Source organism: Arvicanthis niloticus, chromosome 1 (assembly GCF_011762505.2).
Source record: "Arvicanthis niloticus isolate mArvNil1 chromosome 1, mArvNil1.pat.X, whole genome shotgun sequence".
NCBI lineage: Eukaryota > Metazoa > Chordata > Mammalia > Rodentia > Muridae > Arvicanthis > Arvicanthis niloticus.
In genome coordinates this window covers 82,347,989-82,492,167 of record NC_047658.1, presented here as the reverse complement: position 1 = coordinate 82,492,167, position 144,179 = coordinate 82,347,989, and the positions used below count along the sequence as shown (strand labels likewise).

At 43.5% G+C, this 144,179-nt stretch overlaps 1 protein-coding gene and 1 non-coding gene across 4 annotated transcripts; one reads left to right on the top strand and one right to left on the bottom strand.

The window, feature by feature from the left end:
* Positions 1 to 26,137: 26,137 nt before the first annotated feature.
* Positions 26,138 to 136,862, bottom strand: Insc (INSC spindle orientation adaptor protein). 3 transcript variants are annotated; one of them, XM_034513373.2, is made up of 13 exons: positions 136,562 to 136,858; positions 109,677 to 109,777; positions 85,045 to 85,390; positions 84,097 to 84,149; positions 82,283 to 82,406; positions 71,671 to 71,784; positions 65,398 to 65,523; positions 47,391 to 47,562; positions 41,841 to 42,019; positions 34,651 to 34,717; positions 31,583 to 31,738; positions 30,275 to 30,351; positions 26,138 to 26,738 (listed from the first exon to the last, which is right to left on the bottom strand). In XM_034513373.2, the coding sequence occupies exons 1-13, from the start codon at positions 136,655 to 136,657 to the stop codon at positions 26,610 to 26,612; spliced, it is 1,740 nt and encodes a 579-aa protein (XP_034369264.1). In that variant the 5' UTR covers positions 136,658 to 136,858; the 3' UTR covers positions 26,138 to 26,609. The 3 variants fall into 3 exon arrangements, with proteins under 3 accessions (XP_034369264.1, XP_034369897.1, XP_076797407.1); XM_034514006.2 differs by lacking the exon at positions 136,562 to 136,858 and adding an exon at positions 134,517 to 134,872; XM_076941292.1 differs by lacking the exon at positions 65,398 to 65,523 and having other exon boundaries at positions 136,562 to 136,862.
* LOC117701627 (small nucleolar RNA SNORA17) lies at positions 44,201 to 44,330 on the top strand. Its single transcript, XR_004605784.1, has one exon. It is a non-coding gene; the product is annotated as a small nucleolar RNA SNORA17 (small nucleolar RNA).
* Positions 136,863 to 144,179: the final 7,317 nt, after the last annotated feature.

The window sequence follows — 144,179 nt, the reverse complement described above, 5'->3', positions numbered from 1 at the left end:
AAATAAGTGAATCAGTCCATGTATGCTACCTTATGCAAGGTTAAGTATGCAATAGTCATTATATTCACACACACACACACACACACCACTTCATTTTTTCTCATGGCTTCTAACTTTATGTGTAGTCCCTTCCCAATTCTGTCTTTGCATTCTGATCTTTCATCCATAAGTATGTCAGGCACTCTTCGGCAACGACTTCTGCATACATGCTCACCTTCTTCGGGCACTCAATTAATCCTTTAATCTTAAAATCCAATCCTCCTTCCTTAACTCAGTTTTCTCCTGACAACCCCTATCTTTGCCTAAGGCTAGACCAATTTTGTCCATTCTTATCTTGAGTTGTTCTTTCTGCTGAGACTGTTCCCCTGAGAGCAGGAATCATACATGCCCCCTGTGCTGACCACTACACCCTACCACCATAGAAAGCCAGCTCTTTCTTCAACAAAGGAATACCAAGAACAGTATCTAGCTTAGTGCCTGGCCCACCTCAAGCTATAGGCATGATGTTCTCTTTCCTTTCTCGTGGCATCATGAAGGGTAAATACTGCATAGTGTGTTCTCTGCCCATGCCCACATTGTAGAGAGGCCCAGAAGAAGTCATATCATAGCCTACACAATGACTCTTGAAATGTTTGCACTAGAAATGAAGGAAATTTGACATTGCTTCACAATGGACTGTGACAAGCTTTTTCTTTACAGCATTTCCAGGAAGGACCCTCATGAAAACTATTAAGGAAAGTGTGAACAAGGATGAGAAGAAGGGGAAAATAAGGATCAGCAAAAAAGAAAAAGTGTAAACACTGGCTTTCTCAGGGTGGTAAGATGCTGTAAAATGCTAGACTTTAATTTCTAAATTTTCTATATGTAATATGCTTTGTGTTCATGATAATACAGTATTAACTCTAAGAAAAAGTCAGCTCTGCATGATCTGTAATGACATATAAGGAATTAATTGAAATGTATTCTATCATCGGTACACAGGGCAGTTCCCACTGCATTCTATCATCAGTACACAGGGCAGTTCCCATAGCCTAGGGCATGGAGCCTGTCCCTAGACAGCCTGGGGAGTGGCAGAGGGAACACAAATAAAAATAACCATGGGTCAGTCCACTTCCCAGATCATGGCCTATCCAGAAAGCATGTGCCCAAATAAACATGAGATCTCCCACTGCCTAGCAAAGCTCTGAACCAGCAGAACCTCAAAAAGTTGCTAGGTCCCAGAGACAAAAATCTCAAATCCCTGCAAATAGTTCAGAGCTGTTGGCCTGGCCACTGCTCTGGGTGGTCTCGATGCCCACTTGAACTCCCCTTAAGTACACTGACCTTCTTGTCACTCATTTCCATCCTTTGTCACCTCCATGCAGAAGCTTCCAGTCTCAACAGTTTCCCTTGAAACCAGCTCCCACAAGCTGTCCATGACTCTTATTTAAGTTGCTCACTAGGGTCTGCATCAGGACCATGCTCTTCCTGCTCCTGAACAGTTTACATTCACTTATGATAAGATCTGGTGACAACAGAGGGGCTAGAGGGCTCTAATTAGAGTGCCTTGTTCAAAGCCAGCTCTAACATTAGCTGTGTGATGTTGACCAAACCCTTAGACATCTCATCACCCATGCTCGATGATGATATTGATCAACCATTCCCACCACAGAGGTCAACAGGCAAGAGCAAGGGGCTCACCTGAGGATGAGGAGGCCTCTTCTGCTTTGTTTTCATGAAGAAAAGAAGTGGCGCTTCTAAAACTCCCTTATTGGCACACGCTGAGATTACAGTTAAACCCCCCTCAGATCTTGGTCCCGCACCACTCCACCTAGGAATTGTTCATCAATTTTTGGTTCTAAAGGCAGAAAAACAAATTTGCATCTTTTTTTCCCAGAGAAATTCCAGAGGGACAGTGAGAAACAAAATGAGAGAGGGGCAGAGAAAGAACAGTGGCAGAGAAAAGAGAGAGACAGAGCCGCTGGGATACATAACAGACTGGAACTGCCAGCCTGGCAGCAGCAACGAAGTCTGGGAAAAGATGCTCACTTGCCGGCTGGGTCTCGCCAGCGAGGTTGGTTTTTTTTCTGGTTTTTTTTTTTTTTAATTTTCTTTTTCATTTGTGTTCACACTTCCCCCTCTTGTGGCTCATAAGAAAATCACAGGTACTGTTTTGCTCTTAAAACTTAGGGATGCGCTTAGCTAAAAGGAGCCAGGCAAAGATAACTAGGTCAAACTCGACTTGAATTACAGAATAGGGTTTGTGTGTGTGAGGGGTGGGAACCAGGTTATGTTATACACATAACCCAGCCCCCAGATCTTTCTTCAAATGTCATGTGAGCAAAGGGAACCTCTGAGTCTCATCTTCAAAACAAAAGAACAGCTCCAAGAGACCCATAAAGCCACAACCTCCAAGAAAGACCCCCCAGGGGCTTCAGGAGCTTCTGTGATAGAGTCATTGAGGATCAAGCCAGCAGAGAGACAGATGATATGTACAAGTAAGCCCAGAGGAGAACTGATCCTCTAGTGCTGTACTTAAACCACGCCAAAACCAGCTCACGCCAGTTGGTTACACTGTCATGCATTCCCTAAGTGCCCTTTCTTGAGTAAATGATACTTTTCACCAAGCCTTCTGACAAGTCCATACCTCGAGCAGATATGTACTGTCCTTTCCCTCCCCACATACCTTATCTCTTTCCTTAATGCAGCCCAGACTGGCCTGCTTTCTATTGCAATTATGTTTGCCCTGGTCCCACCCTCCCCTAGGGATGAAAGGGCAAAGTCTGGGTTTCCTGTAACTCCAGGGATCAAGCCTCCTGTAAAGAATGTGTGCAGTAGCATTTCATAAATGCGAGTCATCCACATACAGTCCCATTCCATACCAGACAGACTAGGAGAGGCTGTGTCTGAGTTAGGGCAGTCACAATAAATAAATAAATAAACAAACAAACAAACAAAGTCTTTCCCTGAGAACTCTGCAAACACCAACATCTATACTAAACCAATTTATACCAATGATCCCTGCAACTTATCTCTAAATGCTTCAAGAGGACTGATGGACATATGATGTAAGGAAGGAAGAAAGGAAGGAAGGAAGGAAGGAAGGAAGGAAGGAAGGAAGGAAGGAAGGAAGGAAGGAAAGAAGGAAGGACATGTGGAAGAGAAGGGGGAAGCAAGGAAGAAACAAGAGAAGTTTAGGAAGATGAAAGGCAGGAAGGAAAAGGAAGAGAAGAAGAAGACAAAGCTTAAAGAACAGTAAGATTCCAGCCGCAGGATCCGTGGCTACATATACCCACTGAACATTTTTTTTTACATCTTTTTCAGTTTTTAATTATTTCAAAGACAAAAAAAGTTAAGATAAATGCAAAATCAACTGTATTTAAGATGGCTTACAAGTTTAGAAGTGAAGTAAGTATGTGGGTAAAAATGAATGAAACCATATGAAAGTCGAAGTGGGTTTTCCATCCCAGAGCACACAGGTGGGCTTCAGGGCTTATAAACAAAACACAACTGAGTTTAAGTTCTGTGAATGTGTGTTTTTCTAGGAAGACATTTTTTTACAGCTTTTATCAAAACATTGCAGGTTTGTAAGTCTCGTATTCTCCCCGCCCAAAAAAAAAAAAAAAAAAAAGTGTTAGAAATAGTGGCTCACAGAGAGACAAAAGACTTGTTATTAGGGAGTCAACAGTTGTAGAAGGCTAGGCTGAACCAGCCAAATTTCAGAGACAAAAAAGTAGCTTGGAAAGGATTCAGCCTTGACACCTGCCACCCCATCCGCATAGGAAAGGCAGGCCTAAGACAGCTCAGTGAGACTGACTCCAACAATGTAACATGTATCACTGATTCCTAAGTAACAACTAGGACCGCAGTGATTTTCTGGGTCTTTCTTGCTTGCTGTCTTTCTTTTTTTTTTTTTTGTACTTTTTATTTTTTTATTGGTATTTTATTTACATTTCAGATGTTATCCCCTTACCCCATTTTCCCCCTCCCTCGTCTAGGAACCCCCATCCCATCCCCCCTCCTCTTGCTTCTTTGAGGATGTGTCCCCATCTACCCCCACCACTCCCACCTCCTCACCCTCGAATTCCCCCACACTCGGTGTCCAGCCTTCATGGGACCAAGGATCTGGTCTCCCACCTATGCCCAACAAGGCCATCCTCCCCTACGTATACAGCTGGAGCCATGGGTCCTGTCACGGGGCCTCCACGTCTCCTGCAAAAGCCATTCTGAAAACCACTTCCAGACAACAATAGCCATCTTGTCAACTCTCGTAGACAAGGGCATGTATCTTTATTTGAAACCAGATGAACACATTCTCACAGGGCTGATTGCGAAGGAAGCTTTGTAGAGTGGGTTTAAGGCACATCACAGGGACCACAGATATTCTCAGCTGTAAGACAGAGGCAACAGGCCGCTAACTAAGATTGATGGATGGTGCCAGCCCTGGCAGAGCAAACACAATGCTGGGATGGCCAAGTGGGGGAAGAAAATTAGTTTGCAAGATTAGAACATATTAACACAAGTCAGACAACTGTCATGTCACAGTTCCTCACCGTAATGCTGATTGGCAGGCAAGCATTTCTGATTCTGATGGTCGTGGAGGCGAAGCGTCTGCAATCTGTCTCGCATGACATTCCACCGGCTGGCAAGTCCCTGCTGCTAGAGAAGTCAGCTTTTCTTAGAAATATGTCCCCTCGAGTCTTGTTTGTCAGAACCTCAGGCCAAAGGTACATGGTGAGGTGGGACAGAGCAGAGTGGATATACTGGCTATCAACAGCATTAGCTGCCAACGCCAGGGAGGCTTTCTGAACTTTGTTCAATAAGTGCTGTCAGACAACTCATAGACATGGTACTGGGCTGGTGAGGGTAGAAAGAGACAAGGCCCCAACCCCAAAGAGGGCCTTACATCACCAGAGAGCCTAACCTATATGTGTGGGCAAGTTCAGTAATGAAACAAAGCAGGCCAGTGTTAAAACTCATCTGGTTGACTCCAATAAATGCCACCATCTTGCCTCCATCACTCCTCTCTGAACTCCACAGCAGGTAAGCATATTTATTGTCATTAATATTAAGCTAGAGAAGTTGGAAAACAGTCATGATGCACTGAGACCCAAGTCCTGAGTGGCACTATATGATTGGTTTGTACTGTATGGTATTTTCAATACAAATCTTTTGTTTGTTATGGTTTTTGGGGGTTTTTTTTTGGGGGGGGAGTATTGTGTGTGTGTGTGTGTGTGTGTGTGTGTGTGTGTGTGTGTGTAGCCCTGACCATGGCCCAGACATATAACCAAAATATAGGCTGGACGTGTAACCAAAACAAAAGCTACACAGTCTCTCTGACCTGTACCTGACAATGGTGTCATTGTGGTTTGGGCCTTTATAAGCACTGTACTGCTGAGCTTCAGCGCCTTGAGTTCTTTGGAGCAAGGGCCTGTGCTTATCACCAGATAATAAAGAACTCTAACTTGGCCTTATATGCATGGCAGTTTCTAACTTTCTTGCCTGGACTATAACACTCTGTTCTTCTAGCGCCTTCATTTCAGTATGAGGCCAAGACTCACACACTGGCTCTTTCATCCTTTGATCCAGAATACACGCACACCATTATGTACACACATATCAAATCTTCCCAGAGCCTCTATCGTTCCTTGGCTTAAACCAACCACATGACATTGCTGAACTTCAAGGGCATTAAAAACTGGGGAGGGAAAGGGGGTTAGAAGATGAGAGAATGCGTGTGCCACAACATGCTAGCATGCTGCAGTCTCACGTGCATGGAGTTTAATTAAAAGAGCCTCATTAGTATATGTGTTATGTGTGCCTCTCTTAGTACCAGCCTTCCCTCTTCGAGAATTTTCCCTCAGAAATAACCATCATTCTGATGGTTAAGACAAGATCTCCTCTTGACCTAATCATTTTAGTCATGTGGTGCTGTTACTCTAGGCACCGTGCTACTCAGTATTGGAAGTTCCTACTAATAAAAAATCACACTGCATGCATTTTGTGATTTTATTTTTTGCTCAGCATTATTACATTTTATTCATTTTCTGCACAACTGCAATGCATTTTTCAGTGTTTTCATAGATTTTCACTGAAAGACTTTGATGATGAACTATGTGTCCACACCTACTGATGAACATCTACAACACCCTACCTGCTACTGAGTGAATGACTCTATTGACCACACTGCTTGTTGAAGGAAAGCTACAGTGCTCACAGCCTAACAAATGGACACTTGGACTGCCCTCAGGTCTGGACAACACAGAGATATTATGTGCTGTGTACATTCTTGTTCATGTCTCATAATAAACTTGAGCAAAACTCTGTCTACAGAAAGTTCATAGGAACAGAATGTGTGAGGTGTACGTTGGCACAATGGGCAAAGGTACTGGTAAATGAGTGGCTATAACCACATTTTGATTATATAAAATAGCAATCTCTAATAGATTATAAAACAAGCAAGAATATAGATTAAAAACAGTAATGAGTCTCCAGCAAGAATTAATTGAAGATATATCCTAGAATTCCTGTAATTTTCAGAAAGGTGGCAAATTCATTGTTTAATTTTGGGGTTCTATTAGTTAGCCACACATCATATATTTCTAGAGTAACTACAAAATGGAAATAACTAAGGTAAAAGTACAAGGCAAAACTAATTAGAAAACAGGCAAGAACTAAGAGGATAAAAAGAAAAGACTTGTCAGTCAGAAATTACAAAATAAGGTAATGGATGGCTACAATATATACATAAAATATATATATATAAATACATATATATACAATATATACATAAATCAACTGGGTCCATTTAAAGACAAATATCATCATGTGTGTGTGTGTATGTGTGTGTGTGTGTGTGTGTGTGTGTGTGTGTGTATGTTTAATTAAAGTGCCTAATCCTGGCCCCTCCATTCCCCTCCCCATCCCCTCTTCCACCCAATTCCCTCCCTCCCTCTGCCTCCTATGACTATTTTATTCCCCCTTCTAAGTGAGATTCAGTCATACTTGCTTAGGCCTTCCTTCCTGTTTAGCTTCTTTGAGTTGCGAAGTGTATCATGGGTCTCTTGTACTTTATGGCTAATATATACTTATCAGTGAGTATATACCCTGCATGACTTTTTGGGTCTGAGTTACTTCACTCAGAATAATATTTTCTAATTTCATCCATTTGCCTGCAAGATTCGTGATATCTTTGTTTTCAGTAACTGAGTAGTATTCCATTGTGTAAATTAACCACATTTTCTGTATCCATTCTTCAGTTGAAGGATATATGGGTTGTTTCCAGCTTCTGGCTATTACAAATAAGGCTGCTATGAACACAGGGGAGCATGTGTCTTTGTGGTATAGTAGAGCATCTTTTGGGTATATGCTCAGGAGAGGTAGAAATGGGTCTTCAGGTAAAACTATTTCCAATTTTCTGAGAAACTGCCAGATTGATTTCCAGAGTGGTTATCCAAGTTTGTAATCTTGTGAGTGATGGAGGAGTGCTCACCTTTCTCCACATTGTCACCAGCATCTGCTGTTGCTTGAGGTTGTTTGTTTGTTTGTTTGTTTGTTTATCTTAGCCATTCAGATGGGTGTAAGATGGAATCTCAGGGGGGTTTTGATTTACACTTTCCTGATGGCTAAGAATGTTGAACATTTCTTTAAATGCTTCTCCTCTGTTTAGCTCTGTAGTCCATTTTTTGAATTAGGTTATTTGGTTTGTTGGAGTCTAGCTGCTTGAGTTCTTTATATATTTTGAATATTAACCCTCTGTCAGGTGTAGGGTTAAAGAAGATCTTTTCTCAATTGGTAGGCTGCCATTTTATTTTGTTGACAGTGTCCTTTGCCTTGAAGATTTTCAGTTTCATGAGGTCCCATTTATCAATTGTTGGTCTTAGAGTGTGAGCCATTGGTTCTGTTCAGGAAATTTGTCTTCTATACCAATGCATTCAAGGCTATTTCCCTCTTTCTCTTCTATTAGATTTAGTGTATATGGTTTTATATTGAAGTCTTTAGTCCACTTAGACTTGAGTTTGTACATGTTTGTGTTCTTCTACATGCAGACATCCAGTTAGACAAGCATCATTTATTGAGGATGCTTCCTTTGTTTTGGCTTCTTTGTCAAAAGTCAAGTATCTATAGGTGGGTGGTTTTGGGGTTGCCACTTATAAAATTTTCTAATGAATATACTAAAAAAAAAAACCCAATAATTTTCTTTTAAATAACAAAACCACACTATCCCAAAACTATAATAGATGTTTAGATGGAAGTTAAAGATGAGTAGATTTGTTATTTAATTGGTCCCTTTGTGAGGAGAAAAAAAGAAGAATTGGGCATTAATTTGTGGCTTTCAACCTAAGCAGTTAGATGGAAGGATTGTTACCAACTAAGATGAAGATGACCATAAGAACAAGAACAAGATGCTCCCAGAGGTAGAAAAGCGTCTAGATAAAAGGACTTCTATCTCATGAAAAGCAACCATTCTCTAAGTTTGTGAAGAATTTCACAATGAAACAAAAAAAGAAAAACACCACTGAAAATCTAAAGATCATCATTCTGCAAGACCTCAAGGTTGATTAACTATACAAATTCACCATGATTCATAAAATGCTGTGAGTCTGAATAGTCAACAGTTTGCTTCTGAGTAATTAAAGGATAACATGGCTCAAGAATACAGAGTAGGATAGCATCGAAGGCCACTGCACAATTGTCCCACGTGGTGAGCAATTTTCCATGGTACTGTGTTCAGTGGTGGAGTATTTGCTGAGTATGTCTGAGGCACAGACTCCAGGCTCCAGTACCATACAAACAAACAAGGAAAAAATAATATACCCAGTGTAAACTGCCTTCTCTACATCATGAGGTCCTCTTAGTTACTAGTGAAGACATTTCTCTAGGATTCTTCAAAGAAAAAGAAAGAAAATGTAAAAGGCATTAGGAGTTGCAATCAGCCAGAGACAGACAAAAGGCAGCACATCGTTGCTAAGAAAGGACAAAAGGCCTACAAAAGAAGGGATTTTGAATGCACTGCACTGTAAGTACCTAACAATTAGGAGACCACAGCCGTTGTGTAGAGACTACAAACAGCAATAGTGATGCCTCTGAAGGAGGCTCAGAGCCATGATAATCCATAACTGTGACTAATTGAACATTTAATAGGCTAGCTTAATATATAATAAACAAAGATTTAATCAAAGTACCCAATGCAAAAGGATTATGGAGTATTCTGAATACCTGAGCACCTGGAAGGAGAAACCTGTGTTACCATACTGATGAAATAATGAGTGCTAATGATATATACATATATACCTTTGAAGACAAAATTGCCGGCATACTGAGTGGAATATCATTGTTTCACAAGCAGTGACTGTTAATTAATTGGCATATTTTATTATAAGGAATTCAGATTCAAATGAATGCAAAAATGTAAAAATTGCAGATTACCCTGTACTTATCTGTATGAATAGCAAATGTTGCATCTTCTGTATCAATTTGAAGTTAGCATTGTAGATACTTAGGGTAAACCTTACTTTTAAATAGCATTCTAGAAACTGATGTTGTCAGAAAGGCTGCCATAATATATAAGCTACTTGTTATCACACAAATGTCAGCCCCCACGGCCATTTCAAAAGGGCTAGGCTGGGGTTACAGTACTGTCCTGAAAAATCTATAATTAAAATATAATATGGATCCGCCCTAAGTTACCTGAGCTAATTCACCAGTCCTGGTGGGACAATAAATACAGTGAGGCTTAAATGATTAGTTTCTCGATGTCATAGCAACTCCCATCTCCATGGCACCCCCTCTTCTGCATGCTGAAGATAGACATTCCTCTTAGGCCACGGGACAGCAAATACCCCAAATCACTTTTTTAAAATTTGCTATATTAGAAACTTTCAATTCTGCCATCTTGATTTTCAGATTTCTGAACCTACTGATGCTCAACACGAGCCAAGTTCATGGTTTTCTCTAGTCAAGGAACATCTGTCTTAAAAGGAGCAGCCTCGTTCCAGTCCTGGGTTAGCATCACGAAGATAACTGCTGTGTGTTAGACTGTGTGTTGAAAGACAATCTAGCAGCCAGAGTTTCCAGATTGTAACTGTTTATATTCAGTGAATGTCTGTCTTCTGACATCACTGGGGTACCTATTTAGGTTGGCCAAGACTTAAATAAGGACTGGGGCTACACTCATCTTAAGCAGTTGGAAACTCAGGCTATTGACAACCACTTGCAAATGAAAACTTATTTTTCTTCTAGGGAGTCTCCCTGGGGAAGTAAACCACTCTTAAGGGCAGGCCACATTCCTAGCAGTAGATAGCCAGCAGAACGGACCCGGACCCAGTGGCACTTTTAGAGGTTCCTTTTCTCATAATGTCATGTCTAGGCCTTTCTTTTCTTTTTTAAAAAAATTTTTTCTTATTTTAATTTTAGTTCTGTATTTTTTCCACTTTTTGTCTACAGGTCCTGTATATATATATATAAAACTGCTTTCAGGTTAGTGTTTTTATGAGACTCCTGATCTGGGTTTTTTTTGTTTGTTTGTTTGTAGTTTTTTTGCTGTTGTTTGTGTATGTGTCTTTTCTTGGGCTCTTTCCTTCTGCTTGTTTTGTACTATTCCAATGTATTAGTTTTGTTTTACCATATCATATCACATCATATCATGACACCTTAGATGCCTGCTTGTTTTCTAATGAAATACAAAAAGAAGGGAGATCTGGATGGGGGGATGGGCTGGGAGGATTAGAGGGAGAGGAAACTATAATCACCCTCTCTCTCAGAGGAGAAGGACAGGGAGCAGGTGGAGCAGGATAGGGTGGGGGAGGGGGATGGGGAGAGGACCGTGATCAGGATGTAAAGTGAGTAGATACATTTTTTTTTAAAAGAAAAGAAAATTTAAAATATGAGTCGACACACACCCTCCCAAAAAGAAAATCATTTGAAGAAACAGTATCACAAATCTTCTCAAACTTGATGAAAATAAACAGATCCAAGAAACCAACGGAGCCCAAATCACAATATTCATGAACAGACATGTCTAGTTAGCCTTTTACTGATGTCCTAAATACTATGAGCAAAAGCAACTTGTGGAGGAAAGGGTTTCTTTCATCTTGTAACTCTTAGGTCACACTCCATCACCTAGAGAAGACAGGGCAGGAACATGAAGGCAGGAACTAAAGCAGAGTCCGTGGAGGGGTGCTGCTTAGTGGCTTGCTCAGAATGGCTTACTGACTGCTTTCTTAAATACCCAGGACCACTTACTCATCACGATTGCTTCATTCTTTTGACCATGAGTTTCTTGATAATGACTACATTGTCTTTCACTAAAGCTGGATTAGCTTGAACTCTCGTAATTTTACAATTTATATATCGAGTTGTCTTAGTTAGGATTTCTACTGCTGTGATGAAACACCATGACCACAGCAATTCTTATAGAGGAAAACATTTCATTGGACCTGGCTTACAGTTTCAGAGGTTTACTTCGTTATCGTCGTGGTGGACCTGGCTTACAGTTTCAGAGGTTTACTTCGTTATCGTCGTGGTGGAATGCATAGTAGACAGACTTGGTTCTGAAGAAGGAACTTAGAGTTCAGCATTGGATCAACAGGCAGCAGGAAGTGAACTGGCTTCAGCTCCTGAGACCTCAAAGGCCATCCTAGTCATGCACCTCCCCCGATAAACCCACACCTTGTAATCGTGCCACTCCCTGAGGTCCTATTTTTATTCAATCCATTTTTATCCAAATCACCACACTAGTATGGAACACAGATGGGGGCTGCCTTTCATTCCAGTAAAATATTGGGGGAAATGTACCTTTTAACTATCCAAGCATAGCCTCATGAATGATACTCGAGTAACATAATCTAAAATGCCATGTTTGTATCAGTCAGGTATCAGTCAGAATTCTCTAGAAGCACAAAAAGATAGAGTCTCTCTCTCTCTCTCTCTCTCTCTCTCTCTCTCTCTCTCTCTCTCTCTCATCTGTCTGTCTGTCTATCTCTCTCTCTGTCTCTGTCTGTCTCTCTATTTCTCTCTCTCTATTTCTCTCTCTCTATTTCTCTCTCTCTATTTCTCTCTCTCTCTCTCTCTCTCTGTGTGTGTGTGTGTGTGTGTGTGTGTGTGTGTGTGTGTGTGTGTGTGTGACAAATCAATTCATTAAATTGACTCTGACCTGAATAATAATCCAACACCGGATATCAGCAGACTGCAGAAGCTGAAAACCTGGTGTTAGCTCAGTCCACAAGGCCGGATATATCAGTATACCTGTATGCCTAAACTGGTGCTGAATCCCTGGAGGATTCCCAGTGAGCTCCTGGGGATAGTTTAAGTCTATGTGGGAAGGCCAGAAAAGCCGGTTCTGATATGACTGAAGAATGGTGACAGCCGTACCAATGACACTGGGCAGGCAAACCCATCAGGTCTTGCCTCAAGCTCCATCACGTCCGGGGTTGCCACTGAACTGTGCCATTCACTCTGGGGTAAGGTCTTGTCTTCTCAGGTAAGCATTGATAAAATTATATCCACAGACCTGCTCAGAGACACACATCTTAATTGAGTCTAGACCTAATCAAGTAGATGGTCACCATAGAATCATTCCTGTTCTCACACACTCATAGCTGAGGAAAAATATCAAGAAATTTCCTCAATACATAGTGATACCATATGGATCTTTCCTTGATCCCATCTTTTTGAACATCATACTTGACTGGAGCCTTGATGATGCTTATTTGATGAATTGCCAACGTGCAGGTTTTTATCAAATTTGGATATGAATAAGTAAAATTGTGATGTTTTTCTTTTCTTCTAAAGAATGTACTACCTTTATTTATTTTGTGTGTGTGTGTGTGTGTGTGTGTGTGTGTGTGTGTGTGTGTGTGTGCGCACAGGCATGCATGTGTGATGGGCAGAGGACCACTTTCAGGAGTTGTTTTTCTCCTTTCATTATATGGAACTGAGGTCATCAGGCTTGATGGCCAGTGCTTTTTCCTGCTGAGCCATCTCACCGGTCCTTTCTTCTGCTCTGTACATAAATGGCATAGAACTGCTTGTTTATAGCCTTTAAGATAGCAAACAAAGCTTTAAAGTACCATCAATGATGCTTCACTGAGAAACCAGGGTCTCAATAACTTCTTCATACCATCTTGGGTTAGCATGGAATATGGCATACCTTGTTAATTGTATATAGATATAAGATTTTTTTTATCTTTTATTGTGAACCAAAATGGCATTTTTCATATCTACTTCAGTCCTTTTCAAAAGAAAAAAAAGGAAAGAAAAGATCCATAAAAATAAAACTAGCTTTTGAGTAGATTTATTTTTCTTTATATCTAAATGTCATTTTGTGACTCAGTCCCTACATTCTTGTTAAATACACTCTATAGTTGATAATTATTTGATGTCTGAGTTCTCTGTGAGTCTATGGCCCTATGTATACTTATAGAACCTTCTAGCTTGGCAAAATTAGGCTTATTTCATTTCCATTCCCAAAGAATGTCAGACACTTTTAAGTTTTAAGTTAGTTGTATGATTACTGAGATAAATTGCTAAAATATAAGGATACAGAATAAAAAATAATATATTCCTGAAAATTCCTAGCCAACTTTTAATGAGTTATAAACAAACATAAAATAAAAAGTGTAGGCAAAACCATGAGTTGATTCTTAGAATTAGCTAACAAATTTGCAAGCTTCTGACAATTTGAACAGGGAAGATATTTTGAAAACGCTCAAAAATTATTACAAATTACTAATGTGTTATAATCCAGATTTGGTAGGATTTAAGAAGATTAAGTGGTTATTCTGAATTTTGTGAATTTTCTGGCAATAACCAATTGAATAATTTATGAAATTCAACTCTACATAAGATGACCCAATTCAATAATTTCTAAGTACTTTGAATTGGTACTTTAAAAAAATTTTTTCCCAAAAGAATACCACATGGACTTATTAATGAGCTTCAGTGACAAAATTATTAATGTAAGTGATTAAGGAATAAAATGTGCACAACTTTGATGAAAACTACATCACTTTGATTCCATACCCTAAGTACAGAGGTCTATTGAATTCAAAGAATACATATAAATAACATGACTGCATTCAGTCTATGTTGTTTAAAAGCTATTGTCTTGTATTTTCTTTCTCTCTTCATTTATTTTGTGTGCATATGTATGTAGGATGTTTGTGGGTACGGGTATGCATGAGCATGCATTCATATGTGTAAATAAAGATGTAGCCGTGGCATGCTTGTGTAGTTCAGAGGACAACTTTAGAACCTTCCACCTTTTTGGCCAGGTCTCTTTGTTGTCAGCAAACTTCTCATGTCTCCCTGGAGCAGTGCTGGATTACAGAAGCTCACACTACATGTTGGGATTTTGCATACGTTCTGAGGGTTTGAATTCAACAAACATCTTTCCCCACTGAACCATCTTCCTACCCCACATTACTTTAATCTTATTTTTCTTAATCCACACTTTTGCTCCTCCCTGCCTCAACAATAATCGCTCACTCTCACTCACACTCACACTCAGAGATTTGTCACTTTCTCGCTTTTCATTCCTTCTTACGTCTCATACTTTCCTTCAAGATCACATTTCTTCTATTTCAAATACACTCTTAGTGATTTTCTTTAGCAACATTGTTTGATAAGGTCTCCTAGTCATCCTTTAAGTACTATTTTCCCTTACTCTAAAAAATATTTCAAAATAAATATTTTCTCTTAAGGCTGGGCAGAAAAAAATCCTCATTACCAAAGATGCCCATACTCTAATGCCTAAACTCTACCAATAGATTACACTATATGTCAAAAGGGCATTTACAGGTATAATTAGGGTTAGTGACCTTTACATTTTGAGATTATCCTACAGGATCCAAGTAGGTCCAATTTAACCATAAAAGCCTTTGAGAACAGAGAACTTTCTCTGTCCCTAGTGAAAGACATGCCTCTGGACAAGAAGAAGAGGGTTTCAGGAAGTCTGAAGAAAAACATTAGCATGAAAATAATTTCTATTGTTGGCTCTGAGATAGGGAGGCCTGAGTCTAAGAACCAGAGAAAGGCCTCTAGGAAATGAGGACTGGGCCCAGGGGCCAACCAGCAAAGAGGAAAAAAAAAAACCCTCCAGCCCCATAGATCAAGGTTGTGATAAAGATTTCAATAAGCTTGTTAATGGAGTCTTCCCATTCGGAGAACTTATAGTGAAGTGATCACAATAATAGGTACCTCCAGCTCCAGGGTATCTGACACCCTCTGCTGGCCTACCAGGGCACCTGTACATATGTGGCAGATGCTTACATACACAGACAGACAGACAGACAGACACACACACACACACACACACCTATAAAGAATCTAAAGTCACATTTTTGTCTTTCTTAAGCAACAATACATTGTAAAGGCAACTAGAGCTTTGAGTGGGCATGTATCTAGCCCACCTCAACTAAAGGCATTTGAGGGATCTTAGTCATCTGAACTACCTCACCCTGGTTCAGGGCTCTCTCTATATTTACATCTTTATAAACTTCCCTATGACCCAAAGAAGCAAGTGGGATTAGATGATTCCAAAGAGACAACTGAGTAGTGAACTTGCATCTAGTGAACCAGTGGACCAAGACCTGACAAGATTTTCTTTCTTTTTCTTTTCTTTTTTCTTTTTTTCTTTTTTTCCCCCTACACAAAGGACAGAGCAATTGCTAAGCCTGGTCTTGAAAACAAGGTCTTTGTTTTATGTGGTTACCACATGGTCTCGTCCTCTCTCTTTGGAATTTGACAAGCAAATTGGCATTTGTGTTTCTGAGACTGTCATAGAATAGTGATTGTTAATTATACCCTAGATGTCCTGCCTCATTCTGCCATGGATGTATTATGCTAAATGTGTTTAGTGAGCAAAAGATCTTAAATTTGATTTCAAGTTGCCTATCTCAGCATGCCAGTCAGACCCGCCCCAGGTCAGAGAGCTCTTGAGGGGGCTGTTGGAAGTTATCCTGCTCCATAATCCCTGGTTTTAACATAGAGCAAGAAGTATTCAGAGGGCCCAGCAGATGTCAGTGTGAAATTTGTGAACCTCTTTGGGTTGCATATTAACACATGGGATTACATCACCCACTGCCCTAGAAAAGATACTGTCTGAGTGTTAGCTTCAGAAACAGTCATTTGCATGAGAATCTGTCCCTCTAACTGGTAAAACTTCTGACCTTACATCTCAACCCCAAAGCTGGATAAGAGATGCAGTTTCCATGTTAAAGGAACCTTAAGGGATGAGACGTGTGAATAAGGTGTCTTTCTCTAAAACTAAATCTACTGATGCCTACTGTCTGGTTTCCCCTGCACAGCCCCACTGAGTTGATTCTCAGTACCTATCCTGGGATGCTGTCACTTGACAGCCATATACAGACACCCATAGCCAGTGTTTTAAGTTATTTGGTGCTTTGTAATTAGCAAGTGAGATTGCCACATTAGTCATAGGTATATCAATAATCAATATGCTTTTAAATGTTTTTATTAATTTTAGAATTATTTTTATATTAAGAAAATGACAGAGACTATATAACAAGTGTCTGTATGTCTACTACTTAGATTTTATAACTAGCAATGATTTACTATCGATAATGATAGTCTTTTATTTTATTATTAATTAAATAGTCTAATATACTCTTTCCTAGTCCCAGCCCCCTCCCTCTAGGCCTGATGTAGATATTACCTTTAAGTTAATGTGTATCACCCCTGTAATCATTTTCTGAAACTGGCATAACAAAGTACTGTAAGCTAGGTGTCTTAGGGGACAGGGATGTATCATCCCTTGTTTCTGGAGGCTAGGCCCTCAAGGAGATGGCAACTCCACAGGAAGATCAATAGTGTCAACTAACCTGGACCCCTGGGAACTCCCAGAGGCTGAGCCACCAACCAAAGAGCACACATGGCTAGTCTGAGGCCCCCTGGACATATGTAGCAGAGGGCTGCCATGTCTGGCCTCAGTGGAAGAGGTTGAACCTAATCTTGCAGAGACTTGATGCACCAGAGTTGGGGGGGGGGAGATAAAAGGAGGGCCCTCTCAGAGGAAAAAAGAAGTGGGTGCGGGGGAGGAACTCTTCAAGAGGGAACCAGGGAATGTAAATAAATAAATAAATAAATAAATAAATAAATAAATAAATAAATTTCAAAAAGAGTTTGAGATAAAGGTATCTGGCAGGGCTGTGGTGGTTAATATTGTCACCTTAACAGAATCTAAAATCACCTAGGAGACAGGCCTCTGGGTGTATGAGAGAGATTATCTACATTGGGCTGAGGTGGGGAGACCTACCCTAAATGTCAAAAAAGTGGCACCATTGATTGGGGTAGGGACCTGAAATTGAACAAACAGGCGAAGAGAACCAAGCACACTTGCTGCTCTCTCCTTCCTGACTGCAGCCACAATGTGACAGGCTACCTAAACTTTTGCTGCTGTGACTTTCCAGTCATGATGGACTGCACCCTCAAATTGTCACCCTAAATAAACCCTTCTTTCCTTAAGTTTCTGTTGCCACATAAAGACAATCAGTAATAAAAGGGTATCCTAAGGAGGCCAGGGATAGCTCAGCTCTTGCCATCTAAGCTTTGGCTGGGGCAGCAAAAGTCCAACTTTATATGATACCCTTTACAGGTTAGCCTAAACTTCCTCATTGTATAAAGTGCCAATCAGATTTGATTAGAGGCCCAGCTAACTGTAATAGGACTTCACATTAATTACTTACATTTGCAGTGACTTTAAGTTCACATTCTAAGGAATTTCATCAAATGAATATCAGGGGGATAAAAGCCAACCCACACCACCATCGAAGTGTTATTGCTTTCACATTATATAATTTTCTAATAACTATTCTATAATATATAATGCATCTCCAACTTTGGCATAAATAGCATTGTACTATACCTATTTTACAAATCCTTCTCTTTTTTTAACCAAAAATATATTTTGGAGAAATACTCCTATTTCCAGCACATTTTCAGCATTTCATCAAATGAACTTGTCACCATCAATCTATTCTCTCTACTGAAATGTAAAATAACTACACAGTTCAAAATGGCACCCAACCAGAAATAATAAAAACATGTATCTTCAGCATAGCTCACAGGACCTCTCAGATTTTGGCCCTTGCCGAGATTGTGTGGCTCTAACTGCCTTCACAACCTTGCAGTGTTTGTGAGTTCTTACTTATTAAGGATGATCCAGGCAGCAAGAAGAAAGTGACTTCACAACTACAAGATACTGCTAAACAAGGAAGAGGTTTTAACTGCTGAATAGGTTTAAATGTGGTGTTTTGAAAGAGACTCTGGGATGTCAGCTGAATGTCACAAGCTAAAGGGATGAATCTTTAGGGAGTAGGTGGAAGACCCATTTTCTTGACCTCTAAGAGGGTCTTTAAGGAGGAAATTGATCTCTTTTTTGTTTATTTTTTCTGCGTGGATATGTTTATTTTTGCAGATCGCAATTTGCTCATACTGGATTGGTGTGTTAACTTTTCCAAGGTAGAGGAAAAGAGAGTGGAGATTTAGAAGTAACATTTAATAATAGCTTCCTCATCAGTAATACCTTCCCACATAATTGGGAGGCTGTGGCTGCTTGTCTGACCTTCTCTTTCTCCACTCACCGCATTTAAACAATAGTGAAGGCACATGTCTCATTTTTTCAAGTATATTAACCATCCCTATGTGTATTACCAGACTGTTCAGTGTCTTCCATATGCTTTTAAGATGTTAACACTGTAAGGGTGTTGATTCTTTGTGAATTTCACATTACCCCACTCGTTTGGTCATGAGTCACACCAAGCAGCCAATCTGCAAGGCTTCCAGGCCCTCCTGAAGACATGCTTCATGACCTCTCTGCTTGTCTGCAGTCTGTGCTGCTCAGTGGTTTTTGGTCATGGTGCCCAAGAGCTGAGGAAACGAAGTAAATCTCAATCAGAGAGTCAGAAAACATGGCATGCCTGAGGTGAGATGCATTAACCCACAGCAGAGGTAAGAGGTCCAAGGACTCTGCAAGGTCATCTAAGACATAGATAAAGGAAGGTCATGCTTATAGAGAAATCACAAGGCCTCTGGTTACAGAGCTCCCAGGATGAGCATACAAGGCTTCTCGGAAAGTTATCTCAGACCGAGAGATGATAATGCCATTACCCAGTACCACTTCTTAGATGGTGCTGTGACATTCAGGTCTGAGTTCCTTCTGATTTTCTGGACACTAGCAACTGAGCCTTAGAACATCAGTGCGAATCCCACTCCCTGAAGAACCCAGGAGAAAGCTGCACGGCACTCCTAGGCACTGGATGCTCATGAAAAATGCTGGGAAACAAGATAGAATCTACATTCTGGAGGCTGAAAGGAATATTGGAAATGAACCCAGGGAAGGTATCCACTTTCTTTGTCTGATGCTCTGACCATTAAAATAACTCATGCAGGCCGAGTGTGGGGAACAAGAAAAATCTTGTGTGAATCTTGTGTGAATGCGTGTCATAGACATGGGCATGACCACATCAAAGACCACAGTGCCCCAGATCCGTGCGTGTGGCGAAGCCTTCCCTGAGCAAGCCCCGGATGAATGGCAAAACTTTCCTCTGGTCTGAGTGTGAGTGATGAAAATGTGTGTTTTCGCCCCTGGTGGTTTACAGCTGAAGATTGCTCCCTGCAGAGACTGCTTCTAAGGAGATAACTAAACCTGCCTTCTTATTCAGTTGTCAATAATAACCTGCTTTTTTATTTATTTGTATCCAATAATCCCACCCCCTTGTTCAGCTGTATGCAACAACTTCACCTCCCCGTTCAACTGTGTGTAATAAAAAATACTGAGTTTCAGGGCACTGTAGCTTCTCCATCAGAAAGCCAGTGTACCCAATCCCAACATTTCTCACTACACATGTCTGTCCTTTACTCATGCCCTTGCTGCTGACAGATAGGTCAATCCCTGGAGATACTCAAGGACACCCAGCTGAGGAAATGGTTCAGGCAGTAGAGCTAAATCCCCAAAAGCCTTGTGGAAATACCAGGTATGCAGATGCACACCTAGAATCCTAGTGCTGTAGGGGCAGAGAATGGAGGATCCTGTGGACTTTGTGCCCAGTCAGCCAAGATGAGTTAATGATGAATAGTGATAGAGGGAGACAACCAATATTAGTATCTGGCCTCCATGAACATATGTACATGTATGCCCTCCACACATATACCAGACATTCAAACAAGCAAACAAATAAAAATAGCTTATTCAATTTTTGGAAATTCTCTCAAAGGCCCTTTGTACAAAAGTGTCAAATAGAAATGAAGTTGTGAGTTTGTGTGATGTGTCCTCCAGACATATAATATAAATGGATCTCCCCAGGTGGACTCTAAAGTGCTTCAGAGGTATAGGTAAGTTCATTACTAAGTCTTAGCATCTAAAATCTAAGGAATCACATTTTCAAGCACCCTTAGAATTAGCACCTACTCCACCCACCCCACTCCCCCACTCCCGGCCATTGAATTTCTCAAGGGATATGTGAATTCAGAGAAAGCACCGCCCAGCTGGGAGCTGGGAGTGGGGCTTGATCTTTATTCAGCCTTCCCTGAAGGCAGATACCCAGTGAGTCTCACCCATGTACAAGGCAATTCCCAGCTGTCACCTGTAGTCACCAAACCGCACCCTATAGTAAGAAATATGGTTGTTTTACTTAATGGTGGATTCTGCCTACACTAAGAATGATTTCCTCTCAGGCTAGGATGGAGAAAGGCCATGATACTGAAAGAAAATGTCAGGCTACTGTGTCCATAAAGGGATGAGAATCTTGTTTCTGAATAATAACAGAATTTAAAAATAAGCAGACAGAATTTTATGGATTTTTCTATGGACTTCCAGTTGGACTCTGCAGTTTCCTTTGAAGATTTTAAATCAAACGAGTCTCCCCCTACCTCTGTAAATATATGTGTGCGGTGTGTGTGTGTGTGTGTGTGTGTGTGTGTGTGTGTACATTCTCACATAAATATCCTTATTTCTGCTTCCATCAATCATGTAAAGCCCCCAAAACGCTCTGTAAGAAATCTAAATAAAAGTCACCATAAAGGAGATAATAAGATTATGAACATAGAAATTTCCACTGATCCCTACATAGAGATTCAAAGAAAGAAAATTAATTCATCTGTTACCAAGACTTTGACACCTTGAAGATGGAATCAATAGTGTGCACCATCCACCTTAACAACCTTGTCTTTGTTCTTTTGACCAAAGTTGGAGTAGAGAGAAGCCATTTAGAGATTTTCTGGTATTAATCAGGAGTCATCAAAAGCTTCTGCTTTCATTAACTTATATTCGCTCCCAATCCCATTACTTCTCTCTGAAATAATTCTCATGCCAACTTCAGTAATTTCAACGAATAAAGATTGTGAATAAGTATATATGTATTAACTAACTTAGAATGTAAGTTATTTTCTCAATGAAGATAGATAGATAGATAGATAGATAGATAGATAGATAGATAGATGAAAGAGAGAGAGAGAGAGAGAGAGAGAGAGAGAGAGAGAGAGAGAGAGAGAGAGAGAGACATGTGTGCCAAGGACAGTGATCACTGTGATCATCATCTTTGGTCCAATCCTGCCTACTGTTACTAGTTGAGTGTTCTTAGCAACTGATAGTTTCTCTCTCTGATACTATGTGCTTGTTTGTAAAAGGGGTCAGTGAGCATCCCTGAGAGCCTCTCTAGAATTTAATGACGTAGAGCCTGCATAAAGGCTGACACAGAGCTGATACCAATCATGATAGCTGTCTTAGGGTTTCTCTTGCTGAGGTAAAGCACCATCACCAAAGCAATCTGGGGAGAAAAGAGTTTATTTGGTTATACTTTCAAATCATAGACAAGAACACATCAGGGCAGGAATCTGGAGGCAGGAGCTGATGCAGAGGCCATGGGAGGTGTTGTTTATTGTCCTGCTCCCATGGCTTGCTCAGCCTGCTTTCTTATAGATCCCAGGACCACTGACACGTGAGTGGTACCTCTCACGGTGGGCTGGGCTCTCATACATATGGGACCAGGAAACCTGGACAGATGTAATGGTGAAATTAGGCTAGGTTTATTGAGAACTCGTTCTTAGGCACTATTCTATTCACTTTCCAATCATAGAAATATTCGATTATGGCTGCAACTCTATGACTCAGGTAATATCATGTTCTCATCTTACAGATGAGGGAAGCAAAGCACAGTGAGACCTGCATCGTGCCCAATAGAACCAGGATTCAAACTGACAGCATGCAGCTTTAACCACTCTGCTTTACAGCTGATAAACCCACCTGACACCAGCTAGCCACCTACATAAGTATAAGAAATAATCCCAGCACTTACTTGTGAGCTACTAGCAGCCCTTCATGGTATGTCTGCTAAAGGACTGTGACTCTAGAAAGACCTCAAACCCTTCTAGAAAGACCTCAAACCTTTCTAGAAAGACCTCAAACCTTTCTAGAAAGACCTCAAACCTTTCTAGAAAGACCTCAAGCCTTCTAGAAAGACCTCAAGCCTTCTAGAAAGTGCCTGCTATTAAGTTCCTGCTCTCTATGTAATTGCCCCTGAAGTCACACAGACATGAATTCAATCATAATCAGCATCAACTTTGATTTCTACCTTGTATCTTAGTACCATTGAGCACCAATCTCCTCAGCTGCAATGGAGACTATAATTGGATTTGACTCACAAATGTGGGACCGAGTGGTCACACAGCTTCAAAGCACTAGCAGCATGCAGAAAATAGATACATCAGGTGCTTTTGTTGTTGCTGGGAGCCCAAACAACCAAGAAGAAGAAAAAGGATTTATTTGGCTCATGGTTTGAGAGCACAGCATGTCAGGCAGGAAAGGCATGATGGCAGCACTGAGAGGAAGCTGCTCACAATGAGTCTGCAGTCAAGATACAGAGAGATAAATGCTGGCTTCCAGCTCTCCCTCTCCCCTTTCCCCTCCCCCCTCCCTTCCTCTCTCTTCTTCCCCATTCCACCTCCCGCTCCTCTTATCCTCTCCCTTCCCCTCTCCCTCCCCTTCTCCCTCTAACCTCCCCCCTTTTTCCTTCCCTCTCCCTCTCCTTCCCCTTCTCTCCCCTCCCTCTCATCTGTACACATGTGCCTGCCTGTCCTTTTTCTTCAGTCTGGAAGCCCAGGCCATAGGTTGCTCTGCCAGCTTTCAAGATGTGTATTCCCTCCTCAGTTAAACCTCCCTGGAAAACATCCTCCTTGATACACCCAGAGGTGTGTTTTCTAAGTGATTTTAAAGCCATTCAAGTAGACAGAGAGGATAAAACACCACAGTGGTATTAACATTAATCCAATTCTTTGGGACAGAATTAAACAGATCAACTGAGTTTACAGCTGCCTCCTTTCTCCCCTTTTCAGAGTCTCAGATTAACATTTTTCTGCCTGAGTCTCTGTTATGATTTCCAGCCTAGAGCTCCCCAAGGGCCCAGAAGCTGATCATCCAAGCTAATAGTCTATGGCCCAAAGACACTTTAAAATGGCTGAGGTTTTGATGGTCTCACTAGTTAGGACTCAGTCATGTCAATGTGCCTGGGGGTTGGGGAGTGTCATTTTTCCACATCCTGTGGATTTGAACTCTAATTTCTACCCAGATCCAGACTTCTTTCTTTCATTCCTATTTTAAACTTTCTGACTCAAAAGACCACTTTTCTAAATAACACTGACCTTTAAAGATATGTTAAGTCTTATTCTGAATTTTCCATTCAATGTCCAACTCCATTTCCTATTTTGCCTCCTTCTTTGAGTTATTAATAAAGCTTCCTTTATGTATAACACCATCTCTGCGTACTATGAATGTGTGTTGCACAAAGACATTGTTGCAGGGACAGTAATTATTTTGAGGTTTAATACAGTCAGGACAGGTGACAAAGCTGTAGATTCCCTGAGGACAGGATCTCTCACCCAGTAGCTTTCAGTGGAGCATGCATGGTGTGTTTTGTATCTTGGTACCTTTGAATAGGCCCCTTTCTCGATCAAAACCACAACTAATATTTGAAAATTAGACCCAGACATCCACCGTTCCCAGTTTTTATTAACCAAGCAGAAAGCCAGTAAGACAGAGATGTTCTTTATGACTTTTATCTTTTTTTTTTTTCCAGAGCTGAGGACTGAACCTAGGGCCTTGCGCTTGTTAGGCAAGTGCCCTACCACTGAGCTAAATCCCCAACCCCTCTTTATGACTTTTAAATATTTTCTTTAGCTGTCTGCTTGGAACACTTTCCCTTGAAGTCAAAATTCAGTGTTGATGTTCCCTTCAGCTCTCAGTGTCTAACCTATACACTTAGGGCTGTACTCTCTCAGAACTGGCAATTGTCTAGGTAGACCCAGAAGGGTAAGGAGTGGAGGGAAAGGAGATACATCTTTGGTTCTGGATGCTTCATTCTGATGAGAGGAGTTGTCTGGTGAATGAGGACTGAGGAATTCTGACATCACCAGGTCTGTTCTCCATTGACTCCCACCCTGCTCTCTCCTCAAGGATCTGATTCCTGAATATTCCATCATCTGGCTCTCAAAGCAGAGGACAGGACAACGGGAGACACCAGTGGGAGGTCAGAATATGAGAAGACAGGCAAACCAATGGCTCGTAAAACTGAGACATCTAGAAGACATTTAAAAAAAAATGAACCAAGTGTGGCTGTCTTTCCAAAGAAAATAACTGGTAATATTTGTGCTGAGTAATATGATTTGTGCTTTCAAGCATGGTACCTTCCCGGTATTTAAAGGTATTTAAAGGCTATTCTGATGAGAACAGCCATGATATTAACAAGTCATGTATTGCTATGTGGTGAAAGTGTTGCTATCCAAACAACCATCTCATGTAATTTAGTGAGATCCGTCAAAACGCTCCTTCCTAGGACGGGAGAGATGGACCAATGGTTAAGAGCCCTTACTTTTCTGACACAGAACCTAGATCTAGTGCACTCACATGGTAGCTAATAGCCATCTACAACTACAGTTCTGGAACATCTGGTCTCCATGAGCACTGCACACACATGGTGCACAGACATTCATGGGGGCCAAAGAGCCATACACATAAAATAAATAAAAGATCTTTAAAAATAAAAAACTTTTGTCCTAAGTGTGCAAGTTTTGGACTGGGACTCAGAGTCTGAGTTCAATTGTCTCAGCCATCAAGAGAGTTTCTTTATTTCCTCATCTGTAAAGTGACCTTGTCTGGCTAGAAAAGAATATATGGGTAAATATTAACGTATTTATAAATTAATGTAGATGCTTCAAAGCAAGTGCTTGGACCTGGTCAATGGCATACAAGTGTCCCACTATTCACCACCGTCACTCTAGGGGTCTTTGGAACAACAATGGCTCTGGCAATATATGTCGCCACATTCATATTCCAGGATAACTTACAAGCTACTGACCTCAGCCAAGCGATCCAGTAATGTGATCATGTATAATAATATATCCATGAACAGAGATGAATGGCCATATGATTAATGTGAGGAATAAAAGAGATGGTAGGTGCTTGGCCCAGGACCTGAAGCATTATATTAACTCATTTATATTAGTAATTGGGTGTTTGAGAAATCTTTCTTGAACTTTATAAAATTATTATCATGGGGCAGGTGAGATGGCTCGGAAGGTAAAGGAACTTACCACCAAACATGATGACCTAAGTTGGAGCCCTGGGACCCACATGGTACAATAATATAATCAATTTCCACAAGTTATCCTTCCGAGCGCGTGCACACACACACACACACACACACACACCTCATGTCACATCATAACTTTCAGGACGCTATACTTCTGAGCGGTGACATTGAAGGGTCGGAGGCTTATTTCTGTGGTATGAATACTGTCACCATGATCAGTTTCAATCTATGAGCATGAGGACCCTGGACACAAAGCTGGTGAGAAATTCTCAGTCTTAGGCCACTTAGACACCATTTCCTTCCCAGCATCCTTCTGGGGCGGACTCATGCACCATATCTCAGTTCAGGCCTCCTCCCCAGACAGTGTGGGCTTCCCAGGGCAGAGGAAGCAAGGGAAACTGAGTTTGGGTGTATTCACAAACACATGTTAGATGTTCCTATAAAAACAAGACACTCTGTCTGTACTTTAAACAGATGGAGAAGTGTCTGTGGCCTGAAACCATGAGAAGCTGAAACTGAGTTTAAAGACACAATTCAAGCAGAAAATAAGAAGGACATATTTTCATGATTCCATTTATTAAAGAAAATCAATTCCTTACAGTGTATCTTTCCAAATGCAAAATTCACTTTAAATTTCTGAAGAGAGTAAAACTAACTTTTAAAAAATGCTGGGCAGTTAAAATGCCCTGGTTCAAAGTTGGGCTTTTTTTGTTTTGTTTTTTTAAGTAGGCAAAATATACTGAGAGAGAGGAAGCATCGTGAAGGGGAGTCACCTGTGACAACCTGTCATGTTAGCCTTGACACAATTCAACTTCTGTACCTACATAGCCACAGAAGTCAGAGGTGTGTGTGTGTGTGTGTGTGTGTGTGTGTGTGTGTGTAGGGGGGGGGTGGATTCCCCTAGGACCAGCTACTCACTAACAAAGATTTCCCTTTCTATTTCATGTAAAAAATAAATTACATATAAATAAGGGGCTGAGAAGAGCTAGCATGTGACGTGCACACAGTGTGCCTCCTTTCCCATGCTCACTACACAAAACTCTCCTCCATATTGCTACACAGCAAGAAGGAATCCACAAGCCGAGGCTGGACCAGCTGCTGGAAGTCAGAGTCCTGAAGGCCTTCGGGACAGACCCCAGCCAACCGACGCAGGGCAGCCTGGAGAGAGAACAGAAGAGAAGAAACTATCAGACTGGGCCTCATGTGGTTGGTTATGTGCTTCCTTCAACTGCCCTGAGAGATACCTTTGAGAAATGACAGGCACTAGCCAAGCAATTTGATCTGATTTCCTGACACTTGTCTCATGATACTTTTTAAAAACAACTCTGGGAAACTATTCATGTTAAAGATCTGTTTTTAAGGATCTAGTCAACAAGTGATGTATGTAAGTTCAAAATGTGTTACTCCCAGAGACTGGGACTTCCAGAAGCATCTATGAATTCAAGTTATTGGTCTCAATGCTGTGAGTAACTTACAGAAACCAGGGTTATTCACTCACCCAAAAATCCCTCACAGCAAGTCCCTCACAGAAAACTGTAAGATGGGAAGGGAAGGAAATGAGAAACACGGAGTCTAGGTAGATAAGGATGCTGTGACTGAGAAATCCAAGTCAAAAGAGGGAGAGTTGGAGACAGGACAATGAGACAGTTCATCTATTACCCCACTGAGCACTGGGCTCACTTCTACATATCTTGAGGATATGTCCCTCCTGTTCTTCCCCAGTCAGAAGTATTCATCTATGTCACTTCCCCAGTGAAACCATCCTTGGTTACCCTAACAAAGGCACAATCTGCATTCCTCTTGCTATGTACCCTCCCCAAGCCTTGTTCTCAAGTCAGTCATCCCTGGATCTCACTCTTGGATACTCAAGTATTAAATAAAGACAGTGCCTACTGCCAGCTACTTTGCTATGGAAAAAAAAAAATCAATGTTTGCTAAAGGCAATCTGTGCTATCCATTTCCCTCAACACATGAGAAAATAATTGAATTGTTATCAGAAAGAAGGCCTGGGAACAGAAAAGAGGTTCCCAACTCTATCTGCCTGGCCAGGCTCCGTGTATCTCTCATCTTGCTGCCCAGAAGCCTGCACCCAATTTTGGAGTCTTTAATGAGCTAAGCAATGGACAGCCACCAGCATCAGTGGCTGGGGATGTGGACAAGTCAACTAACTACTACGTCAGACAATAAATAAGAGCCCAACTCAAGGTCATATAAAAATACAAAGGTCAATACAAATGCTTTCCCCCTTAGAATCAGGGGAGAGATACAAATCCTCCTCCAAGTTAAAATACTGAGACTAGTGCTTTGAGAGAGTGAAAACGAAAGAGCATGGCTAGAAACAAGATGGTCTGTTCAAAAGGCCCAAGCCTCCAGAGAATTTCAAGAGTCTACTCCGTGAGTGATACAGATTATATCAAAAGACAAGCAGGGAAACTAAGGTTATGCACTGTGTATTTCCTGCTTTTGTAGCACAGAGGAACCCTGGGAAACATCATCAGATGGGGATTTAGCTCTGAGCCTCCAGGGCTGAACAACAGAGTTGTAGAGATGGTGTTTGTTTGGGGTGTGGGACAAGACAGTGCTGCCAGGCAGTTGTACAAGACCTGGAAAGAGTAGGGGGCCTTCAAGCCTAGTGCCAGGACAGAACCACACTAAGGTCAGTAACAGTAGGTGTGGTGAAGAACATTGGAAAATTCCCTGCATGTCTGATAACATCATGAGTCAAACTCTCTCTCATAGGAGAATGCATCCACATGGGGGATGGGTTAGAAAGGGACCCTCTCAGCCTCCACGCACTTGCCCACAAGAAAATGTGCAGTCCCTTTCCAGTTGAAAGTTCTTGGAGTGATTGAAGATGGCAGTCAAAACGTCTATGTACTTTCTCAAGAAGCAATAAAAATGCCAGTAGTAATAGCAAGAAGCCCTCACAATGGAGGCAGCCTATAGTGCCCAGTGCTCCTGATGTCCTTAACTTTACCTATCAAGCCCTTCAGTCTGGCAGTTACTGCTGCCAGAGTGGTGACAATCAGGGAGTTGAGGCCAATGATTATGTGCTTGTCAGCTACAAATTTCTTCTCATTTTGTTTGATAGAAAAATAGACCCAGAGAAGAAAGTTTCTCTCTCTCTCTCTCTCTCTCTCTCTCTCTCTCTCTCTCTCTCTCTCTCTCTGTGTGTGTGTGTGTGTGTGTGTATCTGTCTGTCTGTCTCTCTCCTTCCCTCCTCCCCCACTCTTATTTTCTCTCCAAACAGCATCTCCGTTGGTTGTCAATGTTGTAACAAACTGAATCTACTGAATCTTGCTGATGTCTGACATTGCTCTTCAACAGAAATCACAGACATCTGCAGACCCCATAAAAGATGTTGAAGGTGTCTCCAAATAGTATTTACTACTGTGAATAAGCACATTTTAATATGCTATGTGAATAAGTATAGAATAGTCGTTTTAACATAATTGGTGCCCTTTAAAAACTCCACATTAATTTTCTATGCATTTAAAAGTTACTCAGAAGATGAGAGGGAAACTTATTAGGAACAAAGAATCCAGAGTGGATGGGTGGGAGTGGGGGGAGGGGAGATAGAAGGGGTTAATGGGGATGAATCTGCTTGAAACATACTATATATAGGTGTGAAATTGTCATGAAAGTTTTGCAGAAGAGGTTAAAAACCTTCCCTAGACTTCCAAAGGCACAGAGGAGATAAGGGTGTCCCAAAGGTCCCAGAAAAAAAGCAGGAAAGATTTTTCTTAACTGTCTCCACAACTATATCCCCACAGCCTAGAAGAGGAAGCAGCACATAAACTCACTCAGCAAATATTTACTAGATAAAAGAGTTATAGCACTTTGATCTACTCAGTGACATACAACTCACCAAGGTACAGTCAGGATGGGCCCACTGATGGCAAGGCCGACTGCTTCTACAACTGCAAGGTGCCCATGTGGATCTCCCAGAAATGAGCTCAGTGAAGAATGAGGCAAGAGGAAGGCTTTGCAACGACTCAGGCTGAAGGAACCCTCCACCCACTGCTTCTCCCATGTGTCCATTGAGTTCCCTTCTGAAAGCTGACATGGTCTCTGTGAGCCCACTCTTCGGTCTGTTCTGCCGCTCTGCTCTGTGGCCCATCACAGCTCACAGGAGGATAAATGTGAACAGAGCATGTGCTGCCCATCTGCTAGAGCAGGTTAGTTCAGGGTGAACCCCTAGTCCCCAGAAGTGTGAAGCTCCTAGGATGCACTTGCTTGGGTTCAATGAGGAGCTCTTACCCTCAATGCTTGCCACGCCCTCTGTAGGCACATCCACAGCAGAGGGCCAGGCAGAGGTGTCTTCCTGGGAGTAAAATGAGAAACCTCTCTCATAATTGTTCACGTCGGACATACAGCTGTCGACTTCTTGGCCCCTGTGTTCTGGGGGCTCCATGATATCAACACTACCACCTAACAGCCTCCGGCTCACAGTTTCAATCCACTGTTGGTAGTCCCTAGAACCTAAAGGCTCACTGGGGTGGTGGGGGTTAGATGGAGAACAGCCTCTCCATCCTCATCTTGCATATGGCTTTCATCCCATTAATAGGGATGAGCATTACCATTTTAATACAAGAAGGAAAAGCCTGGGAAGGTATCAAGGCTTATCCAGCTGTGGCAGAACCGGCTCAGTTCTTAAAGCCCCAGGGTGATCTGAAGGCAGGCTGAGAACTCACCAGGCAGGCCACCAGGACAGCATCACTACTGTTCCTCTCAGAGGGGGATCTGCAGAGCTCAATCAGGCGAGACATACCTGTACAAGACACAAGCAGATCACCACAACTGAGTTAGAGAGGCCTGGCCAGGTGAGCCGGAGGTGACGGTCAGCTTCACTCACAGTACAAGTTAGCGCCTGTCCACAGAGGAGAAGCTGAACCACCTGAAGGAATATTTCCAGGAGACTTTCTACTGCCTGCTCAAGGGCAAGAAAAGTAGAGTGTCGAAGTCAAACCCACAAGTGCCACCAAATGCTGCAGGCATGTTGCCCATTTTCTCTGAGTAAGGCCCTTGGAGTACACACTTCCTCTATCACAAGTACAATGTTTAACATTCATGCCTATGCATGGGGTCTCCCAACTACACTGCCCCAATTGGCTATGTCAGTCAGAAAATATATATGTTTAGCTACAAGTCTAGAAAAAGATAAACCCCATTAACATTTCCGAGAGATTTACTGAGAAAGTGTTGCTACAAGCCACAAATAACATATGTGACCTTGCTAAAACACTCATCAACCCACGAAGACAAGCAGGGCCTGTTCCGTCTACCAGATATGCTTTGAGCATCAGTCTCCACAGTCTCACATACAGACCATTCTCCTGTTACTACACAGGGCAGCTGTTGAGTCACCACACCAGGGCAGTGGTTCTCATTCTTCCTAATGCTGTAACTTTTAATACAGTTCCTTGTGTTGTGGTGACCCCCAACAATAAAACTATCTCATTGCTACTTCATAATTGTAATTTTGCTGTAGTGTAACATAAATATCTGTTATGTAGGGTGTCTGATGAGTGATCCACAGGTTGTGGACCACTGCTCTAGAGCTTAGCATAGAATAGAGATTCTGGGAGTATTCAGGCAAATGGGAGGCTAACAGCAATAGATAGAATTAATGGACATTCTGATCATAAGTAAGTGAAGTAGGGAATAGATAAATAATGGAGTCAATGAATTACTGAGAGACTAAACCTATGAACAGAGAATGAGTTGTAAAAGTGAATAAAGAATAAATGGTTAAGTAAAGGAAGTCATCAGGTTCTAAATGACAGGAGTCTGCAGGTGAGTCACTATTCTGACTACATTTATCTATTGTTACGATTTAGACTAGGAGCTATGTCCAGGGTTCCTACCCCAGCATCTCCCAGCACACAGAGAATGGGGCTGACCTGGTTAGTCCTAACACTCTACCCTCTGACAGCACCATGATATCACTACCTCCATCCCAAGCTTCCCTTTCTACTCCAGCTACAGCCAGCACCACTCACAGCTGAGCCGCACGGCCTCCTGGGCCACATCTGGGTCTCGGCAAAGGCGGGCCAGGGTCACTGCAGCTTTCTGCTGTACTCTTTCACAGGCTGCCACTTCTGCAGGCGTCCCAGACTTTGGCTTCTCAGACAGCATGCCCATGATGAGCTGGACACCTGGGCAAGAAGTGACAGACGGTTTGGACAGTTTAGACTCACTCCCACAGTAGAGCTTTCCTAGTGGGGCTAGCTAGACAGATGCAGGATGGATGCAGATGATGCAGGGCTCAAGCAAAGGCTTGGTGTAGGGGAATCTCAAACAGAGGTGCCAGTTGGATAGGGTCACCTCTTTCCTGTCCTCCTTCATAGAAATGTGTCTGATTCTAGGCACCAAGTCATGAAACTACAAAGAAACATCTAGAAAGACACCCCCACTTTTAAAAACACCATTATTGATTTTATGGTATGTCTCACAACGTGTTATGTGCACAGTAAATAAGCAGTCCCCTCAAACATCCCAACAGCCTCACGGGCAGGGCATAACCATGGAAACTCCACTTTAAGGTCCAGAATAGGGTAAGCTTCTTGCTCAAAGCATAGGAATGCTGGGTGGAACTTAGATGACTGCTCCTTGTCACCCGATGGGGCTGCATCTGAGACAAGTCAGAGGTACTGAGTCCCATAGCAGGAGCTGTCTCTCAGGTTTAGGCTGGAAAACCACTACAACAATTTCATTCCAGGTAGGAGTGCCAGAATGAAACTGTTTAGTCACCCAGGGGCCTCCTAACTCCTCTCCAAACAAGATCTGTCTCCTGATTGTTCTATAAAGCATAAACATGCACACGCACGCACACACACACACACCATCATTCCTGCCTTTGCCCACTCTTTCTGGGGGAAATGCCCCCTTTCCTCTTATTCCCAAATATCTTCCATTCTACAGGTTTACAGCAGAGGCCTGTCTTCTGTGTGAGATGCACCCCCACCCCTCCCCTTCCCAGCCCCCAGCCCCCAGCATCCCAGTCCCAACCAGCCAGGTGAGAACTTAAACGAGACATGATCTAAAGATAGGTTTTACTTCATGTTGTTTCTTCAAGAATTATGTTGTATGTGAGCTGATGATTTCCATAATAGTCTGAATTTCTGATTTCTAACATTTACCTTCTGAATTGGCAGTAGTGGCCTCACATATATTTCTATATGGCCAGAAGTTTATTGTTGTTGTTTGTTTCTAATTTTGTTTTGTATTATGACAGAGATGTACTATGTATCTCGGGGTCCCTTGGAACTATGTAGCTGAGGCTGTCCCAGAACTCAAAATCCTCCTACTGTAGCCTCCTGAATGCTGAGATTATAAGCATGTACCTACACACCTGTCTTAAGTGTACTATTATTAACGAGGTTGGTCTAATACTTGTCCACTTTATCCATTACATTATGTGTCGGGATCCTGCAGACATCTCTGTTTACAACCTGTGACTTAGTAATGGGCTTTCAGAGTCAGACTACTTAACATGGGTTTCCCTTAAAGAGATCCAGGAGTCTTCTGGCTTCTAGTGGCCTCCGAGGACATCACTATCATTCGGATCCTTCAAATCCTACCTTCCTCAAACTCTCTGCTTGAAATCCTATGAGGCTCTCACTGTTTCCTAAAAGAGAAGATAGGACTGGTACAGGGCTCATCATGGGTATAGATGCTCTCCTGACATGCTCTCTCTCTTCATGCTCATCCTCACACACTCCTGAGAGCAAACATTGCTACTTCCACTTTTCAGAGGGAAAAGAGAGAGCCCATACTGTTTGTAAATAACAGAGGCAGGATTTGAGCCCACCAAGTATGGCTCCAGTGTTTGCACTCTGGTATCTTCCTTTCTCCCTCAGTGAATGTACTGTTTTAGATGGCCTATTTTATACATCAACACTTCAGTTCAGGCAGACCCTCCTTCTGGTCAGGGAAAGCCTTTAGGAAAAATGTGGGGCCCTATTAAACTCCATGTCTTCCTTGTTCAACACACTGCCAGACACACAGTAGGTTTCTGTCCCTGCGGACTTACTGAGTTAGTCAAAAGCACTTTGTATGCCACAAAGCACTCTCCAGATGGCCCCTATCCCAAGCTCAAAGGCACAGGCAAGTGGCAGCCTGCTGTCATTGGCCACTTGAGCCAAGACTCCAAGTGCCTAAGGAGAGTACAAGTGACACCACGCAGCCTCTCCTCTTGGCCTCAGCTGGCTCAGCACAGTTTCTCATTATTAGCTCAATCACATGAAATTAACACAAAATGGTGTGTTTCAATTAGTCTTGGGGAACGAGGAAGTGTATGTTTGTTAAGACAGCAGGGCAGCCTGGGGGAAGGGACTTTCAGGAGAGCAGAGGTACCCAGCCTCCCAGCTCACTCTCTCATTAGCATCTCTGGTCTCCAACTGCTTGCTAATTGCTCCCTTATTCCTCAGTCACAGGAAGCCCTGGCCAGCCTAGCTCTGTTCCCAGCTGCAAGGCAAGCCACCTTGTCTTTTGACAGACACTGTTTACAGCAGCCTTCAGGCTGACAAGCCCAGTTCCACTTTCCCTTGACCAGGAATACACAAGGTGGAACAGAGAGGGCCAGTTGGAAAGGAGATGCCCTGAAGATGGGTAGAGGCAACTCTACTGCCCTTTCCTCCCCCACCCCCACCCCCAACTCCTTCCCACAGGTTAGTTTTCCATGGAGGCCAAATGCAATAAGGCAGTTAAATAGTAGTGTTGCCCCACTTTGGGACAACATTACCTTCTTCACTGCTTTATTGTCCTCAGGCCACTATCCCTGCCTGGCATTATCTTCTGTGTTTTGTTTTCTATCTCCCACTAGAATTTAGGCCTGTGAAGACAAACAAGCATTTCACTCACTTTTGACCAAGTTGTACACAGACACTCTCTCTCTCTCTCTCTCTCTCTCTCTCTCTCTCTCTCTCTCTCTCTCTCTCTGTGTGTGTGTGTGTGTACATGCTTATACAGACATATAAGCATATGTGTATTTATATATCTACACATAGGATTTATACAATCCCAAAGGCATACATCCTGATAATCCATGCAACGTTCCCAGACATACCATTCTCCTGAATGATGTCAGAGGCACACTGCTCCAACACAGACATGTTTGCCAAGATGGTGACAATCTGGAAAACAGAATTGAGAAATCATTAAAAAAACATACATGATCCCCATGGTACTCTCTGCAGGTAGGTCATATGGGGACTGCAGAGCGTCTGTCCATCCTGGCTCCTTACTCCACATCTGCCTAGCCTTCCATGGTACTGTCTTCTATTCTCATGAGCTGCTGCCACCCAGATGTAAGCCCCAGAGACTGATGCCCACTAATCAGTGGGTGACTCTGGGATGGTCACCTGGGGTCCCAGTAGAAAGCAGACTAACACTGGATGAAGCTGAGATCCAGTTGTTTGAATACAGGGACCCTCAGTCTAATCCTTGATTCCAGACCCCTTTCTCTCTTCTGTTCTGGCTTTGTCTCCTGACTCTGATCTTTGATTGGGTTTCCCCATGTCAATTTCCTTTCCTAATACTGACCTTCTACCTGAAATGAATTAAGGCTCAGCTCAAGCCAACGGACATGCTGATAAGAAAGTTGAATTTAGCCACACTTTACAAGTCTCTGGTCTATAAGCCTCACTTAGAGATCACCACTGACACCAACAGTGACACTGTCCTTAATAATAGAACACTGACATTCCATGGACTTCCACCCTTAGTTACAGTCTCTTGGGCTGTAACAGTTTCCAGTCCCATGGCACAATCAACAAGTCCCAGTGAACTCATAGCACAGAAAGAAAGAAAGAAAGAAAGAAAGAAAGAAAGAAAGAAAGAAAGAAAGAAAGAAAGAAAGAAATTTGGATTCAGTAATTTCAACAAGAGACTCAGACTGCAAATGGTGCCAAAAATTAGATAGATAGATAGATAGATAGATAGATAGATAGATAGATAGATAGATAGATAGTCAGTCAGTCAGTCAGTCAAGGATGAAAGTGTGGTGCTATAAGCAGAGATGTCCTCTGACGCTGTTTCTAAAAGAAACCATACAGTGGCAAATGTGCCTGTCTCTGCAGATGCAGACAGCATGCACTGATGATGGTTGAAACAAATAGGGAACTCTAAAGTATTTCTCCACAGTGGGAGGCCACTCCCCAGAGAGCTTCTTCAAGAGCTGGTGAGATGGTCTAACCAGGAGCCATGCTCTGCCTCTGAGATGGCAAGTGATAGTCTGCAGAGGCCAGCACAGGAGGCGTCATTCCCAAAAACGGATGGTAGAGCAATATTTTCCAGGAAAGAGCATTAGATGGATTTTAACTGGTTTATTTCTAGCTTATCACTCTCCTTAATAAAGCATCTGAAAACTCTCTTAAACAGAAATAAAACTGTTGTCATACCAATAGGATATCTATCCCTCTGCCCTCTCAAGACATACGTTGGCCTTGGAAACAATATCTCTGTGCCTCAGCCTCTTCACACTCAGACCTGGTCAGGGAGTGGATGGATAAGTAAGAACTGCAAAGAGACATTGGGGGAAGGCAGGGAAGCCCCTCAAAAACTTTATTCTGAAGTCAACTGCTATACCCAGTGTTTCATTAGAGGAGTGGTAGGTATATATTGGAAGTTCTTTTTCTCCTCTCAGGATAGGGAGTGTTTGTGGGCTCAGAGGAAGAAGTTAGAGAGAAGAGATGGGATCTTCCTCAAATGGAAGATTCCCCAAGAGCCATAAAGTACAGTCATATGAGAGATAAGGGGCTAAGTCTGTCAGATTACGGTGCATTCCCGTGTCTCTGGGCTGCCAATAACAGCAGAAACGGGGCCCACCACACAGGGGCTCCCATGCCCCACCTGTCACCAGACAGACATTTCTGTATGTTTGACCCGTACATTCATGAAGAAAGGAAGGAAGAGACGGAAAGAGGAAAAGAGGAAGGAAAATAAAACCTTTGTCTGCAGCAACGGGTTCATTATATGGCAATCATTAGCTGAGTCACAGGCTCCAGGTAGGTCTTTGTGTTGGACTAATTTAGATCCTGTTAATGAAAATTACTTCCTCCTTACAGAGCCTGTACCCCATGTGGTTTTCTGAGGTGCAGATGAAGTAGTCAATTAAACACAATTTGAATAAATGCCAATTATACCCTGCTTGGAGTCTCCTATTTGAAACACACTTGTATGCACTGTGATGGAGAGGGAAACGAAGCCAATGTTTTCACCTAGCAGTTAGCTCCCAATTGGAGTTTTAAGGATAACTGGTTTACCTGACTGGAAGCAACCTAGCAATGCTGTGAAGACATGGAATGCAGCAGTCAGGCTCATGGTTTCTCTTGACCCAGGGTTATTCAATTGGTTTAAAATTAAGGCCTGCTTTTCCTGACCCTTCTGTAGTTACCTGGTGAGCACAGAGAATACTGGCCTCAAGAAATACCTTGGATGAGATGTAGTGTAGGCTCAAGTCCTGCCTCCATCTTTTGTTATCCACATGAGTCTAGCAATGCTACCCAGCCTTCTGTGCTTGGTTAATTAAACGATATATATTTCTTATTGCTGCTATAACAGATTGCTGAAAACTTAGTAGCTTAAAACAAAACAATTTTATTATTTTGCAGTGCTAGAGGTCTGAGACACTCTTGTGCATGCACCCGTGCACGGGTGTGTGCGCATGCACACACACAAACACACACAGTAAGCTTAGGTTTCTCCATTGGAAAACCAAATGAACTGTAATCCGTGTAACATGGACTTGCCCCCTGCTCTGACCCTCTCTCTTTCACCTGTACACTGTGGAACTGAAGAAATGGTTTAGTGCTGCCAGGGCTTGGACTCCAGCATCCAAGTAACAAGTTGAGAAAGCTTCAGGTTAAAGGAGAGACATTGCCTCAAAAGAAATAGATGGGAAGCTGTAGAGGACGCCTGACATCCTCTTCTAGACTCTGCAATCTGCACACACTTGTCTATACATACCCCCACCTCGTTAAATAAATAAACCAATAAATAAATAATTTTTAAGGGCTTTGCATTTTTATATATCCTAGAGAAACTTCAACTTTGGGACTGCATCTTTAACCGAACTTTTCTATCTAACTCTTTCCACTCAGCCCACAAACATTCATTATCCTAAAACGAAAGAAAAATAATTTTCAATAATGAAACCTGAGCCATTTTCTCTGACCCTGCTCCTCTTGCCTCCTCACATAAAATCATGTTATTACTTTACACCCACCTGGATAACACTCCTTGGTTAAGAGCCTTAATTAATCACTATGCAAAACCCCTTTTGCTATGTACAGAAAGTTATTCATCGATCTGGGGTAATAGGAATGGGCATCTCTGTGCAGCATCATTTGGTCTACCACGGGAGATCAAATATAAGTCATAAAATTATCATAAGCATTCAGTGTGTCTTGCCAATCACCCAGAACACTTGTTAAATTAAACAAACATAACACACTTCTAAGAGGCAAGTCCTGGAAGGCCCCAGACCTTGAATGATTTGTTAAAGGAGCACTAGCAATGTGACAGCCACATTAAGGGGCTGAACATTGATGACCACGAGGTACTGAGATGAGAGATCCTCTCCAGGGAATAAAATGTCTCATATTTGGAAGATTCTACGGTGGTTCAAATGAGAGTAGTCCACATTCCTATATTTGAAGACTTGTTCCCAGTTGGTAGAACTGTTTGCTAAGAAATGAAATGTGTGACCAGATTGGAGGAAGTATGTCACTGGGGTGGGCTTTACAGTTTCAAAAGTCCATACCATTCCCATTCAGCTCTCTGCCTCATGCTTCTGGGTTAAGATGTGAGATTTCAGCTACTGCTCCAGCACTATACCTGCCTGTCTGCCTGCTGCCAATGTTCCTTGCCATGATAGTCATGGACTCCATCCCCCTGAAACTATAAGACCTGAATAAATTCTTTCTTTTATAAGTTGCCTTGGTCATGGTGATTTAATCACAGCTATAGAAAAGTAACTAAAAGAGAGCCTTCCTGGCTAGAAAACAACTAGTGGCTTCCGTGGCATTCTGAAATCATTTTTCATTCAGCTTACAGGGGCCTTAGGAAAATTGAAGTGGAGAGCTAATTAACCTAGACTATCAGGGGATCTGCCATGTCACTAGTTCAACAATAAATGTTCTGGTCTGGTAGAATGTAGCTTGGCTGAGTCTTCTGATAACAGCATACACAGACAAAGTGCTCATCTTGCACTCTTTTAGAGAAAGCAGTCAAGAGATACTTGCTCACAGGCAGACATAAAGACATTTCCCAGGTTGTGTCACATCCCTAGCTGTCTCAGCAGTCACTCTGACCACACCCTGACTCCACCAACATCCCTCCTCATCTGCTGTGTTATAGGATAGCCCTAAAGATTATAATACATAACCAACATGTAAAGTAAACCCAGAACACCCAGTTAGAGACAGATGCTCTGGTCTGACAGACTTTATGACACAGAACACCTGGATACATCCATTGGTGATTCATGGGTTCTTCTCTATGTTGCCCAAGAATTCAGACAAAAAAAAAAAAAAGCCAATATTCAAAAAACTGTAATTAACATTATTCTTTAATCAGAAGCTTGTCAACAATGTCAAGCATAGCTCTGGAATTCTCTTCTCTTCTTGCCCAGACTATTTGCTTTTTCATGATTTGTGTGGTCATGTATGTATGCATGTGGAAGCCAGAGATTAATCATCATTCTCCAGCTGTGTATATTGAATGGTCTGGACTGAACCTAGAACTTGCCAACTGAGCTAGGATGACTGGCCAGCAAGTTCCATGAACCCACTTGTCTCCTTTCAGCACCAAGACCACAGGTATCTGTTTCCCTGCTCAGCCTTTGTGTGGGTTCTACAGATTTGAATCATGTTCTCATACTTGAGTAAAAAGAATTTTACCAACTGAAACAGCTTCAGCTCATAGTACTTTTCAACCGTAAACACACACACACACACACACACGCACAAACACACACACACACATGTATATATACCTTGCATGTGTTCATACACAACCTGATACTATACATGCCATTCATTACTTCACACACATCATTCCCCACTGCATTAGCTATATTTCCAGGCCCTCCATTCCTGCCCTAAATTAGACATCTCCATCTAGACATCTCAGCCTATCCTGTTCCAGTCACCTGCCCCAGTCACTACTCAGTACCCACTTTGGTTCTAAATGCTTTGTGAACACCACCCCATTTAACCAAGCAAGGACCAGAGGAGAGATACTATTCTCTTCATTATACAAATGAGAAAATTATGGCTTAGAGAGATTAAGAGACAGGTTCAAGGACACACAGCTAGGTGATGACAGAGACAGGATTTGAACTAATGTGTACCTAAACCCAAGACATGTTGTTTCTACTCCTATTTACATACATAGCAGAGATTTATAAGCTATGGAGGAGTTTTGAAACACAAGTTGCTATCACAACCCCCAGTAATTGGCATTTCTGATCAATGGATTCCTGATAAATGGTGTTGACATTGAAGTCCCAGAGATGGTACAAAATGTGGTCATTCTAAAATGTTTAGCAGTCTACAAACTTCTATGGGAAGTGCAGGTAGTTCACCGTCTTTGAAAGCAATTCACAGAATGGCTCATCATGTTTCTGTTCTAAGTATCCTTCCTCCACTCCAGAGGTTACTGACACTGGTTGTGCAGGGCCTTAGAGATGTCCTTCCCACCCTGTCCTGTCTGTGGTTAGATATCTGCACAGCATAGCCTCTGCATAGCACCCCATGGGTGAGAAATCACAAGGCCTTGTAAACCTATAAGTAAGCAAGGTCTTCTTAGGTATTATAGGCATGGCCACTATGCCCAGTTCTGGGAATCAAAATAAAGCCTTTGTGTATGGTAGGCAAGCATTTGACCAGCTGAGCTATATCCCCAGGCTAGGATAATTTTCTTGGTTCCTGATTTCCAGATGTCACCTGTACTATCTTCTAGATTAGCAGAAGTAAGTGGAAGACCTCAGACCCATTTCTATGTTCATAGCTGCCCACACCCCAAGAGTGAGTACAGAATGGGCTTTGCCAGTGAGGCTTTGGCTTGACTACTTAAGTGGACTTGGCCTGCCTAGATGATAGAAGAGTTCTCGCTGTTCAAACAGAGGTGCACTAAGTATATAGCCAAGACCAGGAGGCTTTGCACAGCACTGGCGTCACTGGCATGCTCATTACCGGAAGCCTCACTGGGCATTTAATTTCTTAAGTATTTCAGGGGGCGGTGAGCACTTCAGAGCCCAATTTATCTTCTTTGTCTTCATTACAGAGAGCCCTCTGATCACCTTAATCCTTCCTCTGCCACAGCAAAGAGCCATTTGTTACTTTAATGGGTATGCTCTCACTAGCTAAGTGGCTGCTCAGAGCCAGGGCAGAAGGTGAAGCCATCCTGAGGACAGTGGGAGATGTGCCTGACTCAGACAGGGGGTAGAAAACTCCTGAATCAGATGCGGGGGTAGGGGGGGGTGTGAGTGTTCATTTGCCTCCTACTTGCGCACATTCTCATGGTTTTGAGGTGCCCTTCTTCTAAGTGTTGGTGAGACCTCATTTTGGGGGTGGGGTTGAAGCTGCCACTCTTCCTAGTCAGGTTATGGACTCTGCGTAGACATGGGACATTCACAGAGGAAGCAACATCCCATTCGACACACAGGGAGACCACAGTCTACAGGTTCCCACTCAGTGCTGTGTACAGTGGGCCATTCACTTGCTTTACAACATCTTTGTGACAGAGTCTACACCAAGAGTCCGCAGTCCCTAGTCTATTTAACCCCTACCTTGACTCTGCAATCATGTACATACATTTTGCAAATGAAGAAAGAATTGCCCAAGGTAACATGACCATTAACAGCAAGGATCTGCTGAACCTGTATCACCTGTCTCCAAAAGTCTTGTTCTTATTGTCACTACTGGATCTCATCAGACATGACCAGAATAAGCCCTGGGTAAGGCACTTGATGGTGAAGGCGTGAAAGAGGTTCAACAAGTGGAAGCATCTAGCTAAAGAAAGAGACCATACATATAATAAAGACCAATACAGAGCAGAACCTTCAGTTCTATTCTTGTGACTAACACCAATGACTACAATAAACAGTGGGCATTGCCTTTCAGAAGCCAATCAATAAGGCAAATAGCTAGGCCTATGTGAATATGATCTCTACCTGTTCCCACCCTGACTATCCATGGGCTTGTCCATCTCTAAGAAGTAAACTACAAAGTCAGGGCCTTCCTGGGTTCTCACCTGGTCCCGAGTATAAGGTGTATCCACTCTCTGCTTGTCACCACAGGCTTCCAGGAGGACACGGATTGCATTCAACTGCAGAAGCATCTCACAGGCCATTTTGTCAAAGAAGGTGATGTTGGCAAGGGCCGCAGAGGCCAGCAGGAAGACTTCCCCTGATGAGGCCTCTTGGCAGAGTTCTGGATAGTGAACAAGAAGAAATAGTTCAGGGCCACGTGTTTGCACATGATCTCCCTCGGTCCCCACAATAACTCTGGGAGACCATTTGAGTGGGAGTCTTGGAACTGGCTTTAGAGATGAACAAATTTGTTACTAGAGAGGGAACTATGTCATTTGTATAGGTAGCAGAGCTGGGATTGGAGGCCTCGTATGTGACTTTTGCTGACCCACAGTGTTTATTGAGTGAATCCTAGGTGCCTAGAGTTATGAGATGGTAAGATGGACCAAACAGATCGCATTATTGCCCCTGTGACATGTATTCTCTGCTAGCAGACAAGAGATAGAGAGCCTTTGAGAGTTGATATAAATAATTGCCGATTTTGATAAATATGAAGGGAAAAGAGACAAATGCTATGATGAAGAATAAGTGGGGACCCATGGGTCACATAGGAGATGTCTCAAAGAATATATCCATAACACTGAAGCCTTAAGAGAAGAAAAGGAATCAGTCATGAAAATGTCTGGAGGAGGGACACGTTCTAGATAAGAGAAGTACTGTATGCAAAGGCCTTGGAGCAGGAAGGGATATATCCCTTCTCTAGTTCCCATGTCTCCAGGGATGTACGCTAGGAAGAGGCCGGAGTTAATGCAGATACTTTGCCTTCCAGACACCTTCTATATCGCTTTTTGGTTTCAGATGGCAAAGGTCACCTGGCTTCAAAAAGTACTACACAAGCTCCTGAGTGCCAGGGCTCTTTCTTCAGTCCTCGTAGTTACAACTCAGCATAAAACGAATGTCCCCACCTGCCATATGCAATTGTGCTAAGTCCTTTCTGAAGGACCATTCCCATCCCTCCATCACCTAATACAGTTGCCTGCAATGGATGCCCACCTCTAGAGGCACTGTTCATGGTTCTGCTTGTCCCAATGGCCCTAACTTCTAAGTCTCAGTTCCAACCAGTCAGGATGTGACAGATTAAGCTTTGTGCCACTTGTAGCAAGTGTGGCACTTCTACAGAGACAGAGGAAGGAGGGCCACACTCCATAAAACAGACCAGCAGAGGAAGAAAGTAGAGAAACAGAGCTGAGCAAGGCCCTATGATAGTCCATGCTTCAGAATTCTGACACTGCAGTTGGCACTTCTTGGCACTTTCATGGATGTGGCTGTGAATTTCCCCTAATGTAGAATAGGCAGGAATATCAGTTAAACACCTATAACCTTCCTTGTGCTGTACCAGTGCATTTGGATCCATCTTTAAGAAAGAAAGGGGTTATGTGCAGATACGGAAACTGAATCTCACAGGAGCAGCCACAGATACTAGTTCTTGAGCATTTACTCTGGGCCAGCATCTACTTTAATTTTTACTTCACTCAGTCATTTGATCTTTACAGTAATCCAATTTTATTGTGACTTTGTCAGTTACATATCTGATGTTGTGGCTTGCTGAGATCTTATGCCCAGTAAGGAAAAAATAATCCATGTCAACCTGATCACAAAATCCTCATTCTTCCTATACTTCAGGATGTCTATTGTTTCAGCTCTTTGACTCAGTCTCAGCAATGCCCCCATAGGACTAGGATCACAGATTAGCCAAGTAACATCCTTATAGTAGATGTTCCCTGCATCCCTGCCAGGAGAAAATCATTGGAGCATCTGACTCTGTCCAAGCTTACATCTCTATACCTGGGCTTTAGTATGGGACCACTCTACTGCTAGATTTGTCCCTAGGGGCAAACGGTACCCCTTGCCCTCGTGCACTTGCCGTTGATCCTGACACATTGATTATTAGCACAGCCATCTAAGTGCCTTTTAATTTTGCTGCACATTCATTTGCACTACAGTCTGAGTCACCTGGGATGTGTTAGGAAGATTAAATTGAGGATTCCAGTGACTCACTTATAAATGTTTCCAGGGAATGGCAAGAAATTGGAGCCCTATTTCCCACCAAAGAACAGAGCCCTGGCATCCTGCCTAGAAGATATATCCCATCTGCTGACTCTGTGAGTGGGCTGAACAGTGCGTCTTCCTGGGGATGGGTTAAATAAGAAGGCTTTTCTTCTCTAAGGATTAATACAGTCTGGGAAAGAAACGGGGCTGGGTATGTAACAACAGTGAAAGGTTGTTTGGAGCATACATGCTTTGGGTTGTTTATTATTTGGAGTGTTTCTACACAGTTGGCATTTAGTTCTTAAAATATGTCCCTGCACCTAGACATTGCGGATGTAACTGCTGTGTCACATGTATGTCAATAGGTGGCAGAGAAGAGAGAGGCTATGTCTGCTCTCAGTGTTTGGACCTACGGACATCTGAAGGATTAGCAGCCTAACACTCCCTGAAGAAATGTGAGCCGGAGAAGACCACAAGGGTGGGTGGGAACAAACGGAGACTTGAAGAACCCCACCTGGGACTGCAGGCCTGGGCAGGAGTGAACCTGAGACTGGTGCCATGGGACCTGGATATGAAGCTAGCCTAAAATGACACCAGTCCAGTGCCATGCAGTCCTGAGGGGAAGACCATGCCCAAAATGACCCATAATGGGCTAGCAGGCCATAGCACTCCTGAGATGACCCCAGACACTCAGAGACTGGTTGACACTAAGAGGAGCAAGTAAGTGGTGGAGAAATGGAAGAGAAAGAGAAACGAAAGGATGTGGGCACAATGAAGAGAGGCAGAACTGGAAACTCAAAGGTAGTGAGGAACAGCTTGTTGTGAGTAGCTGGTGAAGCTGCCAAGGACCATGGTGGGGTCCTGGCCTGTGTTGCCATTTGGGGAGGCACATCTGCAGCAGCAGGAGGCTGTTACCACCAAAGGTCAGGCAGAAGTCTGTGGTCTGGGCTGCCACCCAGGATGTATTGATGTCTGAGGGCTGTGCAGAACTGGCCCCGCTCCTCAACTGGGCATCATGGGAGGCTTGGCCTGGAGGCAAGAGAGCAGGAGAGCTGACTTCACCCCTATCCAAGGTCAGTACTCAGGAGAGTGGACCCTAGACATTGTGGAAGCTGTGGGTGAGCCAGCCTCCAACCTTAGAGGGCATGAGCATGGGAGAACTGGCCCTGACAATTATCTCTCATGTAGTGTCATGGATGAGGGAGAGACACCCTCCTCCCCCACTCCCACCCCCTTGCCACTTGTGACAGGTGGGAGACCTGACCCTGGGGTCATGAGAGCAGGAGAGCCCTGCCCCTCACCTGCTGCAGCACTCAGGAAAGCAGGCCCTGTATCTCATCTGGGCAGCACAGTAGATCTAACCCTGATGGCAGGGGTGTAGGTGAGCTGGCCCCAAGAGTGTGAGCATGGGAGAGTTGGCTCTGCCACTGTTTGCCCTCCCCTTGCCCCTTGTCTGCTGTGCAGTGGCACAGAAAAGTGAGAAGCACCATCCTCCCCTCCCTCCTCCCTTGCCACCTATGGCAGGTGAGAGAGCTGGCCCTGGGGTAGTGAGAGTGGGAGAACTGGTTAGAGCTTGCCCTGGTTACAGGGGTTGCTGGTGAGTGATCCCCAAGAGTCGGGGAGCAGGAGTGCTCCCATGCTGACCAGCTCAGACACCTCTTACACCCAGATCCAGGGCTTTGAATTGGCCCACCCCAACATCTGCCCCATCAGTGAACTGCTGGAGTGCATGGTCCTACAAATCCAAAACTACAGGATCTCCATGACACAGGTCAACAACAGGATGTCTGAGAGTAGACCCAGTGAGGTTCCAGTATTGAAAGTGTATCAGAAGCCAGAGGCCTCCAACCAGACCAAGGACTCATTGCGATCATTATTTGCAAGCAAAGAAGTGTGGACAAAAGCATATATTTTAAGACACAGTGTGACACACTACAGCTTCCAAGAACAAGATTTTGTTTTCCTCTGTTAGTAGGGAGGTCGCAAGGGTGGAGAGTGGGTGCAAGGGGAGGGGGAGATGAGTGGGATTGGGGTACATGATGTGATATTCGCAAGGAACTAATAGAAGTTTTAAAACAAAACAAAAAAATATGTCAGCCTTTCTTACAAGGCAATAATCAAGTGTGGTTCACCTATGTGTGTCCATATTTAGTCTGTGAACATGCTCGTCAGCTTACTGCAGGTTGCAGATGTCTTGTTTACTTTTTCCCTTCAAGTCATTTCTTTCCTGCCAGACCCTGGTGAGAGACTGAGCATGAGAGCCCTGGAATGTGGATCTGAACACTATTCTGCAGTCTCTCACTTTTTCTGGACCTCCACCTTTTAAACAGAGTAAGAATGGGCTTTGTGGTCACCTGAGCTTCCTCTAGCCAGGTTCTCTATGGAATGCATTTTTTCTTGACTTTGAATCAATGTATATGTTGGCATACCAGTTTCTCTAAACCTGGCCCATGGGAGACTCGGGCCCTGTGACCAGGGTCGACCATAAAGTCCACCTAACTGATAATTCCCATATGCAAAGTTCTTTCTCAACAGTACAATCTTAGAGCCGGAAGGTCCTTTTAAAGATATGGGTTACAACCCCTCAATGCATATCAGAAGAAAGTTGTCAAGTGAGATTTGCAAGATGCCCTGGTATGTGAGTGGTAGAATCCCACATAATCCCTCACAGAGTTATTGGCCAGTAACTGTTGATGAGTAAGTAGAAATCCAAAAGCAAAGTTTGGCTGTTCCAACTATTGTCTCAACATCCTACACAGTCTGTAACTCCAGACAACTGTAGATATTCTCAGCCCTGGTGTGACAACTCCAAGAGCCTGACCTAATTAATTTTCATTTAATTTTGATGAGAAGGATCTAGAGATGGTCAGTAACAAAGGTGTGGACGGAAGTGGAAACTCGGACCTCACCAGGCAAGTTTCCTGAACATTGTTACTTTGGTTAATCCTAGTTTCTGCAGTTTGGCAAAGGAAAGGCTAGAGAAGAGAATATTCTATATAGTTGACTATGACTCTCCTGCCAAGCATGCATAGGTCGAATAGGGAAACCAAAAAGAAACAATGTGTTCATGACCCCATGACGCAAGGCCAAAAGGTGAGATTTCCTACATCTCATTGTGCCAAGCTGGTTCTCTCTGGGAAGTCACTTGTGCCACTTAGTACTGCTACTGTCATTAGGTGCCATGACTGAAATTTTAGGACTAAACACTATTGAAGTCACAATTCGAGTCCCTCTTTGTCCCTGATTCCCATGCTCTGAACTCCCTCTGAAAAGCTAAGTGGTCCCTAAGTTTGCAAGTTAATGCTAAAGAGGTGTTTGCATTTCGATAGGAGAGTCTTAATTACAGGGCTCCCTAAAGCTGCCTCTGACCTATTAATAATGAGCTTTCAGCTAGTGTGACTATCAGATTGTGAGTTTGAGTAAAGCAGGTGGGGAGGCCCTCCTGATCCTTCTAGAAGAAGGCCCTCTTACTTAGGTATCCCACCCAACCCAGGGTAACTCACTGATAAGGGCTGTCACAATCTCTTCCATGTTCTCCAGAAAGCTAGTGAGGTGCTGGGAGAAGGACAGATGTGGGGAGGTAACCTGGGCTACCACCGCTGCAGCCTCTGCTCGAGTGGCCTCCGAGTGGCTGTCATCAGTCAAGATGTCTGCCAAGCACAGGATACCATCCACCTGCAGATAGAGAGAAAGAACTTCCTAGTGTACCTTGAAAGGGCGAGCACCACTGCTTGTGACAGTCATGAGACAGAACCAATTCCTCTCACCCTTCTGAGAAGAGCTCACACCCCTTGTGGAGTGAGAGAAAACCAGAGAAGAGCCCCTTCCCAAATGACCCAAAGTTGCTTCTGCTTTGAGCCCAAAAAAGATAAGTGACGCCTTGTAGACTTTCTATATAGCAGACAGCAAGTCAAGTGTCTAGGAACTGACCTTGGCCAGGCATCACTGCAAACTGCAGTAGAAATAATGGTTACTTAGTGATCTTCTGACCTTGAGCTCCAAGCCAGGCTCCATCTTTTATGCTTTGTGACTTCACGCCCCTGACACTATTCCCTCAGACTTCAGCAAGAGGTCAGCAGATGGTAAAAACACTTGGTGCCTTGTCCAGGCCAGTCTCTCCTGTCATCTCCACCTTTTACAGTGAGCCATGCTCACTGCCTTCCCTGCTCTCATCCTCCTCTGGCTTTCCTTTGGAAAGGGTGTACTGCTTCCATGGAAGCCTGCTCTCTGCCCAATCAGAGAGGTACAGGTCTTGTGGGAAACATATGCCAGAAAAAGGCTTGTTTCCCAGCCCTGCCACAGCCAGACCTGCTCCTGGCACAGTAATGGGAGACAGGCTAGAGTACCTATAGTGTGCCAGGTTCCACACTTAGTAGAATGTATGTGTCATTGTATCACTGCATCAAACACTCCCATGTCACAGAAAGAAAAACTATTAACTTTCAAACTCGTGGGTTTGGGATTGAATGGTCTGCTCCTCAACACCTGGGTTCTGAAAAGAACTTCCTCCTGAGAGGTCACATCTGACCTCAAAATTCACCCTCCACCAGGAGTCAGTGGGTGGGCTTTAGAGAAAGGGGGCAGGATCTTGCCACAGTGTACCTTGAGCTCCTCCAGGAGCTAAAATGTTAAGAGGTTGAGGGACGACCAGCACTGGAGGTGGAATAGAGGCACAGGATGAACAAGAAGATGCCCTGACTGATGTCCCCCATCTGCTACTGACTTAAGCCTCCTGTCTCTGCATCTTTACTTCTTGCCACTAGCTCTAGTGGCCCCCAGAGCTTGCCTCTCATTTGATTAATCACCTCCACCTTTATCCCCCCCCCCCCCCAGTCCTGCACCTCCTCTTAAATGGCTCTTGGGATCTGAGAGGTCCATTAGCTGTGAAAGCCATTGGCAATTTCAGACTCAAAGGAGACAAATGTGGAAACAAGAGCCCAGGGAACAGTCCACAGTAAAACCCACCTGGATGTGCTTAATAAAAGGAACAAACAGTAGTCAGCCTGCCCCTGGCAGGACTGGACTCAGGCCAGGTATTTTATTAATAGGCCTTTGGAGAGGTCTGTTTGAGCCCACAGGGCAGCTGCAGGCCTAGAAACAGGAAGCAGCTCTATTGCCAACATAAGAAGCCTCTCAATTGACTGGCTCACATCCCCTTTCCTCCTTCGAGCATCAATCAAGAGTGTTGCTAAGAAGCTCCGAGGTCCCTAATGGGAAAATATCTCCATTGATCCAATGCCCTCAAACTTGTCTTGACTGTAGTTACTGCTGCTACCCTGGTCTCTGACTCAGTTGAAACAGCAGTCAGACTCAAGTATGCTGCCCTGATACTCAGGAAATCTGAGTTGGTGGTCCCAGAACCCAGTGAAACCAAAGGCTCAAATATGAACCTATCTACTCAGGCCAAAAGTAAGTCTGTGGCCTGATAAGTACAGACCAAATGCCCAGCCTTGTGCTTCACAAACACTGACCCAGGAGAGAGTGTGAGAGAATGCCCCTGTGGTGGAGGAAATGAATCTCATCACAGATTGCCATCATGCAGACTGATTTCCCAAAGGATACCCTACTACCTCTGGAAGCTTCCCTTGACTTAACACACCCACAATCCAGCTTGGGAAGATGGTGTTCTCTGGCTCCAATGCTCTAGCACATGTGCTATCTTCATCATATTTTAATGCTAAAAGAACATTGTTTCTCCAAGTGAGATTGTGGCTGCATCAAATTAACTGTGGATTACTTAAAAGAGAGCCTCTGAGCTAACCTACCAGATTCACAGACAGGTGGGGAGTATGCTTGGTAAAAGGTCGACAGAACTTTTGAGGTGCTCCAGCATTAACAGTCCACAATGGCATGATTCTCTGATCCTATGTGTGCCTGAACTCCTGTTCTGCAAGCATAGGGACCACAGCTTTGAGTTGCCAGATACCTGACATGTACTGGGCTTTCAGGAGATGGGGGACAAACACCAGAAAGGAACATTTGGCCTAAAACTTTAGGATACATTGCAGATTAATACAAGTAGAAAGATGGCATTGTACACAGGAGGAGGCTGTGAGCAAAACCCCAAAAAGGACAGCATTGAAACAGAAGCCAACTCAACATCAGTTCCACAGATCCTTGTCCCCAGGTGATGTGGACCCTGATGCCCTTATGGATTTCCCAGAGGACCTATGGGGCCCTGGATATTCAAATGATGAACTGCCCATTGTCTTGCCTTCTTCTGGTGTGTTGACTACACTTCAGATTGCCTCTGATTGACCACTAATTATGAAATATATCATTCCTTCAATACAAATCACATGATAGATATTACTTATTTTATATACAATACCTGTATAACATACATATTTATATATACTCATAGAACATATCTATGTAAGAAAATAGAATATATAAATATATCCTTATTTGTTTACATTTGAATACATTGACTATATAAATGTATAAGGGGTAAGATGGTTTATAAAGGATTCTAATAATAAAATGGACACCTAAGGGAAGATCTTTGTATGTTGAATATTCACAAATTCTAAATCTTAGAAATAGCATTAAATGAAGACTTCTTTTTCATCTCATCTCTCTGATCACCTACCACTGAAAAGGCCTCACCCTAGGTTCTCTGTTATTGATGCCCTTGTTTTTATTAGATCTCTGTCTAATAAACTAAGGTGTATGGCTTTTTTATAACAGACATAAATAGTGCTATCATCTATAAGGAGATTTTCTTTCTCCCACAGATATGTAGTTATGAAACCCCTTCCTGTCACTGTGTGTGTGTGTGTCATTTCTTTTTGCAGCTGTATGTTATTCTGCTGTGTACAACTATTCCAGCTCATGAATGCCTTCGCTGACGATGTCACCTGAGTGTCTTCTGTGGGCTTGCGATCCTGGACAGTGCTGTTACAAATATTCTTCTAAATGTCTTCTGGCAGATATGTGCCAGTTTCCCTGGGAGTCTTAACATAGAAATTAAGGCCTAGCATCTGTACATCTTTATTAATACTGCTAATTTGCTTTGCCATATAGTCGTAGCAAGTTATACTTACTGACATTCTAGAAAGATATTTAACATCATATCCTTCTCTGGTTTTATAATATGCTTATAATTTTTGATAATTTGATGGTTTGGATGAGTAATATCCCCAATAGGCACTTGGTCTCTAGTTAGTGGTGCTGTTTGGAGTAGTTACGGAACTTTCAGGAGATGTGGCCTTGCTGGAGGAATTACACCACTGTTGAAAGGCTTTGAGGGTTTATTGTCTCACCCACTTCCTCTCTCTACTTCGTGTGTGCAGATAAAGCGTGACCAGCCAGCTTCCTGTCCGGGCTCCCTGCTGCCATGCCTTCTCACAACTATAGACTCTCCCTATAGAACTGTGAGCCAAAATAATTTTTTCTTTAAGTTTCTTAATCACAACAACAGAAAAGTAATTAATAAAGATGGGACACAAAACTTCATTGTATGAATTAAAACCAATGATATATTGTTTTCCTTTGCTTTGTGTTGTTTGCTTGGGCTTTGTGTTCAGTAAGCTCAGGGAACCTGTTCATACGTCCTGCTTGTTTTTCTATTTAGTGTCTTTTTATAGGAGCCAAATTTCCTTGTTTCTGAGGCTGCTGATTTCCCTCACCTGCCACTAGAAAGCTGCCACACAAACCGGTCTCTACACACACCAGGTCCAAAGCTCCAGTCCAGCCCAGTCAAGACAGCTCAGCACCAAGGGTTTCCTATCACTGGGTTATGAGATTTTTAGCACTCATGACAATTCCTAGAATATTAGAAAGGGCAAAACTGAGGCCAGACCTATTAGTCTGAACCCTGCCTGCCTCTTACAACCTGAACAGTCTTCTTACCCCTTTGAGCCTTTTTAATTTTAAATCCTAAAATTTAATGCCAGTGTCAATGGCTTTCATTTTTCTTATAAGATGGGTATTTGAAACATCAACTTGAATGGAATATTGCAATTTTCAGTGAGAGTCTACATGGGCAGTGCCTGCCATGGTGAGGCCATCATTCTATCTTCAACCCACCTGTGGCCTAGCTCTCTCCTGATGCCTGGAGGCCCTGTCCTCAATTCTGTGTGACTCAGAGACTCAGAGACTCCCTCTGAGGTACCTTTCTGCAGTCTCTTCCAAAAGTGCGAACCTCGGGCCTCTGGTTAATAAGTCAGTCAGCTTTCCTTCATTGGTATAAAATACTAGAAAAAAAAAAATGCCTCACTAGGAGGATAGGTTTGTCTGGGCTCCTGGTTTCGGTGTTTTTTGTGTCCCTGATAGCCTCTTTGCTTCAGGCTCATGGCAGCACAGTGAATCATGGGAGCATGTTACAGAGGAGGCCTGTTCACCTTATGGCAGTCAACTGGTAAGGAAAGAGGAAAAGCCAGGGTTCCGATGCCCTGTTGAAGGGCAATGCCAATGTTCTAACTTCCTTCCATTAATCCTTACCAGCTCTCAGTAGCACCACAGGCTGGAAGAAGCAAGAAAAAAGCTGGTGTTGAGGGAGATGAGGGGGGAACAAGCTCACAGAGAACTCGTTCACTCTCATTTGCCCTTCTGCAATCCTTACCCCTGCAGCTGAGACCTCTCTCCATCTTGGCTTCCTCTCTCAGAACTCCAGCAAGGTTCATTTCAAAAGCTTGTGTCATCTTTATCTCGTAGCCTCTCTCTACTTTCTGTCTTAGCCTCTTCCCCTTGACAGCCATGTACCAGCTTTTTTGCAGCCACTCTGTGCCATATTGGAAACTGGACTCAAATCCACATAGCCTTGATGTCTTACTCCTATGACACTCAGAGTGAAATCTTGCCCCCTTTCCCACAGGATGTACATCTATATTTCCAAACCCCTATTGAGTCATTTTAGGTTTATTTCCAAAAATAATTGGTATGGATGGTCCATAAGTGCTTCAAATCTAATTTGTTTAAAGCTGAAGTGTCATCCTCATTTTCTTCTTACCTCCTGTTTCAGACCCAGGTCAGGTCACCTACCTCCCCAGACAGAGGCCATCTCTATCTTTGCAGCTGCCATACCACTGTGATCTAATCACAACCACATGTATCCTCAGTATGGTCTGTTCAGGTTACATGCACATTGCTCTCTAGTTTGAGGCCCTCAGGGTAAACCCTGCACTGATCTCTCTAGGACCCTGACACCCAGCAGAAAATTCAACAGCTAGACTATAGTATGGGAGGAATGATGAGGAAACAAGCAGAGAATCAAGGAGATTTAAGATTACTCAGGCCACACGAGACAGCATGTTAACTCTGGTCCTTGTTTCTAATCTCCTGGCCCGTGCTTCCCTCTATGGAGCCTTTGAGAAAGAAAGGGAGGAGCTGGAGAAATGGCCAGGTCAAAGGAGGTCATTCAGCTCAGCTCCTATGAAAGGCTGAGGAGCAGTCCTACCTGAGGCCAGCTCCTTCAAACACTAGTCCAATTTCAGGACTGTCTCCAGCCCCTAATTGCCCGTTTCCCCATTGATAGTCATAAAGTTGGTGCCAAGAGAGTCCTCTAATCAAAGCACTTACACATTCCTAAGGAAATGGCTGCTGAAAGCACTTACAGATAATTAGCTCTTACATGGAGTGGGGTGGGCCTGGGCCTGGTGAGTGGGTGCATATGGGGAGATGAGGTTGGTCCTGGGACCTGGACAACAGGGCTCATGGACCTGTAGTCTGGCACACAGAGATTCTCACTGAGGGTAGAAGAAATGTGAAACTCAGGCATCTGAGGCACCCAAAGTGGAGAAAACTATGTCAGATTTATGAGTAACATTCTCCCATTTATTGCCAAAAAAAAAAAAAAAAAAGTGTCAGAGGTCAGAGGTGGCCATTATACAATATTAAAGGCACACAAGCTATATATGAAGGCCCATCATATACATCGATGGTGCTAGTCAGCCATCTTGATGTTGTGTTAGAGCATTTGTTTTGCTTTGTGTTTAGTTTTCAGTGAATGTCAGAGGTGGCTTATAACAAAGAATTGTGTAACTGTGATGAAAACTTGATCATAAGAAAAAGTGCCAAGAGTTTCAGAGTCTCTTTCCTCCCTCTCTCCTTCCCTCTCACCCTTACTTCCTCCTCCTCTTCCTTCTCCTCCCACACCCCTGGTTGAGTATACACTAGCCTCAATCTTAAAAATCTTTCTGCACAAGCCTCCCAAGTGCCTCAATGCCAGGTATGCACACTATGCCCACCTCCTAAGACTGCTAATTACCTCCTTCAGGACTCTATCTACTCAAATATCTAAAACCTACAGAAAAAATCAAAACAAATGAGAATTCCAAAGAGACTGAAATCCTGTTCCTGGGTCCAGGGAGAGTGTGTCGGTTCCTCTAGAATATCATATGTTAAAAGAAAATTTTAATTCTGGTCGGAGAGAAACACAAAGACAAAAAGAAGCCAAGGACAAGGCAGAGTATCATGTGGTTCAGAAGCAGAAAGCAAACTACGAACCAGGTTGGGATAAAGTTTAGGACAAAGTCATGGCAAGCCTGTGGTCTGAGGGCCCCCTTATAAAATGATGTACTTGTTGTAGACTTTTGGCAGAGATATCAACTCAATAAAAACCCACAGAAACTAAACAAGCCTCCAAAGGGTAACAGCATCCTCCCCTAAGTCAACATATCCAGGCTCCACTCCACCGCTCCTGTTATTTCAAACACAAGTGAATAAACACAAACATCAAATCACAGTAGAAAATGGAAGAGTGGATAGCAGGGATATGTGGCTCCTCTGGGGGGAAAGAAAGCCAATAAGAGGGAGGAAGATACATGGGCGAAGAAAGTAGGAAGGGATATCTTCAGTGGAGAGCAATCATGGCTTGAATCACTCAGGAGTATAACTAGACAATAATCCCTTTGTCAGCAGAGAATTTTTCCTTAAAGCACATTTCAAATAGAAGTGTGGGAGCGGTTGCTCCTTCATCAGTGTTACTAGCCTTGTGCTATATGAAAATGCCAAGTTTTCAACAAACTTCCATGGAGACCCAGCTGGCACCTGGGCTGTAGACAAAGTGCTTAGGTCAGTGGTTATCAGATGATAAGTGCCATCACCCGGGAGAATATTAAAAATTATAATACTAGTTGGACATGGTGGCTCATGCCTTTAATCCCAGCACTTGGGAAACAGAGGGAGATGGATCTCTAAGTCTGAGACCAGCCTGGTCTACGAAGTGAGTTCCAGAACAGTCAGGGCTGCACATACACATACACATACACATACACATACACATACACATACACATACACATACACATACACATACACATACACAGAATGAATTTTATTTTAATTATCTATCTTAAAAGTTCTTTATGTAAGTCTAATGAACATCTTGGGTTGAATACCAGTGTCCTGGGACCATTGTAGTTCAAGAGAGTTGACACAGCCTACAGAGTTTGAAGAGCGCCTGCTTTCTAACTTGACTCCTTCAAGATTCATCATACATAGCAATGAACTAGTCATTGATACATTAGCCTTTTTTTTTAATCCAGCAGCAAGACAATGGAATCCATCACCTGCATTTCCATCTAACACTGTGCTCACCAATGCGATTACACAAGAAAAGAAATAATGGTTGAAAAGAAGCAAACCTGCTATTCTTTATACTGCCTTTTATGTGTGGTTCAGATGTGCAGAAAAATGTGAAGCAGTCAGCACTCTACTAAAATGTATAAGCAGATTCAGCACAACCACTGGATACAATATCAAGTATATTTTCTATGTATCAGCTGAAAGATTTCAAAAATAGTCATTTAAAGTACCACTTACATTACCATAAAACATAGCTATGAATAAATATTTAAAAGATGTATGAGGGGTCAATCCTTAAAGTCCACACTAAGAAGTAATGTGTGTTTGTTCATTGATCAGACTACCCTAATTGTTTGAGATGTCAAACATACAGAAATATAAAGGACTCTTAATTAAAGTAGTGGCAGGTATTTTGTAGACTCCAACAAGCTGGTTATAAAATGAATATAGAAATGTAAAGATTTGCCAATATGATTTTAAAGAACAAAGGGAGTACTTGCACAACTCAATACCGAGGGTTTTTGTTGTTGTTGTTTAAAAATTAGGGGACTAGGTATTATATTGGTAAAAGGATGGTACAAAAGACTAACAGAGCAGACAGGCTGTATTTATCACTTTGTTTACACAAAGTTATCACTTTGACTTGGGAATGGTTTTTTCAATAAATGGCTTAGACTCAACTAACTAACTGTATGTGTAAAAAAACTAAAAAAGTTTAGTTTCACACCAAGAGAAGTGAGTGATAAGTCAGAATGTGAACAGCAAACCAATGAGCCTCCCTGTGGTGATTACCTCCCTTGTGTGTGCAGAGCCCAGCATGGGAAGAAAGTCTCAATAAGAAACTTTCTGAGCCAGATTGGCCTGTGGGTCATGTCTGTGAGGACATGTCTTAATTGATAACCAATTTAGGAAGACCTGGCCCATTTTAGGTGGCACCAATCCCTAGGCAACATAACAAAGAAGGAAACCAGTTGAGGACAAGCAAGCAAGAACCCATGCATTCAATACTCTGCTCTCTACTGCACTGGACAGCCCGACCCCCAGTGGCAGACTGTAATCTAAAATTGCTAAGTCAAACAAACCCTTTCTCCCCTAAGCTGCTTTTTGTTGGGATATTTTATCACAAGAACAGAAATGAAACAAGGACAGTGTCAAATAAAACACAAAAAGAATATCCTCAGCGTTCTGGAGAAAGCAAGGAATTCTTAAGTAGACAGAAGCAGCACTCACTATAAAAAGGAAGATCAATAAATAGGACCTTAACAAAATCAAGAATTTCTATTTATCAAATGACAACATTAAGAGAATAATAAAGCAAACCGCCAGCTGACAGCATTTATTTTTGCTATCTCTATCTGAAAAGGGATTTGTGTCTAAAATGCATTTTAAAATTTATAAATCAATAAGGCAAGACAAACGATCCAATGTTTTAAAATGAGTAAACATCTCAGACTGACATTTCAACAACAGCAGCAGCAACAACAACAATAACAACAACAAAAACCCAAGAAAACAAAATAGACAACAAGGATATGAAACAGTGCTCTGAGTTGTTACTCGTCAGAGAAACGGGGGAGGGGGAGGCTTTACAAATCTACAAGCATCATTGTCTGTGCTTCTGACCTGGTCTGAGGCCCCAGCACAGCTGTGGAAATTGTCTCCCTTCCCTGTGAGCCTCCTCTTTTTCCCTCACAGTTTTTCCCCCTCTGCAGGGGACCAACAGGCCACCACCACTTGCTCTACACTGTCAGTACCAGAATGTCAAGGAAGGGCATCCTTCTGGTCCAGTTCCACCCTGATCTGCACTGATGCTCACAGAGGCTCACAGTCTCCCATTTCCTTTTTCTGCCAGAAACCCTGTGTCTCCTTCTAATCATGCTTCTCCACACAAAAGCCAAAGGACAGTCAGGCATTGGCAGCCAAAAGCATCACCTCTACCCCCAGTCAACCCCCTTTGTTATGTCCCCTAAGGTGCAGTTTCTCTTTACCAGCACCAGCATCATGTTCACACACAATTTTCCATCTTTTCTGAGTCCTTTAGGTTCTAAGAGGAAGTGCACACTAAGTAACACTTTATCCACAGACCTAAGTCTTCCCACCCCTGGTCACCACCACACAGAGAAGGAAGGGAGCTTTCCAAAGCAGGACACAGGGTCAAAACGATGCAAGTTCTACTTCAGTGGGTTCTCTGGAAGCATTCCCGCACGCACCCGGGAAACGGGTACCAGAATTCCCAGCTGAGAGAATCAACACCCCTCGTTTTCCTACCTCACACTGTGTCTTACAAAATTCATCCATACCCCGCATGCTGCCAGAAAACTTACTAAACGGTAGTGGGAAACATCCTTCTGGTTCTTTAGAGAACCAGTAGCCAGGAGAGAACAGGCACTGCTAATGCCGGAGTGGCAATCTCTACCCAGAAAGCATCCCCAGTCTCCAGTGCTTGTTCTTTATCTCAAAAAACTTTATCTCATCTGTCTCACACTGACATCCGCATCTGGACCACTAGCCTTCTAAGTCTGCTTAGAGATGCAATTCGAGTCTGGGGTCTGAGGAGGAAGGGAGAGAGGGGACTCTGGCACAAACCATGAGTCCCTAGAGTGCAATGGGACATAGCTCATATCCCACAGAAATATATTCAAATATTTTAGCCATTCTTTCCTTGCTGAAGGACCTACCCCGATGCTTCCATCTGCTGCCTTCACTTCACACAGGCCTCTGAAGCTGCTGGCAGAGGCTTTGCAAGAAAGACTATCTATACCTAACCTCAGCCCTATGACTGGTGGTAGGAATCATGTGGTTATGAGGTGTGTGTGTGTGTGTGTGTGTGTGTGTGTGTGTGTGTGTGTGTATGCAAGGAAAAGGAAGCCATTTCCTTGAAAAGCCAAAGCAGCTATCAAGATAGTGTCCCTCGGTGGGGAAGCCCAGGCAGAGCTCTGGGTAAGCGCACCAATGAAGCAAGAGAGCTGTTGGGAAGGAGGTCAGAGCTGACTCTGAATTTGAAGTCAACAAGCAGAAGTGAGAAAACAAAAAGAAACAAACAAAAAGAAACAAACAAAAAAACTTCCATTAAGATGGTCCAGCAGAGGCAGAGGCCCCACATGAGAATACACCACACAAGGGGCCACGGGTGTCTGTACCAAAAGCACGCAGAAGATCATCACTCCAATTTTACCTCAAAAGAGCCAGGAGGGGTTCGAAGTTACGTGTGTAGCTGGACAGCATCTCCAGCCCTGCGTGCCATGGGCAGTGACTGGCAGGGAACATGCTCAGTCATAGCCTGGGAAGCAGGAGGGTTTCTGTGCCCAACAGACATAATGCAGAGCCAGAGGTCTAGCCTGATGACCTGAGCTTAATCCCCTCAACCCACATAATGGAAGAAAAGAATGGACTCGCTCTTCCAAGACCTCCTGTCCTTTGACCGTCACATGCGAACCTTGGCACGTGAGCATGGTCACTCTATTACACATGATTGGTTAATTAATTAACTAATTAATTAACTGTAAAAGATGCATAGCTGATCCTCTGGGGAAGCCTCAGCAATAGGGGTTAGGACATAGTAGATTGCAAGATCTGTCTGCATCTTTCACCTAGAGGATAATATCCCTGTAAGATACATTGGTTGTCTTGAATTTTAACCACTGCCCGCCTGGTACATCACAGGATATATCTTCTGGTCCTAACTGCTGATGCTGGGGCCCAGAGCCCAGTAGCCACCTCAGTTCCAGGAAAATGCTGCCCTGGGCAGCCTGAGAAGGCTGCCAGTGGAGCTCTTGTCCGCCAGGGGCCGCTGTTGCATAGCACATGGTGTCCCACAGAGCCCCAGTGTGAATCACTTAGGTATCCAGACTGTCAAGCAGCTCCAACCCTTCAAATTCAGGTTGGAAAGCTGCAGCTCCCAGCTAGCACTCTGAACAGTACTGGCCCACCATATCCGTGGAATCCTAGTAAAAGCAAGAGGGTACACGGGATGTTGGGGAGGGTGGGGGAGGCGGGGTTGGATTCTACTTTTTCAAGCCTTAATCCTCTCTGTTCCTCCTCTGGGAGACAGACTGGAAGGGATAAGGAAGAGCCGCACCCCTTCAGAGAATACTGGGTCACGGTTTTCCCCTCCTCTGCCCCGCCCCAGTCAGAGCAACCCAGCTAGCTGACTGTAGCTCTGAGGCGCTCGGTTCAATCCCAGCCTGTTCCCAGGGCAGCTGAAGTCGTTGTCATCATCGGGTATGGGGTGGAAGCAGCACTTGAGCCCCAGAGAGGAGAGGGCAGCATCTGGGGGTCTGTTTTCAGAGCACCCCTGTCTCTTAATCAAGAGCCTGTCCTAGGGAAGGAAGGGTCTGTGAATCAAATCAAAGACCTGGTATCCACAGCCTTCTCTCCCCACACAGCCTCACTTAACTATCAGGACTGGAACTAGCACAGTAAGTCCCTGCCTCGTGCTGGGGCTACGCACTGTGGCCACTATCGCCACTTTTGAATCGTGGAGTGGAGAAGGAATTTATGTGAATGAGAGAGGATAAGCACGGGGCTCCCAGTTTGGGCTTGTGCCTCCCAGTGTCTACCCTTGTCAGCCTCAACTTAAACGTTGGTAAAACAGAATGGAACTCCCTGCCTTACTTGAATAACAACTGTGAGATTCAAAAGGGCAAAAGGATGGGAGAAACTGCTTAACTTCTTTTAAATGTACTATTTCTGACTCATGACCACCAAGCAGAGCACAGTGAAGAGAGACTCCTAACAAGCAGGCAATGGAGCCCTCCCCACCTCTACCACCACCAAGCCCACTTCTTCCTGCCCAGGGTCTTTGCCTAGACCTCCTTGCCTCTATTTTCCATGCACCCCAGAGCATGAAAGGTGAGCTGCTGCATGAGGTAAGCAGCAGTCTCCCTTCTCACATCCACTCACACCCCAGAGATTTTCTCCTTGGACTTGAAATTGAGTGCTTCTACCTCCCCTGATCATCCTTAATTTCTTTATCGATTTTCATTAAACTCTCCCTTTGGCTCCAGGACAAAGTAAACTAACTCCTTATTTCTCACACACACAAAAAAGAGGGGCTGATGGGGTAGAAATAAAAGAATGTTCTTTGGGAGATGAGACTTTCTCTTGTCTAAATGCTAAAGGGAAACTTCTAGAACTGTCTTGAGAGCTGGCTACGGTTGGCTGGGCACTGGGCTTGGAAAGTTCCTAACCTCTTACAGCTGTAAGACCTGTATCTTTCTGTTCCGCATCTCATCTGGACCATGTGCTCAGTCAGCACTAACCCTCATCTTTGGTCCCATTCTTTGAGTCAGCAGTACCTGGCCCTTACTTTAGTCACATCTGGAACTTTCCTATGGCCATTGCAAAATCATTGGCACCCAGTCTCTTTGGGGGACAATGCAGAGTCTCCCTAGACCACCCTATAGGACAAGCAAGCAAGACATAGGCAGCATATGTCCCATGCACATATTCCATCTGGAGACTCAATATATTGCTACCCTCCAACAAGGGAAGTACCACAGAAGACAATGCTAAAAGTGTCTGCTCTCACTCCAGTCTGGGATCTGGGTCATCTTGCTCCAGTCATCTCCCAACTGTGGTCCTGAGAACACTACCATCTCTCTGGGCTCCCCTGATTCGCTGAGCATGAAGTTCCTTAGATCAATGGACAGCCATAGTGTCCTTTGCATCTCCTAAGACTGCTTTCCCCTGCTACCTTCAAGCACCTCTATACACCCACTGGGACCAGGTCTCCACTGGCTTTTTGGTTCTCTTTCACCGGGAATCCAGAAATTCTGAAAGGAGGGAGCCTCCTTAAGGTCACAAGCCAGCCTCCACTCTATCTGTACTTCCAGGCTCTCCATACTTGGGCTTTGGAGCAAGCTGCTTACCTTCTACTCTGAGCCTAGCACGGGGCCAGTTAGTGAGACATGACTATCTGCCAAGGACCAGGAAAAGCATGGCTGACTTCTAGAAGTATACTGATCCTGGTACCAAAACAGAGTGGAGCCTGTGGCTGAAGTAAACTAGATCTCTACAGGGAAGACTCTTTCAGTCTTTCTAGAAAGACCTTCCCTCACTAACACCTTGAGCCTAGCTCCAAGGGAACCATTCCTTTGTAGTCCCCATTTCAGAAGGGCTACACCACTTCCTCCTGTAGACAGTAACCTCCCAGAGTCCAGTCTCTCCCAAAGCCCTTACCATTAATACTGCCCCAGCTACAATCATGAAAATCGTGATCCAGTCCCACTGTGCACTAAGTGCCATGTATACAATAGTCCTGTGAAATTTTAGTGTTTTTAAATCAGGAATGTGTCCAAGAGGTTCAGGAAGTTATCCCAAGTAACTTGCAAGTTCTCCAAACTTAACAAGCAAGGAGAATCAAGTTTAGATGAAGGACAGACTGCCTCTCAACATCTGAAGGGTTCAGCTGCACTGGAAAGATGGCTTCCCAACAGACACATGATGAAAGGATGAGTCTGGAAAGTGAGCATTGAACAGCATGAAGGGCCAAGTGAGTGGATTAGAAGTGAGAGACTGACAGCCAGAAGGAAAAGGCAGCAGTGAGTGACTTAAAGTGGGTGACTGAAGGAGACCAGGACTTTATCAACCCTTAACAATCTGACATGGAGGAGAGAAATGCCTACCATCTCTTTTCCTTTTGGGGTGGGGGTCAGGGGACCTGGGTTGAGTTGCAGGAAATTTTTTTAGTATTCTTGGAGTATTCATGAAGCAAGCAAGGCAGGGGCGCTGAGTGGCTTTGGAACCAAGGCTTAAATCCTACCTCTAACACTTGCTAATGAGATGACTTTTGACAAGTCACAAAAACTGTCTAGGATTCTGGCTCCTCATCAAAAAGAAGGAGGTGTTTACAGTGTTTGGCCCATAAGTCACTGGTGTGATACTGAAGGCATGCGTGTACCGGAATAGCCCAGGCCCCAGTACACACTGAGTCTCATCGGTTAGCATCCTTTTCCCTCTTCAAAAAGCAACATTTGATATTCAGTCAACTCAGCCTTGGAAAAGATGAGCTAAAGAATCCTAGCGTTTTATGAGCAGCGTTAGATGGGGGCAGTGAACTGCCTCCAGCCATTGCAGCTGCAGCTTTCAGCTGTGAGCATGAAAGTACTGCTATGTTTCTTCCTTGGTTTCCTCCTGCTACCCCCAAAGCTCACTAAAGCCAAGCATCTGACTGCCTTTGAAGGTCTGGTTATCTCAGTCCACCTACTTACTCCTCTATGCTCCCTACCGAGCCCTACCAAGCCAGAATGAAAGAAAATGAGAGGCATACTTCATCTGGCCATTTAGTCACTATTCAGGAAAGATTTCCAGGAGCCAGCGTGATGGTGGATTACACATCACATAAGCTTAGCCATTCCCTTCATTGAGTTTGTCTTTCTCATCACCATGCAAGCAAGTGCACACATAACACATTACACATCTACATTCAGTCAGTACCCTGGGAAGGAGAGAAATCATATCTGCTTTAGTCTTGGGATCTAGGGTTTGGTTTGAACTCTCCCACAGCCTTGCTGTAAGTCTTTAAGCTTTTCTCCTCCAAGCCCAGTTGCTCATTGAGTAACCCAGGCATGGGCACCATTAACCTCAACCCATTACCTCCAATCTAGGGCGCTCAACGTACCACTAAGTGCAAAAGCTAATAACCAAGTGGGAGGAAAGCATTCTGCTATCTTGCTATGTGACCTTACACAAATGGCTTCCCCATTCAGAAAAACACCCTTGAGCTGTAAAAGATGCAGACTCACTATTCATCCTCCACCTCAACCAAGAGCACTTCCTACTCCTCTGCCTGCTCATGGGAATGTATTTGGAAAGAGGCAGGGTGAGAAGGCAGGTGACTGGTTGCCTATGAGTCAGATCTAAGCAAAGAAACTGGGGAAAGATTGGAGCCATCTGGGTAGATAGGCTCAGGCTATGGGACATAGGTATGAAGGGAGGAAAACTGTTCTTCCTCCCAACAGATGCTCAAGAACAGATACAGAGCACCCCAAATCCCACAGTCACCACACCTGTCCAGAGACACACTGGGATTTAAGTCACAAGAATATTCAAATTAGGTTGGAAACCCTAAAATATCAGTTTAGGCTCCCCCACCCTCCAGGCTAGTGTCCCTCAGATCCATATGCAGGCCCAGATTCACATCCTGGGCAGGGGTTAAGAGTAGCTGGTGTTGGATACATTGCCCCTGGATGGGCTGACACAGAAGCACCTATGGCCTCCAGAGCATCAAATTCTTTCTTGGACCCCACACTTCCTGTAATACATTGGTCCAGCAAGCCCTTGGGTTGGTTCCATTTCTCCTACCCAAGTTGTACAATCCTTCATGGAATGGAACCCTCCCAACTTACATAGACACCTGTGATAGTCTTGATTGACTTGATTGGATAGGCTGACATCTAGGAAGTTAGTAAAGCATAGGTCTGTTTGTGTCTGTAAGGAAGTTTCCAGAGATAACTGACATGTGGAATTGGTGGGGAAGACCTCGATGTGGGTAGTGTCGTCCGTCCCACAGGTCAAGGCCCTGAGGGAATGAAAACAAAAGACAAAAGCTCTCTCTCTCTCTCTCTCTCTCTCTCTCTCTCTCTCTCTCTCTCTCTCTCTCTCTGTGTGTGTGTGTGTGTGTGTGTGTGTGTGTGTGTGTGTGTGTCTGTGTGTCTGTGTATTTCTTGCTTTCCATGGCTACCATAACATAATAAATAATAAAGTAGCCAACTTATTCATCTCCTTCCCTCCTCTACCACTGTGACCACTATGATGCATTGCCTTAACACAAGCCCAGTGTGATGGATCCCATCAGCCTTGGACTGAACTATGAACCAAGTTAAGCCCTTTCCCCTTAAGCTGATGTTCTCAGGTATTTTGTCACAAAGATGGAAAACTGACTATCAATGGACCCAGGGGCATCTTGTCCTTGCCACTTTCATCCACCAATGATGTAGATTCACTTCCTCTGACTTCCTGCTATGAAATGATCAACTATCCCAAACTTTCAAACCACTCTACCAACTTTCCTACCTTGTTTGTCTCACACACTAGACTCTCTTGGTCAGTGACCCCACCTAGTAAATGCTTAGTGTCCCTTTCTGTTGCTGGCTATTTGATTATACTGTGAACCACGAGTTGTGTTATTTAATTTAAAAAAAAAAAAGTTTCTAGTTGTGAATGGCTCAATCCTTAGCATACACCTTTAATCCACAATGAAGGTAGAGTTAGTTTGTAGAGCAAAGAGGCACCAATGTTTGAAAGTGATGTGTAATTGAGTGGCAGACAAAGTGATGAATCAGAAAGATTTGACAGAATGGGATACACCCAACTCTCACAAGATGATAGAGGAAAGGGAAGCTGCTTAAGAGAGAGCAGTGCAGGCAGAGAAAAAAAAAGGAAGGAGAGAGAAGGTAGTTTGACTGGGACAGTTACAGAGACATTTTAGAGAGAGAGAGCAAGCTAGACACAGGTGAAGACAGGAGTCATAAAATAATAAGGAACCAGGAGATTAGAAGAGATGGCCAGAGTTAGTTTGAGGCCAAGCAGAGCAAAAAGTCATAGGCAGAGAGAAGCCAGCTTGAATCAGTCACCTTGGAGAGGACTTTGACTCAGAACAGCTGAGTTGAATCAGCTAGCCAGAGACCAGAAAGAACAAGAAAAGGTGAGCTGATTCAGTAGCAAGTCTCAGAGGCTGAAAAAACATTCTAGGCCTAGACTAAATTGTGTGGAGACTAGAAACTTCCAGGAGTAGGCTTAGATTAGCAGAAAAAGGCAACAAGCTTCAGAGACAACAATTATACCCTGTCATTCCTGGTTAGACCCCAGAGTCACATTCTACTTCAGACTTCTCAGTCAACATCCCTGATAGCGCCTTCTGAAAAGTGCCTGGTAGACGCACATTAGAATAGACTTGCTATAGGAAGAAGACCAGATGGCTACACCAGGCTCCTAACCCAGCGGGCTCAGAGACTTCAGCCCATGAGTCAGCTGCCTTTACCTTCTCCAGCTGATGGACACCCTCTTCTACACAGCAGATAGAGGCCAGTGTGCGGAGTGCCTGGGGGTACAAGCACCGGAAGCTGTCCTGCCGGCAGACCTTGAAGAGGGCTACAACCCCACCTTCCTGTGGAGAAGAAGAGAATGATCTTACCTCATAAACTTCCCTAGATTGACTCAAAATAACTGACAGCCCTCGTTTGGTAGACATGTGTTGGATCACTCTCCTTACACATTTAAACAGTGATGTCCCCATCCCTGGTTGTCCAAGTTGAAAGTATGGTTTTGGGGCCAGCAACAGATGTTTTGGTAGAGTTGAGAATCAAGACCCTTCAGGTCAGCCCTCAGAAGACCCAGCCTGAAGTCATCAGAACAGGTCCAGTAAACTGGTGAAAGCAGATAAAAGGACAGAGTCTGGAATTCAGCACCTACTTCTAATCTATCAGCCATGATGCTTGTCCTTGCTCTTTCCCCTGTCATGGAAGGCAGGCAGAAAAGGAGTTTTATATCCAGTCCAATATTCACCATACAATGGAAAAAATGAGCCACTAAAGGCCATATAGAGAAAGCAACCCCTCTATTCCCCTACATCTACTTCACCCTGACTCCTGCTTGTAGAAAAACAAACAACTGTTTTCAAGACACTCCTGCAGCTCTTGAGCATGAGTCTTTGTCTTTGGTTGGAACTGCTGATGGAATCTTTCTGCTCTCATCTTGTGGAGACCACCCAGTAGTGTGCATCCCAGAAGGAATATGGGCATAAGAGATATTCTGTAATCACACCATCCTCCCGTGTATAAAGTGAGCACCGACAGACCATACAGGGGATACACCACAGTACTCACAGACAACACTGCCTTGTGAATCCTGAGAAAAAGTTAGTACTCCCTCTGGCTTTGACTCCTTCCCTCATTCTCCATTTTCTGAGGACTAGAAGGTACTTAGAAGTGGCACTGAGTGAGCAGGGGATCTAAGCCCTCAGATAGTCACTTTTAACTTTGCCCATCACGTTTGAGTCTACCTATCCTGGTACCTGTTCCCAGAATTGAGAAACATGTTATAGAAGGTAAGTTCACCAAAATACTATGCCCTGTCAGGGCCCTGTTCCATATTCTGGGGATGCTGCCATGGCTGGCTGAGACGATAATGATTGAGCACCCTCAGGGAAAACAAGAACCAGCATAGCCCCCATGACTGCACTGAAATAACCTTAGATCTCCTTCCCCTCCACTCCAAACAGAGGCTCAGGATCCCTACTTGCTCTAAGAGTTTTACTTCTCTGACCACTATAGGGATCAAAATGAAGGGGTCCAATTCAGGGAGATGGTTATTTACTAATTCCTGATGTTTTATAACCAGCTAACACTGATTACAAACCTTCCTATCCCTACTTCCTTCTGGGGTGGTTGCTTTGATGGGGATGAGCTAAGAAAATGCATCCATAGATTCAAAATATAGTAGTGTACATGCCAGATACCGCCTTGGTTCCCATCCATACGGAACTTGTGGTTTGTCAGGGAAAGGAGACAATTCTAAAATCAGGAGCAAAGCTGGGCAGAGATGAATGAAAAGAAGGCATGGGGCAGGGTTTCTGGAGCACAGAGCAGGAACCCCTCAATCTGGGAACAGTTTGTAGAATGACGAAACAGAACCCCTCTGATTTCAAATACATGTTATTATTACAATAAAACTATGCCTAACATGAGAAAAGATGCCCGTCCCTGTGATTCCTTCATTGATAATCCTTTGTCCTGCTTTCTTATTTTCCCATCAGATACCTGTATATTTCACATAAGAACCCTGCTTAGACAGTCAATAAAGCACAATCAAGTTACAGAAACATAAAAAAAACAGGAGTTTTAAGCTGTTTGCCACTAGCCTCGCTGGTTATCAAGTCTCTCTCAAGATATCATACATATGAATAGATATTTATATTTGCGTGTTTTAATATTTAATCATCTAAGTTGTATATATAATTTTTATTAGATTTTTAAATTGGTGATTGATATATAAATAGTTATATTGGGAGAAGGCAATGAGTAAATGGTACCAAAGAATCCATGGTTAGAGAATCTCATACACCCAGGAGTGAACCTACTACTATTATTTTGCTGCATAGATACCATCTCTTGAACTGCCTTCTAAATGTGTATCTTTCTACCCAGAGGCAGCTCTTAGTTTTCATCAGAGAAGTTTCTTTGTGTACTGGACAAAGAAACCTGTCAAAGTGCAAAAACTAGGTTTCTGTGGAGTGCTTAGCCTCAACTGGGATCTATCCTACCCTTTCTTCAAGAATCAAGGGTCACTACACTCAGGACCCACAGCAGCTAGGGTTGTCTGCACAAGACCTATGCAAGATCAAGCTAGTCAAGCTCCCACTCCTGACTGAGGAGCTAGGGCAGTGGAGGATGGCTTCTGAGAGAGGGTGAGTCAGTTTTCCTTAAGTTCCTGAGAGATACATGCTCTGGTAGAAGGCTCCGTACTTAGAAGTATATGGGGGTACAAAAAAGTTATTTTCAAAAACATTTTAAAAAATAAACGACATGAGTTGAGAGGGGATTGTAGACATCTTGGAAAAACTAGGGGTTGGGAGTGGATATAATCAAAATAATTGTGTTGCATTATAAAATTCTCAAAGAATTAGTAAAATTATTGGGGTTTGGGAGGCTTGTTCTTGGTGTTTGTTTGTTGTGTTGTGTTTTATTTCTTAAGGAACCCAAGACCAAAGCTGGAAAGACTGTGGCAGCCTTGTTTGCCTCAGAAGGCCCTGAGGGCAGCAAATCTCTCTGAGCTCTGAATTTGCATTGGGTCCTCATTGTGACTTCTCCCAAGCCTGTCAAAAATGTCCTCCCTGTCATTTTCAATTATAGAAGGAAAAAAAATCCTAGACCCTGGCTAAGGGGATGCAGATCTCAGGTTCTGGCTCCACATCTGCTTAGTTTGGGCTAAAACGCTATGTAACTATTTCATGGGAAAAGCAGCCAAGGTGATGTATGTGGAAGGGCCTGGAGCTAGCTCTCTGGACAGTGGCATGAGAGTTAGGCTATAGAAGGCTTCCTCATCAGAAGGTGGGTATGTCCCTTTATGAAAGATATGGAAAGGTCCAGGGAATGTGATAGGGGGAGTCAGGAAGGAGAGCTACCAAGGAGTTTAGATGAATTATCTCATAGACAACCCTAGAGCCCCGCCCAGGACCTGACAGCAGCACTTATTCTGGAGTAACACTGGGATCGCCTGAGCTAGCAGATCACGCTGTTGGCTTGGGCTTGTTTAATTTTATAGAAAGCTCTGGGCTCTAAGCCCAGATGCATAAAAGTATGAATTATTCAGACAGCTTGGATGAGCTGTTATGATGCTGGCAGGGGCCACTCTAGGGTGCATAGCTGTTGATGCAAGGAATCACAGAGGAGCTAGGTAACTGTGACACAGCAGGTAGAGTTTTATGTCCTCTGCTTGGGGAGAGGAGAGGGTTGCCAACATCATCATGAGATGATGGGATCATTCATGGGTATCTGGGTAGAGATATACCGAGAGAATAGACCTCAGGTCTCTCAACTAGGAGCAGCTTGGGCATATTCATGGCCCAGAGCTCACTCTGGGTTCCAGAAGGGTCATGAAGAAGACCACAATGGACCTGTCTCTTGGGTTCCAATGTTAGTTCCTTACAAAGTGTCTGAGGTAGGATGTTTCCAGCATTGAGCTCCCATATGGTGCTTCTGCTACTAGAACTCAACCTGCCATCTTTTAGACTGAAAAGATGGAACACAGTCCTGCATGCTCTCCACACTTCTACCCTCAGTCTGCTCCATCCCAAGGACCAGATGCTGTAAGGTTTAGGTGAAGATTAGGATCAGAAGACCTGATTAAAGTTCCAGTTCTATATGGACTTCTGAACTTACAACTTCAGACAAGCCCTGACCTTCTGAAAACCTGCGTCTTCCCTTTAAAGATGCATATTATGGGGTCTGGGGAGATGGCTCAGTGGGTAAAGCACTTGGTGCACAACTGTGAGGACCAGTGTTCAGATCCCTGGCACCCAGATAAATGCCAAGTTATCTTAGGAACCCTCCGACAATGCCAGTACACAAGGTAAAGACAAGGGATTCTTAGGACAAGCTGGCTAGCTAGATTTGCCAAGTCAGTGAGTTCTGAATTGAGAGAGACTGCCTCCATATACAAGACAGAGGACAATCAAGGAAAACAGGCAACATCAACCTCAGACCTTCAAATGCCTACATGTGTAGCTGCACAGACATGTGGACCTAAACACATGCACACACATATACACACCACATAATACACATATACACACAAAAAGATTGTAGGAATTGTAACTCTTAACACATCTAAGGTTGGTTGTCCATTAGATGGGATACCAAGTGGAAAAGCACAGCACAGAATCCATGTCACTAACGGGAGATACAGAAACAATAGGAAGTAGGACTTGGGAGAAGACAGTGAGAAGGAGGAAAGAAAAAACAAAAGAGGGGAGGGGAGGAGAAAAGAGGAGAGGAGAAGAGAGGAGAGGAGAGGAGAGGAGAGGAGAGGAGAGGAGAGGAGAGGAGAGGAGAGGAGAGGAGAGGAGAGGAGAGGGAGAGGGAGAGGGCCACACTGCTGGGAGAAAGTTCAGAATAGCCAGGGGCATGCTGCCTTTAATGCTGTACAGCTCAAATTCTATCAGTTCCCATATCCCCACCTCTGCAGTGGGAGTGAGATCTGACTTCTACACAGGTCTTTGAGTAAGTTTAAACAAGCACTCAAAATATTATCAAGCCCATAGCAAATGCTATAGAAATGCTGTATTTTTTTTTTTTTAACACTGATCCATTAATCTATCATCACCACCACCACCACCACCACCACATCACCATCACAGTGACTGGTTCCAGCTTTAGAAAACTCAGGCTCCACATCTCCCCAGCTCCCACCAATACCTCTCAGTCCTGACTTTGACCAGGCTCATACCCAGGAATAGTTAATCATTCGTTATGCAATGCACCAGGAGCCAAGAAGGAAGAAATGATGATTGAGACAGATGGAGTTGTTGTAGCAGGGACTTTGCCTTGTCAGGGAAAGACTCTAAGTTTTAAGCTATTAATCTTCTGAAATGCAGAAAACATGGATAGGAAAATCTGGTTTCAAGCATGAGTTGGACAAGGTGTTCAAATACTGTGAGTCCTGGAGTTTTTGTGTGTACCAGACCACCGATGCTCATCTCAGTCGATGTGTATGGACCAAACACTGTAACTATACAAAAAGTACTAGCCTGAAGCCTCCACGGGAGGAACAACCAGAACAGCATAGGTTTTTGTTGTTTTTGTCATTAATATTCATCAAGACTCGTGGCTTCTCTTAGAGAGGCTAAGGCGTGGCTCAAAGCATCAGGACAAATATCTGAAACTTCTAGCCATGGCTGTTAAGTCCAGGATACACTGGGAGCCTGGAGTTGTGTAGGCAGCTGGGAAGAGAGTGGGAGAGGTCAAGAAACAGAGGAAGCAGTGACCAAATAAGGCAAACAGCTCTTCGCGGCTGCCTGCTCAGACTGGAGTTTGACAAAATGTGAAGTGCAGACATGTTTTTCCACCAGCAAGACCAGACACTGTGGTAGATTAGGAATGTGTTTTAAAATCCCACAGTTCACAAAGGTAAGGATGTTGGTCCCAGGGCCTGGCCAGCCTCCTGCCACAAGCTAACAGCAGGGCCAGGATCTGAAAACCGCCTGTGGTTCTTGCCCAGGTCTTTCTGCCACTGGACATGCTTGGAATCATTAACCCAGGGTGGGTTCCAGACCTCCGAGGAGACTAACTAGCAGGAAGTTAAACACTACCTTTGGTTTAGATTCAAACTCACATCTGCCTTCCTGTGTTTTCATGAAAGAGAAACATGGGGAGGGGATGCAGGGGGCAGGTAGTAGTCACTGTCTACATGAACAGCACCAGCACACAGAAAGAAGGTTTTGAGTACCTGGGCCAGCCAAGATTTGCCACTTATTTTTTTAAGAGGAAAATGTTCTTTGTTCCAAAAGAAATTCAGATAAGTCTGTATGAATTTAATCACCAAACTGAAGTTGAGAGTTTGAAGAATATCTCTGTTCTGCACAATACCAAGTGACCTCTGCAGACCAAGCCCCTCCACCAAGCTGAATGACCGAGTCACAGATTCTGTGGGGAGACAGCCCAAATACCCTCCCCACTTCCTCTGCCCCAATACTACCATATGCATTCAAGTAAATTCATCCAATGCCTCCTAAGGGAGTATTAGCCACGAAATTCACCTTGGCTATGATGCGGCATAGAGGAGCCCCCTCCTGGGTCAGGCTGAACAGGTTCCCCGTGGTAGACTCCATGATGTAGATATTGTCTGAGGTATCAATTTTTCTCACAAGTGCCTGAGAGGAAAGAAAAGTTAGCTGGTTAACTGATTTCTAGCAACCCTCTATTCTTGTTTCTCAACAGAATACCAGTTGGTCCTTGCTTCTAATGGCCTCCGTGGGATCTACAACACTGTCCCACCTACTTGTGGGAGTGATAAGACCCTAGCTGTAGGGGAGGTCTGAGCCCCACTGTAAAGATGCAGAGATGAGGAATCATTTCAAACCAATAGTGCACAGAAATCAAATGAGCTCTACTCTGGTTCCTGAAGGCCTCTGCATATACCAGTTGGCTGTCTATGCGTTCACAGTGAGAACAGAAATCACGGTTGAAATAAACAAACATCAGTGTGACAGCAAAGGAGGGCCCACACCTACGGCCAAAGAATTTGCTGATTTGGGGTGGCTGTTAGACAGGGATGAACTCCATGTGGTGATGGGTTCAAGGGCTGAGACAAGCATGCTTCAGTAGCATGACCCTGCCTGGGGGACATTTGCAGTGGAATATAACTATGACAAATAGTGACACCAGAATTCTACTGACAGGTAGGTACCTCCAAGAGTAATGAATGCTATACTCATCAAAGATGAAACACTCTACTGTATGTGGAGAGAGTTACATATAGGACCACAAAATTAAGGAAGAGCCAGGAAAGCCATTAACAAATAAGATATGAAGATGATTCCTAGAAGAGTTTGGCTAATTTCTGGGGGAGAGAAGCCTTACAAATTGAAATCACTTCATAATCAGCCATTAGCTTTGGCACATGTGACTTATATTGATTATCAGCTGTTCTTACCTACTAATGAATACAGTTGTTCAAGTTTCCCCTGGAAACTGTGGATATGGAAACCTGCCTTCCTGGGTTTCTTATGAGAAGACAAAACTGCAAAATATGGGTGCAAATCTCAGGTATCCTTTCAGTGGCTCTCTGTTTGTACATATGCATGTGTGTGCACAAGTGTGTATACCTGTATATATGTGTTTGAGCATGTGTGTATGCCTGTGTGTTTATCCAGATATGTGTGCATGCACGTATGTATGTGTTTTTGCAAGCATGTGTGTGCACAGATAGATATATCTGTGCATGCATATGTGCATGTGTGTGCACAAATCTGCATATGTGTATATGAATGTGCATTTCTGTATCTCTCCATCTAATATTTTGATACAAGGTCTCTCACTGAACTCAGAGATCACCAATCAGTCAGTGAGCTCAAAGGGTCTTTCTGTCTTCCTCTTCAGCTCTAGAATGTCAGACATACACCACTCACCCGGCTTCTTTAACATGAGTGAATCTGGGATATTGAATTTAAGTCTACATTCTTGTACTGAAATCAATTTACAGGTCGAGCCATCTCTCCAGCCCTTTCTTATTTTATCTTGAAACAGAGTCTCATGCAAGTCAGGCCACCCTTGAATCTACAATCCTCCTGCCTCTGTCTCTGAGTGCTGATATTATAGACATGTACTGCAATACCTACACTATTATTTATTTTTAAATATTAAAATGGCTATGTTTTTAAATAACCCTGGTGTTGCAGAAAGGACTCTTGAAGGAAGATTCAGGCTCTAGTCTCAGCTTGCCTTTAGCTCTCTATGCTAATTAAGAATGCATTTGGCTAAGAGAAGATTCTAAAACTAAAATGCCTGAGTTCCATCCAATCCTGGCTCTGCCACTTGTGGTACTGTGCCCTGGAGCAGAGAATTTATTACAGTCTTTCTTTGCCTTGGTTTCCCCATATATACAGTGTTGAGATAAACAGCATCTTGTCTCTCATGGTGAGGATGCTCTTATCCCAACCTTGTCAACGTGCACAGAGAAAATGTCTGGAGGTACACAGTGAAGTAAAACATCATTAGCAGTCATCATTTTGTGGGTTTGAGACAATGAGATAAACTTCTTAGGACTTGGTTTCACCACTTATAAAATGATTAAAATGAAGAGATTTGGGTTATTCACACACAGCATAGTAATCTTCTACATAGAACAAATAGCCTTAGACTAAGCATGTATTTAAGCAAACTACATATAAAAAATTTTATTCTCTAAGATTTGGTAGGTACCTTCTACAAGGGAATCAACAAAAGCTAGAGTTGTTAGCTAAGATTTGTCAGCATGGATCGCAATAATGAACATACAGGTTACGTTCCTTCCCCAGTGTTTCCATGAGCAGCCACACAAGGAATACACACTCAAATGGAGATGTAGGTTTCATATATTGGGGTCTTGTACCTAAATGATAATTACCTAATGTTCCTGATGAGTGTTTGCACTTGAAGCAAATTAGCATTAAATTAAACAATTCAAGCCCAATGTCTTCTGCAATCAACTGCTAATGTTAGACCATTTAAGTCTGAGAATAATTTCATGTTAATGTCTATACACATATGTACAGCAATTACACCCCAGAATTATCTTAAGGACAAAGAAAAGTTGTAGGCATACTTTCTTACAGCATAAATTTGGAAAAACAAATGAAAAGCTCCTGTGGAATCCAGGAAGCTCTGAACATTGTCAGTCTGAACAATGGCAATCTTTAAGTCAACTCTCAACTCACATTTAAGGGACCTGAAGTACACAAAACTGACCAAGGACAAACACACATAGTCTCTAGGAGCTGGACTTTGTCCCAGTGTGATGGTTAACCCTTGTGTCCAGCCTTACTGGGTTTTACATCACCATGGAAACACACTTGTGGGTGCATCTAGGAGAGTGTTTCTAGAAAGGTTTACTGAAGAGGGAAGGCCCATCCTGAAAGTGGGTGGTAACATGCCAGGACCCAGAGTCCCAAATAGAAGTGAGCTACGTACCAGCATTGACCTCTGCTTCCTGACTGAAGACACGATATGACCAGCTACTTTATGTTCCTGCTACAGTGCCTTTCCTGTCATAATGGACAACACCCCTCTTTCAACAGTAAACCAAAACAACCCTCCCCAACTTTTAACGTTGCTTTTGTCAGATACTTTGTCACAATGACAAAAAAAGTGACAAATAAGACTGCATTTCTACTCTGGAGTTCAATAGCCCCATTACTAATGTGCACATAATTTCCCTTAGATCAGAAAAGCTAGAAGGCAAAGCAAGTATGCCATCCAGTCCTATCAGTAGCAGTCACTGAATCTTGGTTTGCACCAGCATTTATTAGTCCCAGTGAAAGTTCTAGAAATTGGGATGAAGAATTGCTCATGTCCTAGGGAACAGATTGGAGAAATCATGATGTGAGGCAGGGGTGGAGGGATAGCACTGGAAGACTAGGCAGAACCTGGAAAAGTATCAAGTGAAGCCATAGTTGCATTAACTCTTTCTCAGAGGTGAAATATCTCTTGACTGACAACACCCCATGTAGAAAGGTAAGTGTAGATAAAATGTGAGAACCAGAAGCTATTGGAAGGCCCCAAAGTGGGTGATTTCATTTCTTTCAAGAAGAAGAGCTATCCCTAAGTCTAGACAAAAATGTAAAACAAAGGGAAATACAACAATACAAAAGAATGTGCCAGAAAACTAAAGTATATGAGAAAAGCTGCACAGATCCAGAGGCCATATAGAGCCTTATGAAGTGGAGAATTTGGTGGAGTCTCTTTGGAAGTGATGGTGTAACAGTGGAAGAGAGACAAGCAGGGACCAGATTACTACTGAAACACAATGATGTAGCCCAAATAAATACTACTCAAGTCTGAACTGTTCAGAGGTATGGAGAGATGGTTCTGAGAACAGTGGCTGGCTCCGGAGCTAGTCCTCACAACCCAAAGGTGCCTGGGATCTGCCCAAGAGTGGAAACCAGAAAGAAATCTTTCAGAGAAGCCAAGGGACCCAAGTCCAAAGCAATCTTCTAGTGGGAAGTAGCGACAGCAACATCCTGACATAACATTATTTGTCTCTACAATTTTGCATATTTTTAATTTGACAGCTAAAAATTTTCGGAATATTACGCAATTTCCCGCAGATTATATGCATTGACATAAAAATAAAATCCCTGCATCACTCAGATGTAGTCACCGTAATTTGAATATCAAAACATCTTAACATCATTTAATATATGTGAAAAATATTTTTTGACATTTTTATAACTTCTCATTAACTTTATATCCACAGTGTACTTTCCTCTCAAAATTTTCCTTAATGTGAATGAACTTAAATTTTAAAGTGTGCGATTAATCACTCTTATGATACTTATCACTGATATTTGACATTTTATTTTATATACCTTTACTATAAGGTTCCAAGTGTAACAGACAAACAAACCCAAGCTTTTCCTGGTTGATTGACATCACAGTTACCATCAGAACAATTGTTGAACATGGAAAAAATTTAATAACTACAATTCTTACAAGCAAAAATTTTATTGTAAACATATCTTGATGAAATAGGTATTTAAAATATATTACATTGTCATATATAATCAATGGAATTAGTCCAGCTGCTAGTAATTAATTTTATGATTTTAAGTATTAAATAGATATTATATTTCTAGTATAAATACTTTGACAAAAAAGACTTTAACTGGTCTTTTAAATAGTGCACATCAAATTAAAAAAAAAATAAAAATCAAGCCCATTGCATTCAGCATAATCTGCATCATTTAGGACTTTGGCTCTTCTGAGATACTTTTCTTTTCAGCTAGTGTCATCGTCTAGGAATGAATATAAAAAATGGCTAAAGGAAATGGTTTCCACTTAAGTACATGCTTAAAACAGCCATTTTAAAGACTTGATATACCCTACCACTCTTCTCTTTGTTCTTATTCAAGAGCCATACACTATTCTAGAATAAAATAGAAAGAAAAGATAAAATAACTAGAGATTTCCACAACTCCCCCACCTCCAATTATACATTCTGCCATCTATCTGAATTCAGAAACCCCCGCTCTAGAGAAAACATTTATAATGCCCTTCTCAACACAGAAGTGCAAAATTCTTCAGAACTAATCATGGTGGCCTGAGGGCTTTATTGTTCCTGGATAAAGGCTTCTCCTTTACTTGATTCCCCACCCCCAGGATTTGGGGGGACAGGGGATCTGGGATGTGTAATAACCATAAGTCTCCTCTAAGAAGTTACAGAATTGCTAGCAAAACCCACATGCATTCCTGGGAGAGAAAAAATGAAAATTGAAGATCTACAAATAGATTTACTTAAAATGCTATGTGCTTACATGTCTCCTGGGACTCTGTCAGGAAACTGAGAAAAGCAGTGCATCTAACATGGTTCAATGATCATCAGCTTAGGTCACCTGAAAGAGTCCTGTCAATGCAACCCCAGGGCTGGCAGCGCATCATACATGGGAGCAAACATGAAAGTTATTCAGCAATGGAGGGTGCCAAAGAATGCACACCAAGCACATCCGTGCAATGTACTTACAAATTCTTGACTTTGCAGGAAGGAGAAAAATGTTCAAATGTCCTTCTGTGAGAACAGGGACATTTTTCTCCCATATATGGTAAATACAGTAGCATAATTAATCTCCAGTGGCTCACTTCCCCTCACAGGTATATGTTCACATGTGCTTGTGGCAATGGACAACTAAAATAAATACTGTGGTTGTCTTCCTGTCCAGGCCACATCTAAGACTGTATTCTCTTTTTTTCTCAGCTGTAGTGTACATTTAAGGCCTCTGGGAGCCCTAGGGATGAAATCTAAAGACAAAATGATGCCTGGAGTTTCTGCCATTGGGGCTGAGAACTGGCCTGCATAGCAGTAGTGAGGTAATACTAGGTCTGAGCTACTAACTTTCTGGGCACTTCAGTTAAGTTTGGGATGAACCTGTACCAGTCAATTTTCTGAAACCCCCTCCCCATTACTGGGGAGACAGCCTAGACTCTAGCCATGAAGGAAACCAGAATGCCTATACTGGCTAATTTTGGTTTTCAACTGGACAGGCTCTAGAATCACCTAGGAGAGACATATCTCTAGGCATGCTTGTGATTTCTAAATTAAGTCAACTGAGCTAAGAAAACTCATCTTCTCTTTTTACAATCTAAAATTTATTGTTTAATGTGTGTAACTTCAGGGAATTTATTTTTCTGTGCTTTAGTTTTTATCTATAAATATAAAAGCACTACAATTTTCTTGAAATTTTGTTATATTTATTTAGTCTGACTGTACATGTGTGCATATTCCTTGGCTTATATGTGTTAGTTAAAGGGTATCTGTGGGTATCTGTTCTCTTCTTCCAAGATGTGGTCCCTTGACCCACAAGTATATCTCTAATACACTTATATCACACTCCTTGGTGCCTTTATTAACTCCAATAATACCTACAGCAGTCCTAAGAAAACTCATCTTAACTGTGAGTGGCACCATTCTACAGGCTGGATTCCCAGTGTGAATAAGGAAACCGTGAGCTGAGAACTGGCATTTACCTTTCTGCATCCTCACTGCAGATGTGATATGACCTCACTGGCATCCCTGCTGCCCTGACTTGGACTCACCTGCAAACATAAAGTCATAACAAACTTCTTTCCTCAGATTGCTCCTAACAAATTTTTTGATAGCCATGAGTAATGAATACACCCCCTTGCAAAGAAACTGGATTAATCCCCCACCCCTGGTTGGATAAGCAGTAGTTGTTTTCCATTTGATTTTTCTCCCAGGAATCTATAAAATAAGATGGAAGAAATGTTTGGAAATGCCACTTCTCTGGCAAGTGCACTTGGGCTGTCTCTGCACTGCTATTTAATCTCACTGCAGCCTTGCTTCACCTGCTCTGGACAACTTGCTGGGCAAAATCTGAGAGTGGCAAAAAGAATCAGAAGGAAATGTTAGGCCAATTGTCAGGAAATTTTAGGCCAATTGTCAGGAAACATAGACATGATTCCATGGCCATGACATCATAAACTGCCTCTCAGCACCTAGAAGTAAACTGGTCTCTGACAATGGACCCACTAAGGAGCTGATTTATCCTTTGGGACTGCAGCTTCAGGAAGATAAATGATGCCCCACAGACAGCTGGATTCCCTCTGCTCCATCTGCCACCAGCCTAAACAATACCCTCCTTACCAAGTAGTTAAAATAACATCAATACAAAATTATGAAATTAGGACACTCCTTCAGCAAAAACTACTGTGTTCTTTTAAGGTAGAGTATATTTACAGTTAATAATATACAATCCAGAAAGTGTCACCAAATACCTTGTGTAATTTCATTTACCCTGACCCAACCCACTGTAACAGCAATGAAAGCTAGGGTTAGAAAGATTAAGTGACTTGGCCAAGTGTGCAAAATGACTTAGTAGCAGTCAGGATTTGAACTCTTGGTTTGAAACCATATGCCTAGTCTACTACTTCCACCCCATGATGTCCACATTCATAGAATTACCACCTGTGGAGAGAGAAGGACATTCAACCCAATTTCAATCTACTATCTCTCTCCTCCAGTTATTACTGGCCCACCTTAGCTAGGGCAGCCCCTCATATTGCTGGGAGGCCCTACTACTCTACATGCAATATCCTGGAGATTACATCCAATGACCTTAGTACACTTCTCTTGTGTACTCCAAAGCATTTTGTTAGATTTTAATGCTCACTTCTAGGTTGAGCATCTCCCTGCCTCCCTCAAATATTCTGAAAACCTTTTATCTCCACATGTACATGATGAATAATTCTCATTGTCAACTTTACTGGATTTGGAATCACCTAGGAGATACACTTCTAAGCATGCCTGTGAGAAGGTTTTCAGAAAGGGTTAACAAAGACGGAAGGTATGGGACCCTGACTGTGGGCAGTACCATTCAGCATGCTGGAATCCCAGGATGAATAAAAAGGGAGGAAGGAAGAAGTCTGCTGAGCATTAGCCATCTCTGCTCTCTACTTCCCTCTTCTCAAACATGAGGTGTACAAGCTGCATGTTCCTGCCACTGTGAACTCCTGTCACATGGACTAGTCTTCTCTCAAACTGTGAGCCAAAGTAAAACCATCTTCCCTTAAGATACTTTTTGCCAGGCATTTTGTCAATAACTAATCAGAGGTCCAAAACTGGACTTAATTATATTCCAGGAAGAGTCAGGACAATGTGGAGTAATATGTCATTATTGTTCTTGTTGTATGAATTGCTTCACTATTTATATGTGATTTTAGAGATTCACATACTCTGCCTTAATAGCCAACATAGCTCCATAGTGGTAAAGGAATGTCTCCAAAATGCATGCTGCCAAAAGCATTGCCCCAGGATCCAAGCAGAAGTAAATAGACATTTAACTTTTTAAAATGTGTTTCTACCAGTTTGAAATATACCGCTTGGCCTTCTCCACCTGTATTGTTCAAATCATCAAGAGATATGTGCCTTAGAAATACACAGACAAAACAAATCAAAATCCCTGCTGCAGGGAGACAAAGATCTTGTGAATGTAAGAGGATACATCTCTGAGCTTGCCTGTGAAAGCATTTTCAAAGAGGCTTAAGAAGGCTAGAAAGCCCACCCTGAGTCTGGGTGGTACCATCCCAAGGTAGCATGGATCCTTGGGAAGATCAGCAAAGGAGAATGAGCATCACAGAAGCTCCTGTGCAGATGAAGAGGTTTTGTTTTATTTATATCAAGACACTCCAGATATAGGTTCCTGGTATCCTAGGTTCCCCCAGCATCATAGGGAATGACATTGAGTCCTTGGTTTAATAAACATGTGTGTAAACTCAACATCAGAAAACTTGTCTACAGCTAATATGTTTCCTGAAGTCACCACTGTCTTTCAAAGGAATTTGCTAAGGTGAGATTCGTCCAATCTTCAGGGTGAGCATGGCAAGCTGGACCTGTAAGGGACTTGGAAGACACCATGGGGGAATGCTGAGAAGAAAGGGGAAAATCACCAAAAGAGGAAGTTATCAGGAAGAAAATAAATATGCAGACACATCAAGGACAGACTTTGTCATCCCTCCCTGAAAAGCAGAGCTGTGGGGATTTACCTGTAACACAAGAGTAGCTAATACAGGTCAGCTGCCAGGCCAGGCATCAGAGGTCTGGGCAGTCATACCTTCCAGTAGGACAGTAGCCAGCCAGAAGCTTAGGAATATGTCCTACTCTGAATAAATTCAGAATGAGGGACAAGCAGAATGAAGCTTGGCCTAGGCTGTCAGATACATGGTCCAAGTCTCCAGAAAGTCCTGGCCTTTCCCACAACTCTCTGACATAAAGGCAGAAGAAACCCTACCCCATGGCTCCCTGTTAGAACAAGATGCACTACCCTTGCTTAGAAATTCCTCTGATGAAATGGGACCCCAGAGTTTTAAGTCTTCTTCAGACTTCAATATTTCTGTTCATCATGCACTAGAATTTCTTGCCAACATGGACAGACTTGTTTTAATGCTTCAGTTTGTGACATGAACTCTAAAGTGAACATCCTTGCTCTTCCATGTCATTGATAACATTGGTTCACTAAGAGTGCCTATCTCAGAGCCCCTGTGCCCAAGAGCCCCAATGTCCTTATGGCCCCAAAGCACAAATGCAGCCTTGAAACCCTCCTTCCATTTGTTTCTGAGTCTAAGGATAGGAAGAGTACCCTTTGAGGACCCTCTTGTGGCCTGAGAATACTTAGGACCAGCTGCACTGGCACAGGAGTAGGAACAAGGACCAAGAGAGGACTTGCAGGAGAATCAGGCCATAAGAGCCAGACCCTATGCAAACTGGGATACACACAGGAAAGGAAGAGAAGAATCTCTGAGCTCATTGGAGAGGCCTATTTTGGAGAAAATCAGACTTTTATTATTTATGGGAGGCTTTTATTTGGTGGTGGGAAAGAATGGTAAGTATGTGACACAGTATTCCTGGACTATAAATAACATGTAAATAGCTCTTATAATGAAAACCTTATGGAGCCTGCTGTATTGAGAGGCATCAAGAATAACAAAGTCAGGAGAGGGAAATAGTGTGTATTTAACCCAGCCTGCCTACCTGCTCTTCACTTCTTGCTTTCATTCCTGGGAAAGTTTCACCTCGCAGATCATGCAGAGGGGTGGGGAGGAGCGACATTAAGGACCTCGACATTGGCTCTGTTGTGAACCAGTTTGTGGTGCATCTGTTGTCAGACTAAAGACTGCACCACACCCTCTTTCTGGAATCAAGTATGAGCCTGCCTAGAGGCAGAGGATGACCTTTTTAGTGTTCTCTATGGCCAGGTCTTCAAAAGTTGGCTCAACCCAGTCCTGGTAGCTTATCTTCTTCAAGATCAGCAGGACCCCTGTGTGCGCTGTGAATAATAGCTCAACAGAGAAGATTCAGGGAACTGAGAACAGTGCTGAAAAATACTGGAGGCTCTGGCAGCACCTTGCCCTGTGACTGGCTAAATCTCTCTCCTCTCTGAACTCCAGTTCTCACATCTGGAAACTCCAGAGTTGGGTTAGATGTTCCAGAAATTCTGACTGAATCTTGACAATCTCCACATAGATGCTGGAAAGGACAGTGGTGGTCTGAAGAGGGTTCCTCTCAAAGCCACTTTGCATTTTCTCCCAGTCTGGCTGAATCACTCAGTGCCCCTCCCTCCATGCTGATCTCACAGTGTCCTCTGTCTCCCAATCCACACTGACCTGCACTTCCCGTGTGAGGGCAAGTTCCAGTAGCTGGCCAAAGTGCTGGCCCAGCATGCTCAGGGTCTCACTCACACAGGCCTTCATTGACTTCAGAACATGCTCATTTTCCACCTGGAGGCACCTGGGAGAAAGAACCAGGGAGTGAGTCACCAGAAGGAGTAGTACTTGGTTGAACCACAGCTGTGGCTAGGGCAAACCTAACTTGCTCAAAGAATGGTGTGTGGGAAGAACAGACTAGAGGGAAGACACTGATCCCAAGAGAATCAGGGATGGAATCTGCCAACCCGATTGTCCCCTGGCCTATTGGTATATAGAGAAGTGCTGGCTCATCACATTTCCCTGTTGGCGGAAAGTGCTATCACGAGGGAGTGGCAAAGTCAGTGGGTTCTCCCTGGGATAGCGGGCTATCATTAAGGTTAAGTAGTCTGGTCTCGGTGGTGCCTGGGTGGAGGGGCAGTTACCTTTGGAGAAGGTAGTGCTCCCTCTATAGAGCTTGTAAGAATTGCTGCCTATGCACAAACAAGACTCAAGCAATGGCAATACCAATGGACACATTAACATGGAAAAGGTCAAGTTTGAGGATCCCACCTCAGGCAAAGACTCACAGGCAATGAATGACTATGGGAGAAGAATTAGCCTTGTTTCTTATAAGTTGTTCAATCTAAAGTGCTCAGCCATGAAACTACGTACACATACCACCAAAATAGAAAAATAGACTCAGAAAGTTGTGTGTGTGCATGCATGCACACACACATCATATGCAGACACATATACACAGGAATGTATGTATATAATAATAAAATAATCAAAATAAAAAAGACTTAGTTGATAGTGGGGGCATGAGAGGACATTGAGGGAGAAAAATAATATGGCTCTATTTTAGTTTGAAACTTATTTTTAACAAGGAAAAAAATTGCTGCCACAATATGGGGGGGGGGGGGGCGGGAAGCTGCTTCCAAAGTTTTTCTTTCCAGACAAGAAAAGCAGAGGGGATTAGTTGAGGTCCACCCCATGACCTGAGAATACTCTACCCAGAAAGGAAAGAGATTCTCCGGCTTCCCACAGATGTCAGATTCCAGGCTTGAGGCATGATGGGTAAAGGAGCATGTCAACACACACTCTGGATATATGTCAATATGAGGTTGAGTGTGTATGTGTGCGTCTGAACGTGAACTCGGGTATGTTTATGCTGTGAGAGAGTGGGGAGGGGCTGTGGGTGGTTGTCTGAGTGTGTGTTTATGTGGCTGTGTGAGAGAGAGAGTGGGTGTCTATGAACAGCTCTGTCTCTGTGCATATGTGTGGATGTGTGAGTTCAACTTTCATGTTACCTGGCTCTTGCCTTCAGATTGTAGCCCAAAGAAGTTCTTCAAACCTGAAGGAAACCTTTCCCCATTATTTCATTACCTCAAACAACTTTGCACTAACACCCAAGGCTCTCTTCTACCTTTCCCTAGCCTCTGATCATGGGACAAGAACCTCATGGGAATCTTTCACTACTTCATTTTACTTTTTGGTTTTATTATGTAGCCCTTGCTGGCCTGAAACTCATTATGCAAACTATGCTGGACTTGTAGCGATCCTCCTGCCTCTGCCTTCTACGAGCTGCAATTACAGACGTGCATCACTATACTGACTTCAAGATAAACTTTTAAGAATAAACTTTTTCAAGATAAACTTTTTCTGAGAATGCCCAGATAAAGAAACTCCAGCCTACCACCACCTAGTGCAACCACTGACATCCAGAGGAGAGACTAGTCCCTTCAAGAGCCAGAAGGCCGGCTGGTCAAGCAGAGAGCACAGGGCGTACTCACCTCTCCGTGACTACAGAGAGCTCAGAGCATTTCTCCATGAGCAGCTTCTCCGCCTGTAGTTAACAGAAAAGATCAGTGTGATTCCACTGAGGACCAGCTGCTGCACTGGACACTCTGGGGCATAAAGGTGGAGGGGGAAACAGGCAGAGAAATGAGAACACACTGTGACCTGGGACATAGATAGCCAAGGAGGTCAGGGCCAGCTGCTTTGAGAGACTAAGGAAGGCTGGTGTGCAATTAGTTATACTGTGGGATCTGGGAAGCCTCCTGGAGGAAGAGCTGTTTAAGCCGAGTTTAAAGAAATGAATGCCTGCACAATGAAGGAAGGAAACGTTTGAGGTGAAAGATACAAGAAAGAGAGAGAAAAATGATGATGAGGAGGGTAAATGGTCAGTACACTTTTGACTTTGGGAAGATTCTAATGTGTTTTGGAATCAGAAAATCTGGATCTGAACCTTCCTCACATCATCCCCTGCTTAGCTTCGGGCAAATGGCTCAGCTTCAAGCGGCTATCTTCTCAACCATGATACGAATCTGTTCAGTCAACTGCTTGACATGTTTTACATGTTATAACCCAGTCATCCTCCTAGAAAACATGCTGCTATACCTATAAGCACTAAGACATAGAGGAGTCAAGTAACTTGCCAAAGTCACATAGTGTGGACTGACAATTGAAGCCAATCAGTCTGTACTCAGGTTTTCTTTTTAATATACTTACCCACTGTCAACCTGCTCACAATGGGTACACAGGTTAAATGAGATATTTATAAAAAATAGAAAACACCTGCCACAATGCCTTGCATAAATTATTTATTCATTTCATGTCCTCACTATCCTTCTCTACTTTGTTAGACAAGAGAGGCTACTGGCCAGGAAAGGTTCAGACCCCAGAACTCAGGAAGGCATTCCCAGCCCAGCACCTACTAGCTCTATCCCAACATGGCTGACCTGGCCCATTTCCTGTGAGGTTGTCCTGCTGATGGAGCTGTACTCGCTGACCATGGAGCGTGCATGGCACGTCAGACGCACACTCATGCTGTGCACACGTGCCCAGCGGTTCTGGGCCAGCTTCTGTCCGATCCTTCGAAGTTCTGTGCTGATGACCCAGCCCCGCTTCAGGAGCAGCTGTAGAGGATCTCCTGGACCAGGACCACCTGCTAGGATAAGGTCACTTTGCATGTCTTCCTCCAGGCTGATGGGCTTTGCCTGCAGGACACACATGCACTCGCACTCAGTCATGAGCTTCAGGTCCTCCATCCATCGCTGAACCGAGTCCACCTGCATGAAGTGTAGCCTGCAACCATAGAACAGTGGCAGAGTGACTGCCAACACCCCACGCTTCCCAGACAGCTCCCTTCCCAGGCCATCAGTGTTCACAGAGCATCTAGTTTAAGTTCAGCATTGTATTTCCAATCCTCTTCATTATTTCTCATGGTCACTATCCAATACCTAATAAGATGGAGGTGCAATCCTTTGAGGGCAGGTGACCAGGCCAATGAATGACAGGCCATGAATCCTGACAGAAAGGTACCAACTAAAAGAGGCATAAAGTAAGCTGTGTAACCTACATGGGCATATTGAGTGCACTTTCTTAAAGTAATGCCTTCCCCAAAGTTGGTAGCAATGAAAACATTTTCCCAAAGAAGCAGAAAAGGCAATATACAGAGTACAAACACAAAAGAAGACAATGATACACAAATGATACTCTAGAGAAAATGTTCAAAGGAAAGGTAGAAATCCTAAGGGTTCTTTAGGGATGATGGCATCAAAGTCTTTCCCTTCTGTCTTTCAACTTTCCTCTCATTTCCAGTTTGTCTATAGTGCAAATGTCTATAAGCAAATGTCAGCTTATGATGAACCAGATTAGCTCCATTTACTCAGTAGCTTCAGACATTAATGAGATACTGAACACATCATGAGTTCAACATATTTAGTACTGTGTATGTGTCAGTACTGTGGGGAAGCCAACGCTGGGTTTCCACTCACAAGGAGCTTCTGGGCATCTTAAAGGAAGAAGATGTGTGGGGAATGAGAAGATACAGGAGCCCTCACCATCATCTTCCAGCATGACAGGACAGTTGATTGCAACCTTCATCAGCCAAGTATGAACTAAGAATAAGCTGGGCACCGGAATTCATTGCTCACTGCTTCTAGTGTGAATGCAAATATGACTGTCCACTTCATGCCACTGCTACAGTGCCTACCCAGTGAACTGAATCCTCTCCAATCATAAGCCAAGATAAATTCTTCCTTACGTTACTTTTCTCAGGTATTTGGTCACAGCAATTATTTGGATGTACTTAATACACCTCCCAGGCAGAAAGACAAAGCTTTGACACCAAGATGTATTAATCCGATCCCCTCCCTGTGCTTCCAAACTAAACAGAGTCATAGCAACTGGAGCTGTTGCCCACACACGATGCTGACGATGGAACTTCGGCTGTTGAGGAGAAACTCCAGGATCACTAGGGTCCAAGTGTCATTTCTGATGCCTGTTAGCTACAGAACTCTGTCTGAAACACATGAGAATCTCTAAGCAGATTTTAATCAGCACCCTCCCAAAGAGTGAAGGTCTTCTGGGGATTGAGAGCAAGATGAGGCTGACCTTTCAGACAAAGATAAGAAAAGACACTCTCAGAGGAGTCGGCTGTACTGTTGTTTGGACGCATAGAGGCAAAAGAGGTATGTTTGAGATAAGCCAGTCAAAGGGACAGTGAGTCAGTCCCTCAGATTAAATTTGTGCATTTAGAAGAGCAAGAACAGTGAGGAGACAGAAAGAACAGAAACCACATCTTGAGGGTAGGATCCAATCATACTGAAAGCCCTAGCACACTGAAGGATGACGGGACATCACAGAGGGCTGGAGACTGGAAGAGACTAAAGCTAGGTAAATCACAGCATTAATAACCATGTGCCAGGGCCAGCTTTCAGTATACTCCTTGAGAATGAATATGAAAAAGAACACTGAATTTTCTGAGTGGAGACACACTTATCCCTGGCTGGCCAGGATGTGTTAGCCAGCTCTCTGTGACTGCAACAAAGCACTCGAGGTGATTTATAAAGCAGGCAAGAACTGGTTCTGTTCATAGTTTCAGAGTCTATGGTTACCTAGTTCCATTGCTTTGGGGACCATGGTTAAGATACAAATGCTTCTTTCAATGCCCATGCCCCGAGCAATCTCACCGGCTTTCCCTAAGGCCCTGCCTCTCATTCCTCTTCTCAACAGTACTGGCTGGAAACAAAGTGTTTAACAAAGGAACTTTTGGAGAACACCTAGGAGCCAAATCATAACACATATCAGGACCTCCAGTACAGCCTCCAAGGGGAAGCCCAGAAGGAGAGAAGGAGACTAGAGCCACAAATGCCCCAAGCCTAGACCATAATGGAAAGCCTGTAGACCCAATGCTCGCTCAAGCATTGGTCAAACTCCTTACCTCTGACCCACACAGGAGGCACACTCAGTCTTTGCTCTTTAAAATCTATGATAAGGATGAGAAAGACAGTGCGAATTTAGAAGCTGTGTAAATTACAGTCTCAATCAGTTCCTCATTCTCCTGGCAAACGTAGATTGACAAAACTATTGATTTATCTGGGATATGTGTTTGTGCCTGTATGTCTGTGGTCATGAATTCATCTAGGTGTCTATATTACTAGATGTCCTCCTGTGTGGCTGTGTATGGGTTTATCTCCCAACCTTCACAAGTGCTGAGATATGTGTGTGTGTGTGTGTGTGTGTGTGTGTGTGTGTTTACCAGTCTCGTGTCACATAAACTTGATTAAAAATAAAGGAGGTGGGGCTTGAGCGTGGGCTCAATGACTCAGTTCCTAAGAAAAGACTAAAAAAAGAAAGAGACAAGTAACTCTGTGGTGAAGACTGACAGACATTATATGGCCTGATGAGCAAGGTCAGCATCACGAATGTTGGATCTTGTTGATCATGTTTACAGCATGCATCCATCCAGTATGTTAAGAGGGGGCACGTCAGAGCTGTGGTATTTTTTTCTTCAAAATATATGACCTCAATCTCATGGTGAAAAAGCATCAGACAAATCCTAATTATTGCTTTGTGCTGCCTAGTTTTATGTCAACTTGACACAGCTAAAGTGCTTTTAGAATAGGAACACTCAGTTAAGAAAACACTCCCATCAGATTGGAATTCGGGGAACCTATGGTGCTTTTTCTTGATTGCTGATGTGGAAGAGAGCTCAGCCAATTCTGGGTAGGTGGTGGTCCAGCAGGTGAAAAAGAGAAAAACAAATATCTAAATAACCCATGAGGAACAAGCCAGTAAGCAGCCCTCCTCTATGACCCATGCTTCAGCTCCTGCATTCTGGTTCCTGTCTCAAGTTTCTGCTGACTCCCTTTGATGACATGATATGAAAGTGTGAGCTGAAAGAATCCCTTTTCTCCCCAGGTTGCTTTTGGTGGTGGTGGTTTGTCACAGCAACAGAGACCCTAGCTAAGATGGGAATCACACTACAACACAATATGGCTCTGCTCCTTTAAGGAACTGTTGAACTGTCAGTCATCGAAACAAGAAAAATGGGAGGAACTGTCATAAACCAGAGGAGACCTAGGAGATATACAGAAGATGGTGTTCTGGGAGGGATTCCTGAAACAGAACAACAGCATGTGTGGGCAAACTGAGGAACTCTAGATATCATCTGAAGTTCAGTTAAATAGTTAAATAGCAATGGATCTATGACCGTTCCTTAGTGTGACAAATAAAACTTATAAATGATCAGGGAACTTAGGCACGGAGCCAGGAGAAACACATCCTACTGTCTCTGCAACTTTCTATACAGCTAGAGCTGTCTCCATATGGGCAATGGTTGTTTTTAAAACAATGACGTTTCTCCCTATGCTTTTTCCTTAATCAAAAGCCTGAGCTGAACTGGTTGTCCCACCATATGTAATGAGTCCCTCGGGAGGAAGGCTGGTGGGACCTGGCTAATGAGGCAGGAGTTGGGGCTTCTTCAGAAAACCTTGGAGTGGAAGGAAAGAGGAACACTGCTTGGTCTGTGGGGCAAATCTACTGACTGTGTTGTCTAGTGGGGGCCTCCTGATTTGTCCTTAAAACTTACTGCAGCTGAATCTCAGGTGGCTTCTTAGACCTGTATCTTCTGCTCCCTCTGAAGCCATGCCTTAAGACCCCTCTGATTAGGTCCCAATGCCCTGTCTCTTTCCTCAATCATAAAAGATAAACAGCATTAGTGTTATGGTTTTCTCAGCCCAAGGAGTGGCACTATTAGAAGGTGTGGCCTTGGAGTAGGTGTGTCACTGTGGGTGTGGGCTTTAAGACCATCAGCCTAGCTGCCTGGAAGCCAGTATTCTGCTAGTACCCTTCAGATGAAGACGGAGAATGCTCAGGTCCTCTTGTACCATGCCTGCCTGGCTGCTGCTGTTCCAGTCTTGATGATAATGGACTGAACCTCTGAACCTGTAAAAAGCCTCAATCAAATGTTGTTCTTATAAGAGTTGCCTTGGTCATAGTGTCTATTCACAGCAATAAAACCCTAACTAAGACAGTTAGCCAGAGTTTCCTGGGTTGGTAGCCTATTGTCATCCATCTCAAGTTAAGAAGGCTTGCACAGTGAATGAGTGGCATGTAAGGATAGACAGAGCCTGCACAGACAGCTTTGAGGTCATTTTCCTTTTCCTGATATCGTTATTGAAATTTAACACATGTACATAAAAGTACAAGATTGAGCTGGATACATTTTCATATGGTCAATGTACACACATAGCCACATTTTTTTAAAAGGGAAGAAACAATCTGTTATGTTATAATGTTAGCACTCAGGAATCAGAGACTGGAGGATTGCTTCAAGTTCAAGGACATCCCAGACTATATTGTGAGTTCCAGACCAACTTGGGTGACAGAGTTGGACCCTGTCTCAAAGAATAAAGAGGGAAGGGGTGGTGTTACCAGCCCCAGGGCTCCCTGATACCGTTTCTACATCATTATTCCACTAGGATCTCCAGGATTCTGATTCTTTTCCAAATAAGCAAGTTTTTTTCATAAGCTTTTTGAGCCTTAGCATCATCATATTTAAAATAAAACAAATAGATCCTCTTACTTAGAGCTCATGAAAGGTGTGAGCTAAGCAGTGAGTGTGAGGGTCAGACAGGCTGCATGACAGTTTGCTGCTCCTCACCGTTATCAGGACAATAACTAGAAATGCGCTAATGACGGGCACTTACTGAACACAATACACACGCTGAGCCCAGCCCAGCGACAAGAGTTTATGTGAATTCTTGTTTTTGCTCCCCAGAACAATAGTCTTGATTAGGCATCATTTGGCCCGAGATGAGAAAAGTGAGATGCAAAACTAAACTCTAAGAAAAAAAAAAAAAAAAAAAGGCACAGCCCCAAGATCAAACCTTGATCCCTCTGGCTCAGGAGCCTACCCTTGGCCTTTATGTTCATACATAGTAGGCATCAAAAACTATGTAAGTGAGCAAAGACCACCTGGCATGAAGGTATGAAGAATAGCCTTACAGTGAGAGCTGGAAATAAGTTCTGTTCTCGCAAGGATAGAGTAGAAATATTTTTTTTGCCCTGTGGTAAAAATTTAAGACTTGGGCAAAGTAGCTAACCAACATCCCCCCCCCCCCCCAAAAAAAAGACATGGTAATAATGATTTCATTTTTAAATAGAAATAGTTGGAGCAGATGTTAAGAGGAATGGAGAAAGCTTCTGTGTATGACATTTTACAAATGTCCCTGTCCCTGCTCTGCATGGTAGGACTAGGCCTTTAGCAACTGCTGCCCCATTCTCTGAGTGGTGATTCTCTAAGGAGTACCGCCTAAAGCTCCCGGGGGCAAGTGCCTGTCCCCACATGACATCAATAATATACAAAACATTCTCTACAGCTGGAAACAAAGCTTAGAATAGTGAGAGCTATCTCCCAAGCAAGCCCTGGCCAGCCTACTTCAGTGACCCTCTGATGCTGCCGCCTGCCAGCCTGTGCTGTGGTGCACATGCAGCTGACTTCTTGTCCTGCCATCATGACGGGTCATGGCATTTCTTCAAGAGTCTCAGGAGCTCCCACAGTTTACCTCATGTGTCCTTGCACATGAGGTAAATCACAGAAGAAGCTGACTCAGATCTGTCTCCCACTAACCCTTAAACTAACTGGCCTCTAGTGGCCTCTAATGTCATACCCAAGCATGTCCCCTCCTCTTGGCTGCCTTCCTTTCTGGCTCAAGGCATCCTCTTAGTACCCCAGTGGACAGTTCTGTTAGCAATTCCTTCTACCTTTTAGGTACTGGCTCCAGGCGTGGCTTGGGTCTTTTGAGTATCACTGTGGCTTCTGGTGGGCACCACTGTTTACTGGATTACCTGGCTTCAGATCCCAGCTCTGACATCTGCTGAATTGTCTGGGTAAATTATATGGCTTCTCTGTGCTCTAGAGTCTTTGTTGGCAAGTAGGGAAAGGTCATAGTGCCTCATTCCCAGACTCTTGGCCATCATTAAATAAAGTGATTGTTATATTCATATATTTAAATATAATGTGAATATATTTATATTGATATGTTTATTTTATAAAATATATAATCCTGGGAAGACATAATATTTTATGTGTAGTTATTGCTAGAGAAATTTTAATAAATCAGCGTATGCATCACCATTAGATACTTAGAAGTGAACAAAACAAGAAACAGTCTAGAAACATGGTGTGACATAGTTTTTTCCATCTCTCCAAATTCCCACATAAAAACTCCATGGAGCAACTATGAAACAGAAATTTTCAAAGATAAGAAGTACTAAAAGCTGAGGTGAACTTGCTTTCCCACCAACAACACCTGATGGCCTCTTGTGAGAAGATTAGGGAAGCAGCAGATGGTAACTGATGAATGCAGATAGAGAGACCACATAGTAGTGTCGTGGTATTTACTAGAAAACGTGATACAACTGTTTGAGAACAGCAGCTGCAAGGACAAAGATGTGTTCAGCTCTTCACTATCTGGGGATCAGATGAATAGTATGACTCCTCAACACTGGCCTGCCAGGAAGCTCTTCTATCAAAACAGGGGAAGTGTGAGGGACACCAGAGGCAGAGGAAGGAGGAAATAGAGCTAGAAATACTGAATGGCCAAAGCAGGAAGTCAGAAGTGTGACTTCCCACCTGCTCCTGAAAGCTCCTGATGCCTAACTTCTCATAACACCAAGCAACACCAAGCACTTAAATCTCATGCTACCTACAGCTACTGTTAAAAACAAACAAACAAACAAACAAAAAAACAACAGCAAAAAAAACCCATACTATCCCTACAATGAGAAAATGAGAGAAAAGCATACTCACAAGAACTTACTATCTGATTAAAGACTTAATTTTTTAAGAAAATTAGGCAAGACTTGAAGGAGAAGCATAAATTCTCAGAATGAAGATGACCTAATTCAGGGAAGAGTTAAAAATGAAATAAGCAAATTCATTTCAGATAGTGAAGAAACAATGGTAACACTAAACAATAATAAGTATGCAATAACACTTTTTAAAAATCAGATAGAAAAGGGGAAACCTTTAAAAAAACAAGAAAGTTATTAAAAGAATTTAAGGGATAATGACAAATATTAAAGGTAGGTAATGGGAAATAAGCACACAGGAGAGACATTCCAGAAGATAAAAGGCAAAGTGAGAAACCATAAACACTGAGAGAGCTGCACACCAGGGAAACTTTCCAAGGAGGAAAAAGACCTAAAGAGACATGTTAAAAGAGCAAACTGCATGCATGGAAACAAAGACATCCATCCTAGACTTAGTCTATTAAGAATACTGAACAGGAAACAAGCCAGATGTGGTACACTGCATTCCTGCCCTCTCTGCTTTTAACATGTGGAGGGAGAAAAATTAGATATTTGTGGTCATCATGACCTATGTACAAGGCCAGATGAGACTACATAAGACTATCTAAAATGATGTAAATAATAAAGATTAACAAAGCTAATCGAGAAAAAGGGAAGAAAGGGGGAGATGTGTGAAGGGGCCCCTTGTACATCTAAGGAAAGTACAAGTTATTGGTTAAGAATGGAACTGTATGCAAACATTAGATATTTTTGGACCAACGTCTTATTATAAAGTAGTCATAATGAAATACTCAAGAAAATGAGGTGATAATCAAAGATTTTATATTCAGCCATAAATACTCAAATAGAGAAGACGGAATCCTGGGCTCCTGTAGGAAAAATTCTTGGAGAATAAATAACCCTTCAAGAGTGGTTAAGAAAGAGGGCCAGAGAAATGGCTCTGCAGTTAAGAGCATTGGCTTCTCTTCCAGAGGACCCAGGATCCATTCCCTGGCTGCACACAGCAGCTCACAACCACCTGTAACTCCAGTTCCAGGAACCTGATGCCCTCCTTTTGAACTCCACGGACACCATGCATGTATGTGGTGCACATACATGCAGGCAGGCAAACACTCATACATATAAAATAAATAAATCTCTTTTTAAATGGTTAAGGAAGGGCTTAGGTGTCCTCCTGTTGCAGGGTGCTTGCCTATCACACCCAAGGCCTTGCATTCCAGCCTCAGCAGTGAAGCAGACTATTAGGAAGATAAAATTGTGAAGACATTGACACTGGTTAATAAAGGCGATGAATGAGAACAGAGTCAAAGACTACACCCTGATCTGTGACTGCAGCAGTAGAACAGATGTAGAAAGGAACTTGGAAGCCAGTGCTGAACTCTGATGGAGGCAGACACCTAACAGACCTTCATTTCTGCTTCTCAAGATGTTCAGTTTCTCACTGCCCTCCATGGAACTTCGTTCCACACATGCAGATGTGTGTCCCATGTGTCCTCACAGAGTCCATCTGGACATTCGCTCTTCTACTGAACCACCATTTACTAAGTGCCTGTGATGCGCCAGGAAGTGGGATAAGACAGCAAACAAAACAACCTACACTAATCCCCTTACAGAGAAGGCAAGCAATAGGCGGGAAAGGAAGTGATAAAAACAGAATAAATAAGAACTGTGTGGTGTTCTGGGAACTGATCATTTCTGCTGAAAAGGCAAGGTAGAATCGGGGATATCAAGAATGCTTCTGTGAGGCACAAGACCATTGCCTTTGTAAATGAATGGTCATGGTACAGCTTCTTGAGACTGTAAGTCATGCGCAAAGTCTCTCAGGAGGCAAGAAGATCAGCCATGATAAAATATGGGAACTGTGTTCACCACAGTACAGGGCACAGGCAAAGGCCATTGGAGGGAACTAATAGGGAGACAGGGTAGCTATGGTGGAGTATATGGGAGAAAAAGTAAACGGTGAACTCAAGAAAGGGTTTGCCAGCACATCAGTGGCTTTTGAGGTTATATAAACACTTTGAGGTTTGTTCTGTGTAATAGAATGTTTCTTGGATTCTCCTAGGACTATCATCACAAGTATCATTTGGGACCACCCAGCCCATATACCTCTCTATAACCCAAATGATCCAGGTTCTAATACATTTATTCATTTTCTCTCTGTCTCTCTCTGTCTCTGTCTCTCCCTCTTTTCCTCTCTCCTCCCCCTCCCTCTGTCCCTCCTTTCTCAACAAAACAACTCCTAGATTAATTTAGAATGGCCTGACCTCTATGATGCAAAACTATACGCTGTTTACTAGACAGCCAACTTAAGCATAATAATTTATGCAATGAGTTATAAATAATTGACAGTGTGGTCAGGACTTTAATTTCCAATCCTTCTGCTTCAGGCACTGGTGACGCCCAAGCTAAGTGTTGCTTAAGTTTTCCACTATGTTGGTCACTCTGTCTCTGCTCTTCCTGCCAGTCCCATGCTGTGTGGCACCAGCATGAGTCTTTCCAGGCACTGGGCAGACAAGTCTCGAATTCTGCATCCCTATTCATACCTAGTGAACAGGTGAGTTGAAGGCCTTCACCTCTCTGCAGTGCTAAATAGCTCAGACAGTGAGATTCCCCACTCACCAGAAGAGCATCTGTGCACTACTAAAAATATTAGTGAGCTTTCTTCACCTCAGAAGACTGCACAAATCTTTATTCACCCATTATGTGGCAAATGCCCCCTCTGCTCTTCTCTCTCCTGTTTTCATACTATCTTCCCCAAGCTAAGTCTTTACCCCCAAAATTAACCAGATATTACCAAGTTTATTAATTCTGTCCACTTAATATTTGTTTTCTATACTCCATGACATTTTCTTTTCATTAAACTGCTTGTCATAATATGGTAAAAGACTGGATTCTACATTCTGGATAATTCCAGGAATCCTAACAAAGGGAAGTGGTACCCACCAGCAACCCTGAGGGCAAAGGTCTGACTGAGAGCAATTTCTAACACATTGCAAAGACACAATCGTCCTGTAGTCTACAGTATTCTCTCAAGAAATAGGAGACTTGGAGGGTAATTAACCTTTTTCTTTTCTTCTTTGAAACCTAACATAGTTTCAAGCAAAGCACTTTCTAAGAGAAACTACTTATTGAATATTATGATATTAACAAATATCAATCAACTTGACAGGATGCAGACTCTCATAAGAAAAAAAAATCTGGGTTTGTCTGTGAGGTATTTTCTAGAATAGCTTAAGTGAGAGGGAAGAGTTACCCTAACTGAGGGCAGCACCACTCTAGGAACTGGAGTCCCAGCATCAATAAAAAGGCAAAGGTGAGCTGACTATCAACAATTCTCTTTCTGTTTCCTGACTCCAGACATAGTGTGACCCAGCCTCACACTGCAGCAAATGTCACATGACCAGCTGTCTCCAACTCTGCTGCCATGGCTTCCAGACTATGGTGTGTATCCTCTAACTGTTAGCTAATGGAACTTATCCTTTTCTCAGTTGCTCTTGTCCGGCACTTTATCACAACTAGAAATGTGGCCTGCATTTACAAACACCTTCTGCATACCCAGCACATGCGATCCCTGACCTGTGCTCATAGAAACCTTATCCTCACTCAGAGAGGCTCCTACAGTGTGCTGATGATGGGGCTAAAAGTTGGGTCCAGGCCATGAGGCTCACTATTCTGTTTTGGGATGCCAAGGGACATGAATCAGACAACTGTTTCTGGCATAATGAGCTAGCATGCACCTTTGACAGTCATTTCCTCTCTAAAATGAGTCCTCCTTTGTTAACTCTGACGTCCTAGGTGCCTTTAGCTTGAGAGACGTTATTAATACTCCCTGACTTTTCATTAATTCCTTCATGAAATTATCTTTGACATGGATTGATTGATTGACTGATTGATTGATTGCATGTGTGAGTACTCACATGCACAAATGTGAAACTCAGAAGACAACTCCCAGAAGCTGATTTTCTCTTTCTACCATGTGAGTCCCAGGGATCAAACTCTGGTCGTTAAGCTTGGCAGCAAGCACCTTTACCCACTGAACCAGCCCATGGCTTACCTTATAACCTCTGTGAAAGTATGTGTGTGTTGGTTCACACACAGTATGTGTCTGAGAGTCAGCAGGAGAGAGACCAGACTAAGAGGCCCTGCCTATGCCACCCACCCACTTCCCATCTTAATGGCTACGTCATGTGACACTTCTGCTCTGGGCCTCAGTCCCTCACCTTCTTCCCGATTTCCAATTCCTGTCCCCAAGTCCTTCCAATCTCAGTCCTGACCTCTTGCCTACACCTTCTCCTCACAGGCTGGACTTGTCTCCTCTGAAGGAGCCTTCTGGATGACTTCATGTCTCATATGCCCCACATGTCTGCCTGCATGCTATTTCATAGGACGCACTGTCTGTCACTCACTGGTCTCAGCTGTTTAAATCCTTGTAAACAATCTATCTACTAGATCCCAGATCCTTACACCGTGAGTCACCATCTCATAAGGGATTACATCACAAAAGGGTTCCCAAATGTATGACGAACAAAAATTAACTCCAAATCAAAAGTGCAGTGATTCTGAGGTATGCCTCAGACATTCTCAGACAGCACTGGCTCCTGTTATACCATGGGACTGTACTTCAGAGTTGGTTCTGAACACAACGAGGCGCACTTTGAACTGTGGGTGTCGTTACACCACCCAACTGCAGAACAGTGCCTGAGACACCTCAGCTCAGACATGAGACTTCTATTAGAATTAGATAATTGCAGTGCCTCTACCGCGCACACAGTATTCTGCTCTTGGGAAGACTTGACAGTTCAACTGTAGAAAACAAAGACTCTTAATAGTTTCCTATCATCATCCTCTACATGTAAATATAAAATTAGCATATCCTTGAATTGTATTAGAATGCTTGACTTTAAAATTGCTACTCCAGTTGCTAATTTGAGCTTCATAAAAAAATCATTAATTTTGGCTTGGGATTAGGATGGAATTATCTAACCGTTTCTGAAATGGCACATGCATACTTCTGATATTTTGTACTGCGTATTTACATGAACAACATCTTCAGTATTGACAATGATAAAATTATTTAATTATAAAATCAAAATACTAATCAACTCTAAAAACAGAAGTTGCCCTATGTTCTGCAAGGTCAGACACTCAGCTAAGATTTAATTTTTATGCAAAAAGAGACAGCATATCCAATCTCCTTCCCATACAGATATATCTTTCTACTTGATCAAATTGTATGTATACAAAGAGTTGCTGTGAGATAAATTTATTCCTGATTATATAAACTAATAAATGTTTAATTGTTTATATGCCTAGTTTATAGGCCTATATACTGGGGGGGTCAAGTAAACATTTCTTTGGGTAAAATGGGGTCATGGTAGATAAATATTCAGAAATTCTGCTATACCCTGAGCAGATCCAGCCTGTGTATGCTCACCCCAGCTGGTGCACCTAGCACACCGAAGCTGTTCACTGTATATATGAACTAAGCTTAAGTATCTTATGAATGAGAATGGCAAACCCTTGTAGCTGTCAGTCTACATGCATGTTTCATAGCATTATGAGAATCCAGGGAGGAAACAAAAGGCCATAGTGATCTAGTAGCATGTATTGAGGCAGGCTGTGTGCCAGTGAAGATATGGTACTCCTCATTATCATCACATCAGGTCCTCCCCCATGACCATGGAAGGGGTTCTCTAAGGATTTCTTACAGATTTGGAAACTGAAGCTTAGTGAAGCTGAGTAGCCCATCACCCAGATCAGAAGTTGCAATGTTAGGTGCTGAATCCAACACTTCAGATTCTAGAGCCCTGTTCTTAAATTAAAGGACCTTATGAATGGCTGTCCCCTGTTCCAATGAAGAACAGGGTAGGGTCCTCAAGTAAAAACCTCAAACGCATCTACACACAGAGGAGCTCAGGTTCAGCTGTCCCTGTGCTTAAGCTCCACCTTCAGGACAGCACCACGGAGCTCCACATGAACAGTAATCAGAGATGAGCTACTCTTCCCTGCTCTTTTTACTTCCCTGCCTCAAGTAAGGTTTTCTTTTACCAACATGGCCCGTATAGGAGTCCTTACAGATCTAGCATGCCAATGGCCATCCTAAGACCACGGTGTCATTCTATGAAAGGCAAGAAAGAAAGTAGGTGTCGTCTCTAGAGGCACCAGCCATTCTACCACCTGCCAAGCTTCTGATGATCCCTTACCCTCCACCCAACAAACGGATCCCCACTTCATCCACCATGCAAGCCTCAGGCTCTGGCACAAGTTCCCTGCCCCCAGTTATGGGAAGACTTGAAGAGCAGAAAAGTCTTCCTTTGAGTTGTACAGCTGGCTCTGTCCTCCAATAAGTCCCCAGATACAACTATGAGAAGTTATCCATCCTACGAAGTCCCCTAGCCAGGATGTGTCAGGCCCAAGCCATAGTGAGATATTTTCTCTATACTATTCCTATACAAGCAGAGGCTCCAACCCTGAGCAAGAGAAACTCTCAGCCCTAACAGAGCTCATTAACACTTCAAACAGGTGAGGTAACACCAATAATCAAATCTGGAGATGATCCTAAAGGTAGATCCTAAAGAAGTTTCCAGATGAGGAAACTTCTGCCAGGGGAAAACACATGGTAAGTACACAGTAGAGCTGTCACTCAAACCCAGGCCTTCAGAGCCCAAAGTCTTAGCTTCACTAAACATCAGGCTGTTATCAAAAAGTTGTGAAACAGTAGCCCATGATCATGGAAGATGGAGCCTGACCTCACCTGGGAATATTTACACAAAGGAAATAGCATTTACCCTGTTCTCAGAGTTGGCAGGTTTCTATGCAGGGGGGGGGACACGGTGTTCAAAGGCCAAGGGGACCAAATTAGTAACACAGCAGGAGCTGCACTGACCGACACAGGAGATCTGTGACATGGCAAGGAAGGGGTCTGAAGGGACAGACTGGCTCCTGATCAAAGACCTTGAATGCAGTAAGTTTAGGAATTTGATTTAGCCCACATTTGGAGCCACTGATGTCGTTTTCAGGCAGAGGAGTGACATGTGGTGAGATGAGTCAGGAGGAGGAGGAGAAGAAAAGTGGGGTTAAATACCAGTCAGGAGGCTGCCTGAGAGAAGGTGCTGATAGAAGAGAGAAAACAGAGCCTGAACAACAGTGCCTGGGGATAGACAAAAGCAGCTGACCCAGGAGGGAAGTGAGGGCAAAGGTCAAAATTGATCCCTGGATGTTGGGTCCCAGCAGCTGAAGCTCTGCTGCTTGAGACAGGAAACACAGCCAAGCAAGAGCTGGTTTTCATTTTGTTTGGTTGCAGTGTGAGGAGGTACCATAATAAGTAGAGGTCACGGGCCGCTGCAGAGTGGGGTAAGCAAGCCCTGCAGAGATATATATCTGAGAGTCCTCAAAGTCTTCCAGGGAAGAGACCAGGCAAGGTAACACATCCCCTCCCCAAAATGTAGCCCCAACTCCAACTCATCCATGCCCAGTCTTGGTCACTCTGCCACCACAGAATGTGCTGCTCTCCTCAATTTCAGAATCTAAGGACTGTGGCTCATTACAATTTGGACTATGTTAGCACTAAACATCCCATAATTGCATAGCTTGTCTGACGCTCTGTCATTAGCTCTCTGAATCTCTGTGCCCCACCTCTATTGGATTTGCTGACTGACCCCAACATAAAATGTCTAGTTAATCAGGGCAGCTCTGGCTCTGTGGTGGGGGCTCCTGCTGCCCTTGCCCACCCTAACTGCTTGTGGTTCAACTGTCCTCAGCCATGAACTTTAAGCTGCCGTCTCTCTATGCATGAAATCTGTCCTTTGCGAGTACAGACAACTGATCCTATTACTCACACAGAGGAGAATTGAAAATTGAGGTCAAGACAGAGGGCCTGGCAATGAGTCACTTTCTTCATGGTGGAAAATCACCAGTCAGGAGAAGCCTGTAGGGGTCTCTGCTCGAAGAGTCAGAGGAGCCGAGCTGGGACTGGGGCTCAGTTTTTGCCATATCCATGATGAACAGGAACCTGGACCTGATGCTATAAAGGTCATTCCTGTGGCTGGGAGCAGGTGAGGGGTCCTCCCAGGGCTGGGATTCCTAGGGGTTCTGCTATGTCCCTGGAGATATCCTGTTTCCCCTGTTGTTGCTCTATACCTCAGACAGAGGCTTTCCTAGACATCTAGAATGAGGTGATTAAGCCTCCAAATCTGGGTCTTCTGGAGTCTCGCAGACTGCAAACACAACTCCAGATGCAACCACAATCTTCCCCACACACCAGACTCCCAGCCAGATGATGCTGTTTAGGCTGGAATTATGCAGGGTGGGGTTGAAGGAAGTTATAGAACTTATCTTAAGGAACTCCAGAACCAAGCAATTCATGCCTAACACATTTCTCCAGAACTTCTCTAGGCCAGAGGGAATAGATTGCCCACGCACAAGTGAAGGATTGCCAATTACAGAGCACCTTTTATTATATCAGCTTCAAGGTAGTTTGGAGATAGAATTGGCCATTCTACCCTACAGATGTAGAAAGGGGATTTAGGGGCATTGTATAATTTGTCTAAGACCCCCCCCCCCAACTGTTTTAATAAACATCTTGGTCACTGTGCTAAGTGTTTGCCCCGATCTCAATCACTCACTGTAATCCTCAAAGCAGGCCTTTGAAACTACCATTGCTGACACTGATTTGGCCAATGTCACACAGAAAAATGGGAACAAATCTCAGAAACCGTGAGGCCAGAGTCTTGATCTTCTCTATTATGCTGTACCCTTGGGTGGGGTCCAGCAATTCAGCTGATGGTTCAACCCCTAGGACCCAAGGTCAGCTCCTTCCACTACTCAGAACTGTTCTTATATTGCATAGTGATGCCTTTGTAAAGCCTGGGACCATCTACAGCCCATGGTGTGCTAATTACTTCTCAAATCCTTCATTCAGTTCTTCCTGAGAAGCAATAGGATGTGTTAGACATCAGGGCTGGCTTACCCCATTATACTTTATCTCTGAGGATTCTGCAGCAGAGCAGGGAATCTTGGGGATTACATCAACAGTAGTACCAAGAAAATCACTCCATCAGAATTCTGAGAGCCTTGGGGTCTTCGACCTCTTCACTGTCTTCACCCCCATCTTGGATTTCTCCCTTCATTCTTTGAAGTCCAGCACTGGGGAAAAGTCTCTAGGGCTTATCCTTTCCATACCAAAGGGAATGCTATTCCCATCTTGACAGACCTGTACCCAGCCTCCAGCTACTAATACCAGTTCCTCATTCCTAGCTTATCCTTCTGGTCCTGTGTATAGTGTGTTTCAAAATTCTGGCGTCAATAGTTAGAGTCAACGCTTACACCTATTTTCTACTTGGCTCATTTTAATTTCTTCATATTTCAAGTGGAATTTTCAATTCAAAGCCTTCCAAGTCTAGAATTTGGATTCCCCCCTCTCTCTTTCCTACTTACTGTGAAAAAAAAAGTGGGCTCTCTGTAAATAAATGGTTTTCTACATAAAAAGCATTAAGAAATAGTGTGTGAAATTTACCATGCACACTGGTTGGATGTTCTAGGATTCTGAAGAGGAGATACCTGTGATGGTTTAAATGAAAATGCCACCCCCATTAGGCTCAGGTGTTAGAATATTATCTCAAGTAGGTGGCTGTTTGTGGAGGCTTAAAATGTATAGCTTGTTGGAGGAGATATGTTGCTGGAGGCAGAATTTAAGGTTTCAAAGCTCTGAACAATTCCCAGATCACTCTCTTTTCATACTGCTTGAGGTTCAAGATGTGTGAAGGGTCAGCTCTCAGCTTTCAACTCCAGTTCTAGGCACCATGTCTGTGACATGCTGCCATACTGACGTGCTGTCTCTGGTACAATGGGCCCTATCCATCTGATGGAATCATAAGCCCAATAAACCCTTGCTTTTATAAGTTGCCTTGGCTACACTGTTTTATTACAGCAACAGAAAAGTAACTAAGACAATACCAGAGTATGAGTTCCATGAAAATGGACTCTTTAATTATGCAGACATGTTCCTTCCACCCCAAGTGTGTGCTACACACATCATATGGAAGTCAGCAGAGAGTTATGGGAGAAAAGAAAAGGGGTGCTTGACTAGAGCTACTAGATCCCTGTAAGTTTCCTATCCATAGAGCACACTCTCAAGTCAGTGGGATTTGGAAAAAGATAGCTCCAGACAGAAGGAGTATCATGTGCCAAGGAGAGGCATGGGGTCATATAACGCAGAGATGATGAGTTGCCAAGTGTAACCAGAGGGTAGAAGTGAGTTTGAAAATGACTGGGTAGAATTCAGAAGCCTGCTGGAATGCTTTTGCCTGTGTCTTTATCAGTGTTATACTCCAACAAATCAGGGCAAACCATTCTTCCTTAGCATGCATTCAGTCATACCAAGGAGTTCCATACAACTAAACAGAGCCCACCCTCAGAGGCTGAAAGAATTACAAAACTAGTATACTCTACAGTTTCACCCCAGCTACAAGGCAGATGCTAAACACCACTGAACATCTCATAGGGGAGACTGAACAGGCTTCCTGCTAGTCAATGAACTACATTCCCAATTTGTGGCACTAAAGATCATTTTGTTCAAAAAGGGACAAACTCATTCAAAACTCAGCACTATACTCTCAGAACATTAAATCTAGAAAAGCCTCTAGGGAGTTTGCACCATCTCCCATTCCTTGAATGAAAAAACTGAACCTTGGAGGAGAAGGTTTGCCCAAGGACAAACAGCAAGTTGGTGGTAGGCTTGACTCTGGCTCCCAAGCCATGCTCCCTGATGTGCTGTGCTCTCCCATAGGAGATTTGATGAGCAAATTATAGACTTTCTCTTTTCCAATGAACTTAAAAACAAGGGCTAAAACTATTTCTGAATTATTCTTCTTTAGATGAAAACAAAAAAGGGTCTCTCTCAACTCTGATTCTTTCAACCAATTAAACCTCTGGCTACCATTCTGGGGTCTCAAGATAAATAGCTTATCCTTTCCCTCCAAACAGCATTTTCTCTGAAAAAAGAAAAAGAGGAGGAAAGGAGGGAAAGAGGGAAGAATATGGGGAGGGAGGGAGAAAAGGAGAGAAGAAAGAAAGGAAAGAGTGTAGGAGGGAAGAAGACGAAGCATGCTGAAGGCCGAAGAAAACTCCAAGGGAAAAGAACCAAGTCCCATTGCTAAGCTATGCATGATTTAATTCCTCTTATGTGAAGCTCCCTAGAGAAAGATTTATTCATTCATTAAACATCTGTGGGGATTTGGGATGGGGGACATACACACAGAGTCTGGTTGTGTATACCCACATATGTGAGTGCAGATGCTGTCCAAGATTCGGTGACTTTATCACTCTTCACCTTATTGCCCTGAGACAGGGGAATGACCTGAACTAGAAGTTGCTGTTTGGATATCTGAACAGCCCATGTTCATGTCTCCCCACCCCCTGACACACATCCCAATGCTGGGGTTATAGGCACTATGTGGCTCTACCTGGAATTTTATGTGGGTGATGAGGGTTCCACCTAAGGTCCTCATGCTTGCAGAGCAAGCACTCATACCCACTTAGCCATCTCCTCAGGCCACTAAACAGTTGATAAACACTTATTCATCCAACAGCCACTTACTGAGCTCCTATAGTATACATTGTAATCATAGGCAGAAGAAGCAATATAATATACCCATTTAGTCCTGGGTGCTGAAGACATTCACGATTGGATAAGGTGTCATGTCCCCCATCAAGTAAACTCTTAATCTTACTTGAGCGAAGGAACAAAAAGAATGAAATTATTTCTCTATAACAGATCCCTGCCATAGACAATTGCTGGAGGCAGGGTGGGGAAATGAGCTTATGAAATATAAACCAGGGAAGAATTGAGTCCTCCAAAGTGGCAAGGCACCTGAAGACGAACCAGCTCTGAGCTCAGTTTCCAAGGCTGGCATTGGAAGGATAAGCTTAGACAGAAGTTGAAGCAACAACATCCAATGCCTCTGTAGCCCCAGTTCCCAGAAGCATACAGGAATTTATATTCAACCTCATCTTAAAAATAACTACTGAATCACTCCTGTCTGCCTTTTCAAGGTCACACACCATGTTGTTGTGGATTTCTCATGGGAAACGGGAGAAGGGAGGGAACTTAATGCTAGCTTTGATTGGTCTGCCTTTTGGCTTAAACAACAGAAAAACATACAATTATCCCATTGACAATTACAGTCTTCACTCTTCACCACAGTCACAGAAAATGACCCTCAACAGCAGAACAGCAGCCACAGAGCAGGGTGCACACATGTAAGCCATTACTGACTCAGAGACAGGCTGACCTACAGTGGCCCCCACTGGGACTCCATAGTAAGCTGGACAATCAGGGACCATTCATTACCAGCTACAGAGAACCCCGAGCCTTGATCATCTCAGACTTCTGGTTAAACAGAATTCTCAAGACAAAGAGATGCATGCTCAGTGAAAGATCCCAAGAGCTGCAAATAAAACTCAATCAGACTAAAGGGAAGTCACTGGATAGGGTATGAGTTTCTTGCTGGCAGGGACCATGTCCAACAAGATCATTACTAGTCTTCAGCTACATTGTACCATACAAGGTCTGTGATTTACATCCAATAAATATGTGTACAATAATTTCACAGGATGCCAATAAGCACAGGTTTTTTTTGTTTGCATGGTTGAGTATGTGATGTAGCATCCCAAGAAAACTGGAAAAAGAGACTGACTTGAGTCTGACCAGAACTAAGAACATCCTGGTTCTGCTACTCAGCAGCTCTGGCATCCTCTCAAGCCTCAGTTTCCCCATGGGGTGCAGACTTATCAGTGTTCCTACCCTTCTTCTTTACAGCAAGATTTGTTACTGAGCTGTCGGAAGCATCACATTCGGATGTCTTTAGCTGTGAAACCATCTGAGCATGACCTCAGAGCCTCTCCTATAACTGCCTTTATTCAGAAAGAAACTGTAGACAAAATGTATTTCACAGAATGGGATGGTTACTACTGCTTGCCAGATTGTCTTGTCCTAGAGCAGTGGTCCTCAACCTTCCTCATGAAGCAACATTCAGTTCCTCATACTGTGGTGACCACCAGCAATTGCATTGTTTTACTGCTACTTCATAACTCTAATTTTGCTGCTGTTATGAACCTGATATGCAGGGTATCCGATATGCAACCCCCAAATGGGTTTCAACCCACAGGTTAAGAACCACTGTTCTAGAGTGTCCTAGGAGACCAACTTCTGCCCATGGCTGTGGGCAAATTTCTAGATGGGATTGGTTGATCTAGGAAGACACACCAAAAACATAAGCAGCAGCATCCTGTGGGTTTGAAGGAAACAGAGAAAGCAAGCTGAGTATCATCATTTATCTTACTTGTTCTCAACCTGTGGGTCATGGCCCCTGAGGGGCAAAACTACCTTTCCACAGGGGTTAAAAAAAAAACATTGAAAATACAGATTTACATTATAATTAATAACAGTAGCAAAATTACAGTTATGAAGAAGTAATGGAAATAATATTATGTTTGGGAGGGTCACCACAACATGAGGAACTGTATTAAAGGGTCTCAGAGTTAGGAATGTTGAGGGCCACTGCTTTAGTCCTATCTGCTTCCTGATTATGGACACAATATGATCAGCCACTTCACTTTCCTGCTAACATGCCTTCCTCTTCATGGTCAGCATCCTCAAACTGTGAGCCAAAATAAACCCTTTCTTCTTTAAGCTGTTTTGTTGTTGTTCTTGTTGTTGTTGGTTGGTTGGTTTTGTCACAGTAATGAGGAAGTAACTGATGCATAGAGCTTATCTGAGCAAAGCATGGCTCTCTCACAGGGCAGCACTATAAAACAGAAAAGGTCACACAGCTGTACTGAGGCAGCATGGGCAGTGAGCTCTTATACACTGAACACATGGGAGACGGAAAATCCCCCTGGCTGGTCAGAATGGAAAGACTCCAAGCAGGGAGTGACTGGTGGCTTCTGATGCACAACATCCTTAGTTTCATTTCACTGTTTCCCCTGAACTTCACTTTGGTGTGAAGCAGAAGAGCAGTCCCAGCCTACTAGCTTCTGTATTACTCTCCAGTGACAGAGCAAGGTGGAACCTAAAGTCCCACTTGGACCTATGAACTACTCTAATTCCAAAGCTCCCTGTGAGGTCAGATGAGCTGCCACCATAGAGCCACCATTGAGATCCAGTTTAAGCACTCTCCCTAGCACAAACATTGACCTCCATGGGGCCTCCCAGCATCTATCCTGGACTTTGAACACCACCTCAAAGGCCGCTTCATAGAGATGATTGCATAGGTCACCGTGAAAGCTCCATGAGCAGCAATGTACCATAGAAAGTGCTGTGTATGTGAACCAATGAGGTGATGGCCAGCCCTTTTTCTAGATGTGAGGACCATAGTGCAGTTCACCCCTAAAGAGGCCTCTGCAGCATGTAACATTAGTCTCTGCTCCTGTCTGCTAGCAGTATAGTATCCAACTGAACAAACTAAGCACTTCTAATATCCTGTAAGAGTGAACTAGCTTTCTCTGTGAGCAAAGCCCAAAAGTACAGCCCAGAACAGACATGATGGGTTTCCAGGCCCAGTGTTTTGTTTTGTTTTGTATTGTTTTGACTCTCGCAGTATTTTCTTTTTTTTTTTTTTTTATTTTCTTTTTCATTTTTTTGTGTGTTTTTATTTCAAGATAGAGTTTCTCTGTGTAGCCCTGGCTGTCCTGAAACAAGCTCTGTAGATCAGGCTGGCCTCAAACCCAGAGATACACCTGCCTCTGCCTCCCAAGTACTGAGATGAAAAGCATGTGTCACCATGCTCAGTTATCAGCCAGTATGTTCAATTAGCTTTGCAATGCAAGGTTAGGAATATGCAGAAGGAAACACGCCTCCCTGTCTCTTGGACTGACTTATTGCCCCATCAGAAATACAGCGCTGTAACCTCTTGCACAGGACATAGCTTTATACCCAGTCTGAATGCCTGGAGTTTCCAAAGTGCCTGCTGGATAGGGCAAGCTAGATTCCTACATCATGTTCATGCAGTCTAACTTCTGCTTCCCCTTAAAACCTCTGATAGCATTGGAAGCTGGAGAGGGGAAAAGAAAAGTCAGTGTGTAACCAAAGAGACATAAAGGCTACCAAGATCTGACCATATCCTTTATTCGGGGGAGCCCAGTTCTCACCTGAAGAAGCTAACCAATTGAGGAGTTTCCATGTGCTTCTGTGTGTGTGTGTGTGTGTGTGTGTGTGTGTGTGTGTGTGTGTGTGAGAGAGAGAGAGAGAGAGACAGAGAGAGACAGAGAGAGACAGAGACAGAGACAGACACAAAGACAGAGATACAGAGATACACAGAGAATTTATAGTCTCATAAAAAACTACTGATATAAGTATAAATTATTCATAATTCACAGATAAGAAAACTGAAGTTCAGTTATGGCAGAGACCAGAGTCAAGCTGGGTCAGTCTGGCCTCCTCTCTGCTCTTCCAAACACTTCTCCAGCCCTAGGACAGGCTTTGTCTGACCAGCTCAGGACCCCAGTGCCGAAATGCTGGTGTTTCACAGCCCAATTTAATGTGACACAGGGCAGGAATGGGCAGCTCAGGAGCAGGCAGACTGTACCCTCTCTACCAGGACTCTACCAACTGTTTCAGGTTTAAAATTCTGCCACCCACTAATGTGGGAGAGGGTCAGAAGGGAGGATTCCAGAAGACCTCTCTAACAGCATCTATACAGAATGAACCTGGCATTAGCAGACATTTGTTAAATAATAGTCTCTTACATAGCTCTAGATAGTTTGCATATATTAATTTGATTAGCCCTACATAAACCCTGCATGGTATGTACTGTCATCATGTCTGTCTCAAACATGAAAGGACTGGAGGACAAATGGGGCTCCAGAATTGTCACCAGCCACATGGTGAATAAGGAGTCATACCCAGCTGTAAAGCCAGGTAGCCACATATCATAGATGACCATACTTGATCATCTCAGGAAAGTTCCACCACCAGCTATTCCAAACTGAAGCAGCCCCACCTCACACACATACTGACAGCCAGGTCTTACCATGTCTGATTTTCACCATACAAACTACAAACAAAAATATGACCTCTTATTTTCTGCTTCTGGCTGTACAGAAAACTTTAAATTACACTTCTAATGCTGTTCTGTGTCCTAGGGAACATGCAAGAACTGTGTGTCAAATCCCTACACCTCTTCTAATGATGGCTTTAGGAGAGCCAACCGTGTCTTCAGGGATAAGGATTGACTCTGCCCCTCTAGGGAGTTTTAGCAAACAAATCAAACAAGTCATTAATTTTATTTATTTTTTTCTTTTTTGAGACAGTTTCCCTGTGTAGCCTTGGCTGTCCTAGAACTCGCTCTATAGACCAGGTTGGCCTGAACTCAGAGATCCGCCTGCCTCTGCCTCCTAAGGGATCAAAATTGTGCGCCACCACCACCTGATTCATCCTTATTATTTTAAAGAGTCAAATTATCTTCTGTGTACCCACCTATCATCCATCATCTATCTGTTACTATATATATCTGTACAATACACATGCGTACACACACACACACACACACACACACACACATCTATTCAAAAATCAAATGAGCAGCATGGAAATGAATATGAAGTCAGCATCCCTGGAAGTTCTAGTGAAAAGTTCCAGATACAGGAAAAGTGCAATACAAGTGAAACAAAACATGACAAAATAGAACACAACAGGACTCAACAGGATTGTATTTTCTTTAGTCTATCAAAACATCTCGAAAAATCAGAAAAGAAACAGTATTTTAATTATTGCTGGCTGATGGGGATAAAGACAAAACCCCTGTGAGGATGGAGTATATAAAGGACCCAAGGCTAGCCTAACTGTCAGAAGTCTGAAACACCAGGTCACACAGTTCCTCTTGAGATCAGAATCACCAACTGTCCCAGTGCCTGAGACTAAAGAATGTCTAGACACTTGGGGTCTTCATGTCAATCAGGCAGTCACAGAAACAGCCCATCAGGCATAGATCTGGCACCCTGAACTTCCACCCCTGCTCTGGTTCAGACCTCCATGGCCTGCCAAGTCAAACATGCACTGGTAGCTCTGTGTGGACCTTCCAGTGGGTACAGGCACTTCTGGTGGCTCCGCATCTCTCCTCCAGTCTAAATACACTCAAACCTTCTGTCTTTACACACTGTTTAACCAACCCCCTACCTCTGCCCACACCAGTCCATTCAAAGCAACTAGTACCTCCCAAGGACCAGATCTCCTAACAGTTGTCTTCTGGGTACGCTATGCTGCATGACTTACCTCTGCTCTTGCAGAGGAATGGAATCCAGGTGGTGGTCTCCAGGCAGTGCCATCATGTTAAGCCCAATCTGCAGCAATGCCTGTCCACAGCGGTCCGGACCCTGAAAAGACAAACCAGGATGAGTCTGTTAAGAGAGGAGACACAGTGTCTTCACTTCTCAAATCTGGGTTATGAGAAGCCAAAGTAGGTGAGAGAGAAGGTCTACTGGGCCGCCTCTTCTTCTGAGCTGATTCACACTCTGATGTCCTCACACAGGTAAGGCGGGACTTAGATGTGACCTTTTTTCTAAATCCCTGGCTTACTGTAACCCCCTACGATTTTTCCCTTTGTCCTATTGTCAAATATTTACCCTTTTGGTATGTGACTGACATTGGGACACACAAGCCAGCAAATATTGTACAAGACATACACATACTTAAAAAGCAGCCAATGCATTCCACTTTAAATGACGTCATTTCACTTGGACAGCAAGCACAAAGCTCAGGATGTGACCTAAAGCTAAGTTCAGGTCATTGAGTCATGACAGAGTAAATCTTAGGAAAGGTTTTCTTTCTCTAAGCAGAACCACCAGGGGAGAGAGACAGTCTCCTATTAGACCCAGAAGATAACTCACTTCTACTTCAATAAGAGCATTGTAGAGGAGCTAACTGCAGAACAGAGCTGGTGTGCAGAGAAAAAGTGTCTGGATCCCAGATCACGGTCTCTCTGCAGTCAGGTCCACCTTTACACTTCCTGCATCTAAGATCATATCAATTTTTGTCTGTTGAGTCAGTGGACATAAAGGTCTCTGTTCTGCTCAGCCAACAGTGAACCAATGGAAAAAAGTGAATGGTTTAGAGACTTCCAATCCTGGAGCTGAGAGTGCACGTGGCTTTCTTGAACCTCACAGTAACATGTTACATGGTCAGTCTTCCTCCCTCATAAACTAACTGCCCAACTGTTGATCTCCTCTGACATCTCTCCTACATTCTCTTTTCATTTTCTCCCTGTAGAGTGGGCCTCTAATCCAAGCAGAGAATGAATAACTACTGTTTTAATAGCAATACTATTACCCTGGTAGACATATCTTACCAGGCAGGTCCTTGTTGTAGCTCATGGATGAACAATTGTTTAGGAACATTGATGATTTTTTTTCCTCCCTTAGCAGCTTAAACAGCACCATCCAACATTATGAAAGCGAACCAGCAGGAAGGAAATTCCAGCTTAGATCCAACTTGATTTCTCAATGTCTTATAAGCCAAATGGATGGGGACTTCAGCCATAGGGTTTTACAATCTCTTTCCAGTAGGCAACCAAGAGCATTGGCAATTGCCTATAATGTTCTGGGTCGAGGAGGCCCTAGGAGGCCCTAGAACACAGAGAATACAAAGGAAGCACCCAGTTTCCCAGGGTAAAATCTAATTGTGATGAGATGACAGCAGGAGAACATTCTATCTTCTATCTTTATCATGAAGAAAACAGGAAAAAAGTTGAAGAGGGAATTGTGGGGCAGTGGACGGTGTCACCAGGCAGAAGAATTGGTAAGGTAGTAGCAAAGTATAGAACCCCAATAAAACTCATAATTGAGAATGGCAGGTGCTCAGACTAACTTCTAATCAGAGACCATTGACATCCCTCTTAGAAGACCATGACACCCCACTAAGACTATGATAATCAGCTACACAACATAGAACTAAGCCAGAGCACCCATACCCTGGACTCATCGAAACCTTTGACCCCCTATTCCCAAATTCTCAAGGTCCCCGGCAGTGTCTGAGTGCACAGGAGGATGGTAGGCCCTGTTCTCAAGTCCTCTTGGTTCCCAGTGGCATTTGGGTGCCCACAAGTTTGACAACCACAGCCTCAGTTCCAGCACCCACCATTTCTCAGCTGGAGAAACATGGGCTGGGTCCCCTATCCTAGACTGTGCTTCACCTCCTCTGAGCGGCATGTTTTCTCACAAGCCTGATACCCCAAACACAAGGCAAAACACAGACCCACAGGGAATTAAAACCTATGGTAGGTTAGAAGACTGGAAGGAAGATGGTTGACAAGCATCAAGGTTCTTTACAGTGTAAACTGAAGGATTCTGCAAGCCAAGGAAAGAAGGCCATAGAACACTAGAGGAAGCCCTAGATTTGATTCTGTTGAATCTGAGGGACCCCAAGGAAGAACAACAGTTATGAGCAGAAACCTAGAAGCAGATACATGTTTGAGTTTCTCTTACAAGATTCCAGAAATATGGTTTAAAGACCACATTCTGGAAGCCAGTTCTCATCCATTATCTGTGTGTCTTCAGACAGGAGTAGTTTCATTCACAGCTGCACAACAGTGATGTAGGTGGGGCCCACAGGCCAACAACCCTTCATTAGGGTGTTTTCTTGCATCCTGTGTTTTTTCACAGGCTGGGATGTCCCTTGGGGACATATGAAATTCTTATGTATCAATAACCTAGTCAGAAGCTCTATTTTTAGACTTCTTAAACTAGAATAGGGTAGGAATAGGCACAGGATCCTACACAATGACCACCAAACAGTCAGGGGTCTCTGTAGAACCATAGCTTTCACTCATGGGGATGACAAACAGACAAAGGGGACTATCTAGAAGACCAGATGGTAAACACCAGAAATTCAACCTAGATGATGTTTGTGAAGATTCCATAACAATTTTAATAGCTAATATTTATGGAGCATGAACTGCGTTCCAGGTGCCCTTTAAAATGCTTCATATATGATTAACTCATGGTATATTATTATCCTGTTATAGAGGAGAAAAGTGTGTACTGAAGACCACACACTAAAATTCTCATCTGAGACTGGAAGACCGGTGCTGAGCACATGAAGATGATGAGAGCGTGACTCCATTCCCCAGATGTTATGCCCATCTCCAAAGGCCTTCATTCACAGCCCCAGCTAAAGTATCAAGTATGGCTACTACCTTTACTTTTAGTAGTGAGAACTGCTCAGAATGCAGCTCTCACAGAATTTTCACCAATTTCTCCACCTCCTTCTGATGCTTACATATTTCCAGCATCCCACTGCCCTAAGTCCCACCCATCCTCTGAGCAAAGGTTCACAGAGTAAAGAGCAATCCAAAGCTACATTGTCTATCAGAAAACCAAGAACAGGTTCAGAGGGACACTCTACTTCATGAAAGAGAGAGTTTAAACAAAGTGGCTGAGAAATTCAAGCCTTGACTGCTTAATTAGCACATGACTTAGGAAAATCAACACCCTCTATAACAGTGGTTTCCTCAGCTATACCTACTCCAGAAACTCCTTGAGGATTAAATACAAGCAAAGGGCTTGTGTTTGGGCAGGTGAATGAGGGTATATTCTTTTTCTTAGGAAATGGGGCTAAGAAATGTAGATGAGGTGGAAAGAACACATGTAGATGTAAACAGGAAACAGGAATCCTCTGCCCCCACTCCATCGTTGCATGGATTCTGTTTTATCCTTCCAGTCACTGTGTTTTCCTGGGCACTGTGTCTCCCACACCATGAGTGCCTGTTCATGAGGACTTGAAGCCTTGAGTATCTCTGACTTAATTAAACTCAATAGATCAATTTAGGTGGCTTAGTTCTGTTCCAAGTTCCCATTATAGGCAGCCTTTGCTCATCTCCACTTGGCTAAGGTGACTGGTCTCCTACAGGAAGTTGAGACTATTTACAGTAAAGTATTCCACTAGAACCAGCAGCAAAGAGCGTTTCTGCTCTTGTCTAACGGGACAATCTGGGGAGAGCTCACAGCACAGCTGGGATTGTTTAATATAGTAAGTTCTGTACAACTGACCACATGGAAGAGACAGTAAATACTGTGGAAAACACTCAGTTCTGGAAGTAGTGCTAGGAGGCTGCTTGGGGGAGGACTACCAGATATGCTCTGGTGCCTCTTTCTCCCAGACTTCAGAGTGCACAGGCTGCATGTGATGGAACCATCTTGAAAAGACTTGAGAGTGCACAGGCTGCAGGTAATGGAACTATCTTGACAAGACTTCAGAGTGTACAGGCTACAGGGATGGAACCATCTTGACAACCCACTCTTTCTGTCAATCCATCTTTAGAGCTAAAGCATCTCTTAGAGAGTATGGCTTCATTCAGGAAGCAAATAGGACTTTTCTAGTGCCTCCATATCTGTTTGCTACCTGCAGAATGGGAACCTTGTAATATTGTAGGCATTAAGATAACTCAAGGGCAAACATTGTTCCTTTGGTCTTTAACATATGCCCCTTCTTCCTACATTTGAGAAATAACCCTATCATTATGAATTTTCATGAGACAATATATAAACAAAAGACTGGGCATTTGTATCCCGAAGCTTTTACAACAGTAACAAATACCAATCAGCCACTGGAGAAGTTTGGGTAGGGAAGTAGAATGATTAGAATGGAGCTTCAGAGCTGTGGATGGACTCCAGCAAAGGAGAGCAGCACCAGAAGACGATGGAAGTTTCCAGAGAGAGAGCACTAGAATCCTGGAAACATGGGAGAAAAAGAAAGAATAGAGAAAAGCTTTCCAGGTAACAATGACTGTCCTTCAACTTGGGGCCTCAGATCTGGGGTAGTCATTGGAGCTATCCCTGAGTCACTAGCTGGGATGCCAGGCATCCTGCTGCAATCAGATACTTCAAGGACTCTCATTCCCAGGGGAGGTGCAAGAAACCAAGCAAGCTGCCACCTGGCCCTGCCTAACAGACTGAGTCTCATGAAATATAGAAAGCTCTAGCTCCCTGGAGAAAGCCGTGGTGGCTCCTCACAGCTGTCAGGCCACAGGGGCCAAGAAGCAAGCAGGATAGACCTCAGGACTCACAGAAGTCTTACTCCCTCTAACCCTCCGCAGCCCTGTGTGACACAGAACAGCTTCAGCAAAGCACACACAGAATCCCAACCCTCTGCTTGATGAACTGAATCTGTCTACCTTCAAGACTTTGCCTAAGAGGCCACAAAAATTCTATCTACGAAACTCTATCTCAAACTAGTCAGGACAGAGACTGTGGTGACCAGGAACAAACAATTCAGTCTTCCTAGGGGACCTTAAATTACACTCTGAGGATATTAGAACTTAAGGGAATCCAGGGGACCAGCAATAACCATGAAGCGAGGAGCGGGAAAAACACTAATGGCTGCAAGACACGGTTCTAAACACTGTATACTCTCAGTCTTTATAAGAGTTCCCTGAGTTAAGTCATTATGTAATCCCTGTTTTTCAGGTGACAGAAACAGGGAAGAGGCAGAACAGACCTCAGGACTCACAAAACAAGTCTTATCCCCTGTAGGCCTCCACAGCCCTTTCTCATATGCATATGAAGAGACAGGTTCACAGGGAGGAAGATCAAGATAGGTAAAAATCACAGCTATGCTTCAGATATGCACACATGTCCATGTCCCTTAAACTGCTTGTCATCCCCCAGAAAATCCCAATAAGCCTTTGCCTAGGAAAGAGCTGTAGGAAGACCAACTGAGGCCTCAGTGTCTGCAGGAGAAAAATCAATGGAGCTTTGGTGGCCAGTTATAAATCCGATATATCCATGCCTGCTATTATTATTTTTATATTATATTATATTTTTATATTTTTATATTATATTATATTTTTATATTATATTATATTTTTATATTATATTTTTATATTATTATTTGCTATGGTTATCAAGGACAGGGAAGCAGAGTAATGAGAAAAATAAATGCAAGGGTCCCGATTGCATACTGTCCTTTGGTGTAAGACAGATCAGATAAGTTAGCTCGGGATGTGTTTGTATCTCTAGAGAAAGAAAAAACATTGTGTACTTGTTAATTTGATGTTACCTTGACACAAGCTAGTCATCAAAGAAGAGGAAGCCCCAATTGAGAAAATGCTCCATAAGATCCAGCTATAATGCAGTTTCTTAATTAGTGATCAATAGGGGATGCCCCAGCCTGTTGTGGGTGGTATCATCCCTGGGATAGTGGTCCTAGGGTCTATAAAAGAAATCAGGCTGAGCAAGCCACGGGGAGCAAGACAGTGAGCAGCATCCCTCCATGGTCCTGCCTCCAGATCCCTGCCCTCACTGCTTTTGATAATGAACTGTTATATGGAACTGTGGGTAAAATAAATTCCTTCCCAAGTTGGTTTTGGTCATGGTATTTCATCACAGCAAGAGTAATTCTAACTAAGACACATAGAATTAACATCAAGATGTCCTACTGGAACACACGTTTCCCAATGCCTGGTTTATACACCACCCATTCTTTAAATGGCGTTACCCATCCAAGAAAACCACCATGAGGCCTCCATAAAACATCTTGTTTAGAATCAGAAAACCCATGGCTGCCTCTATGGTGTGTCTTGAAATACAGCTTCCCTGGTTCCTGGGCACTGATTACCCAGCTTCCCTGTGCTTTGGAAACTGCACAGGAGCCTAATGTTCCTGGCATTTAAGCTGGAGATTCTTGCCAAAGGTTATAACTGAGGACTGACAGCCTGAGCACTGAGATCTGAGGTGGAATATATCCCTGCAAAGGGGCTTATCTGGGTTTTTGAGCCTCACCTACCAGAGCTCTGTGAATTAAGAATATACATTCAGGGGTTAGACTTTCAAGTTCACTAGTGTGTGACTTTGGACATCATGTTATATTTTTCTATAAGACAGAATACATAATTAGAATAAAATGAGAATTCTGTATATACCAGTGGTGGTAGGGAGATAGATAGAGATAGAGATAGAGATAGAGATAGAGATAGAGATAGAGATAGAGATAGAGATAGAGATAGAGATAGAGATAGAGATAGAGATATCTTTTGGTGAAAGCACATAAATACAGAAAGAAGCCAGAGGCCATTCTGACAACTCAACTCTAAGTATTCAAAGGCCTTTATATCTTCAAACTTTGAATAATTACTTCTTACTTTCTAACTTTCCCTGATATAAATATTATCCAACATCTCAAATGCTGCTTATCTTTGATTTGCAAAGGAGAGAGACCTTCCCTGCTGGGCCCAGATCCCAGGGTGCTAAAATTAACCATCACCATGTTCTAAGCTAATGACTTACTGGTTGTAACTGTCATGAATAGACATAATTCTCAGATAAAGGCCATTAGAGAAAATTGAATAGCTCCAATGTGGTGAAAATTTGGATAAATCTTATTTCATAAATCACATTCAGAGGTCACACTGGGCAAGCTATTTCCCTTACTGAGTCATGCTGAAGACCCAAGTTGAAGGGGTCTACATACTCTTGAGAGGGAAGACATAGGAAGGAGAATTTACAACATCTTATATCTTCATGGATGCATTCTTTTCTTTCTTCTTAGTCCATGAAAGGATGATAGCACAACACCAACAACCAGGATGAGCCAGGCTCCTCTAATTTCTTACTCCCCGCCCTCCCCCAACCCTCTGCACTGGAGTTTTACTATGTGGCCTTGATAGCACAGAACACAGAAGCCACAAAAATTCATGACTGCATCCACTTCAGCCCCTCTGATCTTTGGATTTTTTTTCCATCTGTAAAATCAGACTGGAACCCTTTCTGTGTTGCTAGATTACACAAGAGCATAGTGCCTGTATGACACTTCAGAAGCTAAAAACAATCTTAGAATCTATCCTGACTCCAGAAGCCAAGAGATACTACAAGAGAAGTTTCATGGCATCCCTCCATGTGCCTGATTTCTTACCAAGATGTCAAAGATCTGCTTTCTCCCCCCAAAAGGCTAAAAGGTAGACACTATTAAATGTATTGGAAAGAATCAAAGGAAAATTGAATATAAAGAAAAATTAGTACATGGAAGTTGGCTACTGTTTGAAAATTCAAGTTCCCATCAGGATACATAAAAATCTAATAGCCAATGTGTTAGCACTGGGAGGTAGAGTCTAGGGAGCTAAATAATCATGAGAGTGAAATCTCTGAAAATGGATGAATACTCTTATATAAAAGGCTCACAAAAAAGGGTTTGCTATCCTGATCATTCCATCTTCTGGTACATGGGGACCAGTTTTTTCTCCCCTCTGGAAGACGCAACATTCAGAGATCATCTTAGAAGCCTCTCCAGATACAAAAGGAGTTCTTGATACTGGATTGTCTAACCTTACACTGTGAGACAATACATTTCTGCATATTATAATTTCAGTCTTGTCATTTGGAGATAGTAGCATAGGACAGAAAGCATGCTTTGAATGAGCACAAACACTAAGATATTTCTGTGATTAACATCATTAGCCCTAAAGAAACAACTACCACCCTAGCTCACACCCTGTGTGAAAAAAGGGATGATGGGACATTCAACAGAGAACTAAATCTGAATCAGAACCTTGGCTCAGTCACAATGGTAATGTGTTCTCACCAGCTTATTAGTAAAAAGAAATCATAGACAAGACGTAACCAACTCTGAGGCTTGACTCATTCTGAGTTTATAAACAGAATAAGCCAGAGTATGGGCAAGCACAATCATTCGCAACATGCTATTGACATTGCTTTAATGTGTATAACTAAAGAGTTCTTTAAAGGGACCCTTAAAAAAGAATCCCCTTTTAAGGGAATGTCAGATACACTGTCTGCATCTGCCTACTCAAGTTAACTATATAAACCTCAGACACGAAGGCCAGAGCTCTGTAGAATGCTGCATTAACAAGATATATCACTATTTCTAGCACACCACATATCACAGCAACACTTGTGCAGTGCCTACAGTGGAGTAAGAGCTCAATCAGCATGAGGGTGGCCTTGAACAACCCGATCCATTCTGAGACTCTGGATCTGTCCCCAAGAAGTCCATCTCTGCTCTCACACATCTATGCATAACAACAGCGAATATTGCTCCAGCCATGCAATTCTAGGATGAATTTTGTCATACTCTAACCAATGGTAGCTTGTCGTAGTTCAACTGGAGCCATCTTTACTTTTTATGAAGCAGTGGGGTGTCTTTCACTTTATTATATCAAATGCAATGAATTGTTATATCTGGCACATAACTATCTGCCAAGAAGGTTTCTAAGTGTTTTGAATAAATAAACACATTTATACCCCAAACATCTTAAACAGTCAGTGCCACTGCTATCCCTACTTCTGAGAGGTAGAAAGGAAAAAAGAACTCCCTTAATTTGGTAGCTTACGTGTTTAAAAAGCTGAGTGGGGATAAAAACATCACCTTCTCTGCCAGTCCTCCACAGTATGTCACCATTTTTCAGCAGCTAATTTTTAGTTAGCAACAGAGCCCATTTACCTATCATTCTTTTTCTCTTTTTCTTACTTTCTATTTGTTTATTTTAGAACCCCCTTCTTACACAGAAAACTAGCATTGTTTTTAACTCTAGTAAAATGACAGATCAGATAGTCGAAATAGTTCTCCATGAAAACTGATTTAAGTATTGATATATTTATAGGCAGCAGTTACTACTCTTGTTTCTGTGACAAAATGCCGACAAAGCAACTTAAAGAATTAAAATGTTGATCTTGGCTCATGTATGGCTGTGCAGCCATCATGGTAGGAGGTCACAGTTGCAGGAGGACAAGGCTCATATGTCCACAATCAGGAAGCAGAGTGATGGACTCAGCTGGCTTTCTCCTTCTTTCCCTTTTTATTCAAGTCCAGAGCCTAGACCAAAGATGCTGCTACCACCATTCAGGATGAGTCTTGGCTCCTCAAATAAACCACTTTGGAAATACATCATAGACAACTATCGCCCAGAATCTTCTGAATCCAACGAAGCTGACAATAAAGATGAACCACTTTAGAGCCTTAAAAATATATCACTGATCTGACAAAAATAAAAATAAAGATAATTCTGGAGAGGCCAAAATAGGATGAGCTATCAAGGAGAGTTTTCCATTGATGGCATCCGTGAGATGTCACAGTTATCAAGCATGTGTTTCTTTTGTGTGTGTGTGTGTGGGGGGGAGCAGATACTAAAGCCTAGGGATTCACCAAGAGGAAGAATCAAATACAAGTCAGAAGACTAGAAACGCATAGAAAAATGAGAAATGAATCTTCTCTGCAAAATGTCAGCCGTAAAAGCCAAGAATTAATCACCGTGGCATGAACCCCATAGAAGCTGCGGGTTGGCTTTGCATCGCCTGTTAGGGAACTGATGACAGAGCTCAATTAGAAAATTTCATTCCAAGAAACAAAGTAGAGTTCTTGGAAACAGATTCAAAAAACAAAGGCTACAAATTATAGTCATGCAGCTCCATGAAAGAACCAAATAGAATTAAAAGATGTAATGGCGTGTCAAATGATAGAACAAAGGAGTTATCCAAAATGCAGCTCAGAAGACATAATTTTAAAAATAAGAAAACTAAGACTAAGGGCAAAAAATGTCATAGTCTAGTGAGCATCTTACCACTGTTCCAAAGAAGGTAAGAGAGCGCATGCCTGAAGCAGCATTCAAAGAGAGTAGCTTCCAAATCCAGAAACAACAATGAGTATCAAAGAAAATAAATACAAAAGGCTCATGCATCTTAGAAAATAAAAAAAAAAAAAAAAAGACTAAAGAACATTAAATCCAAAGAAGATTTTTGGAAATACCCAAAGGTAAGCAAATGCCACTGCACAATGGTTAGCAGACTAGACTCATCCAGAGAAAAACAGGTATTAAGTGAACAGAATTGTCAAGCATCCATGAGTGTGTACAGAAACATGTGTACCTGCACACACACACATACCACACACATACATACTACACACACATACCACACACAAACCATACACATGTAGCATACACATACCACATATACTACACATACATACCACCCACACACTCACATATACACCACACACACATACCACATACACATCACACACACACACCAAATACCCCCACACACCACACTATATATATATATATATGTATATATATATATATATGTATATGTATATATATACATATATATATATAACACAAGAATGAAGATATATAAACAAATCCTATATATAAAACAGAAAATAAAATAATAAAATATATTAAATTAGACAACAAAATCCAATATCGATGGGAAGAGTAATACAGCCTGGCCATTACAATGACACTCACCACATTAACAAAACAGAAAAATCATGACTATTACCAAGAGACAGAGATAAACTGATAGAATTTGATAGTAACTTAGAAAAAGAAAACTTTGATCAAACTGAGAATAAAAGGGGATTCCCATAGACTGGCTGATCTATCAGTGTGCCTTTATAGGGAAACAGTATCATGAGTACTATGCTTAACCCATTGAAAGCAGGTCCCATGAGAGCAGATGCTCTATTTCACCACTTGGATTCATTATTACAAAAGAAATATAATCTGAGATAGAAAGAAAGCTGTATGTGAGAAATGTCAGAATCAAGACTGTCGATATATAGCACATGGCCACAGAGAAATTGGAGGTTAAAACTCACCTCTGCTTTGTTTGTCAACTCACACAACCACACATATGTAAACCTGATTCCCTGGTCAAACCAAGAATCCATGTATCTGTGTCCACCCAGACAATGTGCCAATAACTCTTTCTAGTTCTTCTAAGAATACGGGATGAGTTTGCTACTCATTGTTCATGTATAAAACCCAACAGTATCTACAAATAAATTGTCCCTAAATTATAAAGGAACTTAGAAAGTTGCCAGCAAATATACAAAATTCAGATGTAGTTCCAATCAACAGCATATGGAGGGGGAGGAAGACAGACACAGAGAGAGGGGTGGGGGTAGCGATAAAAAGACCTTCAACAAGAGCAATAAAATACATAAGGGAAATTAAAATGACTCTTCTGTACAAGCCCTTAATTGGGAAAATTATAAAACACTGCTAAAAGATATTAAGAAAGGCCAAAGTAAATCAAGAGATGATTCAGATAGTGTGCAAATGCTGAGAAGTGCCAATCCACCATTAAAAGATCTATTGTATAGATTCAGAGGAATTCCAGATAAGCCCCAACAGGATTCTTCCTTAGAATCTGACAATATGAATCTGAAATGCATAGCCAAGATATATTGAAAAAAGGGGACTTTTTCTTTTGGTAAGATTTTTTTAAACTAGTAAATACAAAGGCGTTTTGATCCTAGAATGAATTTAGGAAGTTGAAAAATAGTCTGAGGATTTGCCCAAGGAATATTAAAGCTGGATTAATACCAGTGATAGATTAATACCAGAAGGTGATGGATTCAGAACTCACACATCTCCCAACCACAGGCAGAAAGTGAATGGAACTGGAGAGGCAGATGGCAGCAGTGTTGCTCCTGCCTGCCCTCATACTGCTGCTCCTGAACCCACCTTTGCAGTGGTGCACCTGGTGCATCAGAGAAACAGTCAAGAGTACTCTCTTGGAGCCTCTTCTACAGTGATAAGGAATGAGCCCCAGCTCCAGCATCAAGACTGTCACAAGTCTTATAGACTTTCTTAAAGAAGTAGCCAGGGAAACAAATAATCAGGTCGGTACAGTCCCCAGAGACCAAGCCTTAGGCTAGGCTAAGCAATGGACCTAAGCCCCACCCCTGCACACACACACACACACACACACACACACACACCACTTTCAAGTGCCTGCTGGAGGCGTTGGGTTTTCCTGTGCTGTTCCCTCTCTCTGAAAGGGAAGGTTTTTCTTGTCATGGTACCAGGCAATTTCACAGCAAAAGCTAGCAAGATTTTGCAACTGGCTGTGAATGAAAACTGTCAGAAACTGTTCTTAAAGAAAGCCCCATGAATGCACTTGGCCCCACCCACATCAGGACTTTCTAGTCAACCATCTCTGAGAGCAGTCTCATGCCCATTTTAATCAAGGTCAAGAAAGACACAGTACAGCATCCTCTCTGCTTCAAGCCCCAGTTTTATGCTAAAGATGAAGATGGATGAATTGCCTTTTTCCATCTAGGAAAATAGGATTTCCTCTTTTGTTGGCAGGGATATGCAAATGCATAATTAAGTAAAGCACAGTAATTTTGGTAGCATGAGTTCAACGAGATGTGTAGCTTTTTCTTGCCATGGGTGTGGGCACTCTGTATGTAGACATCCTGGCAGGAATGTACACACTCTAAAGAAACTCGTATGCTCCTCCCTATGGCTATTGGACTATTGAACAACTGTCTCCAAGAAGTGGAAGTTCACCCAAGAGCTGAGAAGGAAGAGCTGAAGCCTGGTGCTGGCCAGGAGAGGTTGTCCCCAGAAAGAACGTATACAATTCTGACAACTTGTCATTCAACTTTGCAGGAGAGATTGGAGCTGAGACAAAGAAGATGGGCAGGACCACACTTTGACCAGGACTAGTTAGTTATGCTACCAATTTCCTTCTATTTAAATGTAAACCTTTGCTCAGGGCCCTGAAGATGGGCTTTGGGAGGTCACTGGCTCGCCTTGTTCCTCTTCCCAGTGTGACCACACTGGTCTATCTTTCTCTGCTTTGCAGTGCTATTTGTTATTTTAACTGAAGGCTGTTGAGGATAGAAGGTAGTGTATATTGTTAGTGCTGCCAGTGCCCAGACTCTAGTCTTAGCAACTTCCATAAGATATAATGGCTTAGGGTCATGTGTGCATCTTCTCCAGACCTCCAATATCCTATATGTCAGAGGAGGGGCTGGGACTGATGAGGGCCCACTGCAGACCTAATATCTCGGCAATCTAATGTCCCCTCACACCGGAAGCTTGTGAAAAATCACAACCAGAGACTAGACCCCAGTCCGACTCCACCCAGAATCCAGGCCACTTTATGTTCTTTGTTCAAAGGTAGCTTCAAATGACAAGAAACATTGGGGGTTTAAGCCAATGATGGATGTTCATTTCTCCTACTGACCTTGTTAGCCACCGGAGACCCGAATCACTGCATTCCCAGCTACTGTACCTCTAGGGATCATTCCAATAGCATTCCTGCTACCTATACCCCAAGGGTCCTCTCCCAAGGGGACAGTCTTGCTGGCTTCCAGCCCCAGCCTAACCTGCTTGAGCTAACATCAGTCTCAAGCTCTTCAAACACAATTTTCCCAGTAACACTCTGGAAAGCTGCTATACTTCCATCAGCCCCATGTCTCCATGCAGATCTAAGTTCTGCATCCTCCTCCCAGCCATCAGAGTCCCAGCTCTCCCCAGATCTATTAGTATCACCATCATGTACTTCTTTAGGTTCCAGACTCAAGAACACTGTCCTATTGTCTTTAGGACTGAACTGCCCACCTTATCGGCCAATACATGGCCGTGACTTGAAGCTTACTTTGTCCTGCACAACAAGGCTACTGCAAGACTGCAGGGTTAGCTCCATTTATGCTAGATTCGCTAAGAATGCTTGGCTTCCTAACAGTCCAGTGACCTTTTATATCACACTTTGTTTTCCTGTTAGGGCCAATGTCCCACAAAGATATGCCCATGACAGCCAGTATCTGGCATGGTGTTGCATGTGTTAGAAACCACCAGGCCTGGGGCTAGAGAGATGGCTCCATCATTGAGAACACTTGTTGGACCTCTAGAGGACATCAGTTTGGTTCCCAGCACATACATCAGGCAGCTGACAATGATCTGTCACTCCACCTCCAAAGGATTTGACAGCTCTGGCATCTTCCACCACCCATACTCATGTGTTCCTATCCACGTGCAGACACATATTTGCACATAATTAAAATAGATTTAAATTAAAATTAGAAGCCCCATGAAGCCTGGTGGAGAGAGAGATCCTATGAGATGGAAAGAATGGATGCTCAGAGAAAGACCACCCTCTGTCCCTGGAGTTTCTAAAGAACCTCCCAAGTCCTCTCTCTTTTCTAGCTCCCCTTCCACAGTCTACTCTGTTCACAGCAGCCAACGCATGACAGTACTCTGCTTCACTCTTCCAGTGTCACTATCACTCAGACTGCTGTGTGAATAACATGCAGGAAACTCCCGAATCTGGCTGCCACACCTTGCCTCCTTTGGACTCTTTTCTCACTTCACTCTGTCCCTACTGACCTTCCTCACAAATGCCTCAAGCCTTCACCCTTGCATTTCCTCTCCCAAATGCTCACACAGCCTGCACCTTTCCCTCCTCCAGGCCTCTGCTTGATCTTAATCAGAAGGCTGAGACAATGCTGGCCTCTGTTTAAATGTCTGCTTATCCAAACCTTCCCTGCTCTTGAAGCTCCTTCACCATCTCTTACATTTCTACATAGCACTGAGAACTGTGTTTGCATCCTGCACATGACCTGCTAGCTGTCCTCCCAAACTGTAAGGACTTAATGCTAGCTTTTGTCCACTCTTGCTTCTTGGGTGTCTAGAGCAATGCACAGCCCATAGCAGATGCTAAGTAGATGCTTGAATAGATGTGAGAATGAGTAAAGATGTCTGTAACTTAGACCCTTGGCACCCTGGGCATTGTTCCAAGATGCTGCTATCTGATGGGGCTGCTATTGTCCTCTCCTGCTCAGTTCCAACCTTGTCTGAGACACCAGATGGACGGCATGCATTTGGAGAGCTTTGTAAGTGACAGTCCTCAGAAAACTGAAATGACAGCATCTATAGAGGCCGGGCCTAGGTCACCACTGCCTGGCTTCTAAATGCTGCGTTTTAAAGCTTGCTCTCCCCACACCTTTAGCCTCTCTACAGATTCCACAGTACTGAAGAGCAATCAATGAAAAAAAGATGAAAATAAAGATAGGGTGCCCCAGAGGGGGCTGTTTGACTTACTCTTTGGGGCCAGAGCCCTGACCTCTGCTGCAGAGCCCTGACCTCCTCTGCAGAGCCCTGTAATACTACCTACTTAGTTGCTGGGTTGAGGAGCCAGTTCCCTAAGCTATCAAGGAAAAGAGGTCAGGAAAGTGGAGAGCAAGATGGGACCCAGGAGTGGGAAGCAAGGAAAGAGAGACAGTCAGCAGGAAAAGAGACAGAGACAGAGACAAAGCTGCCACATTAATCAACAGTACCTAGTCAGAATGGTACCCCCACCCTTGATGTCTCCTTACCTGAACCTCTGGGCTGAGAGGACAATAGATTAAAATAATATGAGAGAGGAGGGGATCCTCAGCTTTGAGTGTTGCATATAAAACCAACATCCATTCTTGTTTGTGGATGGCTGGGTAGGTGGCAGATGGATGGGTGGGGAAGTGACCAAAAGAAGAGGAAACAGATTGATGAATGACAGGAGAGTGAGGAATGCAGAAATGAGTGAGCCAGAGGGACCACATGGCCTATTCTAGTGCTTGACTTCTTTACAAGGGGGTGGGGTGGCTGGGTCTGTAAGCTCCATTCTCTGTATTCCCCTTGGGTTTACACCCGGCAGAGTTGCATGCTGGCAGCTGCTGATCCTCATAATCATTCAGGAGACTCATCCAGGCTGCTCCAGGGAGCCTTCCTTCCATGGCAACGACCTTTCATACCACTCCTATGTTGTATGTGCTCAACAAATCAGAGGTGGGGAAAACAGATCCAGAGCTCAGGGATACCACTGGATCCCTGAGCTGCCTTCTCCAAAGTCCTCTTTGGGATTATACAAGAATTTGATCACCATATCTACAAATCTCCTGGGTGATAATCCAAGTTACTGGCCCAAAAGATGGTACACATCCAAGATGAATGTTTTAGCTTCATCCTCAAATAAAATTTTCACTCAACTTTTCTTTCTGTTAAACAGTATCATGGTCTGTCTGATTGTTCCATGACATTTCATTCATCCATCTACTCACTCAGCCATCTATCCGTTCACTCAGTGTGTCCCTGTGGCATGTGTCAGTAATGTCTACCAACCAGGAGAAAGCAATGTACAGAAGTGGAATGTCTCAGATAGCACAGAGTGCCATAAATTTTTTTTAAGTATTCATTATTACAGGAAAACAGAAATCCCTACTGGGTGAAGCCTTGAAGGAGGTATAACGTGTCTTAAAACTTTACAAAATGGGATTTGACCTAGTTGTGGATGTGAAAAGTGAACTGAACCAAGAGATAAGTGGAAATTGATCAGGTGATGAAAGAAAAAATATTCTAGGCAGAGGAGCAACCCTTGCAGATGAGGGCAGGGCCAGACAATTGAGACCTGTAGGGCTTATGTGGGGAATTTGTTCTTTGTCTCAAGATCAGTTGGAAGTAGAGAAATGACAAGACCAGAATTGTTCTGAAGTCTCCTTTGGTTACTCTGTGAAGATGAACTGGAGGGCAGCCAGTATAGACATGATTGAGTCACTCGAGTGTCTAGAGTGGTACCTTGAACTAGGGGGATGCTGATGAAGATGGAGAGAGATGATGGACTTAAGCAATACACACTAACACAACGGGTATGGGGATGATGAGGATGGTGGCTTCATCTCTCTGGCTTGTGCAGCTATAAGAATTGAAAGGTCATTCAGTGAGATCTGAAACACCTGGTGAGTGTCATGTGTGCCTAAGACTGATGGTGCAGGGGGAAATGACAAGAATTCCACTCTGAATATGTTGCGTTTGACAGGCCTTGAAGACTTCAACCTGGGAGACCCCTTGTCTGCATCTGTGCCACTTTCCGCATTCATCAATTACTGTGTAGTACTTACTCTGCCTTGACTCCATCATGGCTCAGCTCAGACCCCTGTAATTATTTCCTGTGCAATTAAAAACAATGCCCTGATTCTCTCCCCTTCCAATTTCTCTTCACATGTAAGTCTTTTGAGATATAATTTCCTGAAAGAGGCCATCACTGAACTACGCCCACCCTAACATACCCTCTCCCTGTTACTCTCTACATCAGGCTCACAGGGTTATTGCTTCAAAAAAAAAAAAAAAAAAAAAAAAAAAAAAAAAAAAAAAAAAACCACTTAGCAACATGCTGTGTTGGTTCACTGTGCAAGAAAATAGACATGCATGTCCTAGCTCTGCCAAGAGAGCATACACATAAATAAAAGGGCACAGGTCACCTCCAATTGGGTTTCTAAATGTCATTCCCCGATAAGAGAAGCCTAGGCTCTTCCAAACAAATGGCTAATTCCAAGGCTGGAATAAGGAAGCTTCAAAATGAACCATAACTTTTTGCTACATCAGATAATAAGGAAGCACTCAGAGAATCATGGAAACAAATTAAAAAGAAACAGAAGCCAGCTTATAACAGCTCCCCACTGACTGAATCTGAGATCATGTGACCATCAAAGTAAAAGAAATACCACACTTGACTCATCCAGTGAACTAAGAATGTATGAGAACCTAGCGATGGAAGGAAGGGAGGAAAGGAGAGAAGGAGAAAATGAGTAATTGATAGTAGAATAACAATAGATATAAAAGAAATAATGAATTCAAAATTATGACTGATTTATAACTGTAAGTTTGATGGCAAATATGGTATGACTCTATTCTCAAAATATCTCTCCACAAGTCACTCATTAACTGACGAAAACAGCAATTTCACTGTGGGAATGATAGACATCACCTGAAGTGAGCAATGACAGCCTCGGTCACCAAGAGCCAGAGAAGTCCCGTTTTGTGGCTTGCTGAAATGAAGACTCTAGAGAACCCATTTGCCTGCCCAAAACATACATCCAGACTCCAGCCATGCAGACCACCAAACACCCAAATTAGAGATACTCAATGTAATGACCACCTACACTATTCAAAACCAAAGGGTCAAGAAAAGGAAAGCAGAAGAGACCAAAGAGGCATGGTAGCTAGCAGCACCCACAGACTAGACCTGGGAGGAAGATGGTGTAGCCACAAAGATGATGTCAAGGCTGTGATCTTCATTGTCAAGTGTACTGAAACTGGAATTAGCCGGAAGACACACTTCTGGACATGTCTTTGTAGATGTTTCCAGAAAGACTTAAGTGAAGAACGGAGAGCAGCCTGACAAAGGGGGAAGTAGGAAGCCAGATGATAACAAGCACTCCACTTTCTCTGCCACTATGTTCATGTCTTCACCAATAAACTACGCCCCCTCCAATCACAAGCCAAAAAAAAAATCCCTCTTGTTCCCTAAGTTGCTTTTGTCAGGATGGCAAATGTCAGTGATGAGAAAGGTGACTAACACAACACAGACTGTACTGAGACAGGAACCTGCCTTTCTCTAAATACCCTGAGGGATTTAGGGATAAAGAGAGATTGTGTCTCTAATTCATTCTGAGGTTAAATAAGATGTATAAAAAATTTTAAATGTGTTCACACATTTAATAAAAGATATATTATGGTAACATTTATAACCATGAGATGTAAATTATGCAAGCAATAAAAGTGGGTGTATAAGTGAGAGGGATTTATTTTCATGTTATTGGAAAGGAAGAAAGCAGAATGGTGTAAAGAAAAAAAAAAAAAGGTGTATCATGATCAACTGCAAACCATGGATAAAGAGGGATTTCTTAACTAGAATTTCAACCTTTCTATATACAACCATTGAAAATATTCTGTGTCTTGCCTATAAATACTGTCTGGATAACTGAGCTTAGCATCAAGGCCCAATACCCTTTCCAAGCGCCCTACAATGCCTCCTGTCTCATTTCCATCATTAGTGAGCACCCCCAATCACAGTCACTAAAATCTCCCAAGTTTACCACTAAAAAACGCTCATTGGAGTCTGGGGCGGCAGCTCAGAAGATAACCACTTGCCATACAGGCATGAAGTCTGGGGTTGAGTCTCCAGCACATGAAAGTCAGATGAGAACAGCAGCCCAGTAGTAATCAGTGCTCAAGAGGCAGAGACAGGATCCCTGGGCAAGATTACTGGCTAGACTAGTCAAATGGGTAAGCTCTGGGTTCAGCAACTCAGCAAAGAATGTTTCCACAGTTTGAGGAAGACATCCCATAAACAGACATGTGTACAATACCTGCACATATGTGTCCATGCACATACATAAACACACATACACACATACACACACACACACACACACACAGCCTAGCACCTTAGCACATGTTGGACTCTCTGCTACAATGTCCTCCTCTTCAGTTACTAAAACTTACTATGTTTCAGGGTGCACATCACAGGTGTCTTCTCTGGAAAGGCCTCTCTAATGTGCACAGTTGCAAAAGATTCAGCCTGTATGGACCATACCTACAAATGGGTCTCGGTGTGTGGGTCTGTCTTGTCACATGGTCATATGGTGACTTGGTGACTGGGATGCTCCTTTGTCCCTATATCTCATGTTTTACCTGGACCCTAGCATAACAAGGGTCTCAATATGTCAGACATGAAGTAGTGACTCAGTATTAACTGAACTTCTAGATTTTCCCCTGAGTTCTTCATTATCCTCAAAACATACAGAGGGGCGAGAGAAAAGGAGCTTGTCTTTTGTTTTACTTAGAAGGAAAGGGAAGTACAGGGAAGGTAAGAACACAGCTAACTCAGAGGCTGAGGAGAACTGGCATCCATCTCTCTTGCCAGTCCAGCATTCTTTCATGAAACTGGATGGGACAGGAAGCAGGGAGATTATCTTTCAGGGTTTGTTTATTCTGTGAGGGATGCTGTAGTGGTATATTTCCTGCTATATTAAACTCGGTATTTTGGGAGGACCTGATATGGGAGGAGTAAGGAGAAGGAAGAGGAGGAGCTAGGAGGAAGGAGGAGGAGAGAGAGGGGAAAATAGCGGCAGATGTAGCATGTCTCCAGTGTCTAAGGTAGTTGTAATATCTTGGTTAGGTATTGGGTAACACTTCTAATTGTGTGAGCATCTTGTTATTTGAGCATTACAAATATATAAAGCTATTGGATAATATTTAAACATTAGAGTCTCATTTCTACTGGATACCACATGGATGGCGGGATGGTCTAGGCTCAGCCCAACCTTGTGGAGATAGTGTGGAAGACTGGCAAAGCCAACTCCCACGCTGGCATCTCGTGACACTATATGCCAGGGCCAGTGTTTCTGGCTGGCCATTTCTAGCTGTGGCGTGCCCACGGCCTCTGGCCTCTTCCAGCCGTGAAGCACTTGGCTTTAGGCCACGGAGCATGGCAGCCTGAGCTAGGCAGAGCCAACGCAGCTTAGATGGTCAGCTTGCGCAGCCCCATTTATTAAATATTAACAGTAAAAAGATGCTGGATTTCTAATAGCTTTCCTGTCTCCATCATCACTGCTATAATAAGACACATCCATTTTACAGGTCAGCAAACTGAGACTGGACAATAAATCTTTCAGCCTACAAGGCTTATGTGCTTTTCTTTTCACATCTCCAGTGTATGCTACCCACCTCTGACTCCATTAAGGTAGATGGCCAGGATAAAATGTTCTATCCTACAATGACATCTGTTAAACTGGCCAGGCATATAGGCCCACAATGCAGCTCACACTCTCAGACCACAGGCCACACTTCACAGGGTTGCCAAACCCAGATATTTGGTTTGTAAGACTAGCCTTCCATTTTTCCAATGCAAACTGAACACTATACACAATTACTCAGCCAAACCACTGACGCCTACAGATACTGCATCATGCCTGGCAGAGTCCTATCTGCCCAAAGACAACCTCAGGGGATCTGGGACACCCTAGAGCTTGGCACTGAAGGGGGAGGGGGGGACCTAGAGCTGGAGGAGGGGAGCTTGGACTGGCTGGATCATGGAGCTTTGGTGGAGGCTACATTCCAAGAACAGATTATTCCAGGAAAGAATAAAACCACAGAAGCCCAATGTTCCCCACCCCATGATGTAGGGTAGGGGATCCTCACCTGGCCTCCGAGGCCTTCCCTCACCATGCACCCCTGTGTCCCAGGGAGTGACTATCCCCAACTGAAGCTGGGAAGGCCAGGGAAGCTGCTCAGCCACAATGCTGGTGATGGTCACTTCCTTGTACCAGATGGAAACAAGCCCTCAGTTTACCTGAAAAGTTCCCTAGATTACCTGAAAAGGTAGTTTTTCCTACTTTCAGGCTTCCAAAAGGGGGGACTTCTCTGCCCCACTCAGTGGCCAGTAGCCATCCACTGCAGACTCCAGAGTGGCAGACCTGGCAAGGCAGGATAGCTAGCTCTACCCTTGGGCTTATTTGATTTTGCTATACTTCTGTCTCCTTGCACTCAAAATGCAAGTACCCATTTCAAAAGGTGGCAAAGAGGTTTCACAAAAGGAAAGATTCAAAGAAACAAAGCCAGAGAGCTAGGAAATTGCAAGTGGCCTTCTCACTTGAACACTCTGGCATCCTATACGATGCTCTCTTATTGTTTTAAAGCCTGCTTTCCCGGTGGCGTTTCAGTGTCAGGAAGCCAACAGATCATAACCAGAACAAATCCTCAGCAAAGGTACAGTCTCCTTTTTGAGGTTATATTTGTCTAGAAAGGACCAAAGCCACTAAGCCTTACCCAGTAGCAGGCCCAGGGCATTTCCGCTTTCTCCTTCTGTGGTGAAATTCTCATACAGTTAGCCTTGAATATGAGCAATGGCCACCAACATGGTTGGCTTAGCATGCCTGGAAAAGCAGTCACCCACACAGGGCTTGAAGGGCCACTATCAGGCACTCTAACCACTGCCTTGTGCAAGCACAGCCCTGCCATGGGCTCTTTCCCAACACAGCAGCCTCTACAGGTAAAACAAATCTCTCAGCAGGAATTAGAGCTTTCAGTCAGCTTTGTGTTAGCCTCAGCACTGCCCTGGTCTCTGCTAGTAAGAGCGAACAAATGGCTTTCCAGCTGACAGACTTGGGAGCCCTTCAGTAGATAGAGATGGCACTGAACACTATTCTGTAGCCTCTAGACCAAAGGAAGGAGTCAAGAGAACCCTTCATGGGCCCTGCACAGCCTGAACTCCCACATTTTTCATTCCAAGCCTCCACAAGGCCTCAATCAAACAGAGGGAAGCAGGGCTGAGACTCAAGAGACACAATCCTCCCAGCAAGGCCTTGGGCAAGGCAGGGTCACTTGAGGAAGGGGCAGTCATGGGGCCACGGCCAGGTTCAGGGCAAGGATCAAATCCCTTAGGGCACCCACACACTAGGGCTTTTGAGAGATGGAGGGGCTGACAGCTGAAGCCCTCAGAGCAGGGGAGCTGATCAATGCCCCAATTCATTCTAGACAATCCCCATTGTCTGAGCCAGCACAGAGATTGCCATTATCTCCAGCAGCCACTAAGGAGAAAAGCCTAAGACATGGTTACCAATCAGAGCTGAGGGACAGAAGTCACAATTGAGACATGTGAATTAAAAATTAGATGAAATGTTTCCAACTTGGGATGTCTCAAAAAAAGAAAGAAAGAAAGAAAGAAAGAAAGAAAGAAAGAAAGAAAGAAAGAAAGAAAACAGTCCAAACAATATGGCCAATATGGCTTCACTCTTCAGAGACTAACAGAGTGCTTGATTGCTGAGTCTTCTTTTTTTGTTGTTGTTTGTTTGTTTTTGTTTTTTGTTTATTCTCATTTCTTCTATAAAAGATAAGGGAGTTTACAATAAAAGAAATGTAGTCAGTAAAGGTATTAAACTCAAAATCGAGGGAAGACTTCTTAACTTAGTGGAGTGGAGCAGCATGAAGTATGAAGGGAAAAATCCTTCCTTCTCTCTGCAGCAAGCCTCCTAAGCTCGCCACTGCCAACCCTATTTAAACATTTCTAAGGGTTGGGTCTAGGGCTGGACCAAAAGAAAGACACCCTAGTGGCCCAGTTGAACCTGGATCTTTTCCCATTTTAACAGACTAGGAGGGCAACCTTTAGGCCACCTCGTAAACAACGACGTCCCTAAACTTCCCAACCAAAGAAGCACAATGAACATGGACACATCACAGAAACCCATGAAGAAGAGGATGCCCAGGGCAGAGGAGGTCTAGAAGTCATAATGAGATAATAACCATAAATGTAAGTACTAGTCCCTGGCATTTGGGGGCACTCAGTGTTATTAGTGCCCCCAGTGGTCTCCTCACAACTGCTGAAGGAGAGAGAGGGGTTCTGAAACATCTGTCCCTCAGTGTCTGAGGCAGAGTGACTGAAGCCAAAGACCAGGAGTGGGTCCAGTCTCACTCAGTGTACCAGCCCAGCCCTATGGTCTCACTGCTGGCCGCAGCAGGATGAACTAAAGTCATGAACTGAGTCTGGAGGAAGCTCCTCTGGAGCTGAGGCTTACTCACATCCTCCCTCAGCCCGTCTCCTGCTGAGATTGGCCTTCTCACCTCTAAAAGAGCAACTGCTATTTCAGACCCAGACCTTAAGGCCAAAGGGTGCTCTGTGGCTGGGCTCCATGGACAGCCCTTGTGTAGATAAGATGAGATAACCAAAGGTATCACCTCCCATCTTAATCCCCAGCCAAAACCCTCAGTGGGAAGTATTCTCCTACTGAGACTAGGTTCCTGAAACCATTTTTTCAGAGATGACCAATGAAGGGTACAAGAAGCAAAAAGGAGTGAGCTTAGAGGCCATGTCAGGGTCAATTCCAGGCTGTGTGGGTTTGCATATGCGTTTACCACATGAGTGCATTCAGTATCCATGCCATTTGTCATGGGTGTACACTCTGTGTGGAGTGTGGCTGCACTGTGTGTGTATATGAATGAGTGTGCCCTATCCTCCTGTCTCTGTGCTTATGAAAGTGGAGTTCCAGCCCCATGGAGTAATATCAGTCAGAATCCCATTCACTCTGATACTGGATTAGAGCTTTGAGCTTCAGTGTGGCCCAAAGCCCTGAGAAACCAGAGCTGCATGGCCTACAAGCAAGACACCCCAGTTGAGGACAACAGCTGGGGACAAGTCAGGTTACCCCAGAAAGTGTGAGTTCAGATATCTATTGCTCTTTATCCCCACCCTCTACCTGTTACCTGTCTCTCGACTTCAACCTTCATCCTGCAGGGTTCCTGCAGGTTCTATCCCTTTAGACACCTTCCTGTCCCCTACACAGAGGCTTCCAACTGACATAGCTAGACCCACCTGTGTGCCACACCTGTGGGCATGCTTCGGGACACACACACACAAGCACATGGTAGAAACAAACTCTTACACTTACACAATCACACCTGCTATCCTAGAAGTCACAACCATGCTAGCAGCTCCAGCCCCAGCCCCAGCCCCTGGATCCAGCCAAAGGAGCTAGCCATCCCCTCTGCTTACTTACTCTGATCTTACAAGGCAAAAAGCAGTGTGTGCAGAGTCCAGCGATGGGTGGCAGCTCACAGCAACTGGAACTCCAGAGGCTAGGCTCACAGTGGCCGCGGGGGCGCTGGGGACTGCGCTGCCGACGGCCCCCGCCGCTTCCCCCACCCCCAATCCCAGCCTTGTCCCTGGCGGCACACACCCAGCCAAACGTTTGTCCCGCGCCAAGCACCACCGTGGCCTGCAAGGCTCCGCCGGGGCGCGAGGGCTATTTCGGAGCCCCTGGCCACGGTGGAGACCGCGCGCTGTCATCTGTGGGAGCTCTGGAATGAGAACGTGGTCGGGTCTAATTAGAGACCCGGCTCACCCCTGGGCTGGGCCATCACCCGGAGGCTCCAAAGCCGGCCAGGCGAGGGCGCCCACATGTGTCCTGCATGCCAACATCTGGAGTGGGAAAGGGACTATGCTGCCACGATAGGTTTTCTGGAGCTGAAAGAAAACAAGGAGAGATTTGGGCCCAATTTACATCCCTGAGGAGGGAGCGGCTTCGCTGAACAGCCCCAGGAATGAGACTGGGTTTGTCCACTGCAGGTGCTTCCCTTTGGAAACTCAGTTACCTACTTAAGTCACCCTCCAAATCACAGATTTGCCAAAAAAATGACAGGGGGTATTGATGAGAAACCCCACCACTTCACCCTCACCCCTGGGCTCCGTGTCAGATGGCTAAGTCCACAGAAGTCTGGTCCAGGCCCAAAAGCTCTGGAATGCTACATTTTTAGACCAAAAGGAAGCTTCTAGTTCATTCCATCCAGTGCTTTCTACTCTGCCATGAATCCCCAGGGCCTAAAAAGTCTCTAGCTTGGTAGCTTGCCAAGAAAAGACAGTTCTCCACCACCTAGGTTTACTTACATTAAATGTTCAGGGAAAGCAGGCACAGTACCACCTCCATGGTACAATGTCCTGAGCTCTTGATAAACCTCCCTATTCCTTGCCTCAGGCTCTGGCTGGCACTGCTGCTGCCTGGCCTTGGCCATACCACGGCTTTGACAGCAAATCAGCCATTTTGGTTCTCTAGGGGCTTGGGACTGCAGGTGGCCCAGTCATTCTGGAGGGTAGGAGGGGGTGGGGGGGTGGGGGGGAAGCCAGTTTGAATTCCAGCCTGCTTCCATCCAGACAGCATGACTCGGGCCTCTAGTTGTGTGAGAAGACTTCAGTCTGTCTCCCTCCCTGGAACAAGGCTGGGGCCTCTAGGCAACATTGGCTGGGTGCTGATATTACATCACACCTTCCTCAAGTTGGCAGGTTGCAGAAGTATCTCTCCACGTGCTACTGGAGAGTGAAGGGGTTCGCAAATAACCTAGACTCTGTTCTTCATCCACTACCTACTTTGCAGTTGTATCTGAGTCATGTCACCCAACTACTCTGAGCTTTATTTTTCCATACATATAATGGGATAATAGCCATGTCTGCCTGTTCACAAAGGCATGTGAAAGCTCAGGAAATAACCAGGAAGGTTAAGATGGTTTGTAGCATATTAGAAGGGAAGCTTGAGTCTTAAACAGTATCCCTGTTAGCAAGAGGCCTCAGAGAGCTTTTATTTCTGAATCTGAGTCTAATTTTGTACCTATATTTGGGAGTAAGGTTTGCTACATGTACTCTTGAGGAACTTGTGGTTAAAGCTTCAACCCAACACACACACATGCACATCACACACACACACACTCCCCACACATACACACATATTCATAAACACAAACACATACATATGCACATAACACACACATACACAAACACATATATACACAGACACATATGCACATATGTACACACACAGGTACATCCATAAATACACACATACATACACACAAAGACAGACACCTCAAAACACATACATGCACACATACATATGCATAACATACACACATACATACATGCACATGTACATAAGAATACATATAAGTACACATATACACATGTGTCTACATACAGACACATGCATGCACACATGCATACTCACAGGTGTATTACACAAATGCACACACACACACACTCTTCCCAGATACCTACAACACAGCACAGCCTCCTGGACTCCTGGGCTCCCCATAAGCCCCAGTTGCCTGGGCCTTCTCCGGTGGAGTCTCCATCCCCTGGGGGCCGCCTCATGGCTACAGTCTGAGCTGTAGTGATTCAGGTTTTCTTACAGAGGCCCCTGTGAGCAGCTTCATTCTGTCCACCCATCCTTCTGGGCCATGGATCTGAGAAGGCCTGAGATTCAAAGCAAAGGCTGATGAGCAGACTTCCGAGGCTGCTCAGGATTAAGGCTGCCCCAGGAGCTCAGAGTTAAAGTATCCTCCCTGTACCTCCTCCCCTGCCCTCTGTCTGCTTGGCTCCCCAAGCACTGCCCTGCTTAATTCTTAATGGAAATTCCATCCCTTTGCAGGCTTTCGCTGGCTTGGGGATCCCAGGCATGAGCCAACAACAGACTCCGCCCTAAGAGAAGGGGGCCTGCCTAGCCATATAAGCACATACAAATGTTCACATACATGTGGGCAGAGACATTCACAGAGCCAGAGTCTTTCCCAGACACAGCTACACACTGAAGGAAAGCAGGACTTTAGTTACTAAGATTACACATAATACTCAAGGCCTTTGCTTTAACCATCCTACCAGCACCAAGTTCAGAATCATTTTCATTTTACACACAAAGAAACTGAGGCAGGGGACTCAGTAGCTCACATGAGGCATGCGGTGGCCAGCCTTACACGTGAGCACCAGGAGCAGAAAGGAGCATGCTCATGGCATTCTGTCACTGCAGCAACTTTGCATCTGACATTTTTGTTAAACAGGAAGGAAACACTCAGGTCAGGTGGCTCAGATCGTACATCCGGCCTCACAGTGGGTAATATAAACGGTGTGGAGGCTTCAGTGTGAAATATCTCCCACAGGGTCATGTGTTTAGACAGACATGTGTTCTCCAGCCTTGGTGCTGTTTCAGAAAGCTGAGGAACTGTCAGAGGTGGGCCTAGAAGTAAGCTGATAGAGGAGAGGTTATAGCCCGCCCCCACAGTTAGCTATTTGATCACTCTGGCTCTCTGCTTCCTGGTTCAGAGTTGAAGTGTGAGGAAGCTTCACTCCACCTGTTCCTCAATGCCTCCCCCACCATGGTAGACTGTACCCTCAAACCATGAGCCCAAATATTTCTTCTCTTAAGCTACTTCTTGCCAGGTATTTTGGTGACAATGACAAGGAAAAGTAACTAAAACAAAGGCACAGAGATGTTCATAGGAACACACAAGGATGCACAGGAGACTCACATACCCTAAGTATAGTCACAGATACCTTAGACCGCCTAACCAATTAGGAATCTGGGAATTGTCCAGCGCTGTATCAGGCAAATGTCTATTCCAGTCTAACTCCAGGTCTTTCTCCTCCCAAAGGGGCTATCTTCTATCCACCAGTTTACATGTTGCTTACGTGTTACTTCTGGAAGCAGAATGGATTCCCAAATGGATGAGAGACTTGAAGTTTACCATCTTCTCAGCTAGGTCCATAGCCAACCTAGACTTGGTCTAGGTCTAGCTTTTCCTACATTTTCTGCCTTTTCTCTAAGAGAAGGTCCAACACTACCACATCCTTTTGATTCAGTCACACGTCAAGGAACCCTGGGAGAATGTAAGTGAGTACTGCCCATGGCCTGCTCACAGAACTCCCAACACCCAGTGTGAGTTCTGCTCTCCAGACTTAGATGGGGCCGGAGGGAGCCCATGGGAACTCACAACATGGCAAAGGAATATCAGCATCATTCACAACAGAACCATGCTCCAGAGAGATGGTAGGGAGGAGGAAGGGTTTCAGCAGTGATTCCGGGGAACCAGCAAAGCCTGAAGAGCTGAGAGAAGACATGTAAGATCAGCCGAGTTCAGCAGTTCAGGAACTTGGGAGTTGCCTGAAGTTTCCCTGCTACACTAGCGACAAGCTGGGCAAGAGATGTGCATCCTTCCAAGCAAACTCCAAAAGATCATGCCCAGGGAGGCCTGAGGATGACTTTGCATGGCAGCCTAGATCAAGGGTTTTGTAACCCTCAATATCATTTGTCTAGTTACTCTGACCAAATACCTAAAAAAAACCCTCAAGGATATAGTGGGTCATCTGGTTCACAGTTTGAAGGGATACAGTTTGTTATGGTGCAGAATATTTGGTTTCAGACCCAGGACAAAGCAGACCTGGCCTTCACATTCTCCCAGCATCTCTCAGTCCCTACCTGGCATACACTGCCCCAATCCTGAACTTTCCAGCCCAGTGACTGGACTGCCCTTCCCCCAGAAGGCTCTTCTCTATATAATCCAGACATTTTGATCTCTCCTCTCTCCTTCTTTCTCTCCATCTCTCCCTCACTCTATGTGTGAGCTCTTTCTGTCTTTCTCTTCACCCTCTCCTCTTTTTCCCTCCTCATGACAATAAACCTACCTATGTATACTTTAATCTGGCTTGAATTGGCTCATTTCACCAATAAAGAAATAACTTATCTGGGCTGGAGAGATAGCTCAGTGGTTATGAGCACTGACTGCTCTTCCAGAGGTCTTGAGTTCAATTCCCAGCAACCACATGGGTGCTCACAAGCATCTGTAATGGGATCCGTTGCCCTCTTCTGGGGTGTCTAAAGAAAGCAACAGTGTACTCATACATAAAGTAAATAAATAAATCTTTTAAATATAAAAAGAAAAGAAGTAACTTACCACAGAAGGCATAGTAGAGGACTCTGTTCACTGTGGTGGAAGCTTCCAGCATGGCCAAAGCTGGACCATGGTGGCCGCAGTGTGCAGTTGGTATTCCTCACCTCCTCACATCTTGGCAAGAGAGCTGACATGAGGTGGGACCAGGTTGTAAAACCTCAAGGCCCACCTCTTGTAACCTACTTCCTCCTAAAAAGTTCCACAGTCTTCCAAAAACAGTGACACCAGCTGGGGGCCAAGTATTCAAATACATGAGGCTGTGGGGAGCCTTTCACATTCAGACCATAACACCTCCTACAATCAGATCAGGAAGTGCAGTAAGCAGGCTGTAGCTCTGGGAATGCAAGACTCAGCCCAGAAATTTGCATTTCTAAGGAATTCTTTTGGAGACTACTTATGAACCACTGCCTTCTAGAACAAGAGAAAGTCAGGGGTCAGTTCAGCTCAAATCTAATCTTCCAGCCTAACTCCCAAGTAGAGAATCCAGTCTTGAGGACAGTTAGTTCTTTCCCTATACAACCACCTTGTCAGCTTCTGTGACCCCCATCCCCACGCCCCTGTTGACTGCTGGTTGATTTTCCTGAGCTCCCTAATGCCCTCTATGTTTCAGCATTCCTAATGACAAAGATACTATATTCTACTCTGTCTTCCATCAGCAGAAGAAAGTTATCAAGGTGAGGAAATTGAATAAAAATAGCTTTAGCCAGACAGGCTTTCAGGACTCAGGGCAAAGATACCAGAAGGTTATGGTGGCAGCAGCTGAGCTGACAGCTCTACCCACAGAGGAGAGGTGGACCAGGATTCTGCTACTCAGTTGCAATCTCCTGGATCTCTCTTGTATCCCTGAGAGTCACACAAAGAGATACTGCTCAACATCTGGAAGGGGTGGAGGGACAGGTAGTCACAGAGGACAGGGAGAAGTGCATATGAACATAGAGTCTCAGACAGACCAGAATGGACACACCGATGCCAAGGAAATCTAGATCCTGTCTTGGGTTCCTATTCTCATTAGTAAAAGGATTTAAGAGTGAACTCAATGGAACCCCCAGACAATTTCATTAGAATTTAAAAGAAAGAAGATAAACAAACAAAAACGCAGGGAGGGTAATCTGTAACTCTTAGCAGCTTCTCAGAGAATAAGAGGTGTGAGAAAGAAAAAAGCCACACCATTTGAGGCGCCAGCATGGAGGAGTGCCACATAGCAGCAGGCAGCCATGGGGTGGGGGTGGGAAGGTGGGGGGCTTTAGGGAAAGGGTAAAAAAACCCAAAGGATAGAAAAGGCATACTTAGGTTCTGGCCAGCATCCAAATGAGAAAGACAGAAAATAAAATTAAAAGTTTATTCAGAAAGGTGGGCAGACCAGCCAAACCTCATGACTGTGCAGTAGAGACTATGAAACCAGGGAAGGAAACATCTGCTATCTCATTAAAAGAATAATTATTCTTCCTATCTCCTCAGCATGACCTGAGGTGAACCCAGGTCATTAATCTTGTCAAATTAGAAGGTTAGGCCTGCACCACGGTCTAGATGCTACTCTCTTGACCAGAAGGTGTTTTTCTTTAAAGGTCCTTCTGTATTCTAGCAGCCCGCCCATCTCCCCAGCCTGGCTCCGCTGGGCTCCTGGCAACAGGAAGCTGTTGCTCAACTTCCATCACTAGTGTGAGAATCTGTAATTTAATTAGAAGGGGGAGTGAGAAGATCCGCCAAAGTCTCCATCCTGGATGTTACAATTCTGAAACCTAGGTCTCCTCAGAGCTTCAGGGTCAGTGGGTAGATGGTAACCTGGAGTCCCACATACACTCCTCCTTCCAATGGGAACAAGCAGTTCTCTTACAGGCAGAGATCTGAGTCCAGAAAGCATCTGCTTAGATTTCTAGGTTCTTGTGTTTCAAGACAAGGAATTGGACCAGTTCATAGGGTCACATGGATAATGATAGAGACAGAGACAGTTTATGAAGAAAAGAGCAAAATGAAGAAAGAAAGGAGGAATAGTGGGACAGAGGGATGGAAGAAGGGAGGAAAAAAGAAAAAAGGAAGGAAGGAAGAAGGAAGGAAGGGAAGGAGGGAGGAGGAAGAGAGGGAGGGAGGGAGGGAGGGAGGGATAGAAGGAGGGACACAGGGAAGATGGAAGGAAGAAAGGAAGGAAGGAAGGATACTCCGGAGAAAGAAAAAAGACCTTGGAGCTAGAACAGGAGCTCTGTAGGCTTGTAGGTCATTTATATACTGCCTGCCTTCTCTAGGAAATCACCTCTCCCAGACTGCTTTCCCTGGTGGTGATGGGTTTTCAATCTTTCTGTTCTCTCTTTCTCTCCCTCCCTCCCTCTCTCTCTCTCCTTCCCTCCCTCCCTCCCTCTCTCTCCCCCTCCCTCTCTCCCTCTCCTTCTCCTTTCCCCCTCTCTTTCCCTATCCAGATCCCTTCCTTCCTTCCTTCTTTTTCTTCCCCTCCCTTCCTCTTCTTCTCCTTCCCTCCCCCTCCCCATGCCTTAACCTCCTGCCAGGATTTCACATTCTTAGCATGAACTTGGCCATGGTAGGAGTATTTATTTACACCACAGACCTGGGCAAATACAGCTTAGTCTCACTCTGCTCCTTTATGCTTTGGGAAACCTGTTATTAACCACTTACTGGCTCCACAAGGGGCCTGGAGGTCTCAGTTTTTAAGCATCCCATACAATTCTGATGCAGACTTACTTTGAGAGACAAGGATCTACAAAGACATTCTAACTCAAATCTCCATTTGGCAGATAGGGAAACTGAGGCTTGGTGAGAGGAAATGTCTTGGCTGAGGTCTCTGTGGCAGGCCCTTTGTATGATCAGGGTGGTCAGGCTGATGATAGTCCCTGGGTATCTGACCCCTTAGCTCTGGAGGGAGGCCTGAGAATCTGCCTGTCTGATGGAATGCAGGCCACTCTTGGAAAACCACCACTGCAGAGTTGCATACTTGAGTGATTATTCCCCATTTGGCATCCTGTCTGAGGACAGGGCATAGTGGAGGGGAAATGAAAACGGCAGACATCCTGGATTCTTCTTTTCACTAACTGAGTCTGTGTCTGCAGATTAGAGGGTGAGGATGTGCATTAACAAGCCGTCCAGGTAATTCCAATGTCCACTAAATTTTGAGGGACTCTACTGTAGCAGGAGGGGCTGTAGCTTCCATCTCATGAATAATGGATCAAAAATGGTTCAGGTCAGAGAAGAAAGACCTGCAGAGTACAAGGCCAGCACATGCAGCCAGGCCCAGTCCCTCCTTTCTAACCTCTTTAACCCCATGCTCTCATGGCAATCCCACAGGCCAAACAGTGGCCATGAACTCAAATCTCCTTTCAGGAAACAGCAGGACCACATAGGCCACCAGGAGCAGAGGGAATGCTACTTCTAACTGTCTTGATGCTTAGTGAGAGACAACTAGGTGGGCCTTCCTATCCCTTTACCTGCTAAGTTTGGTCTGGGGACAGCTTCAAGTGTCCTGATTCTAGAAGTTACTTTGCTCTCACCAACACTAAGCCCAGTATTTCCTCTGGTCTGCATGTTCCCCTCATCCAGGGGAAAGATGGGACAATGGTAACTGAAGTAATGAGGACTGCTTGGGGATGGGAAAAAATAATAAAGATAACAACTGTAAAGGTCTGAAAAAATGCTGAAAGAAGACCCCAGACTTGTAGTATACAAAGACAAAGAGCATTTATTCTGCAGAAACAACCATGGGGATCAACCATTCTCCAAAATGGTGACCCCTGACAAGGACATGTAGGCCTTCTTATAGGGAACAAGGGTAACTCTCTAGAAGGATTAGGTAATCTAAAATTTCATTGGTGGGTGCTAGGAGGTCATAGGTGGTCAGTGGTCTGCATTCCGATGTCATGAACATTTAACCATATGATGAGATAGGAGTGCCCAGCACAGATGACCCACTCTGAGATAGGATATTCCCCCATTTTGTGGTTATCCCCAGACTGTTATTTGGGAGGGGGTCTTATGACCTTGTTTTTGAGACTAATGGTCTGTTCCTGGAGCTGGTGCCTCATAGCCTTCTTTTCTAAATCAGGCCTGGTCCTTAAATGGAGACAAATGGGGTTTATATTGTCTATTCAACATTCAACACCCTGGCATGTACTATCTTTTTCCTGTAGACCAGTCCCATCTGTAATACATACTTTCTGTATTTGAGCTCATTCATCGTGTATGTAGTTAGTTAGTTAGTTAGTTAGTTAGTTAGTTAGTTAGTTAGGTGGATGAATGGATGGATAGATAGATAGATAGATAGATAGATAGATAGATAGATAGAGAAACAGATTTGAGATAGACATCTACAAAATCTAATTATGAAAGTATTGCTAGCTCTACATTAGAGAGAAGGAAGCAGTCTGAGAGAAGTTAACTTGCCCTTCTAAGATCACAAAGTCAGTATGTGGAAGATCAGTAATTCAGACACATATCTGCCTGATTTTGGGTCCTGTGTGTTTCAGGACAGATGCCAAGTTCGCTAGGGAGGGAAGGGCATGCACTTGCTGATGGAAAGGATGTGTCTCTGTGTCTGCATATGTTTCTTGTGTTTCTCTTTGGCCCTTTTCCTTATCTGTTTTTTTGCCCTAGTCTGACTGGCTTCTTTTTTATATTGTATATTATTTATTATTTACTATATATTTATCATATATTTATCATATATTTATCATATATTTATTATATATTTATTATAGGTCATAGGTTATAGGTTATATATTAATTATATGTTATATATTATACATTATATTATACATTATATATAATATATGTTATATTATATATTACATGTTATATGTTATATATTATATGTTATATGTTATTATATGCTATATGTTATTATATGCTATATGTTATTATATGTTATATTATATGTAATATATTATATGTTATATATTATATGTTATATATTATATATCATATATCAATTATATATCATATATAATATATCA

Excerpts from the sequence above, each read along its gene's own strand:
- Insc (XM_034513373.2), bottom strand. The coding sequence starts at position 136,657 with ATGAGGCGGCCCCCAGGGGATGGAGACTCCACCGGAGAAGGCCCAGGC. Across the intron at positions 85,391-109,676 it reads ATTCCTCTGCAAGAGCAGAG|GCTACACTTCATGCAGGTGG; the intron begins GTAAGTCATGCA and ends CTATGGTTGCAG. Across the intron at positions 84,150-85,044 it reads CCTCACAGGAAATGGGCCAG|GCGGAGAAGCTGCTCATGGA; the intron begins GTCAGCCATGTT and ends TGTTAACTACAG.